General features: G+C 42.4%; 8 protein-coding genes and 1 long non-coding RNA gene across 15 annotated transcripts in view; 4 read left to right on the top strand and 5 right to left on the bottom strand.

The window, feature by feature from the left end:
* Positions 1–781: 781 nt before the first annotated feature.
* On the bottom strand, positions 782–41,096 carry vash2 (vasohibin 2). The gene is made up of 7 exons (XM_041865252.2): positions 40,143–41,096; positions 33,021–33,109; positions 30,137–30,193; positions 29,618–29,692; positions 18,518–18,899; positions 16,584–16,702; positions 782–2,280 (listed from the first exon to the last, which is right to left on the bottom strand). Exons 1-7 carry the CDS (start codon positions 40,455–40,457, stop codon positions 2,211–2,213), a joined length of 1,107 nt encoding a protein of 368 aa, XP_041721186.1. The 5' UTR covers positions 40,458–41,096; the 3' UTR covers positions 782–2,210.
* Positions 41,097–42,090: 994 nt separating this feature from the next.
* On the bottom strand, positions 42,091–58,117 carry flvcr1 (FLVCR heme transporter 1). Its single transcript, XM_041864764.2, has 10 exons — positions 57,238–58,117; positions 56,904–57,048; positions 52,052–52,192; positions 51,406–51,473; positions 50,546–50,649; positions 49,826–49,936; positions 45,500–45,605; positions 44,830–44,941; positions 44,563–44,630; positions 42,091–43,880 (listed from the first exon to the last, which is right to left on the bottom strand). Exons 1-10 carry the CDS (start codon positions 57,907–57,909, stop codon positions 43,794–43,796), a joined length of 1,614 nt encoding a protein of 537 aa, XP_041720698.2. The 5' UTR covers positions 57,910–58,117; the 3' UTR covers positions 42,091–43,793.
* A 540-nt stretch (positions 58,118–58,657) lies between these two features.
* LOC121552077 lies at positions 58,658–59,430 on the top strand. Its single transcript, XR_005997168.2, has 2 exons — positions 58,658–59,097; positions 59,317–59,430. It is a non-coding gene; the product is annotated as an uncharacterized LOC121552077 (long non-coding RNA).
* Positions 59,431–59,437: 7 nt separating this feature from the next.
* On the bottom strand, positions 59,438–64,874 carry tatdn3 (TatD DNase domain containing 3). Of its 4 annotated transcripts, none has more exons than XM_041864767.2 (10): positions 64,730–64,874; positions 64,420–64,452; positions 64,218–64,318; positions 63,832–63,916; positions 63,595–63,657; positions 60,771–60,838; positions 60,470–60,525; positions 60,248–60,360; positions 59,821–59,901; positions 59,438–59,727 (listed from the first exon to the last, which is right to left on the bottom strand). In XM_041864767.2, exons 1-10 carry the CDS (start codon positions 64,793–64,795, stop codon positions 59,590–59,592), a joined length of 804 nt encoding a protein of 267 aa, XP_041720701.1. In that variant the 5' UTR covers positions 64,796–64,874; the 3' UTR covers positions 59,438–59,589. The 4 variants fall into 4 exon arrangements, with proteins under 4 accessions (XP_041720701.1, XP_041720702.1, XP_041720699.1 ...); XM_041864765.1 differs by having other exon boundaries at positions 59,441–59,727; positions 60,771–60,880; XM_041864766.2 differs by having other exon boundaries at positions 59,445–59,727; positions 60,771–60,880; positions 64,218–64,291.
* A 20-nt stretch (positions 64,875–64,894) lies between these two features.
* Positions 64,895–68,430, top strand: nsl1 (NSL1 component of MIS12 kinetochore complex). The gene is made up of 6 exons (XM_041864770.2): positions 64,895–65,121; positions 66,797–66,869; positions 67,410–67,540; positions 67,737–67,791; positions 67,943–68,010; positions 68,138–68,430. The coding sequence occupies exons 1-6, from the start codon at positions 64,954–64,956 to the stop codon at positions 68,378–68,380; spliced, it is 738 nt and encodes a 245-aa protein (XP_041720704.1). The 5' UTR covers positions 64,895–64,953; the 3' UTR covers positions 68,381–68,430.
* Positions 68,431–69,284: 854 nt separating this feature from the next.
* On the top strand, positions 69,285–75,386 carry batf3 (basic leucine zipper transcription factor, ATF-like 3). The gene is made up of 3 exons (XM_041865813.2): positions 69,285–69,654; positions 71,980–72,099; positions 74,258–75,386. Exons 1-3 carry the CDS (start codon positions 69,583–69,585, stop codon positions 74,450–74,452), a joined length of 387 nt encoding a protein of 128 aa, XP_041721747.1. The 5' UTR covers positions 69,285–69,582; the 3' UTR covers positions 74,453–75,386.
* A 14,028-nt stretch (positions 75,387–89,414) lies between these two features.
* On the bottom strand, positions 89,415–93,398 carry LOC121552593 (cyclic AMP-dependent transcription factor ATF-3-like). The gene is made up of 4 exons (XM_041865551.1): positions 93,261–93,398; positions 92,268–92,519; positions 91,870–91,977; positions 89,415–91,424 (listed from the first exon to the last, which is right to left on the bottom strand). The coding sequence occupies exons 2-4, from the start codon at positions 92,508–92,510 to the stop codon at positions 91,176–91,178; spliced, it is 600 nt and encodes a 199-aa protein (XP_041721485.1). The 5' UTR covers positions 92,511–92,519; positions 93,261–93,398; the 3' UTR covers positions 89,415–91,175.
* Positions 93,399–112,813: 19,415 nt separating this feature from the next.
* On the bottom strand, positions 112,814–117,142 carry pex3 (peroxisomal biogenesis factor 3). The gene is made up of 12 exons (XM_041866051.2): positions 116,953–117,142; positions 116,541–116,672; positions 116,306–116,387; positions 116,162–116,205; positions 115,927–116,048; positions 115,638–115,704; positions 115,441–115,495; positions 115,145–115,295; positions 114,098–114,168; positions 113,877–114,008; positions 113,619–113,715; positions 112,814–113,518 (listed from the first exon to the last, which is right to left on the bottom strand). Exons 1-12 carry the CDS (start codon positions 117,023–117,025, stop codon positions 113,435–113,437), a joined length of 1,110 nt encoding a protein of 369 aa, XP_041721985.1. The 5' UTR covers positions 117,026–117,142; the 3' UTR covers positions 112,814–113,434.
* A 103-nt stretch (positions 117,143–117,245) lies between these two features.
* The window catches only part of adat2 (adenosine deaminase tRNA specific 2), a 4,809-nt gene continuing 158 nt past the window's right edge, over positions 117,246–121,896 (top strand). The window contains exons 1-7 of one of the 4 annotated variants that reach the window (XM_041866054.2): positions 117,246–117,455; positions 117,738–117,842; positions 118,235–118,385; positions 119,053–119,159; positions 119,346–119,418; positions 119,534–119,608; positions 121,180–121,896. The exon at positions 121,180–121,896 is cut by the window's right edge and continues 158 nt beyond it. In XM_041866054.2, coding sequence (XP_041721988.1) covers positions 117,357–117,455; positions 117,738–117,842; positions 118,235–118,385; positions 119,053–119,159; positions 119,346–119,418; positions 119,534–119,562 — 564 coding nt within the window. In that variant the 5' untranslated portion in view covers positions 117,246–117,356 and the 3' untranslated portion in view covers positions 119,563–119,608; positions 121,180–121,896. Of the gene's footprint in view, positions 117,456–117,737; positions 117,843–118,234; positions 118,386–119,052; positions 119,160–119,345; positions 119,419–119,533; positions 120,010–121,161 lie in introns of those variants that run through there. The other 3 variants (XM_041866053.2, XM_041866055.2, XM_045211299.1) reach the window with 3 other exon arrangements.

Genomic DNA, 121,896 nt, shown 5'->3' with positions numbered 1-121,896 from the left:
TAAGAGCACAAATCTATTTAAGCTACATCACTTTGAGTATTATCTTTCAGTTTCCAGATTTGCAGCAGTGAAAGCAGTCTTTCCTCCCAGTTAGTGTTCTATTCAATCTGGAAAGCTGAAGCGTTAGATATGCAGCGGGTACGGTGAATGCAGTCTCCACTAAAGCAGTAACATTGCCTTTAAATTTCAATCACGCTGTAAAGCTGAACTTCCGCGATGTGGATTGAATAGAGCCCAAAGTCTTTTTTTTTTTTTACGGCAGTGTTTAACAGTAAGAATGTTAAACCTAGCCTGTATAGATTAGACAAATTATTGTATTGTGTAAAAGTGAAGCACATTGTAATTCTATAGAGGATTGTAAAACCAAAGTCATACACTACATGGCCAAAAGTATGCTCTGTGTAGGCCAGTCAAGTTCTTCCACACCGACAAATGATTTCTGTATGGACCTCGCTTTGTGCACAGGGGCATTGTCATGCTGAAACAGGAAAGGGGCTTCCCTAAACTGTGGCCACAAAGTTGGAAGCACAGAATCGTCTAGAATGTAATTCTAGATTTCCCTTCACTGGAACTAAGGGACCTAGCCCGAACCATGAAAAACAGCACCAGACCATTATTCCTCCTCCACCAAACTTTACAGAAATTTGACAAACTGACTTGTTGGAAAGGTGGCACCCTATGACGGTGCCACATTGAAAGTCACTGAGCTCTTCAGTACGGGCCATTCTACTGCCAATGTTTGTCTATGCATGGCTGTGTGCTCGATTATATACACCTGTCAGCAATGGGTGTGGCTGAAACAGCCGAATTCACTAATTTGAATTCACATACTTTTGGCCATGTAGTGTATATTAAGCTGGTTGTTTTGTGCTTAGAGTAGTCTTTCAGACGGCTGGTACCAATAGTGTTGACCTTGGTGGTATACTGTCAGACTAGCAGCACCATTCACAATTTGATCATTAGAATAAAAAATGTTAATTAGAAACATAAGAACTGATATGTTCTCAGTTCATTCAGGATTCAAGATAATGAGACTGGATTTCAATTCTGCTGCAATCTAGAAACTATTAAGATTGAGGAAGACATACGATGGTCTATCATTTCTGTTTGATGTGCATAGCTTGTTTAACCAAAAGCTATACATTCTGATATTGTTCAGTTGGCACCCTCCTGAATATCTGATGATGACTTTTGAATACTACAAAAAAAATTATAAACAATCTTGACACTGCATCATGGCAGTTGAGATGGCAAAGAAGCCTTGATTTGACTGATAAGTCTGTCTTGTGGTGTTCAGTTCAGTATTCTTAACTTCAAGATTCTGTGAAAGGATTCAGAAAGGCCTCTAGTTAGGAGCTACATAACATTATCACACATGTTTTTGTATACGTCTGTATACTGAGGTGTAACAGAGTTGACATTTAATTCAACCCAATGTCACGGTCAAATTATCTTGGGAATAAAAGGTAATGTTCTGGCTATGCTCCAAAGCATCATTGTCACAATCTTTGATTTCCTTAAAACATGAATTGATCTGGGCCCAGTTTCCCAAAAGCATCTTAACGATGGTTCTAACGATGAACTTTTGGGAAACCGGGCCCACTACTGTATCTGTGAGATCAGTCACACTATTTGATCCTTTTTACATGATATCAGCATACTGTCGGCTAGTGTTTTAACTCACAGATTCTCAGCTTTTAAAAATGAATCTTCACATTGTAAATGTAACTGAAATGTAACTGTTGCTCTCCTTCACAAAAGCACACAGGCTATGAAAAAAATTATTTAAAAAACTATGTAGAGCACCCCACATACAGTATGTACTTCTCTAATTGCATGAGAGGTCTTGATAGGATGCCTTCATGCATCATTGTATGCACATTTGTAATGTCATTCATGCGTGGAGGTGTATATTGAAAAACACACCTCTTCTTGTTCAGGCTTTTGTTCATCGTCTGGTCATGAAGGACAGGAAATATATACCTTTGATATATTTGATGTATTTGTTCCTACTGGATGTCAAACTCCAGTTTAGCACTGAGCATAATGTCGTCATCTTCACTCTTCAGAAGAGGCTGGCAAAACCCTACCAATACTTTATAATTATGATATACACAATGTCTGGTAAATATATTTGAGGGTGTGTGAGGTGTGTGTGAGGCGGACTGGGGGGTCAGAGTGGAGACCAGGAGAATTAACTCCAGGGAGTCTCAGATGCGGATCTGGTAGCCGTCGTTCAAAGTGCTGAGTTCTGCAGGCTTTCGATCCAGAGCCGCAGGTCTGAAAAAGAGAGAGAGACAAGACAAATGTAGTGTCATCATTTAGAGCACTAAAAGACAAGAAGCCAATCAAACTAAGACCCAGTCACTTCAGCTGATGAAGTGTATTGAACACCTCAGACACACTCAATAACTTCCTATTGAAGTGATTACAGTACTGAACACCTCAGACACACTCAATAACTTCCTATTGAAGTGATTACAGTATTGAACACCTCAGACACACTCAATAACTTCCTATTGAAGTGATTACAGTATTGAACCCCTCAGACACACTCAATCATTTCCCATTGAAGTGATTACATTATTGAACACCTCAGACACACTCAATAACTTCCTACTGAAGTGATTACAGTTTTGAACACCTCAAGACACACTCAATAACTTCCTATTGAAGTGATTACAGTTTTGAACACCTCAGACACACTCAATAACTTCCTATTGAAGTGATTACAGTATTGGACACCTCAGACACACTCAATAACTTCCTATTGAAGTGATTACAGTATTGGACACCTCAGACACACTCAATAACTTCCTATTGAAGTGATTACAGTATTGGACACCTCAGACACACTCAATAACTTCCTATTGTGATCCTCCCTCACACACAGAGCAGAGGTAAGAGTTTTTCCTAGCCACTGTGCTTCTACATCTGCATTGCTTGCTCTTTGTGGTTTTAGGCTGGGTATTTGTAAAGCACTTTGTGACAACTGCTGATGTAAAAAGGGCATTATAAAATACATTTGATTGATTAAAGATGAATGAGGGATATTTGACATTTGCTCATGTAGAGAGCCAGTGAGTCAGTCCCCCAGAGTGTCAGTAAAGCCTGGGGCATCCTTTAGTGTCAGTCTGGGTGTAGTACTGTTTCATTGAGTGTGGTCACGTAGACTGGCTCCCCATAGGTTCTCATCAGCATAGTGACCTTGTCCTTGTGCTGAGGAGAGCAAAGACGCAGGACTTTCTGACACACACATGCCCATACACGCACACACCTTACACCGACCTGAGGGTGGCAGGCTTTCAGTACCATCTGACACCTATTGCTTCGCCCACAGAAGTGAAGGTGAGTGATACAGAAAAAGTGTTTTGTAAAACAGCTCATCAGATGCCAATAGAAAAAGAAGCAGAGGAATAGAGAGAGGCAGGGGGCAGATAGAAAGAGAGTAGAGAGGGAGAGAGAAAGAAGAGAAGTGTTTGAAGTGTGAAGCAGCAGGATAGTCTCAGTCAGCCAGTCATCTCTTTTTAATCCTGCACTGTGGTGGTGGTGTCCTGTCAGCTCAGCCCTGCACTGCTCCAACACACAGCATAGCACTTCCCCTGTCACTGCAATCATGCTTACGCACACGCACACACAGACACACACACACACTACGCAACCAAACCTGGATTCTCAGGCCCTAAATAACCACCCACACAGCACCTTCCCTCTGACAAGGACAAAAATACATTTCAGCCCAGAGATCAATGAGAAGAGGTATTTCTAAAAAGAGTCTTATGGGTTAGACCTTCATAAATAAGCTCTCTCCAAAGTAACAAAGGTTTCCTATTTCTCCTCTAATGTCTTCTGTGTTCAATACTCTGCTTGGCTTGAAGCCCTGAAGGCACTCCTCTTGCCTGTGTTTCTCTTGCCCCATTCCCTCCCCCAGAGTGCATTTCCTGCTTAGTATCCTTTCCCATCGATTCCCATCCCCCCCAGCCAGAGAGAGCGAGAGCAAGAACTCATTTCAACGTCAAACCAGTCCATCAATGCAGGCGGTGTATGAGTTTGTGTGTGTGTGTATGCCGGTATGTGTGTACAGTGCCTTGCAAAAGTATTCATCCCCCTTGGCATTTTTCCTATTTTGTTGCATTACAACCTGTAATTGAAATGGATTTTTATTTGGATTTCATGTAATGTACATACACAAAATAGTCCAAATTGGTGAAGTGAAATGCAAAAAAATTTGTTGTTTCAAAAAATGCAAAAAAAATTATAACGGAAAAGTGGTGCGTGCATATGTATTCACCCCCTTTGCTATGAAGCCCCTAAATAAGATCTGCTGCAACCAATTACCTTCAAAAGTCACATAATTAGTTAAATAAAGTCCACCTGTGTGCAATCTAAATGTCACATGATCTCAGTATATTTACACCTGTTCTGAAAGGCCCCAGAGTCTGCAACACCACTAAGCAAGGGGCACCACCAAGCAAGCGGCACCATGAAGACCAAGGAGCTCTCCAAACAGGTCAGGGACAAAGTTGTGGAGAAGTACAGATCATGGTTGGGTTATAAAAAAATATCTGAAACTTTGAACATCCCACGGAGCACCATTAAATCCATTATTAAAAAATTGAAAGAATATGGCACCAGAACAAACCTGACAAGAGAGGGCTGCCCATTAAAACTCACGGACCAGGCAAGGAGGGCATTAATCAGAGAGGCAACAAAGAGACCAAAGATAACCCTGAAGGAGCTGCAAAGCTCCACAGCGGAGATTGGAGTATCTGTCCATAGGACCACTTTAAGCTGTACACTCCACAGAGCTGGGCTTTACGGAAGGGTGGGCAGAAAAAAGCCATTGCTTAAAGAAAAAAATAAGCAAACACATTTGGTGTTCACCAAAAGGCATGTGGGAGACTCCCCAAACATATGGAAGAAGGTACTCTGGTCAGATGAGACTAAAATTTAGCTTTTTGCCCATCAAGGAAAATGCTATGTCTGGCGCAAACTCAACACCTCTCATCACCCCGAGAACACCATCCCCACAGTGAAGCATGGTGGTGGCTGCATCATGCTGTGGGGATGTTTTTCATCGGCAGGGACTGGGAAACTGGTCAGAATTGAAGGAATGATGGATGGCACTAAATACAGGGAAATTCTTGAGGGAAACCTGTTTCAGTCTTCCAGAGATTTGAGACTGGGACGGCGGTTCACCTTCCAGCAGGAAAATGACCCTAAGCATCCTGCTAAAGCAACACTCGACTGGAAACATTTAAATGTCTTGGAATGGCCTATATAATTATAATATAATATATAATTGGTCATTTAGCAGACGCTCTTATCCAGAGCGACTTACATGAGCAATTAGGGTTAAGTGCCTTGCTCAAGGGCACATCGACAGATTTTTCACCTAGTCGGCTCAGGGATTAGAACTAGCGACCTTTCGGTTACTGGCACAACGCTCTTAACCACTAAGCTACCTGCCGCCCTAGTCAAAGCCCAGACCTCAATCCAATTGAGAATCTGTGGTATGACTTAAAGATTGCTGTACACCAGTAGAACCCATCCAACTTGAAGGAGCTGGAGCAGTTCTGCCTTGAAGAATGGGCAACAATCCCAGTGGCTAGATGTGCCAAGCTTATAGAGACATACCCCAAGAGACTTGCAGCTGTAATTGCTGCAAAAGGTGGCTCTACAAAGTATTGACTTTGGGGGGGTGAATAGTTATGCACGCTCAAGGTTTCTGTTTTTTTGTCTTATTTCTTCTTCTTATTTTGTTTCACAAAAAAATGTATTTTGCATCTTCAAAGTGGTAGGCATGTTGTATAAATCAAATGATACAAACCCCCAAAAAATCCATTTTCATTCCAGGTTGTAAGGCAAGAAAATAGGAAAAATGTGAAGGGGGGTGAATACTTTCGCAAGCCACTGTATCTATCTAAGACTACTTCCTCAGTACCCTGGACAGCACACCTACTCCCTCCCCTGCTGCTCCGATCAATAGCATTCTGTCTTCCAGGGACAGGGGGTGCACAGAGAGCCCAGGCTTTCAACACCCAGCACACACAGTCAGTCGATCAGTCAGCCAGACAGGCGTCAACTTTCTCTGAGCCACACCATTCCCACACAGTGGCTTCCAAGCAGCCCTGGTTAATAGCCCATCCTTCACCACAGGCCACGGAATTAACATCATTCCTCAACACAGAGAAACACCACTCTGCTTAACTATTCATCAGACTAAAGCCTGCAGATTTCACTAAGTCCTCTGGGAGGGGACAAATTACCTGAGGGTAGGCTTTCTGTTTTAGTGCTGATCAAAACAATTACAACTGTGATGATTGAGCCCCTGTGGGGATTACAGCCTATACATGGGTTTCAGAGCTGATTACACAAAGTAGAACAAAGAGCTTTGTTAAACAATAAGAGAGGAGAGGAGAGGAGAGGAGAGGAGAGGAGAGGAGAGGAGAGGAGAGGAGAGGAGAGGAGAGTGGGCCTGGACTCCGAGCTCTGAAGAGGAGAATCTCAGAGCAGCACAAGGACAGACACAGCAGTCAACAGCCAGCCCACCCCAGCCCAGCCCACTACAAAATAGACAACACCCAGCCCACTACAGAACAGACAACACCCAGCCCAGCCCACTACAGAATTTACAACACCCAGCCCACTACAGAATAGACAACACCCAGCCAACTACAGAATAGACAACACCCAGCCCACTACAGAACAAACAACACCCAGCCCACTACAGAATAGACAACACCCAGCCCACTACAGAATAAACAGCCAGCCCAGCCCACTACAGAATTGACAACATCCAGACCACTGCAGAACAGACAACACCCAGCCCACTACAGAATCGACAACATCCAGCCCACTACAGAATAGACAACACCCAGCCAACTACAGAACAGACAACACCCAGCCCACTACAGAATAGACAACACCCAGCCAACTACAGAACAGACAACACCCAGCCCACTACAGAATAGACAACACCCAGCCCACTACAGAATAGACAACACCCAGCCCACTACAGAACAAACAACACCCAGCCCACTACAGAATAGACAACACCCAGCCCACTACAGAATAAACAGCCAGCCCAGCCCACTACAGAATTGACAACATCCAGACCACTGCAGAACAGACAACACCCAGCCCACTACAGAATCGACAACATCCAGCCCACTACAGAATAGACAACACCCACCCAACTACAGAACAGACAACACCCAGTCCACTACAGAATAGACAACACCCAGCCAACTACAGAACAGACAACACCCAGCCCACTACAGAATAGACACCATCCAGACAACTACAGAACAGACAACACCCAGCCCACTACAGAACTGACAACACCCAGCCCACTACAGAATAGACAACAGCCAGCCCAGCCCACTACAGAATAGACAACATCCAGCCATGACCACTACAGAACAGACAACAGCCAGCCCACTACAGAATAGATAACAGCCAGCCCACCACAGAATAGATAACATCCAGCCCAGTCCACTACAGAATAGATAACATCCAGCCATGACCACTACAGAACAGACAACAGCCAGCCCAGCCCACTACAGAATAGACAACAGCCAGCCCACTCCAGCCCACTACAGAATAGACAACATCCAGCCCACCACATAATAGATAACAGCCAGCCCACTCCAGCCCACTACAGATCAGACGACAGCCAGCTCAGCCCACTACAGAATAGACAACATCCAGCCCAGTCCACTACAGAATAGATAACATCCAGCCATGACCACTACAGAACAGACAACAGCCAGCCCAGCCCACTACAGAATAGACAACATCCAGCCCACCACAGAATAGATAACAGCCAGCCCACCCCAGCCCACTACAGAATATACAACAGCCAGCCCACTCCAGCCCACTACAGATCAGACAACAGCCAGCCCAGCCCACTACAGAATAGACAACATCCAGCCCACTACAGAATAGATAACAGCCAGCCCACTCCAGCCCACTACAGATCAGACAACAGCCAGCCCACTTCAGCCCACTACAGGTCAGACGACAGCCAGCCCAGCCCACTACAGAATAGACAACATCCAGCCCACTACAGATCAGACGACAGCCAGCCCAGCCCACTACAGAATAGACAACAGCCAGCCCAGCCCACTACAGAATAGACAACAGCCATACCAACCCACTACAGAATAGACAACATCCAGCCCACTACAAAATAGATAACAGCCAACCCACCCCAGCCCACTACAGAATAGATAACAGCCAGCCCACTCCAGCCCACTACAGATCAGACAACAGCCAGCCCACTTCAGCCCACTACAGATCAGACGACAGCCAGCCCAGCCCACTACAGAATAGACAACATCCAGCCCACTACAGATCAAACAGCCATCCCACTACAGAATAGACAACATCCAGCCCACTACAGAACAGACAACACCAATCCCACTACAGAATAGACAACAGCCAGCCCAGCCCACTACAGGATAGACAACAGCCATCCCAACCCACTACAGAATAGACAACATCCAGCCCACTACAAAATAGATAACAGCCAACCCACCCCAGCCCACTACAGAATAGATAACAGCCAGCCCACTCCAGCCCACTACAGAATAGACAACATCCAGCCCACTACAGAACAGACAACACCCAGCCCACTACAGAATAGACAACACCCAGCCAACTACAGAATAGACAACAGCCAGCCCAGCCCACTACAGAATAGACAACATCCAGCCCACTACAGAACAGACAACACCCAGCCCACTACAGAATAGACAACACCCAGCCCACTACAGAATAGACAACAGCCAGCCCAGCCCACTACAGAATAGACAACAGCCATCCCAACCCACTACAGAATAGACAACATCCAGCCCACTACAAAATAGACAACAGCCAGCCCACTCCAGCCCACTACAGAATAGACAACATCCAGCCCAGACCACTACAGAACAGACAACAGCCAGCCCATCCCACTACAGAATAGACAACATCCAGCCCACTACAGAATAGATAATAGCCAGCCCACCCCAGCCCACTACAGAATAGACAACATCCAGCCCACTACAGATCAGACGACAGCCAGCTCAGCCCACTACAGAATAGACAACATCCAGCCCAGTCCACTACAGAATAGACAACATCCAGCCATGACCACTACAGAACAGACAACAGCCAGCCCAGCCCACTACAGAATAGACAACATCCAGCCCACCACAGAATAGATAACAGCCAGCCCACCCCAGCCCACTACAGAATAGACAACAGCCAGCCCACTCCAGCCCACTACAGATCAGACAACAGCCAGCCCAGCCCACTACAGAATAGACAACATCCAGCCCACTACAGAATAGATAACAGCCAGCCCACTCCAGCCCACTCCAGATCAGACAACAGCCAGCCCACTTCAGTCCACTACAGATCAGACGACAGCCAGCCCAGCCCACTACAGAATAGACAACATCCAGCCCACTACAGATCAAACAGCCAGCCCAGCCCACTACAGAATAGACAACACCCAGCCCACTACAGATCAAACAGCCAGCCCAGCCCACTACAGAATAGACAACATCCAGCCCACTACAGAACAGACAACACCCAGCCCACTACAGAATAGACAACAGCCAGCCCAGCCCACTACAGAATAGACAACAGCCATCCCAACCCACTACAGAATAGACAACATCCAGCCCACTACAAAATAGATAACAGCCAACCGACCCCAGCCCACTACAGAATAGATAACAGCCAGCCCACTCCAGCCCACTACAGATCAGACAACAGCCAGCCCACTACAGATCAGACAACAGCCAGCCCACTACAAAATAGATAACAGCCAACCCAACCCAGCCCACTACAGAATAGACAACATCCAGCCCAGACCACTACAGAACAGACAACAGCCAGCCCAGCCCACTACAGAATAGACAACATCCAGCCCACTACAGAATAGATAATAGCCAGCCCACCCCAGCCCACTACAGAATAGACAACATCCAGCCCACTACAGAATAGACAACAGCCAGCCCACTCCAGCCCACTACAGATCAGACGACAGCCAGCCCAGTCCACTACAGAACAGACAACACCCAGCCCATTACAGAATAGACAACACCCAGCCCACTACAGATCAGACAACAGCCAGCCCAGCCCACTACAGAATAGACAACATCCAGCCCACTACAGATCAGACGACAGCCAGCCCAGTCCACTACAGAACAGACAACACCCAGCCCATTACAGAATAGACAACACCCAGCCCACTACAGATCAGACAACAGCCAGCCCAGCCCACTACAGAATAGACAACATCCAGCCCACTACAGATCAGACAACAGCCAGCCCAGCCCACTACAGAATAGACAACATCCAGCCCACTACAGATCAGACGACAGCCAGCCCAGTCCACTACAGAACAGACAACACCCAGCCCATTACAGAATAGACAACACCCAGCCCACTACAGATCAGACAACAGCCAGCCCAGCCCACTACAGAATAGACAACATCCAGCCCACTACAGATCAGACAACAGCCAGCCCAGCCCACTACAGAATAGACAACACCCAGCCCACTACAGATCAGACAACAGCCAGCCCAGCCCACTACAGAATAGACAACATCCAGCCCACTACAGATCAGACAACAGCCAGCCCAGCCCACTACAGAATAGACAACATCCAGCCCACTACAGATCAGACAACAGCCAGCCCAGCCCAGCCCACCCCAGAACAGACAACAGCCAGCCGATCTACAGTACAGGCTGCCTCTACAATGTACAGCTAGAGAGGAAAGATAGTAGGGTATTTGTTTTGGTACTGTCCATTTGTAGCTTGTTTTTGGACACAGGTCCAGGAATGGCTAAAGGATTGCAATATTTACCTGGAGCTAACCCTGCAGATAGCATTACTGGGTGATCTGAAAAGTCATAGTCAATCGATCAATAATATAATAATACTTTTAGCAAAAAAAATTATTTTCAATTTACAATCTGTAGAAACAATGAGAATAGAAAGGTTCAGAACCTTTGTGAAACATCACAGTACAGTTGAAATATATATGGCAAATAGAGATCCAATATGGATGGTGTTAGGAGATAGATGGATGGTGTTGAATGGAGGTCAAGGATGGGACTAATAACAATTAATAACAACAAGACAACTAATAATGTAAGCATGCTGTGTCCATAATAAGTATATAGGTTATTGAGAGCTTTTGTGAAAGAGCACAGTTGGAAAGATATGGCATACAGAAGCAAACCGGATGGACATCATGAAAATGATCGGAGAGGTTGAGGGTAGAGGAAGTTCAGGAGTATAAAACAAACAAAATAGAATTATTGTAAAATTGACTGTGTCCATAAAATGTATATAGTATGTATAAGCTGGAAGTAGAGGCCTAAGCATTGTTGTTCACTAGTTTACTCCAATTAGGGAAGGGGTGGTGAGGTTGGAGGGTAATAAAGGGAAATATATATATATATATACACACAGTGGGAAGAACAAGTATTTGATACACTGCCGATTTTGCAGGTTTTCCTATTTACAAAGCATGTAGAGGTCTGTCATTTTTATCATAGGTACACTTCAACTGTGAGAGACGGAATCTAAAACAAAAATCCAGAAAATCACATTGTATGATTTTTAAGTAATTCATTTGCATTTTATTGCATGACATAAGTATTTGATACATCAGAAAACCAGAACTTAATATTTGGTACAAAAACCTTTGTTTGCAATTACAGAGATCATATGTTTCCTGTAGGTCTTGACCAGGTTTGCACTCACTGCAGCAGGGATTTTGGCCCACTCCTCCATACAGACCTTCTCCACATCCTTCAGGTTTCGGGGCTGTCGCTGGGCAATACGGACTTTCAGCTCCCTCCAAAGATTTTCTATTGGGTTCAGGTCTGGAGACTGGCTAGGCCACTCCAGGACCATGAGATGCTTCTTACGGAGCCACTCCTTAGTTGCCCTGGCTGTGTGTTTCGGGTCGTTGTCATGCTGGAAGACCCAGCCACGACCCATCTTCAATGCTCTTACTGAGGGAAGGAGGTTGTTGGCCAAGATCTCGCGATACATGGCCCCATCCATCCTCCCCTCAATACGGTGCAGTCATCCTGTCCCCTTTGCAGAAAAGCATCCCCAAAGAATGATGTTTCCACCTCCATGCTTCACGGTTGGGATGGTGTTCTTGGAGTTGTACTCATCCTTCTTCTTCCTCCAAACACGGCGAGTGGAGTTTAGACCAAAAAGCTCTATCAGACCACATGACCTTCTCCCATTCCTCCTCTGGATCATCCAGATGGTCATTGGCAAACTTCAGACGGGCCTGGACATGTGCTGGCTTGAGCAGGGGGACCTTGCGTGCGCTGCAGGATTTTAATGGTTTTCTTTGAGACTGTGGTCCCAGCTCTCTTCAGGTCATTGACCAGGTCCTGTCGTGTAGTTCTGGGCTGATCCCTCACCTTCCTCATGATCATAGATGCCCCACGAGGTGAGATCTTGCATGGAGCCCCAGACCGAGGGTGATTGACCGTCATCTTGAACTTCTTCCATTTTCTAATAATTGCGCCAACAGTTGTTGCCTTCTCACCAAGCTGCTTGCCTATTGTCCTGTAGCCCATCCCAGCCTTGTGCAGGTCTACATTTTTATCCCTGATGTCCTTACACAGCTCTCTGGTCTTGGCCATTGTGGAGAGGTTGGAGTCTGTTTGATTGAGTGTGTGGACAGGTGTCTTTTATACAGGTAACGAGTTCAAACAGGTGCAGTTAATACAGGTAATGAGTGGAGAACAGGAAGGCTTCTTAAAGAAAAACTAACAGGTCTGTGAGAGCCGGAATTCTTACTGGTTGGTAGGTGATCAAATACTTATGTCATGCAATAAAATGCAAATTATTACTTAAAAATCATACAATGTGATTTTCTAGATTTTTGTTTTAGATTCCATCTCTCACAGTTGAAGTGTACCTATGATAAAAATTACAGACCTCTACATGCTTTGTAAGTAGGAAAACCTGCAAAATCGGCAGTGTATCAAATACTTCTCCCCACTGTATATATATATTTGCGAGAACAAAAAACATATGGGGGATTGGAAGTGATGCAGACAATTACATTGATGGAAGTTACAATCTATCTGCAGTATTAAAGCTGATCTACCCCCCCAAAAAATATAAATAATAATAATAAAATAAAAAAATAGATAGTAGGAGATAGGAACGGTAATGATAATGACAAGACCCCTGGTCTGACCACTCTTGGCTGTCCTTGTCTCAACAACCTCATTGAATATTTCACTTTTCCGGAAACAGGTGCAGTATTGTAGCCCATTAGAATTACCTTGCATTTGATATTAAGAAATTTGGTGGGTCTAGAGACTCTAGATAACATTAAAAAAATTCCTTCAAAAGCAAAGGTTTCTTGGCGAGTGGGCTAAACCTCTAATTGTTTACTAGCGATGTGCCTGGCTGCTATGATAAAGCCAGATGACAGTGACACAGGGTGGTAGAGTAGAGGGCTGCCCTGCGGCATTCTGTCTCCATGTCTGACTTCTGCTTTCCTCTACCTGAGAGGAAGATCTCCATGGAGACTATTTCATCTCTGTCTTCAACCTGCATCTTCTGCAAAGGCTTTGTCTATAAAGTGAAGTTAATTTCAGACTTTCTATCTCAGCTTCACATTTCTGTGTTCATGAGAACGATCGCACTGCGCTGAAACCACCTGCTGAGCAGAGCTCTGGATAACTGTATTGAGTGCTTTACCTACTTATTCAGTCTTTTTAATGGCAGTGCTAGCACATCTATGGGTACATCTACTGAGCCATTCATCCACAACATAGGATATTTTCCAAGCTATTCATGGATACATCACGCTCTCAGTATAGCTTTTATTCCCCATTTAACCAATTAGACTTAATACGTTCATAAACCACTGTGGGAATAGAAATCCAGTCTTCGCAAGTAAATGTTATTTGGCAGCACGTATTCGCCCCATTAAACAAACCCAATATCTACAAATCTCCCAGCGGCATCGCTCGATGAGCAGGCAGTGGATGGAGAGAGAGCATTAGCAGGCTTCCAGAGATCGGTTAGAGTTACTCTCTACTCTTTGTACATAAACTCTGACTGCTGATGACATTTTCTGAGGCGCTGGCTGAACAAACATGTCTATAACATAGCCAGGGACTCGGATAGACTATGTTGGTTGCCTCTGGATTTGAGGTGAATAATTGAACATGTTGGTGACAGAGGAGGAACACTGCTCCCTAGGGGCGACATGGTGAGACATGGGACACAAGAACGTATCAGGGGGTGGAAAAGACTCTCTTCCTCAATAATTAACATCTCAAAGGAGGCGACAGGCAGAGAGGTGGGTGTCTACGAACAGGCCTAAAATAACTCTGTCAGATTGGAGGGTGGTGCTGAACAAGTAGACCTTGGCCTGCAGCCCCTCTTTAAATGTCACTGTTGTTCTCTTAGAAGAGCCTCCTCCCACTCCTTTGGTCTGTCAGGATAGACAATGTACTTCATTGGTCTCAATTACTATGGTGTAGGAGCCACATTAAGTGGTGATTACGCACACGCACAGACTCACATTCACAAACACATACACACATATAAATGTACAAAAGCACGCATGCACACACAAACACGCACACACGCACCAGATGCCAAAGGATAAAAGGTTTCCCATCATGTCAAATCACAACACACACACCCATAATCCAGGCATGACAGAAATCCCCTGGCCATTCCACTGTGTCCATTCCAACAGGGGCTTGGGTTACATCATTAGGATTTGGGTTGCTAAGCAGAGTGGTGCTATGATAAAAACCAAGTATCAAGCCTATCTCCTCAGTCTGAGCTGGGTTGTAGTGGGGGGATTACCAGAACGCATCTGTCTCATGCATGTGGATCCTCCTCTCCATGCCTGTGTTCCCTGAGTGACGCTGCAGCTGCTGCACTGGGTCAGCCCCAGATCCTATTACAGACTCAGCCTGCCCTCTGCCAGCTGAGAGGAGACCAAACCAGGCCAGGAGGACGGGAAAAGAGGGCTCTCATCTTGCCAGATAGCAACAGGGCACTGTGTATGTGTGTGTGTGTGTGTGTGTGTGTGTGTGTGTGTGTGTGTGCTTGCGTGTGTGTGTAAAAAAAAATCTAGTTTGGTTTTAAATAAAGTATCAGTGAGAGTGGGAGACAAATGACTCTCCTGAGTTTCTCTCCGAGCCTCTATCTTGTCAGAGGAACTCTCCCTTGACAACACTTCAAGTCCTGTTACTCTGTCTCTGTGTGACATGCTCAGTCAACAGCAGACTTAAGCGTAGCCCAGAGGAATTATGGCAGGTGACCTGAGAGTCCATGCATAAATCCCAGGATGCCTTCTGCACAGGATTGAGGTAGAAGTTGCCCTTCACCACAGATCTAGGATCACATTACACTAGCCCCATTCCTAACCTTAACCAATAGAGGATGAGACAAGATCTGACTCTGTATCGGTGGTTCGTGAGGAGGGGCAACATATTCCAACTCCACTCAACAGTGCACGTATCCCAGCAGCCTCTTTGTCAGGGCAGGGTCTTCCTGAATTCTCCCAGTGTGCTGGTGAGTGATAATAGGAGTGAACACTTCCCTTCCATAAGAGACACTATGCTGGCCTGACTGGGGCTTTCAGCTGTTGTCAGCAGAAAACAAGCAGGCTGTGATTATACTGCTGTGCTGTCCGAATGGACCTTCAGCCCAGCCAAGCCACTGAGTTAGGTCCTTCATCACAACACAAACTGTGGTGTACACTCACGCATAGGCTACATACCATAGGCAAGCACATCGCACACATTCACTCCCTCGCCCACACACCCCTATGCACACACTGAAGCCAGTTAACTCCATACTCCAAATTCACCCAGATTAGCTAATGTCAGTATCTGATCTAGTCCTGCTGCTTAGTCCTCACAGTTTCCTCTAACTGGAGCTGACAAGAATGTGATAGACTGTGAACTCTACATGAACTGGGATCCTTAGCCAGGAAGCAAGACAGGGAAAGAGGGTTGACAGGATAAGAGAACAGCAATAGTCTACAGAAAACATGTAAGACTCTGTTAACTCCTTAAAGTTCAGCAACTTCAGAAAGTGTGTCAGGGTTCCATGCCCTCGTTAATATAAAAACAAGATGGAAAACATTCCATAGACACAGCCAATGAATCTCTCTCTAACATCATAGCGTCTAGCCAAGTAATCAAGATGGGGCATTGAGAGGTTTTATAGTTGGGATGATCAACAGTTGATTTCTATGAACTATACATCTCACTCATGCATATCCAATCTGATCTGCATGAGATTAAATTACTTTTAATTAAAACCAGCCCAACTTTTAATTAAATCTCTAAGGAAAAACTGTTGTATGTAGATGAAATCTAACCTTACGTTTTGTGACCATTGAACATTAAACAAATGATATTTTCTTCAAAAGTAACCTGATGTGAACTCTTCCTAATTGTTAGGAAGTGTTGAGATGTCAATGTAAAACTACCTAAGAAAGGCCATTCCACCTTCTGTCTCAGTGATGCTAATAACCTGAGGTTGATTCCCAGGGATACTTACGACTTGTCTCTCCGGTGGATGTGGCGTCTTTGGGGGCTGCTCTGTCGGCGTCGGGGGGAGAGAGACTTGCCTCTGGTCCGTTCTTTGATGGGAGACTGGGCACTTGACGACTTCAGGATCTGAGAGAAAACAAAAAAATAAGACTTAGATATGGAATCTAAATGATAAGAGACAATTTGAGCTGCAGTTTCTTTACTGCACTGATATTTAGGTGGTTTTGTTTACAGCTGCAAGCTACAGAGGAGGCGTTGCAGACATGTTAACCATTCAGTGGGCCCATTTGCAGCAGGCTATGGGGCTGGGGAAATGAAAAGTTCCACTTCAATAAAAAGAGCAGTCGAAGAAGTTAACTTTTAAAGACACAGTTGGATCTCAGAGACAGAGAGTGTAAAGGAGTCATCTGTGAGTCAATGTAGGGAGAAGAGGAGACTAACAGACAGTAATGAAGCCAGCCTCCCAGGCAACACAATGGTACCCCATTAACCCAATCAGCCCACTAGTCAACTCCCTCTGCAAACTCAATTACCCAGCAACCATCTGGCTCACAGGCACGCTCAGGCACACACGCACACTAGCACACACACACACACACACTACAGGCACTGAGAGAGATACTCAGGAGTTGAACTGAAATATTACTGACGTCCGCCATTCGATTATCAGAATTAGAGTTTCATGGTCACCCTGTTCTGGTAGAAACCTAATGAGAGCTCACTCCTGACCAACATTTGGAGAAGAGACTGGAGAGGGATCATGATTTCCTGGAATGAATACACAGGAAGTAGCTCATATTCCGTGCTCCAGAAACCACATGCAGCTGAAAGCATATGCAGGATGTTAGTCATAAGGTTGGTGATAGATGTAAGGATGTGTGTGCTGTAGTGGGGGAGGGTTATAAGGACAGACAATGGTCTCCTATATGAAATGCAAGCTCTCTGTCTGAGTTCTGCATAGAAAACACACTAGAGACATTTCCCAACTGGTTTTTGAGCATTTTCAATGAAAAATGACCCCTAAATTGATTAATTCAAATGAGAAAAGTGTTTTTTACACTAATAGCACTATTACTAGTTCTAAAAAGATTAAGTGAAAGGGTGGTGGTGAATTTTTCAGCTTCCAGAAATACAGTGATATCTATTGATACACTGACACATTTTTGGTAAGCACTGTAAGAATGTACAATTTCAGTGTTCACACGACTCACATTAACTATGTACAGCTAACGAGGGTCAAACACAGAGGTCAAGGCTGTGTCTCCAGCGCTGGGCAGCTGGGAACTGACCTACATTTACTGTTGCTTTTTTAGTCAGCCCCAGACGCACCATCCTCTGACCATCTCCCAACACCACTAGCTACCACCACGCTACAGCTAATACAAGGGAATCTGGGATACGCAGTCCAACCAGCCAGACAGCCTCTCACTCTCTATCTCTCTCTCCATTTCTCTCTCCTTTTCTCTTTCTCTCCCTATCTCTCTGCCTCTCTCTTTCTCTCTCTTCTCCACTGAGGGGAACTCTGGCCTTAATTATCCCTGAAGGCTCATATTACACCCTTTGACTCTCCGTGGCGGCCGCCCTGCTTTCAGACAGGGAACTGGGGGGGAATTCTATGACGTGACGCCGTTCCAGACGGACGCCAAGCCAAAGCAACACTAACGAGTTGAACGTTCCCTCAGGGATGACCCCGGGACAGTAGACTAGAGAGCTAATGTATTGTGGTGAACTTTTTCACCCTAACAGAGTTCAAAGTGTATATTGTACCCTAAACTTCCTAGTATTTTTCAAAGACTTGGGAGATACAGCATTGTAGATACTAAACACAGGACATGTATGAATGGATGGCAGTGAGGCATCAAGTAATCAAGTTTGACACATATGACCTCTCATGTCTGCCCATGTGAGAAAATGTGAGAAAGTAGGACAACAATATCTCACCTTCATCCTCATGTCTCGGCCATGCTTCTCCAGCTCCTTCCTCATGTCCTCTCTCCCCAGACGGGCGGCGTTGAGCACCAGGTACTTCCACTCAATGGGCTGGAAGACGTGCGGGTCGTGGGGCACGTACAGGCCGATCTTCACCTTCTTCAGGGTGTGCTGGTAGCGGCGGTACGAGTCCTCGAACTCCAACACCAGCTCGCTGAGCGTGCGGAAGGTCAGAGCCTTGTCCATGAGGTCTTGGCGGCGGCTCATGCCCAGTGTGCCATAACGTCCGTTGCAGTAAACGCCCAGCACCACGTGGTGGAAGTGGTTCCCTGAGAACTGGGTCTTGAAGCTGATGGGAAAACGCTCCACCGAGGTCAGCCCGTTGGTCAGGTAGCTGACGCAGCCTGTGTCAAGGATGTTAACTCAAATCAAATCAAATCATCAAATCAAATCGTGTTTAGCACATGTTTTTGCGGGTGTAGCGAAATGCTTGTGCTTCTACCTCCGACAGTGCAGTAATATCTAACAAGTAATATCTAACAATTTCACAACATATACCCATATACATATACACACAAATCTAAGTAAGGAATGGAATTAAGAATATATACACTACCAGTCAAAAGTTTGGACACACCTACTCATTCAAGGGTTTTTCTTTATTTGTACTATTTTTTACATTGTAGAATAATAGTGAAGACATCAAAACTATGAAATAACACATATGGAATCATGTAGTAACCAAAAAAGTGTTAAACAAATCAAAATATATTTTATATTTGAGATTCTTCAAATAGCCACCCTTTGCCTTGATGACAGCTTTACACACTCTTGCCATTCTCTCAACCAGCTTCATGAGGTAGTCACCTGGAATGCATTTCAATTAACAGGTGTGCCTTCTGGCGCCGACAAAGATGGCGGCATCGCGACTAGCTCTTAGGAAACTTTGCACTATTTTGTATTTTTATGTATAATTTTTTACATTCTTAGCTCAGAAAGTGTTTTGTATCATTACATACAGCCAGGAAAAACTATTGGATATCAGAGCGGCGGTAACTCACCAGCATTACGACCAGGAATACGACTTTCCCGAAGCAGATCCTTTGTTTGCTCTCCCCAGGGCAATTGAACTGATTCCAGCGGCTGACCCAAAACATCGCCACCGGATGAGAGGCACTCAGAGCGGCCTGCTGGTTCGACTTAGGAGGCGCGCACACCACCCACCGCTTCCAAGTATACTACTCGCTAATGTTCAGTCTTTGGATAACAAAGTCGACAAGCTCAGGGCAAGGATTTCTTTCCAGAGAGACATCAGGGCCTGTAACATACTTTGTTTCACGGAAACATGGCTCTCTGGGGATATTCTGTCGAAATCGGTCCAGCCAGATGGGTTCTCAGCTCATCGCACACAGAAATAAATATATCTCCTGGAAGCAGAAGGGCGGAGGTGTGTATTTCATGATTAACGACTCATGGTGTAATTGTAGTAACATACAGGAACTCAAGTCCTTTTGTTCACCCAACCTAGAATACATCACAGTCAAATGCCGACCGTATTATCTCCCAAGATAATTTTCTTAAGTTATAGTCACGGCCGTGTATATCCCCCCTCAAGCCGATACCACGACGGCCCTCAAAGAACTTCACTGGACTTTATGCAAACTGGAAACCACATATCCTGAGGCTGCATTTATTGTAGCCAGGGATTTTAACAAAGCAAATTTGAGGACTAGGCTGCCGAAGTTCTATCAACATATCGACTGTTGTACTCTGGCTGCTAAAATCCTTGACCATTGCTATTCGAAATTCCGGGATGGTTATAAGGCCCTCCCCCGCCCTCCTTTCGGCAAATCTGACCACGACTCCATTTTGCTCCTCCCTTCCTATAGGCAGAAACTCAAACAGGAAGTATCCGTGCTAAGGACTATTCAATGCTGGTCTGACCAATCGGAATCCACGCTTCAAGATTGTTTTGATCACGCGAACTGGGATATGTTCCAGGTAGCTTGCGAAAATAATTTAGATGAATACACTGAAACGGTGTCTGAGTTTATCAGGAAGTGTATAGGAGATGTTGTGCCCACTGTGACTATTACAACCTACCCTAACCAGAAACCGTGGATAGATGGCAGTACTGAAAGCGCGAACCACCGCATTTAATCATGGCAAGGTGACTAGGAATATGGCAGAATACAAACAGTGTAGCTACTCACTCCGCAAGGAAATTCAACTGGCAAAACATCAGTATATAGACAAATTGGAGTCGCAATTCAATGGTTCAGACACGAGACGTATGTGGCAGGGTCTACAGACAATCACGGACTACAAAAGGAAAACCAGCCACGTCGCCGACACCGACGTCACGCTTCCAGACAAGCTAAACACCTTCTTCGCCCGCTTTGAGGATAACACAGTGCCACCGACACGGCCCACTACCAAGGACTGTGGGCTCTCCTTCTCCGTGGCCGACGTGAGTAAGACATTTAAGCATGTTAACCCCCGCAAGGCTGCCGGCCCAGACGGCATCCCTAGCCACGTCCTCAGAGCATGCGCAGACCAGCTGGCTGGTGTGTTTACGGACATATTCAATCCCTCCCTATCCCAGTCTGCTGTCCCACATGCTTCAAGATGGCCACCATTGTTCCTGTACCCAAGAAAGCAAAGGTAACTGAACTAAATGACTATCGCCCCGTAGCACTCACCTCTGTCAAAATTAAGTGCTTTGAGATATTAGTCAATGATCATATCACCTCTACCTTACCTGTCACCCTAGACCCACTTCAATTTGCTTACCGCCCCAATAGATCCACAGACGATGCAATCGCCATCACACTGCACACTGCCCTATCCCATCTGGACAAGAGGAACACCTCTGTAAGAATGCTGTTCATTGACTATAGCTCAGCATTCAACACCATAGTACCCTCCAAGCTCATCATTAAGTTTGAGGCCCTTGGTCTGAACCCCACCCTGTGCAACTGGGTCCTGGACTTCCTGACGGGCTGCCCCCAGGTGGTGAAGATAGGAAACAACATCTCCACAAGGGTGCGTGCTCAGCCCCCTCCTGTACTCCTTGTTCACCCATGACTGCGTGGCCAAGCACGAATCCAACTCAATCATCAAGTTTGCAGACGACACAACTATCTCAAGGCCATCAGACTGTTAAATATCCATCACTAGCACATTAGAGGCTGCTGCTGCTGCCTATTGAAATCACTGGCCACTTTAAGAAATGGAACACTAGTCACTTTAATAATGTTTACATATCTTGCATAACTCATCTCATATGTATATACTGTATTCTATAATACTCTACTGTATCTTAGTCCATGCCGCTCTGTCATTGCTTGTCCATATATGTATATATTCTTAAATTCCATTCCTTACTTAGATTTGTGTGTATTGGGTATATGTTGTGAAATTTTTTAGATATTACTTCTTAGATATTACTGCACTGTCGGAGCTAGAAGCACAAGCATTTCGCTACACCCGTAATAACATCTGCTAAACACGTGTATGTGACAAATAACATTTTATTTTATTTTATTTTAAAAGTTAATTTGTGGAATTTCTTTCCGTCTTAATGCATTTGAGCCAATCAGTTGTGTTGTGACAAGGTAGGGGGGTATACAGACAATAACCCTATTTGGTAAAAGACCAAGTCCATATTATGGCAAACGACAGTCCATCATTACTTTAAGACATGAAGGTCAGTCAATACGGAACATTTCAAGAACTTTGAAAGTTTCTTCAAGTGCAGTCGCAAAAACCATCAAGTGCTATGATGACACTGGCTCTCATGAGGACCGCCACAGGAATGGAAGACCCAGAGTTACCTCTGCTGCAGAGGATAAGTTCATTAGAGTTACCAGCCTCAGTCACAGACACATCTCAACATCAACTGTTCAGAGGGAACTGTGTGAATCAGGCCTTCAAGGTCGAATTGCTGCAAAGAAACCATTACTAAAGGACACCAATAATAAGAAGAGAACTGCTTGGGCCAAGAAACACGAGGAATGGAAATTAGACCGGTGGAAATTTGTCCTTTGGTCTGGAGTCCAAATTTGAGATTTTTCGTTCCAACCGCTGAGTCTTTGTGAGACACGGTGTAGGTGAACGGATGATCTCCGCATGTGTATTTCCCACCGTAAAGCATGGAGGAGGAGGTGTTATAGTGTGGGGGTGCTTTGCTGATGACACTGTCTGTTATTTATTTAGAATTCAAGGCACACTTAACCAGCATGGCTACCACAGCATTCTGCAGCGATACGCCATCCCATCTGGTTTGGGCTTAGTTGGACTATCATTTGTTTTTCAATAGGACAATGACCCAACACACCTCCAGGCTGTGTAAGGGCTATTTTACCAAGAAGGAGAGTGATGGAGTGCTGCATCAGATGACCTGGCCTCCACAATCCCCCGACCTCAACCAAATTGAGATGGTTTGGGATGAGTCGAACCGCAGAGTGAAGGAAAAGCAGCCAACAAGTGCTCAGCATATGTGGGAACTCCTTCAACACTGTTGGAAAAGCATTCCAGCTGAAGCTGGTTGAGAGAATGCCAAGAGTGTGCAAAGCTGTCATCAAGGCAAAGGGTGGCTATTTGAAAAATCTCAAATATAAAATAAATTTTGATTTGTTTAACACTTTTTTGGTTACTACATGATTCCATATGTGTTATTTCATAGTTTTAATGTATTTACTATTATTCTACAATGTAAAAAATAGTACAAATAAAGAAAAATCCTTGAATGAGTAGGCGTGTCCAAACCTTTGACTGGTACTGTACATATATGGATGAGCAATGACAGAGCGGCATGGACTAAGATACAGTAGAATAGTATAGAATACAGTATATACATATGAGATGAGTAATGCAAGATATGTAAACATTATTAAAGTGACTAGTGTTCCATTTCTTAAAGTGGCCAGTGATTTCTAGTCTATGTCTATAGGCAGCAGCCTCTAATGTGCTAGTGATGGCTATTTAAGAGTATGATGGCCTTGAGATAGAAGCTGTTTTTCAGTCTCTCGGTCCCAGCTTTGATGCACCTGTACTGACCTCGCATTCTGGATGATAGCGGGGTGAACAGGCAGTGGCTCGGGTGGTTGATGTCCTTGATGATCCTTTTGGCCTTCCTGTGACATCGGGTGCTGTAGGTGTCCTGGAGGGCGGGTAGTTTGCCCCCGGTAATGCGTTCGGCACACCCTCTAGCGAGCCCTGCGTTTGTGGGCGGTGCAGTTGCCATACCAGGCGGTGATACAGCCCAACAGGATGCTCTCAATTGTGCATCTGTAAAAGTTTGTGAGGGTTTTAGGTGCCAAGCCAAATTTCTTCAGCCTCCTGAGGTTGAAGAGGCTCTGTTGCGCCTTCTTCACCACACTGTGTGGGTGGACCATTTCAGTTTGTCAGTGATGTGTATGCCAAGGAACTTGAAGCTTTCCACCTTCTCCACTGCGGTCCCGTCGATGTGGATAGGGGGGTGCACCCTCTGCTGTTTGCTGAAGTCCAAGATCATCTCCTTTGTTTTGTTGACGTTGAGTGAGAGGTTATTTTCCTGGAACCACACTCCCAGAGCCCTCACCTCCTCCCTGTAGGCTGTCTCGTCATTGTTGGTAATCAAGCCTACTACTGTTGTGTCGTCTGCAAACTTGATGATTGAGTTGGAGGTGTGCTTGGCCACGCAGTCATGGGTGAACAGGGAGTACAGGAGTGGGCTGAGCACGCACCCTTGTGGGGCCCCAGTGTTGAGGATCAGCGAAGTGGAGGTGTTGTTTCCTACCTTCACCACCTGGGGGCGGCCCGTCAGGAAGTCCAGGACCCAGTTGCACAGGGCGGGGTTCAGACTCAGGGCCTCAAGCTTAATGATGAGCTTGGAGGGTACTATGGTGTTGAATGCTGAGCTATAGTCAATGAACAGCATTCTTGCATAGGTATTCCTCTTGTCCAGATGGTATAATTTGAAAGCAACTGACATGATTAGCAACAACAACAGTTTCAGGGAATTTAATACGGTCTACTAAATGGATATTTTTAAGACAGAGAGAGAGAGAGAGAGAGACAGAGAGAGAGTGATGGAGAGAGAAGGACATAGGACAGAGCTTAAGCCCCATGATCAAGGGGGTTAGCATCATTAGCATCATCAACAATAACTTAAACGTTTTCAGAGATGTAATACTTTCTAATTATCTCCTGAATGGTGATTACTTGATGTTTACTGCTGTTTACAAGCAGCAGCAGAGAGAGAGAGAAGGGTGTATGCAAGCCAGTGTTAAGCCCTCTCAGAAATGCATTATATTTCCATAAACTCATTAGCTAACTGGCATTGACTTTGAACACAAACACACTCACACTCACACTATCTCTAAATCAATCAGCTAATGGAGGGAGTCAATGAGAGGGCTCAAAGCTGAGAGGAGGCATATTCATTATAACAGCCCCAGTACAACAAACAGACTGTTGAACATCTCTGCAGAAACAGTACATCTTTCACAAGACATTTCACAAGACATTCACATTCTCAACATTAATTCATTCCAAATCAGCGCGTCATAGGACAGGATACCATCACAAAAAGACTAAGGCCCTTTTCCAATAAAAGTGAGGACCTATCATTTGAAAGCAACCAGACTCAAAATCAAACTCAAAGACTGTTTTTCTTTCTTTCCTGCTGTGGTGTCCTAACGTGGAATCTAGTGCCTCACACAGCACACTAGGCTAGCCTCATTCTCCCTGGGACCTATACTCCATCTGTGGTAGTCGCTCCCCAGAACTTTTATGTAACTGGCCTGTGGATCCATTGCAGCGTGGCTGGGCGACACACGATGAGGCAGACTGGATTAATCTGTCCTGCCCAGGGAAGAGGGGGACGAAGGGGGACTTGGTGGGTTGTGGAGCTGGGTTATCTGGGACCACCAAGGGCCTGAGGCAGTAGAGGCAGTATAGTGACACACACAGGAACAGGAAAATCCACTGTGTGTGTCAGTGACCTAATGACCAGTAACGAGCGACTGGCGAATTCAACCCGACTGACTGGGCCAATAACATATACTGAAGTGTGAACCCTTTATACAAGACTTCTAGAACTTCTAGCCTGAGTAGCACTCTGATGTTAATACCACCATCGTCCATACATCTATTATGCATCTATGATCTATTCATCCGTATCAGCATCCTTATTTATTGATGCCTCATGTTTTCAGTAAGCAGGCTGTTTAGCTGCGCCCTCACTCTGCAGTGTTGTGCAGTAACATCACAAGCTGCCACTGTGGGTGAGAGAACACAATGGATGTGAGAGAGGGAGCACATTTCAGGACACACTGATTGGTTTGTGGTTTGGCTCTGTCTCTCCTCAGCTACCAGCAACCATCCACTCCAAGCCCTCTCAATGGCTAGAGCGCCTGTCCGTCATCTCAACACCCCACCATCCACAGCACAGCACAGTCCTCTCATTAAATAATCATACAGGCCAGCCGACAGAGCTTCACCACCAGTTTGACGGCTGCTTTGGGGATTCTCTTTCTCCTGCCGCAATGACAATGAACACAACATCCATAATTAAAAGGCGTCTCTGTAGCATTCGTATACGTTCATGAGTCGTGTTTCACAAGCAATGTTCTTGTATAGCAATATTCACAGAGGAAGCCTCAAGTAAATCAAGTTGGCATATCCCATTTGAAGAAAAAAGCTCTTGAGGTTTGAGAGAAGTGTGACAGGTATTATGTAATATCCCCACAGGACAGGAAACACCATGAGTAGAGGTTATGGTTGACATGAACATGTTGATGAGTCACACATCAGCACATTGTGTTTTCGCATGAGAAACATCCCGCAGCCAGACAGCAGAAATAATCTCCCTCAGAAAGAAGACTTTGTTCTGACACCTTGTTTTTTCACAGAGTAGCGAGCGCATCGTGGCGTCTGTTGTAGAACGTTGGTGTGATTATTCACCGAGGCGACGGTTAGAGCAACAGAAAAAAAGAAGGCAGAGGCTACAAATGAGGAGTTCTTGCCCCTGCGCCGCCCCTCTGGAAACTTCTTTCTCAAATCTCTGTATCTTTAGTACAAAACTTCCAGGTCCCAGAAAATCCGGAACTACAACCACTCCTAAAAAAAGAAAGCCCCTCTGTCCTCCCCTGTGGCAGCTGGGTCTGTCTACACGTGCGTGCGTGCGTGCGTGCGTGCGTGCGCGCGCACACACACACACACACACACACACACACACACACACACACACACACACACACACACACACACACACACACACACACACACACACACACACACACACACACACACACACACACACACACACACACACACACACACACACACACACACACACACACACACACACACACACACACACACACACACACAGGGAGTCCCCTCATTGCTTCTCTATAATTCATGGGCTATTAACTACAACAAGATCACATTACCCATGATGCATGGCATGCAATCAACCCCAACAGTAGCATCCTTCCTCAAGTCCTCTTATCTGCCACCAGGCAAGCACTCTTTCCGTCACCTGGGGAGGATTACCGTTACCATGGAAACCAAGCTAAGCGACGTATGACTCTATAAGGCCTGTGTTTACTAGCTCTAGCAGCTCTACCCCCCACGCTCACTGCTGCTTTGACACCTGAGCTGGGCAAACTCCAGGGAGACATTGAAAATATTAATTACACGCCTGTTAACTGCCCCCTAAGCCGTTCTCCAACAGAACAGCATATCTCCAGTTATATGACAAACACTCTTTCAGTGTTTGGAAGATTAAGACAACCGCTTGCGCTGTCGCCATGATGCTCTGTGTGGGAGATGGCCCACAATAAATATGAATCAGCTGTGTAGTGATAGGGCAACAACCAGAATGTGCACCGAGGGGGGGCCCCAGAACCCAGTTTGGGAAACCCTGGCCTAAAGAATAGATATAAAAAAAAATACTTAACAATGATAAGAGCATCCAGAGTTTAATTAAAGGGAACTTGGCATTTCTCCTCTTTCCATTTACTAAATCACATGATTTCATGTCTTCTAAATCCAGGTTCTGGTTAATGACGCTGGTTGATCAAAAGGTTGAAGAAATTATGTCCAAGACCTGATGAAACAGAGTTAGATTATCGTTCTTTTTTAATCATAAACTCTGTTTCTCCTCTCTGCGATAAGCATCTTTAGCTACTGTTCTCAGAATCTGCAGTAGAGGAATCTGCCTTGGTGGGTCCTAATAATGCAGCATACTACCGGTGGTTTAAGCTCAACACAAAGACAAGGCTGTGGTAGTTGATCTTGAGGGCCAACAGAGGTTGTATCATAAGATAACACGAGTATACTACGCTCCATTTACTCAACCATTAACAGAACAGAACTAAGAGCCATGCTGTAACAACTGAGCATCTCTTTATATACCTGTTAATGATGCATGAACTGAGTGAGTCAGTGAGTATCTGAACTTATCAACTGGTTTTGAATCTTAGCATACAGCTTGGCTGGCTCCCATCTAGGAGATGAAACACTGTCGGTTGCAAGTGAAAGCATCATTGAGCTAATAATCTTTTTTTTTATGGAGTAGATCAGCTTAATATTGCAGATAGATTGTAACTTCCATCAATGTAATTGTCTGCATCACTTCCAATCCCCCATGTTTATATATATATGTATATGTATGTATATACACACATATATAAATACATATACATATATACATATATACACACATACATACATACATACATACATACATACATACATACACACATACACACATACACACACACATACATACATACATACACATACATACATACATACATACACATACATATCCTTTTTTTTTTTATATATATATATTCCCCTTTATTACTTTCCAACCTCACCACCCCTTCCCTAATTGGAGTAAACTAGTGAACAACAATGCTTAGGCCTCTACTTCCAGCTTATACATACTATATACATTTTATGGACACAGTCAATTTTACAATAATTATATATATATTTTATTTTTTTCCGGAACTTCTTCTACTATCAACCTCTCCGATCATTTTCATGATGTCCATCCGGTTTGCTTCTATATGCCATTTCTTTCTAACTGTGCTCTTTCACAAAAGCTCCCAACCTACAACCTATATACTTATTATGGACACAGTATGCTTACATTATTAGTTATCTTGTTATTAGTTGTTATTAGTCCCATCCTTCAACTCCATTCAACACCACCCATCTATCTCTTAACACCATCCATATAGGAATTCTATTTGCCATATATTTTTCAACTGTACTGTGATGTTTCACAAAAGTTCTGAACCTTTCTATTCTCATTGTTTTTACAGATTGTAAATTGAAAATATTTTTTTTTGCTAAAAGTATTATTATATTATTGATCGATTGACTATGACTTTTCAGATCACCCAGTAATGCTATCTGCAAGGTTAGCTCCAGGTAAATATTGCAATCCTTTAGCCATTCCTGGACCTGTGTCCAAAAACAAGCTACAAATGGACAGTACCACGGCCGTTATTGTTTTTGTTTTGTTGACGAAGCAGAAGTGAGGAGCGCTGGGGGAGTATCGCGCAACAAGGTAAAACAAATTGCATTACATATGCTGCTTACGCGTGCTATGATGTACGAGGGAAAAAACAGTGTTTGTTGTAGCAGTTTCACCATTAAGGATTACAGCTTTAAGCCTATGACATAAACCTAGAGAAAAGCCTGTCTTTCTCCATAAGTGAGACAAGCCTGCAGCGTGAATGTCCAGGCTGCCTGCAACCTTGACCGAGGATAAACCTGTGTGCACCTAAGCGTGACAGTAACCGTTTGTGAAAAGGCCCAGCAGCCAAGCGGCTCTAAAAGGCAATGTGTGAGACGCTGCAGAAAGTTTGCTCTGCCTGTCTGACTATATGCAAGGAGGGAAGTTACGCTTTCAACTTTTAGACTCTTGTTTCCTAGCAACAGGGAAATCTGTGAGCCTTATTGAGCCTAAGGGGGAACATTAGACTACATGTCTCATTGATTTCAAGAGTTTCATCGGGGACATCCTGACCTGAAACAGATCAGCTCCAACTCCCACTGGTTAATGTGTATCTCTGACTGTGCCTACAGACGATGAAAGGATACATTCCAAGGATGACAGCTTCAAGGCATTTGATTGGAAGAGATTCCCTGATCATTTCTCTCGCAGTCTCCATCAACCTGAAAGGGAACAGAGATGATTGTAGAGAATATTATTGTTTCATACAAAGTCCTCTTTGGTGCTTTATGCAGAAGATGACACAATGGTATTATCTCACCAAACAGGATTACAACAAACCCCTGTTTGATTGTGTCAAGTACAAGCCAAGCACATTAATGAAAACACCATCTTCTAAATACAATGACCCCTTTTACTTATTTTCTATAAAACGTTAAATGTCCTGGCTGTTTTTGCAGTACATGCACCTAGCATGTGTACTCAGGGTGAAGGACACAGACAGAGGCAGAGGATGGCTATTTTGAACATCTGAACTGGCCTATATTCTTCTACAGACAAATGTGGATTCACAGAGTAGTGGGACCTCTCTCCTGGCTCTGTAAAGTAGCGGCAGCCAAAGAAAACCAATGAAAATACCACAGAAATGGCCTCACAGCCTCACTTACCCACACAATGGTCTAGTTTTCCTTATCTCAAAGAACTGAGTTCCTGTGTGATTGTATCTGACAGACAGTTAAGGGAATGTACGTTATTTATGATGAGGGATACCTGGAGAACCTCTCTGAAATGAAAATGGATTGCCCTCCCTTCAGTAAAATATATTTTTACCCGACCCTCCCTGAACACTTGAAAGAAAACAAGTGACTCTCCATTGTACCCAAAATAATAATTTAAACATAAAGTGGATAGCAGAGAACATGCCTACCATTTACCCTCACTCCTAGGACAGCCAAGTTTGATTTCATTTGATTTGATCCTCAAACCAAAGACTGGCCAAACTCGTGTTTCTAAATGACTGTATAGCCTAATAAGGCATTTTTCGTTTCATTATTATTTAATTCTAAGTAATATATATAAATGCAATTCAATACAGCCTAAATGCAAAATGTATAGGCATGTTATTGAAGTGTTGTTGAAATGCTGAGAGCTCCTGCCAGCCTGTAGCGTGTCACAAATTCTTCACAATTGATTTCTTATATGGCAGGCTATAGCCTTGAAATAATAATAATATAGCCTAAATAATTCATTTGTGTTCCTTCTTAGGCTACCTGGCTTGCTCCTGACTGATTTAGAGTTAGTATGTTGTTTAATAGCCTGTTGAAATGTCAAACGTCAATTGATAGTGACAGAATCACACATTACTTCTCAAGCAGTCCATGTTTTGTCTCCTGGGCTATAGAAGGTTGTAGTGCAGCCTCTGGATGTCATAGAGACAAACCAGATGACCTGGCCTCCACAATCATCCAACCTCAACCCAATTGAGATGGTTTGGGATGAGTTGACCACAGAGTGAAGGAAAAGCAGCCAACAAGTGCTCAGCATCTGTGGGAACTCCTTCAAGACTTTTGGAAAAGCATTCCAGGTGAAGCTGGTTGAGAGAATGCCAAGAGTGTGCAAAGCTGTCATCAAGGCAAAGGGTGGCTATTTGAAGAATCTCAATGAGTAGGTGCGTCCAAACTTTTGACTGGTACTCTATATAATCTGAAGACGCCTTTGACTCGCCTCCTGAACTGCCACCGTACACAGCACAGTCATTGGTTAGGCAGTACAAAAGGGTTTACATCAGCAAGAGCAGGGCAGGCCAGGGCTCATGATTGGGATAGCCTATCCATTGCAGTGTGTAATGCAGTGTAGCCTAGTTTTAAATACACCATCCCAGCAGCGCAAAAACTCAGGAAGGAAGTACATTTTCTTCAAATATTACTTTGCCCTGTGCTTCTTCGAGCATGCTCTTCATATAGCCTAGGCTATGGATCATTTTATTGAGATCACACTAGACGCACTTGATATTGCGTGCCCAGCAGAGAATCAGGGATAAGGGGCATCTCGGGCACACATCGAGATACTATAATAAGCAACTCATTCTCAAACACTGAGCAATATGACATTTAATCGATTACAAATTACATGACCCTCCCCTGGACTTAATTAAAACATACTAAACCTTCCCCCTGACTGAAATTGAAAAAGCATGACCCTCCCCCATTTTCCTCTGGGTAACAATTGTGTACATTTCGATCGCTCCCTAAGTGGCATTCATAGGGGTCTGGAAGAATATATAAGTGTGGATGAGAGGGAAATGGTGGACGTTTCTGAGATCAGGTTCATGTAATGTAGGCTACGGGTTTATGAATGTTTGAGAGAAATGTAACTGTACCTTGAAGACCTAATTCATTTATGTATTTCCTCACTGTTGTGTGTCAAGTTAACTCAAATTAATTTGAAGACTATGTCCACTCTCCACCTGAATGTGTCTACTCTAGTGAACAAAGTGAAGTTGACAGTTAATTGACAGTTGTTGGGAGGTTTTTTATTAAGAGGGGCAACTGGTCGTTTTTTGTAAAGCGCTGACCGCTTCTTGACCCCACAGTGGTGCATCATGGATCATATTTATTATGGGCATTAAAGGTACTGTGACATTGTTTACAGACCCAGTGAGCACCTGTTGCTATGGCAGTTGGTGCACCTGCACTCCCCTGGCTACAATCACAAAAAATTAAGCCCACCTGAAAACCTTGAAAGTGTTAGCTAGCTAACACACTGCATACATACAGTACAACTCCCAGGGCTCCAGAGTGAATTAAAACAGTGTGAAAAGAGCAGCGGTGCACATTCATCTGTAATGAGCTATAGGAGGACACTGTGTGCTAACAGGTACTGTGGCTTCTCTCTTCTCAACGTGGTCTCAGGGCAATTCTTATTATTCTGTATGTAAATCTGTGACACTCCATTTAGTATGATATGTTACGTTATGTTAAATTATGAATGGTCTAGCGGTCGTACAATATCATACAAATTAGAGGACGTATAGTTTCATACACCTTATCCGGTCGTACAATAACATACGAATTGGATGGTTTAACTTATCATACATCCTGGAGGGCGTATAGTTTTATATGTCTTTCTCTGAGACCAGGTTGCTTGTTGCGTCATAACAACAGAGGAGAATTATGGGGAGAATTTACGTTGGTGGTTAGGCGAACTAAAGCTACAAAGGTTAGGTGAATTTACGTAGCAGGTTAGGTGAATTGGGTTAAGGTTAGAACAAGGGTTTGGGGAAGGGTTAGCTAAAATGCTACAGTTGTCCCCGACGCTAATCGAACACGCAACCTTTGGATTGCTAGAAGGTCACGGATTACACCTACCCATCCTCCCCGACCAACCTCCCTACTTTTGTTTCTGTCTAAAGTAACTAGACCATTAGTAGGTATCATACGTCTTGGCTCTGAGGCCAGGCTGCTCTTCTCAGTGTGTTCTGTGAACAGGGGATGAGAGAGGAGGGGAAGGGAGGGGTGGTGGCAGGTTACGGGCTCGGCAGGGAAAGGATACTGCAGTGTCTTCATGTAGTTCTGGATGGCCAGCAGCCAATCAGGGACAGACATGGAGGGCTTGAAGTTGGGGACCGATGGCACAGGGTGCTGTAAGTTGACAAAGAAAGACTGTTAGAGTTTATCTTGGTGGTGGAAACATAAACATGTGGCAATATTGAGAAACTCTGTAAAACAGCTGTAATGACTATGACTGGTGCTGTGCTTCCTCTGACATGCCTTGGAATTTGGCTCATAAAATGTTTGGCTTCCTTTTTACTGTACAGTCATTGACTCAGAACCAGAAAAACACATGTACTGCATGTGTGTGTGTGTGTGTGTGTGTGTGTGTGTGTGTGTGTGTGTGTGTGTGTGTACAGGAAGGAGGCCCAGGGGGCACAGTAGACATAAAGCCATGTAATTTCCTCTGGGTTGTTTCTCTCAACAGAGCTGGAATTAGCTTATCTGAAGAGTCTGGTCTCAGGCTCAAGACAAAGAGTTTAGCCCTCTGGCTCAGTCACACAACTCTACTACGTTCTACTTGGAAAGCCTGAGGTGATAGATCAAGAGTCAAGACATTTCCTTTCCAGGATATTAGGCTTTCTAGGTAATAATGTTTTGGTCTATTTCTCTGATGAGTCAATGGCACACACACACACACACACACACACACACACACACACACACACACACACACACACACACACTGGTCCTATCAATCAGGTTTCTGTGGTATCTGACTCAACAGAGAACAATACAGCCACTGGATCAAAGGGCTGACAGGCAAAGAGAAAGAGAGAGTGAGAGATAGCAAAAGTGTATATTTTGTGTGGGGGGTGGAGAGGAAAAGAGAAACCCAAACCCATCAAGGTGAGATGAAAATAAGATTAGGTTTGTCCTTCATCGGCCCTCTACCCCGAACAGGTTGGCTCATCAGCCCTCTACCCCCAACAGATAGGGCTCATCAGCCCTCTACCCCCAACAGATAGGGCTCATCAGCCCTCTACCCCCAACAGATAGGGCTCATCAGCCCTTTACCCCCAACAGATAGGGCTCGTCAGCCCTCTACCCCAAACAGATATGGCTAAGCTCTCTTAGTAGACACCCTTATCCAGAGAGACTTAGAGCAGCAATTAGGGTTGAGTGCCTTGCTCAAGGGCACATCAACAGATTTTTCACCTAGTCGGCTCGGGGATGTGAACCAGCGGCCTTTCGGTTACTTGCCCAGCGCTCTTAACCACTAGGCTACCTGCCGCACACAGCCTCATTTTAAAAGCATCACATCAAAGCTGTGCAAGTGAAATGAAAAGCAGAAAGATGAGGGGAATATTCAGCAGTCAGTGGCATTGGGTCTTATTTCTCAGTAATCCCTCAAACAATTGCCCCGCAAGCCCTATCTCCATTGCCGAGAGCCTGGAACGGAACAGAATTCTGCTGGGTCAGGGAAGGAATACGGGGTGATTCCTTTCTTCTCTCCCTCTCTTTATCTCTCTCTCTCTCCACAGCATAGAGAGCAATGAGAGAATGAGTGCTAACTGAGAAAGGGCCCTCCTAGTTACTTGGGATCAGCCATCTTCTCAAAGTGTAGCCTACCACACCACATATAGAAATGTAATAACACTTCATTGATCATTAATAGAACAATGTACATTTGATGAAAACACTAGTGATTTTGTTATTTAGATGCAGTGTTACTGTTTAGTGTTTAGTTGAGTGCAACACACAGTGCTCCCAAATCACCCTGTGTAATTAGCTGTCCTCCTGCGCCTCTTTCTCTCCTTCCCTCTGGAGAAGAGGAGGGCGCCCTGCGGAGCCCAGAGAACTACTGGAGCTGAACGAACGAGTGTGTGATTCACATCTTTATTCCTCATTATAAGGTGTGAAAGAGGTTCTTATAAAAGGGGGACAGTTACGCAGAAGGAAATGGAGAGCTTGTGGCAGTGGCACAAGCTTTGAAAAGTAGATAGAATTTCTGCCTCAGCACTGCAGTAAGCTGGATAGTATTAACACCTGGCGACCTCACTGAGCAAGGCTGAGGCTGACAATTCATGGTCTGTCTGTAGCCGTACTGTATGCTCCTCACAGGTGAACCTGCAGGAATTAAAATATAGTTCAAAGAGGGACTTTCTCCCTTTCCGTCCAGCTGTCCCTCACCCCTTCTGCATCTTTTCCCCAGCTTTAGAGAGGTCTTCTGTGGGGGAAAAAGGCGACCTGCCCCCCTGTGTGGTGGATCTAATCTAACTTTACATCCCCAGGGCACATCAGTGAAACTTGAGAGATCCAGCCAAGATGTGACTGCAGCACCAAACACCCTGGGCATTTGTCTCTCTCAAGAAGACAGTTGGGCATTGGTCAGAGACTATCTTTAGAGCATGATAGCTTGCGGTTTTCATGTGATGTGCATGTAAGCAGAGCCTGTGTAACTACTTATTTACAGTTACCAGAAAACATTAGCTTGAACCTTCTCCCATAGGAATGCAACAAAAACAAATACCTAAATGATTCTTCATACAGTAGCACCACGTTTGGAGATCAGTTCAGTTCTAACCAAATCCTGTCGTGACGCAATGTGATTTGGTTTATGTAGAAAATACATTTCAATGTTGTTAATACACAAAGTAACGGAAAAATTGATCTAATTCGCATATTCATAATGAGTTTGCAACAAATATGCAGCAAACAGTAGAATGTTCACCACAAGTTTCCCAGAATCGTTTGCCAGAAATTCACAAGTCGCTGCAAAATTGCTACGTTTTGCTATAAAACAAAATATGAGCTTGCTGCAAATTTGCATCAAATCGGCCAAAGATTTGCCACATCTGTTTTCCAGAAGCCAGTTTTTCGGTAAGGGTGAGGTGCGTATAATGTACGTTTGAAACAGAAAGGAAGGATTTGGGCTGAAAGCCTGTTTTGTTTCCTGTACAAAGCTTTATGGAAACAATTAGGCGATAGGGATTATCCTAGACTCAAATCCCTGATGGTGGATTAGTTAGCTCATAACCAACCCCTTCAAATAATCAGGGCAAAGGACGGGCACAAAGCTCAAGCAGTGGTGTTACCATTCCTGACAACATCAATAGAGAATAACAGAGGAATACAGTATTTCAGGAGAGTTAAATCTGATAACTTCTTACCAACATGCCATTTAGGTGGGACAGTGGAACCAAATTTACAAAACAATGAATGGCTAAATACTTAAAATCCTAACCCTTTTCTTAATGTAAGATGAATGGATGCAATGAATGGATCACGAGACACACTTTGATCACACCTCCTCAGAGTGTTAGCTTGCATTCAGTGCTGCAGGGAGATGCAGCTTGAGATTTCACAGGATTCTATCTGTAGCCTATAGCTCTATACAGTTGAAATCGGAAGTTTACATACACTTAGGTTGTAGTCATTAAAACTCGTTTTTCAACCACTCCACAAATTTCTTGTTAACAAACTATAGTTTTGGCAAGTCGGTTAGGACATCTACTTTGTGCATGACACAAGTAATTTTTCCAACAATTGTTTACAGACAGATTACTTCACTAATAATTCACTGTATCACAATTCCAGTGGGTCAGAAGTTTACATACACTAAGTTGACTGTGCCTTTAAACAGCTTGGAAAATTCCAGAAAATGATGTCATGGCTTTAGAAGCTTCTGATAGGCTAATTGACATCATTTGAGTCAATTGGAGGTGTACCTGTGGATGTATTTCAAGGCCTACCTTCAAACTCAGTGCCTCTTTGCTTGACATCATGGGAAATTCAAAAGAAATCAGCCAAGACCTCAGAAAAAAAATTGTAGACCTCCACAAGTCTGGTTCATCCTTGGGAGCAATTTCCAAATGCCTGAAAGTACCATGTTCATCTGTACAAACAATAGTACGCAAGTATAAACACCATGGGACCATGCAGCCATCATACCACTCAGGAAGGAGACGCGTTCTGTCTCCTAGAGATGAACGTACTTTGGTGCGAAAAGTGCAAATCAATCCCAGAACAACAGCAAAGGACCTTGTGAAGATGCTGGAGGAAACAGGTGCAAAAGTATCTATATCCACAGTAAAACAAGTCCTATATCGACATAACCTGAAAGGCCGCTCAGCAAGGAAGAAGCCACTGCTCCAAAACCGCCATAAAAAAGCCAGACTACGGTTTGCAACTGCACATGGGGAGAAAGATCGTACTTTTTGGAGAAATGTCCTCTGGTCTGATGAAACAAAAATAGAACTGTTTAGCCATAATGACCATTGTTATGTTTGGAGGAAAAAGGGGGTTGCTTGCAAGCCGAAGAACACCATCCCAACCGTGAAGCACAGGGGTGGCAGCATCATGCTGTGGGGGTGCTTTGCTGCAGGAGGGACTGGTGCACTTCACAAAATAGATGGCATCATGAAGAAGGAGAATTATGTGGATATATTGAAGTAACATCTCAAGACATCAGTCAGGAAGTTAAAGCTTGGTCGCAAATGGGTCTTCCAAATGGACAATGACCCCAAGCATACTTCCAAAGTTGTGGCAAAATGGCTTAAGGACAACAAAGTCAAGGTATTGGAGTGGCCATCACAAAGCCCTGACCTCAATCCTATAGACAATTTATGGGCAGAACTGAAAAAGCGTGTGCGAGCAAGGAGGCCTACAAACCTGACTCAATTACACCAGCTCTGTCAGGAGGAATGGGCCAAAATTCACCCAACTTATTGTGGGAAGCTTGTCGAAGGCTACCCAAAATTTGACCCAAGTTAAACAATTTAAAGGCAATGCTACCAAATACTAATTGAGTGTATGTAAACTTCTGACCCACCTGGAATGTGATGAAATAAATAAAAGCTGAAATAAATCATTCTCTCTACTATTATTCTGACATTTCACATTCTTAAAATAAAGTGTTAATTTACTAGGATTAAATGTCAAGAATTGTGAAAAACTGAGTTGAAATGTATTTGGCTAAGGTGTATGTAAACTTCCGACTTCAACTGTATGAATACATTTGAGCTCCAAAGACAGCACTGCAATGCTCATTCCTCCACACAGTCACCCAGACGCTGGCCCTGGATTTGAGATTGTCCCTGAGCTGCCTTGCTGTAATTTCCTTAATGAGTTAGCTAGCCCAACACCTGCACCTGGAGATCTCAGGCAGGGTTCAATATAGGTCACTGTTACTTCTGGGATATTAATGACTCCACTCTCCTTTCACACTTATTAGGCCATTTATGTTTCTCAAAACAGTTTTGGATTACAGACTAATATACTGAAAAATATATAAACGCAACATGTAAAGTGTTGGTCCCATGTTTCCTGAGCTGAAATAAAAGATCCCAGAAATGTTCCATACGCACAAAAACGTATTTCTCTAAAATGTAGTACACAAATTTGTTTACATCCCTGTTAGTGAGCATTTCTCCTTTGCCAAGATAATCCATCCACCTGACAGGTGTGGCATATCAAGGCTGATTAAACAGCATGATCCTTACACAGGTGCACCTTGTGCTGCAGACAATAAAAGGCCACTCTAAAATGTGCAGTTTTGTCACACAGCACAATGCCACAGATGTCTCAGGTTTTGAGCGAGCGTGCAATTGGTATGCTGACTGTAGGAATGTCCACCAGAGCTGTTGCCAGAGAATGTAATGTTCATTTCTCTACCATAGCCTCCAATGTCGTTTTCGAGAATTTGGCAGTACGTCCAACCGGCCTCACAACCGCAGACCACGTGTAACTTTCCCAGCCCAGGACCTCCACATCCGGCTTCTTCACCTGCGGGATCGTCTGAGACCAGCCTCCTGGACAGCTGATGAAACTGTGGGTTTGTACAACTGAAGAATTTCTGCACAAACTGTCTCAGGATCTGTACACAATTCCTGGAAGCTGAAAATGTCCCAGTTCTTCCATTTCCTGCATACTCACCAGACATGTCACCCATTGAGCATTTTTGGGATGCTCTGGATCTACATATTTGACAGCGTGTTCCAGTTCCAACCAATATCCAGTAACTTCACAGAGCCATTGAAGAGGAGTGGGACAACATTCCACAGGCCACAATCAACAGTCTGATTAACAGTCTGATTAACTGAAAAAGAGGCAAATGGTGGTCACACCAGCTACTGACTGGTTTTCTGATCCACGCCCCTACCTTTTTTTAAGGTATCTGTGACCAACAGATGCATATCTGTATTCCCATTCATGTGAAATTCATAGATTAGGCTATGTAGTATGGCGTAGCAATGCGTAATACAACTACAGTCCCCTATTCACTAAGGCGTAGTCTATAGATAGTGTTTTTATTTGTTTATTAAGGCAGTTATTAAGGCAGTGTGATGGACAATGGTATGATATGACAAGAGTGAAATCCCACAGCACTGTGCAGGCCTACAGGTTTCTCAGCTAAATACTGCTATTGTGGACTGCCAAAATGTAGTTCATAAGAAACCCTGAACATAAAAGAAAGTGTCACTGTCCCTTGGTGATACTATAAAACACTAAAACAGCCTCTAGTCATAATTCCAATAACTAGTACAGAGGCAGCATCAAGAAAGGACACAGACTGGGGCAAATACAAAGATTCCTGTGTGCATTGTCATATGCTCTGCTGTTTATATAGCCTACAGTGTGCTATGAATTTGGGATTTGCCATCACATGTACTAATTTCCAGTGTACCAATTAGTGATGCTCCAGTGTCTCCTTTCTCAGCCCAGTCCCACTCCCACCAGTGACAGCAAGAGAGAGGCTCTCAACACTGGTCCCCGCTTGGTGACACTCAGTCCCAGTTATGTCTGGCCTCTGATGAATTTACGCAGAGACAATATAGTGAGTGTCCTATTAGAGGCCAGGGGCAGGCTGAAATAGCCTTAAATTCATTATTCATTCCTCCACAGGATAATTAGGAAAGAGAAAGACTTTCAGGAGGAACTCTTTTACATTTACATTTACATCATTTAGCAGACACTCTTATCCAGAGCGACTTTAAACTCTTCAACTCATCCTGCTATTGTCCTGTGAACAGGTTGATGAATTCTTTGCATAGATGGAATTTCAAATTATGTCTGTTGAATTGCAATATGAAACATATGTCTGTTGGTTATAACTTGGTAATTGCCCAGGATTGTATGACAATATAACTGCTTATTTGTCTGGCTTTTAGGCTATACTTACTTTAGGAAGGTATGCAGCATTCCTTATCTTGCTAATGTCTTGTCCATCAGGGTGTACTTTGGCCACATGAGTCCACATCCTCTCCCAAGTGACACCCTCAATGGGAAAACCAGTTCTGTTCACGTAAAATAGCACACCCCCATCTTTCTCCTCTTCCTCTCCCGATGAACGTCCAGCGTTGTTGGGGGTGCTAAGGGTGGCAGATTCAGCACCCGGGCTCGAGTTGCAGTACGTACTGCCACTGGTGCTTTTGGATCGGTGCCTCCCCATTTTAGCTGCAGATGAACAAGTGCTAGTGGCGTTGGGTCCAGTCATTGTTCAATTCAAAAGTGGGGGTCCTGGCAGATGGCAGCCCGTGATGATTCGTCTTGCTTTTGTCAATAACCCAGGTTTGCTATAACAAACATGTTGCTGTACCAATATCCACTCCCCTATACCCAGATAATGGATACTGAAATCACATATAAACGAAAATTTAAAAAATGGCACGTGTCAAGCTTTATAGGTAGAAATGCAACATAAAAAAATATGCATTTCATATTCAGCTAAGCATAATCTGTAGACATTAAAAAAGTCTGAAAGATATATGCTAGCAAGAAATCAAAACGCAAAGCATAGCCGACTAAAATACCGCGTAGTGTGTGGACAATTCATAACCATGTAGTTTGCTTGTTGCCCGTAGCGGAATATTCACGGTTTGGCTCCCTCTAACTTCATTTTTTGCTCAGAACACTGCGCCCGGGGCGACTGACTCCCACAGCTAGAGATTACCTCTGCTATGCATTCCGTTCCGTTCGTAGTCTACTACATATTTCCCCAATATCGAGTAGGCTGTCTATTCGAAAGCTTCGTCCTCATGATGAAAACTCCTTTTTGGTAATTTAAACCTCCATCACATGGTTAATCTTTAGGGATAAATGATTTCACTATGTTATTCTGCCTATCGTAACCCCGTCAGCCAGCCGTGTTCTGAATGATTTGATTGGCTGTACCAACAAAGAGAGGCGGACTTAAGTAGCCTCCATACCAAATAAGGAACGAGTCCCTTGCTGTGATTGGTGACGATTGCGGATGAGGGCGTCAACAAGTGAAATTTGCAACAAATTGGATTTTTTTCTCAACCCTGGGCATTGTTATGGTCAATACATTTAAAATGATACTGTTATTATAACGGTGTTGCAATGTAACAACTTCACCCGATTCAGTTTAACCAGTGGTGTCTGACGTGAAATGGTCAGTTGCTATTTGCAAAAGGTTATTGGCTTGTTTCAGCAAGCAATGTACCAGTTTACATATTGTACAAGATTATCAAATGCTAAATTATTAATGCAGAGAATAAATAAATATAGTTAAATGATATGAGGACATTTCATTTATTTATCAAATTGCCCTAGTGGGATATCAAGGTTACTTGTTTAGAAATATGAGAATAAGCACTCCAGTAACGGGTTAGTTTGCCAAATATGCCCTCTTCTGGACAATGTCTGCCAAACGCTCATTCTAACTATTAGTCTAACTTTCTCTACACGTTTTCCAGTATTAGGAAAACCTAATGCTAGCATTTCAATGACTTAGGTTACTGTCACGGCAGGTAGCTTAGTGGTTAAGAGCGTTGTGCCAGTAACCGAAAGGTCGCTGGTTCTAAACCCCAAGCCGACTAGGTTAAAAATCTGTCGATGTGCCCTTGAGTAAGGCACTTAACCCTAATTGCTCCTGTAAGTCGCTCTGGATAAGAGCGTCTGCTAAATGACTAAAATGTAATGTCACAAAAACCATCATATTTTGGACCCTCGAGTTATTAGAATACACTATATGCTTATGAAAATTTATTGGTCACCACATGAGGACGCTGTTGTTACAATGTCTAGGTCATGAGCTAAAAGTATTTTGTGACACCTCATGACTACAAGTAATAAAACATTACACAATTACAACCCATTGACTGTAGTTGCTGAACTAAAAATCATTTTATTGTATTGTTTACACTCAGTGTTTTATGTTCTGATTGCCACAAAATGTACATTATCTGCAGATAAGCAAGTATCCATACGGCTCCTTTCCACCCACAAAAGCCCAAGGGCAAACTACAGAAGCAAAACTAAAACCTAATTGTTACAGTACACTCTGGGGCACCTTGTGCAGCAGACGCATTCTATAGCAGCTGCATTGTAACAGTGTTGGCACTGACTATACTGTGGATTACTTAGCGAAATTATAAATCAGGCTGTCGAGACTTTAGACAGTGGTGTGTCAAAGCCATATGTTGTATAGTTCATGGTCTGGATGTACTCATTCTCAATTGGGAACAAATTATTACATTTTATAACATGTTCAATGATTAATTTCAATGGTCTTGGTAAATGCAATCAATTGAAATAAAGCTAAATAATTGAAACAAATAACTACATTGGTATATAAACTGTAATAAGTTAATTATCAAAATTAGAAAAAAGCATTGAAATGTTATGACTGTCCATATAGAAATGTTGCTTCATCATTATTCATAATTACATAAAACGCTAGAAAAGAGAGGAATACATCTGTCAACCAAATAAATGATTTTTCTACAGTCATAAGAAGCTAAATAATAACATTAGCTTTGATACTCAAATATTAATAATTATAAGCACTAATTTGTACATATCCTGCAGGGAGCAACATAGGAAAATAAAACATAAAATTGCTATTGAGATAGCAGAAATGCCTATGGATTGGATCTTCTGATTATTAATTGGATGAGATGAATTATTCCCGTTAAAACAAGAGAAATACAAGAGCCAAAATATAGCGGTTTAGAGATGTGCTGGGAAATGGCTACTGTGCATAGTCCTTATAGACACAGTTTGAGCTATATAATCCCCTGTAAAGGTTTGGAGATGTTTGAATTGTAATGCTGCAGTCATTATCACTCCTGTTTGTGCTTCATCATCCACACAGCTTTCTTAGTATTTCCACAATATCCCTCTGGGTGGCACTGCTATACCATTAGCTACTTATCTCGGCAGAACTGTTATCTGTGCCATGTATTCAACAAAGTTATCAACATTTTAACACTTTCAAAAGCATGCATGTAAGTAATACACTGAAATGTAGATTGTACATGTTGCACATTTGTCATATGCATTGTGCACTTTAGTGCGTCATATTTGGTCCATATTTGTATGGCTGACATGTCGTAGAGAACAAAACCGACACTGTTAAACTGCATTGTCATGTAATTACATAATGCAGCATCACAATAATAACATCACCATAATGATAACAATGTTCTTCCTCACAGGCTAAGGCAGGTCAGAGATCCTACATTATATTTCCTGTGTGGTTCTGTATAATGCCTTAAATAAATTTAAATAAGCACCACTTTATGAACCAGAGATGATGACAATTATAGAGACAGAAGTGGATCATCAAGCAAAACAAGGAGGGGACTATTGGAAGTTAAAAGGTGTGCTTATAGTATACCTGTCTGTAAACAAATCATGGCTTGGCTAAAACCATTGCAGTACAAACATTATAATAACACATTACAGTATACAATCCAAAGAAAATGAGATTTCAAGTAACCTCAGGAAACTTTGTTGAATGCGTTGTAGGCCTCTGAAATGTTCAGTAGAGTGTTGAGCGACTTGACCCCCCCCTGTTCTATTTGGATTAAAGTGAGGTCTCATGGGAAAAGCTGACTGAAGTTTCCATCTTGACGCCATTGGTTGGCTTGTCTGAAGCGCACTCGGTAGGGACCTAAGACAGCAGAGAGAAATATATCTTTAATTAAAGTATTCTATTGTCCTTTCATGAGATAAAGAGTCTTCTCATCACTTAAGTAACTAGTTGTAACAATGTTATAAACCAATAACTGTTCATTAAACCAACACAGTTGGGTACATAATCACAGTGCCAAATGGTATTCTAGTATCCCATAACAACATCCTACAGCACAAGTTTGCAGATGCCCTATACTGATGTCAGCAATGCTCCTGGAAACTATAAAGCCATATCTTTTCAATAGATATGCAACATGAATACTACTATACATATTGTGTCTAGTGACTGCCTGAAGACTGCCAAATAATCAATTGAAAACAAATGCATCTAAGGATTCATTTGCTTTGCCCAGCACGCTGCTCTCGGCATGATAAAGATTCACATTAGATGAGCCAAGCAGAGAGCTCAGTAGCTGAGACACTGCAGGACTTTTTTGTCTTTTTATGTTTGCCCGGGCCTTGATGTTGGGAATCTCATGAGATATGAGACAGCTTTCACAATGGCTGTCAATGTGAAAGAACAGACAGACGAGTGACCTGACATCTGTGTGTGATACATCATTCAAGGAAAAGTGATTGAGAGGAGGGTGACCTTTCAGGAGAAAGAAAAGGAAAATAGAAAATCTCTCTCCGAGGTAAATGGACAGAACGTGACTTACTGCTTGAAGAGCTTTTCTGTCCATGCCCATATTGACGTTGTTTCTTTTCAGTTCTGATTTGATTAAGGCTGAAATAAACAAGCGAAAGTAATTAAGAGTGCCTCATCAAACAATATATAAACATACAAAGCTGTGGTGTAGCCTACATTGTATTGCATTGTATTGTATTTCATTAGTCTGTATCAGTTTTCATAGCAGAAGGTGGATCATATAGAAGACACCCACACTCCACAGAACAGATCAGAACAGATCAGAGAGCCAACCAACCTGTGAGAAAGATGCCCAGGAAGATCCAGACACAGAGGAACAGGTTCCCAACCAGGGGGTTGTAGTTTGTTGTTAGTCTTCCCTGGATCAATGTGAAAATAATCCCAAAGATCTGAGGGAGGAAAGAGACATAGGAGGTGAGGAAAAACACTGTACACCTGTAGTGCCTCAAGGGTACACTCTTAGAAAAAAGTGTTCCAAAAGGGTTATTCGGTTGTCCCCATAGGATAACCCTTTTTGGCCCCAAGTATAACTCTTTTGGGTTCCATGTAGAACCCTCTGTGGAAAGGGTTCTACATGAAACCCAAAAGAGTTCTACCTATGGGGACAGCCGAAGAACCATTATTGGTTCTAGATAGCACCTTTTTTTCCAATAGTGTATACAAGCATTATAGTGACTGACAAAACAGATCACCAAACAAAAAACTTATCAGACGCCCACTTGGGAAAGAAGCTAAACCATCCTATAAAGAACTAGAATAGAAAGTTAATATACTGTGCAGACTTTGTGTGGGTAGACAAAAATTACATAATGTTGAGGGGAGGACACATGTTGTGGTGCACGGGAATACCCAAAAGTGTTTGCCTGGAAATATCACTGGAGACGTGGTTCCACAAACAATAAAACAATATTCATGATTGTTTACATGATCATGTGTCTGACCCTTACCTGTGCAAATGCATTAAGAAGACCAGAAGATGTCCCTTCAGATTCAGGATACGTAATTTCAACCCCAAATTCAAAGCCAAGCGGCAGGTAACCAGTCATGAAGAACCTACAGAATAACAATATCATATCAATAAACCATGCCTGACCTCTGGGAAAACACACTGCTTTATCTTGATGCCCTTGTTTTTTTATTTTTGTACTTTTCTCCCCAATTTCGTGATATCTAATTGGTAGCCTGAGATCGAACACAGGTCTGGAGTGATGTCTCAAGCACTGATGCAGTGCCTTAGACCGCTGCACCACTCGGGAGGCCTGATGTCCTTGTTTAAGGTTGAACATTTCTGGTTCCAGTCCGCCCCTGAACACTACATAAATAATAGAGACATTGCATGAGTGACTGTTTACCTTCAAAGCATACAAGAGAATGAGAAGATGATGTCAAAAAAGGTAATTAGACCAGGTGTCACGCCCTGGCTCTGGGGACGCTTGTATGTTGAGCCAGGGTGTGAGTTTTCTTTGTTTGTTCTAGTTTTGTATTTCTATGTTGGCCAGGGTGGATCCCAATCGGAGACGGCTGTAGCTCGTTGTCTCTGATTGGGAGCCATACTTAGGTAGCCGTTTGGCATTGTTTTATGTGGGATCTTGTTCCAGTGTAGGTTTGTGTTTGAACCGAGGACGTCACGTATCGATTTGTTGTTTTGTTCGGGTGATTATTCTAATAAATAAAAGTATGTTCGCCTTCCACGCTGCGCCTTGGTCCTCTGTATCCGACGAACGTGACAGAAGATCCCACCAAGACTGGACCAAGCAGCGTGTCCAGGAGCCAACGCCAGAGGTATCGCTGGCGGATATCCACCTCGACTGGGTCAAGCCGCGGGAGGAGGAGAGAGGCTGGACTTGGAAGCAGAGGAGCGAAAGTCTGGCGAGAGCTATGGAGGCCTGGCCCACGGGGAGGAGAGACGCCCAGACATTTTTTAGGGCGTCTCTCCTCCACGCCGTGGACGACGGGGCAGCAGGAGGCCGCCAGGTTACGGGAGTCACTGGTCACCAGGGGGAAGGAGGATGTAGAGGCACGGCGAGAGGTACTGGGGTGTGTTGCCAGTCCGGTCCGGCCCATTCCTGATCCCCGCGTAGGGCCAGTGGTGTGTGTTCCCAGTACGGTCCGGCTTGTTCCTGTCCCTCGCACCGAGCCTGTGGTGCGCTTCGTCAGCCCGGTCCGGCCCGTTCCTGCTCCCCGCACCAAGTCAGTGGTGCGCTTCGTCAGCCCGGTCCGGCCCGTTCCTGCTCCCCGCACCAAGTCAGTGGTGCGCTTCGTCAGCCCGGTCCGGCCCGTTCCTGCTCCCCGCACCAAGCCGGTGGTGCGCTTCGTCAGCCCGGTCCGGCCCGTTCCTGCTCCCCACACCAAGCCAGTGGTGTGCGTCGTCAGTCCGGCACAGCCCGTGCCTGTTCCACCGGTCCTGCTCCACGCCGGAGCTAGAGCAATCCGCTCCACCAGTGTTCAGTCCAGCTCCGGCCAGCAGGGCCAGACCGGACCAGGGGTACTTTGGGGGGTTAGAGAGGGAGTGGGGATCATGCCCGGAGCCGGATCCGCCGCCAAGGCGGAGTGCCCACCCGGTCCCTCCCCTGTGGTGTTTGGTTGGCGCGGTCGGAGTCCGCGCCTTTGGGGGGGGGTACTGTCACGCCCTGGCTCTGGGGACGCTTGTATGTTGAGCCAGGGTGTGAGTTTTCTTTGTTTGTTCTAGTTTTGTATTTCTATGTTGGCCAGGGTGGATCCCAATCGGAGACGGCTGTAGCTCGTTGTCTCTGATTGGGAGCCATACTTAGGTAGCCGTTTGGCATTGTTTTATGTGGGATCTTGTTCCAGTGTAGGTTTGTGTTTGAACCGAGGACGTCACGTATCGATTTGTTGTTTTGTTCGGGTGATTATTCTAATAAATAAAAGTATGTTCGCCTTCCACGCTGCGCCTTGGTCCTCTGTATCCGACGAACGTGACACCAGGGAATGGAAAATTAAATAAGAGGCTAGCCTGTTCAACCTCTCTTTCGTATCATCTGAGATCTCCAGAGATTGGAAAGCTGCCGCAGTCATCCCCCTCTTCAAAGGGAGTGACACTCTAGATCCAAACTGTTACAGACCTATATCCATCCTCCCCTGCCTTTCGAAAGTATTTGAAAGCCTAGCTAACAAACAGATCACGACCATTTCGAATACCACCGTACCTTCTCCGCTATGCAATCTGTTTCCAAGCTGGTCACGGATGCACCTCAGCCACGCTCAAGGTCCTAAACGATATTATAACCGCGATCGATAAAAGACAGTACTGTGCAGCCGTCTTCATCGACCTGGCCAAGGCTTTTGACTCTGTCAATCACCGCATTCTTATTGGCAGACTAAATAGCTTTGGTTTCTCAAATGACTGCCTCGCCTGGTTCACCAACTACTTCTCAGATAGAGTTCAATGTGTCAAATCGGAGGGCCTGTTGTCTGGACCTCTGGCAGTCTCTATGGGGGTGCCACAGGGCCGACTCTATTCTCTGCGTATATCAATGATGTCGATCTTGCTGCTGGTGACTCTCAGATCCACCTCTACGCAGACGACACCATTTTGTATACATCTGGCCCTTCACTGGACTCTGTTTTAACAAACCTCCAAAAAAGCTTCAATACCATACAACACTCCTTCCGTGGCCTCCAACTGCTCTTAAACGCTAGTAAAACTAAATGCATGCTCTTCAATTGAACGCTGCTTGCACCCGCCCGCCCGACTAGAATCACTACTCTCTGCGGGTCTGACTTAGAATATGTGGACAACTACAAATACCTAGGTGTCTGGTTAGACCGTAAACTCTCCTTCCAGACTCACATTAAGCATCTCCAATCCAAAGTTAAATCTAGAATCGGCTTCCTATTTCGCAACAAAGCCTCCTTCACTCATGCTGCCAAACATGCCCTCGTAAAACTGACTATCCTACCGATCCTTGACTTCGGCGATGTCATTTACAAAATAGCTTCCAACACTCTACTCAGCAAATTGGATGTAGTCTATCACAGTGCCATCCGTTTTGTCACCAAAGCCCCATATACTACCCACCATTGTGACCTGTACGCTCTCGTTGGCTGGCCCTCACTACATATTCGTCGCCAAACCCACTGGCTCCAGGTCATCTATAAATCACTTCTAGGCAAATCCCTGCCTTATCTTAGATCATTGGTCACCATAGCAACACCCACCCGTAGTATGCGTTCCAGCAGGTATATCTCACTGGTCATCCCCAAAGCCAACACCTCCTTTGGCCGCCATTCCTTCCAGTTCTCTGCTGCTAATGACTGGAACGAACTGCAAAAATCTCTGAAGCTGGAGACACTCATCTCCCTCACTAACTGTAAGCATCAGTTGTCAGAGCAGCTTACCGATCACTGTACCTGTACACAGCCCATCTGTAATTAGCCCACCCAACTACCTCATCCCCATATTGTTATTTACATTGTTATTTATTTTGCACATTTACACCCCAGTATCTCTATTTGCACATCATCTTCTGCACATCTATCACTCCAGTGTTAATACTAAATTGTAATTATTTTGCACTATGGCCTATTTATTGCCTTACCTCCATAACTTACTACATTTGCACACACTGTATATAGATTTTCTATTGTGTTATTGACTGTACGTTTTGTTTTTGTTTATTCCATATGTAACTCTGTGTTGTTGTTGTTTTTAATCGAACTGCTTTGCTTTATCTTGGCCAGGTCGCAGTTGTAAATGAGAACTTGCTCTCAACTGGCTTACCTGGTTAAATAAAGGAGGCCTGTCCAGCTTGGGTTTTTTGCACAAAATTATCATTATCTGGCTAATAATGGGGGCCTCAAGGGAAAAAAATTGACCGGTGTGTTAGAAATGACAGGGCAGATTTCTGGTTCCAGTCCGCCCCTGAACACTACATAAATAATAGAGACATTGCATGAGTGACTGTTTACCTTCAAAGCATACAAGAGAATGAGAAGATGATGTCAAAAAAGGTCATTAGACCAGGGAATGGAAAATTAAATAAGAGGCTTGCATTTTAAATGTCCTGAATGACACCCTACTGTTCACTACCTCATCATGTAGACACAATGTGCAACATGGGCTATTATGACTATTTTACTTCTTATCATTTCAATAAATGATTTACAATCTGACAGGAAACAATTTCCTTTGTGGCTACAGGATCCTTTCCTGTTACCAAGTTGGCAGTTACACAAATGAGTAGACTCTCTCAATGATGACGCTAGACAGTATTTTTATCTAGTTCAAACAGAGGGGTTATCTCCAGCTTTACCCCAGCACACCGGCTGTGAAGAACACCAGGTAGATACTGTTGAGGTCCAGAGTGAAGGTGAACACCAGCATACCAATGAAGGACAGGATGTAGACAATCAAAGTGGTCATTCTGAGGAACAATCACAGGACAGAACCTTGATGTAAATACAAGTGGACACATTCAATATAGAGTTTTACAATTAAAGAGGCATGGGCAGGGAAAATTTACAATATCACTCCCACCTTCATCATTCTCTATGTCTCAGGGACTTACATAGCCTATATAAGTTGACTTTATTATTAATTACTTTATAGCTTACTGTAAATGTCACTGATTCTAACCATTGGTTTCATACACAACCCAGCACCAGTATGAGTAGCAAGAGTGTGCAAAGCTGTCATCAAGGCAAAGGGTGGCTATTTGAAGAATCTCATATATAAAATATATTTTGATTTGTTTAACACTTTTTTGGTTACTACATGATTCCATATGTGTTATTTCATAGTTTTGAAGTCTTCACTATTATTATACAATGTAAAAAAAAAAAAGTAAAAATAAAGAAAAACCCTTGAATGAGTAGTTGTGTCCAAACTTTAGACTGGAAATGTAAATAGACATAGACTGTAACTGCCTTCTGCAGCTCAATATTGCATCATGTGCAACATAGTTTTATGACTGTGTCAACAAAGAATGTAGTGATTCATGTCACTGGCAGTTGTGCTTGGGGACAGTACCTACTTGTAGGTTTTGGTGTGATCCAGCCACAGTCCACAGATGATGGAGCCCACCATTCCAGCCACCACAAGGGTGAGACCAATCCTGCCTGCATTCAGTTCCTGGTTCTGGGGTGAGGAGGTGAATGTTAGCGTAAGGTTAGCAGGCTTTTCTAGGGACATGTGCCACACTATCATATTCACAAACTTGAGGCTCAAGAGGACTCCAGACACAATAAGGTCTGGATGCATGTATGACCTTTCATACATGGTGTATCGGTTTAGGGGGTACAGTTCAGGGATTTATGGAAGGTCTGGTGGGAAAGTGATGTTTATGTCATCTGACATTTTAAAGTGAGAGAAGGCTGCTACCAGAGTTCACAGAAAGTTGTTTGTCTTTCAGTCTTTTAGCCAACCCTGACTGACTCTCTCCTCCATTGGTAGCAGGCATGCGTAAAAAGTGGATAATGAACTTCAAAACGGGACACAATGGATTCGTGCCCTGTCATGGTTTCTGCTCTCATTTAACTCCATCTGTTTACAGAGAAAGACTTTTACATTTACGTCATTTAGCAGACGCTTTTATCCAGAGCGACTTACAGGAGCAATTAGGGTTAAGGGCCTTGCTTAAGGGCACAACGACAGATTTTTCACCTAGTCGGCTCGGGGATTAGAACCAGCGACCTTTCGGTTACTGGCACAACGCTCTTACCCACTAAGCTACCTGCCACCCCTTTTCCCTAAAGTCTTTACTTCTGTCCCGTTCAAGAGCTTGTGTTTGGTCTAGCTATGTATGTAGTAAATCAACCTATCAAATAAACTTAATTTTCACAAATAATCTTCATTTTCAGTCATTGGAACACGCATCTTTTGTACTCCACTTACCTTGTAACAAGCCATAATCATCTGATTGAGAAGTGTTGACACAGAGTAGAAAGAACCAGTCATGATACCTAAAAGAAAATAGGAAACTAAATAGATTTCTTTCAATGTTTCATCCCGCCATAGTGATATAAATTCCAAGAATCAACATAGTACACACAAAACCATGAAAATAACTGAACACCAACAAATTAAACTCTCTAGAGGTCAAATCCAAGAAATGTACATAACTGGACTGAGCACTGGGCAGTCAGTCTGCCTTGGGGTGTATGGGGTTAAAGGACAGATCTCATCTGCCTTGTATGGGGCTAAAGACAGATTGTTCTCATAATGGAACACATATCCCCAGGAAACAATCAGTGGAATGAACAGAATGCAATAAAAAGAGACTTTGAAGGTCAGCACTCAGGATAACTGGCCCCAGATCTGTATGTGCTTCGGCAACTCCTCTAACTTTCATTGTCACTTTTGGCATGACAACAAACACAACAGATGAGTTTGCTAAAGCACAGATCTGGCAATTAGTCAGGTGTCTCATCATAACTTTAAGGTAGCTTTGTGTTACAGTGGTAATAACATGGTTATAGTAAGTGTAGTAACAACATAAGGAGCAAGATAAGGTAAGATTATGATAAGTCTGGTGTCTCACCATAACTGATGAGCAGTAGGATGAAAGGTTTGTTCTTGAACAGGTTGATGATGGACTGTCTGTAGGAGTAGTCTTCAGGAGCACAGTCAGGCAGGACAGCCTGAGCTTTGCTGGGAGGTAGTGAGGGTCTGTCTTTCATGACTAGGAGAGAAGAGACATAGTCAACGCTAACCTGCTGTATTTACAGCTTTACAACATAATGGCAAAGTGTTTGTCTCTGTTTCTTGCTTCAAATGCACTCAGTAGCTTATTACTGCAATGACTTATTACTGCAATGACTGCCCTTGACCAGCACAAAAACATCCTGTGGCGTACTGCATTAGCATCGAACAGCCCCCGCGATATGCAACTTTTCAGGGAAGTCAGGAACCAATATACACAGCAAAGGCTAGCTTTTTCAAACAGAAATTTGCATCCTGTAGCACTAACTCCAAAATGTTTTGGGACACTGTAAAGTCCATGGAGAACAAGAGCACCTCCTCCCAGCTGCCCACTGCACTGAGGCCAGGAAACACTGTCACCACAGATTAAATCTATGATAATCGAGAATTTCAATAAGCATTTTGCTACGGCTGGCCATGCTTTCCATCTGGCTACCCCTACCCCGGCCACCAGCTCTGCACCCTCCGCTTCTCCTTCACCCAAATTCAGATAGCTGATGTTCTGAAAGAGCTGCAAAATCTGGACCCCTACAAATCAGCTGGGCTAGACAATCTGGACCCTTTCTTTCTAAAATTAGCAGCCGAAATTGTAGCAACCCCTATTACTAGCCTGTTCAACCTCTCTTTCGTATCATCTGAGATCCCCAGAGATTGGAAAGCTGCCGCGGTCATCCTCCTCTTCAAAGGGGGTGACACTCTAGATCCAAACTGTTACAGACCTATATCCATTCTGCCTTTCGAAAGTATTTGAAAGCCTAGTTAACAAACAGATCACGACCATTTCGAATCCCACCGTACCTTCTCCGCTATGCAATCTGGTTTCTGAGCTGGTCATGGGTGCACCTCAGCCACGCTCAAGGTCCTAAACGATATTATAACCGCGATCGATAAAAGACAGTACTGTGCAGCCGTCTTCATCGACCTGGCCAAGGCTTTCGACTCTGTCAATCACCGCATTCTTATTGGCAGACTAAATAGCCTTGGTTTCTCAAATGACTACCTCACCTGGTTCACCAACTACTTCTCAGATAGAGTTCAATGTGTCAAATCGGAGGGCCTGTTGTCTGGACCTCTGGCAGTCTCTATGGGGGTGCCACAGGGTTCAATTCTCGGGCCGACTCTATTCTCTGTGTATATCAATGATGTCTCTCTTGCTGCTGGTGACTCTCAGATCCACCTCTACGCAGACGACACCATTTTGTATACATCTGGCCCTTCATTGGACACTGTGTTAACAAACCTCCAAACGAGCTTCAATTCCATACAACACTCCTTCAATGCATGCTCTTCAATCGAACGCTGCTTGCACCCGCCCGCCCGACTAGAATCACTATTCTCGGCGGGTCTGACTTAGAATATGTGGACAACTACAAATACCTAAGTGTCTGGTTAGACCGTAAACTCTCCTTCCAGACTCACATTAAGCATCTCCAATCCAAAGTTAAATCTAGAATCGGCTTCCTATTTCGCAACAAAGCCTCCTTCACTCATGCTGCCAAACATGCCCTCGTAAAACTGACTATCCTACCGATCCTTGACTTCGGCAGTGTCATTTACAAAATAGCCTCCAACACTCTACTCAGCAAATTGGATGTAGTCTATCACAGTGGCCATCCGTTTTGTCACCAAAGCCCCATATACTACCCACCATTGTGACCTGTACGCTCTCGTTGGCTGGCCCTCACTACATATTCGTCTCAAAACCCACTGGCTCCAGGTCATCTATAAATCACTTCTAGGCAAATCCCTGCCTTATCTTAGCTCATTTGTCACCATAGCAACACCCACCCGTAGTATGCGCTCCAGCAGGTATATCTCACTGGTCATCCCCAAAGCCAACACCTCCTTTGGCCGCCATTCCTTCCAGTTCTCTGCTGCCAATGACTGGAACGAACTGCAAAAATCTCTGAAGCTGGAGATACTTATCTCCCTCACTAACTTTAAGCATCAGTTGTCAGAACAGCTTACCGATCACTGCACCTGTACACAGCCCATCTGTAATTAGCCCACCCAACTACCTCATCCCCATATTGTTATTTATTTTGCTCATTTGCACCCCAGTATCTCTATTTGCACATCATCTTCTTGCACTATGGCCTATTTATTGCCCTACCTAAATAACTTACTACATTTGCACACACTATATATTGATTTTTCTATTGTGTTATTGACTGTACGTTTTGTTTATCCCATATGTAACTCTGTGTTGTTGTTGTTTCTATCGCACTGCTTTGCTTTATCTTGGCCAGGTCGCAGTTGTAAATGAGAACTTGTTCTCAACTGGCCTACATGGTTAAATAAAAATAAATAATAAAAAATAACTGATTTTGCAAAACACTATCACAGCTTATTGTGAAATAAACACAAATTACTTATTTGACATTCGTGACAGGCAGACTTTTTTGTATGTATTACACAATTTTCTTCACAGCGCATTTTGTGTGTATTTCTTTCTTCATAACGCATTCGTGTACATTACATGAATTCCAATTTGTTGTGGCTAACTTTAGCTAGGCTAGCTAGGTGGCTAACGTTAGCTAGGCTAGCTAGGTGGCTAACGTTATAGCTCGGCTAAGGGTTGCTAGACGTTCGCATTATACGCCCACCCATCCTCCCTGACCAACCTCCCTCCTATCGTTTCTGTCTTAAGTAACGTACTGTCTTTATAATTCACTGTATACAAAATCGTGTACTGCACACAAAGAAATACACTTTTTCTTGTGCCTGTCACAAATTTCCAATAAGTAATTTGTGTCTATTTCACAATAATCTGTGTCTCTGGGTTGGATTTACTGTGGTATGTTTGCATGGTTGGTATGTTTGTATGGAATGCGTAGCCTATGGAAAATCTACAGTGTCTTCAGAAAGTATTCACACCCCTTGACTTTTTCCACATTTTGTTGTGTTACAGCCTGAATTTTAAATCGATTAAATGTATATTTTGTGTCACTGATCTACACACAATACCCCATAATGTGAAAGTGGAATTTAGTTTGTAGAAGTGTTTTGAAATTCATAAAACATTTAATCTGATATGTCTTGAGTCAATAAGTATTCAACTCCTTTGTTATGGCAAGCCTAAATAAGTTCAGGAGTAAAAATGTGCTTAACAAGTCACATTGTAAATTGCATGGACTCACTCTGTGTAGTAGTTAACATCAGTCTTGTATGACTACCTCATCTCTGTACCCCACACATATAATTATCTGTAAAGTCCCTCAATCGAGAAGTGAATTTCAAGCACAGATTCAACCACAAAGATCAGGGAGGTTTTTCAATGCTTCGCAAAGAAGGGCACCGATTGGTAGATGTTTAAAAATACAAAAAGCAAACGCTGAATATCCCTCTGAGCATGGTGAAGTTATTAATTAGGCTTTGGATAGTGTATCAATCAATATACACTGCAAAGATACAGGTGCCCTTCCTAAATCAGTGGCCGGAGAGTAAGGAAACTGCTCTGAGATTTTACCATGAGGCCAATCGTGATTTTAAAACAGTTACAGAGTTTAATGGTTGTGATATGAGAAAACTGAGGATGGATCAACAACATTCTAGTTACTCCACACTACTAACCTAAATTACAGAGTGAAAAGAAGGAAGCCTGTACAGAATAAAAAAATAATCCAAAACATCCATCCTGTGTGCATTAAATGTGGCAAAGAAATTAACTTTTTGTCCTGAATACAAAGTGTTATGTTTGGGGCAAACCCAACACAACACATCACTGAGAACCACTCTTCATTTTTTCAAGTATGGTGGTGGCTACATTATGTTATGGGTATGCTTGTCATCGGCAAGGACTAGGAAATGTTGTAGGATAAAAGAAAACAGAATACAGCTATAAGCACATGTTAATCTTAGAGGAAAACCTGGTTCAGTCTGCTTTCCAACAGACACTGGGAGACAAATTCACCTTTCAGCAGGATAATAACCTAAAACACATGGCCAAATCTACACCGGAGTTGCTTACCATGACAACATTGAATGTTCCTGAGTGGTCTAGTTAGAGTTTTGACTTAAATCGGCTTGAAAATCTATGGCAAGACTTGAGAATGGCTGTCTAGCAATGATCAACAATCAACTTGACAGAGCTTGAAGAATTTAAAAAAGAATAATGTGCAAATATTGTACAATACAGGTGTGCAAAGCTAATATAGATTTACTCCAAAAGACTCACTGCTGTAATCGCCGCCAAATGTGCTTCTACAAAGTATTGACTCAGGGGGGTGAATACTTATGTAAATTCGATATTTCTGTATATCATTTTCAATAAATTAGCAAAAATGTCTAAAAACATGTTTTCACTTTGTCATTATGGGATATTTTGTGTAGATGGGTGAGCAAAAATATATATTTAATCAATTTTGAATTCAGGCTGTAACACAACAAAACGTGGAATAAGTCAAGGGGTATGAATACTTTCTGAAGGCACTGTAAGTGCAGTTGTCTGGATTTATGGAGTTAGTTACTACAGTGACTAAATCAGGGCTCTCCAACCCTGTTCCTGGAGAGCTACCCTCCTGTAAGTTTTTGCTCCAACCCCAGTTGTAACTAACCTGATTCAGCTTATCAACAAAATAATTATTAGAATCAGGTGCACTAGATTAGGTTTGGGGTGAAAACCTACAGGACGGTAGCTCTCCAGGAACACCATTCCAGATGGCATGATGAGGCTTGTGTCAACTACTTACCAATTACAGTCATGATGAAGAGAGCAGTGGAGACTACAGCTGTCCCATAAAACATAATGCTGATATTGTGTCCCATCAAGTCTATGTCTTCCACAGTGTTGGGGACCAGGACAGGTGGAAGCAGGAAGCCAATGGCAGTGCCCAGCTAGAGAGGAATCAGACAAATACATCAATGTCACATATTCCATCAAAATACAGAAAGAAATGGTTATGGTTCTTTTTATACAGCAGCATAAATATGTACATCATAAGCATGTAGGCCTACAGTTTACAATATGATTAGGCTACAAGATTCAATAGGTGCCCCCCATATCATGACTCATTACACACGCACCTGGTTACCCAACACGGCAGTGGCACATGCAGTAGACACCTCCTTCGGGCCAAACCACACTGATGCAATCCTAGAGGGCAGCCCGAGGATGAAGACTTGGGCTATGGAACATATTATCTGTGCGGTCATTGTCACACCGAACAGATCTGACCGGACGCTGGCGCATTTCACCCAAGCACCGACGCAGTTCAAACCCGCGCCCATAAGGGCTGTCAATTTCAGTCCTTTTTTATCCAGTAACCATGTTGCGGGGAAGATCAAAGGCACATACGCGACCATGTATACAATTGACAGCCAGTCGATCTTGTCACTGGATACATTGTAGAAGTGGGTAAAAATGTTGGTGATGATGCTGTACTGGATCCATTGAAATGCGTTGACGAGGGAGTAGAGGCTGAACACAGCTAAAACGGCGAATCTTCTCCAATAGAGCTTCGTTTCGAGACATTTTTCCTCTCCAGGAAGCATAGCCTGCTTCTCATCTGGAGGGATCTCCTGTTCCAACGCCTTCGAGTCCAGTTCTGTCAGATGTGCCGATCCTTTCGTTAGAACGGAGTACTGATCCCCGGTTGGGACTGCCCCGTTATGCACCGAGCTCTTGCATGAGAAGTCTGTTTCGTCAGGTGCGTTGTCACGTCGCAGATGCTCCTGTACCAACTCGCCAGCCACCATGATGATCTCTAGCCTATTACAGTCAGGAAGCACGTTTACGCAAAATAGGGCAGATCCAACATTCAGTTAGTAGATAATACAACTATTCATACCGTTTTATAAAAAAAAAAATAAAAAAAAGTATTTTTAAAATATTGTAGGCTATATATCTGTATTCGCTCTCATAAGCGCCTTCTTTCGCATGGTCCTGCTGTAGCCTAGTATGTCGGTGCCGCTTTTGCTCAGTGCATGGGGAGGGGAGAGTACTGTAGGGCAGGGCGCATTTACATCAGACAACTCAAATATAGAGGCCTTCCGATGATGACTCCGACCAATCAAAATGGCGGTTTTGGAGGGCTATGGCGGTTATAATCCCCAATCAGTCCTGGATAAACGAATGGAACAAGTGCGCACCGGCCTTTTTACCCATTCAAATAAACTGGATAATTTCCTAAATAGCATTAAGGTTGTTCAAAGGTGTATCTGTTCATTAGTGACACATGGTCTCCTCATTATCTCTAATCTTAGTTTAACCCAATAGACCTGCCTAGCATATACAGTAGGATACTCGCACTGGAAGGCAAACGATTGAGACAATCTATGCATAAAATGTGTAATAAAATCATCCACCTCAATAACATAGGCCTAAAAATCTATTTTCTCTGCTAATTGTAGATCTTAAATTTGTAGATGGGAGGTGAATTTACACTTTTATTAATTATGTTTTTGAAAACGCTGGTCTTCAACTCGTCCTCAGATTTACCACGATTAAATTATTTTCAAGAGGCACAGGCACACGTAGGCCTACATCACTACACTTCCACGTTGTCACAGTTCGCATTGTTGCGCGAAATTCTCAGGTTTCCAGATCCATGGAAACCGCGGGGGAGCTAGGCACAATAATGCACTCATTACGCACCACGTCATTTGGCTGCTACTTGCTATTGTGGTGTTGTAAAGCCTATCAAAACATGTCAAAATACAAAGAGGGTGCCCTGTTCGAATTAAACATGCGAAGAGAAACGTGGTGTCGAGTAGAGATTGACAGCAAGTTTTGGGAAAGAGCAGAGAAGAGACATTTTGACTGTCATTTGCAAAACACCTGCGACTTCAAATCGCTCCAGGCAGTGACTCCGGAGCAACGGTCTGCTTGGACAGCTGCAGGACATGTTACCAAATACCCAGAGCGAAAACATTTCGAAGAAAGCCGTAAGCATTGCCAACGTCATAGCCAATGACTGCTGATTGTGTGTGTGTCCATAGATACTGATGTTAGTGTCTGCTGATGTGAACCTGACCAAACAGAAACATGTTTTCTTTCTTCCGTGAACTTGAGGTCTTTAAAAATGTTGCTCAAATTGAAACCATGTCGGCCTAATGGTTAATAATACAAGTTATGGATACTAATATTAATTTTTTTATTTTCAGACAAGGCCCACCTGGTATAATGAAGCAGAGGAACCCTTCAGCACCAAGTGGAATATTTCTGAAATAAATGGCACTTAAATTATACATAGAAGTGTCCATCACAATGCAAAAACATCTGTTGATTGAGCATTTTATTTCACATTTTTACATTTACATTTTAGTCATTTAGCAGACGCTCTTATCCAGAGTGACTTACAGTTAGATTCACAATTCCATTTCATTTTCAGAGACACAGCATGAGATAACACAAGATGAATTTAATTACAAAACCTGTCACTCAAGTCTCTTAATTTTTGTGAACAATCTGAGGGCATTATCTGTAGTGGCATGAATTACCATTTCAGGTGTGATTCCTTTGACATGGGCAATGTACTCACAGACCAGTGATATGTTCTTGGGTTCATTCCTTACCTGCAAAGGGGAGACATAGAATAAATAAGAACAATGATACAAAACTGTCAGGTTGTTGCTTTACATAATGATGCATTCCAAATGATGACCCACATATTTTTCTGGTCCCAAGGCAGGAGAGTCTGTCTCCAGACAGATGTGTTCTAATGGAATCTGTTTGATCAGCTTGGCTTTCTGTTATAACACAGTAATAACACAGTCATTATGAGGGGACTCAACAGCAACCACCAAAAATCATGTCAGATTATATCACGCCATATGGCCGGTTCAGAGTTTTGTTTTGCAGAAATGCACAGTGAGTGTTTTTGGCCCAGTAAAAGTAGCCTTACACCAATCTTTAACCAATCTTTAAAACTTTAACTTGAGACGAGCTTGTTCAAAGATCAAGGTGTTAGAAAAGATAAGGGTTTTCTATAACAATGAGGACATACAGTACTGTTGGTGACTACACAATACCTATAGAAAATGTACTGAGAGATTACTGAATGACTCCAGGTTAATGAACAACTGTATCGCTCACCTGTTCATTCCTGCAGACAGCCGGAGGGAAGGAGAAGAAGTACCCTGCCTGCACTCCTTCCATGGCCACTGATGGTTTCCCTGCAAAGTTGTGCAGCAAAGCACAGGTGATACCTGATAGGATAGCCAAAATAGCACATGTTAAGGCCTCCTAAAAATGCAACATTAGTCACTTCAGCAATGAGGCTGTCCTCTTATGTAATCCTGATTTTAAGACACCCACCCTGTTCTTTCAGAGTAGCTATGGTGATCTTTGCAGCTGATCGGGAATGGATGTTCCTGAGTCAAAGAGGAAATGAACACAACTTTAATTACACAACAAGAAACTGTCAGGAGAAATATAGTAGTGACAAATAATAATACTCTCTAATATCCAGTTCTAGTGAGACATTCCATGCAAAGCCTGTTCTTGTCCCTGCCAAGGACATGGCTCGTTGCAGTTGCTCACAGTCTGACTACATTAATGTAATGTGTCTCCTAGCACAGCCAGTAATATGGACCAAGGCTATCCACGATAAACTTACACTGGCAAATCCAGATCCTTGGATATTTGTAATTGCTTGGTGAAAACAGTCAACTGTTCCTCTCTCTCCTGTGAAGTGGGGGCATACCAAGGGGTGAAGTCAAGACCAATCTGTTATCAAAATAAGAAAAAGTGACAGTTTAAAGGATGAGGGGCAATAGAAAAACATTATCATTGCATTGATTCAGTCTATTGGCAAAACATAACCTCTAGGCAATTCCACAGTAACAGAATTAAGATGAGATATTTAAAATGTATGCCAAACAAAAACCATTGATTTAAATCTTTAACAAACCATGTAACTCTATGCACAATGACTACTTTGAACAATTTAGACAGTAAATAAATAAATTACTGGAAAAATTGTGCAGATGCAAAGTTTGCAAAGTGCAGACCAAACATTGTATGTGCACAGTTCTTACTTTTTAAATTAAAAGGTTCAGTGGAAATTGTAAAAGTAGTCATTGTGCATAGAGTTCTATGGTTTGTGCAACTTTGAAATCAATGGTTTTTGTTTGGTGAAAAAAATATAAGAGTCTCAGTGTAATTCCATTATCATGGAATTGCCCCTCAACACAAATCTGAAATGGGCACTGGGCAGCTTAATGGAAACCAGTTGAACAGTGGGCGGTTAGTCAAAGCTTTCCCAGTCCAGGCCAACAGTCAGTCAGTCCCAAACAAAAACACATGCTGGGAATGTCCAGCTAGAGCTCCCTGTCCCCACTAGCTTACTCTGTGCTGTTACTGACAGGGAGACATGATTGACATGGTTGACTTTGCCCTAATACCTGCCTCTCTTGGCTCCACCAAATTACATTTGTAAAATAATGCTTTCTGCCAGACATGCATTCCTTCCAAAACTCATGCGAAGGATATTGATCATTAAGGGTATTAGCCGGTAGGGTGAATTGTTAGTGATGTAAGTTATTCTAGCCAATTTGTAAGTCGCTCTGGATAAGAGCGTCTGCTAAATGACGTAAATGTAAATGTAGCAGAGTGCACTTTCAGTTTAGCAAGTGGGAGCTCAGGCTTAATAAGCCTAATCCTTTTGCTTTACAGAAGTCATATAATCTTACAGTTTTTACACCAGGATATGACACGTGTGTGTAAGTTTAAGCATGATGCAGGGCCAGACAGACCTGCTGCATAGTACTAGAGATGTGAAAAGTGGTTTTTCCATGGGATTCTATGAGTAGGCCTACAGTACAGTACATACAGTGGGGAGAACAAGTATTTGATACACTGCCGATTTTGCAGGTTTTCCTACTTACAAAGCATGTAGAGGTCTGTAATTGTTATCATAGGTACACTTCAACTGTGAGAGACAGAATCTAAAACAAAAATCCAGAAAATCACATTGTATGATTTTTAAGTAATTAATGTGCATTTTATTGCATGACATAAGTATTTGATACATCAGAAAAGCAGAACATAATATTTGGTACAGAAACCTTTGTTTGCAATTACAGAGATCATCGTTTCCTGTAGGTCTTGACCAGGTTTGCACACACTGCAGCAGGGATTTTGGCCCACTCCTCCATACAGACCTTCTCCAGATCCTTCAGGTTTCGGGGGCTGTCGCTGGGCAATACGGACTTTCAGCTCCCTCCAAAGATTTTCTATTGGGTTCAGGTCTGGAGACTGGCTAGGCCACTCCAGAACCTTGAGATGCTTCTTACGGAGCCACTCCTTAGTTGCCCTGGCTGTGTGTTTCGGGTCGTTGTCATGCTGGAAGACCCAGCCACGACCCATCTTCAATGCTCTTACTGAGGGAAGGTGGTTGTTGGCCAAGATCTTGCGATACATGGCCCCATCCATCCTCCCCTCAATACGGTGCAGTCGTCCTGTCCCCTTTGCAGAAAAGCATCCCCAAAGAATGATGTTTCCACCTCCATACTTCACGGTTGGGATGGTGTTCTTGGGGTTGTACTCATCCTTCTTCTTCCTCCAAACACGGCGAGTGGAGTTTAGACCAAAAAGCTATATTTTTGTCTCATCAGACCACATGACCTTCTCCCATTCCTCCTCTGGATCATCCAGATGGTCATTGGCAAACTTCAGATGGGCCTGGACATGCGCTGGCTTGAGCAGGGGGACCTTGCGTGCACTGCAGGATTTTAATCCATGACGGCGTAGTGTGTTACTAATGGTTTTCTTTGAGACTGTGGTCCCAGCTCTCTTCAGGTCATTGACCAGGTCCTGCCGTGTAGCTCTGGGCTGATCCCTCACCTTCCTCATGATCATTGATGCCCCACAAGGTGAGATCTTGCATGGAGCCCCAGACCGAGGGTGATTGACCGTCATCTTGAACTTCTTCCATTTTCTAATAATTGCGCCAACAGTTGTTGCCTTCTCACCAAGCTGCTTGCCTATTGTCCTGTAGCCCATCCCAGCCTTGTGCAGGTCTACAATTTTATCCCTGATGTCCTTACACAGCTCTCTGGTCTTGGCCATTGTGGAGAGGTTGGAGTCTGTTTGATTGTGTGTGTGGACAGGTGTCTTTTATACAGGCAATGAGTTCAAACAGGTGCAGTTAATACAGGTAATGAGTGGAGAACAGGAGGGCTTCTTAAAAAAAAACTAACAGGTCTGTGAGAGCCGGAATTCTTTCTGGTTGGTAGGTGATCAAATACTTATGTCATGCAATAAAATGCAAATTAGTTACTTAAAAATCATACAATGTGATTTTCTGGATTTTTGTTTTAGATTCCGTCTCTCACAGTTTAAGTGTACCTATGATAAAAATTACAGACCTCTACATGCTTTGTAAGTAGGAAAACCGGCAAAATCGGCAGTGTATCAAATACTTGTTCTCCCCACTGTACCTCTCCAACTGCAACAATGTCATCTCTGTACTTCTGGAACAAGGGCAAGGCAGGCTCCAAGTCCTGTAATAAGAGATGTTTTGGGAAAAGTCAGCATGCCTGTTCATTTCATCTTGAGATACCATTACATTTTGTTTATAACCATAATATCTAACATAAGGCTGACTGTCTGAAATGTGTTTGATGTCTATTCAGTGAGTGTGTGTTCAACTGCTAACTATGGGTGAATGTTTGTACCTGAATCTTCACGCTGCGCTGGTCCTGGGACCCACAGCCTTGGACTGGGTGGATTCCAAAACATGGTGCAACTAGATCTGGGTAGCTGAAAGAACAACAGTAAGAGTAACTCAAAGACAACATTCATAAAACAGTTTCACAGTGTCTCAATGTACTACAATAACAGATAAATGTCTCTTGGAGAAGAAACAAACTCAGACTGTCAAAAGCTGCTGGAAGCCATGGGAACATTTTGATAGTGAGTTGAACTATTATTTTGTGTGTTATGATGTATGCATTTGGAGCAGGATATCACAAGGCACAGAATTTGCTATTATAAAACGATGACATTTCTGAATATGGACTATTATGTGCTGCAAATAACATATGTTGTGTATGATACAGACCCTTTAAACAGCTGGATAACTCTTTCAAACTCACTGGCCTCTTCTGTGACAGAAATAAGTGTTTTGACTCCAGCCTGAAATGGCACAACATCTGATGTAGACTACAATACAACTGTTAATAAATACAGTAATCAAGATTTTATTCATTTTAACTTTATATTATTAAACATATTACACATATTACATAATAGCTACTACTAACCTCTCTGGTCCTCTTGATCACATCCTCTAAATCCTGCAAAATAGACACACAGTTTTGTACTGTCACTTTTGAACATTCACCCTGGAATAATCATTGCATAGTCAGCTGTCTGCAAGTATTGCTGTGCTGTGGACTGTATGCGACCATTTTTCACGCTTCCTAGTTGCGAGACTGCCTTCTGGTGGGCAGCACACATAAGCACCCACGCTCGCATAACAGTTTAATACTAACCTAATCTTTCAGCTTCCGTTATATTAGCTTACATACCACAGGCCTTTTGCTACATACCCACTGATTTGTGTACACATACCTCGGCAAATTCACAGGCTGTGATGTGGCAATGGCAATCAACAAAGCCACAATCCATTGAAGCCATAGACAAAAAAGAAAATAGGGTTGAAGTTCAAAGTGAATTATGTGAGGTGGAACGGTTTTTACACAGTTTTGTTTCTCATGCGCCTTTATTGCTAAGACCACATATGTGATTTCCGGTTCCGGTCACTGCAGAATCATTTCAAACGTTTGGCGCAAAATATGGAGATCTGCTTGAATAAAGAGGAAGAACATAGGGTGAAGTTTACGTCGAAAAAAATTGTGGTCGAACAAATTAAGAAATACAAAGAACTACTGAAGAAGGTTTTGAATGGCCAATCTCAGCTATCCGAGGAAGCCAAGCAACTGTTACAGGAAGAGTTGCTGGTGGTGAGTTGATCGATTGTTTACGTCTCTGTTTGGCTAACGTTAGCTAGCCAGTTAATGTTTTTGTAAGATATATAACTACTAGCTTGCAGAGACAAATCAAAATACATCTTGCGATGTGGTACTTACGTTAGTTAAGTTAGTTAGGTAAGTTCAATGTAGAGTCGGTGGTGCATGAAGAAACCGCAATATCAGACCGACATCCGCAACAACTAACGTTAAAGGCGCTACATGGTCAATCTGACATCTGCATTGGCTGTGCAGCATTTAAAGCCAAGTTATGCTTGATACATAAATGTCTTCAGATGCTTTGAATGGCGGGTGTGACGCAATTGCGGAGCCTCCGGAGGCATGCAGAGGCCAAATCAAGCTCCCTACCGCATTGCCATGCGCCTCTAAAATGTTGTAACAATGCGGAGGGCTCCATACGGCTCTGCATTTACATAATTGGGGGGCGGGAGGTCCAGTATAAACAAACTCACTTACTTGACAACTTCCTTCACAATAGCTCTGCTCCGCTAAGCACAAGAAGTATGAAAGCCCTGCGGAGGCTGCATCGCAGTAAATGCTGAATGGCCACTTCAGAAGGTGGATTGACCATGCAGAGCCTTTTAGGGTGGTGGATTGACCATGCAGAGCCTTTTAGGGTGATAAGGCCTCTGCAGAAGTCAGGGCATTCATACTTCTTGCGCTTCATGGAGCAGCAGAGCTGTTGTCAAGGAAGTGAGTTTGAGTTTATACTGGACCTCACGCCCCCACCAACCATCAACCAATCATGTCAATGCTGAGCTATATGGAGCCCTCCACATTGTTCCAAAATGTATGCTGTGCACGGCGATGCAGTACGGAGCTCAATTTGGCCTCTGCATGCCCCTGGAGGCGCCGCAATTGCGTCACACCATCCATACGGCGTCTCCTGCCTCATTTTCGGATCAAACGTAAATTCGCTTTTAGAGAGCGAAGAAGAGCACTTGCGCATATGCATACATACTGTGTGAATCTGTTATTTGTATACTAGAAGACTGATAGGGGGCGCTGTGTTGAAGCCACCGTGACTTCATCTTGGCACTCCCCCACATTCTTTTTTTTTTTTTTACATTTGTCATTTAGCAGACGCTCTTATCCAGAGCGACTTACAGTTAGCGAGTGCATACATTTTCATACTGTCCTCCCCACCATTTGCAAAAAATATTTAGGAAGCTATAGATGTGCATTTATTAATGTCTACATTAGTTTTTGCCACATTTATTCTATTACAGACACCTAAATGCATACCTTAAAATTATATTATGTGAGATAAACATTTATTTATTTTAATGAAGGAAATATAGACATTTTCCTTAAAGTATACTTATTTTTTTGAGATTACTAATGTTATTGTCCCCAATACAAAAAAAAATCTTAAATACATGTACCTTTGTCCATGAAACATTTAATTGGAATACTGTAGAATTCAATTAATTCCTATGGAGGACTGCGCCTACTGGGGAGTGCCAAAATGGCCGACTGGTTACTTCAAAGCCTCTCAATGGCCAATACATAGCATCAGCAGTCCAGGTTTATACACATCATTGGTGTGAATGCATCGCATTCATCTGCAATATCTGCAGTTCATCCTGTTGCTCGTGGCAACGTTGTATGGCGGAGTCTAAATTTAACTTGATCTCTTGATTTTTAGAACTTCGAGACTGCTGTTCAAGAAAACGTGTTGATCAATAATCAGACGTGGGAGGAGGCTCCTGATGAAGAGGGTGAGCATATCTCCTAACTGTCTCCTATTTTTTTATACATCTAGTGCCTTTCAGTTGAACATAATACATATCTGTGTACTGTCAGCCACAATGCAATTAGTTTATTATCCCCTTTGATCAGTTGTTTTGAAGTTAGTGAACATGTTTTATAGTAAACCAGAATATCTGTTAAATGCACCCGTAACTCCATAATTTGGATGTTTCTGGGAAACCATCTATTCTTGCTGGCTGCGTGTGATATTAAAGTATTAGAAATGTAGCCTACTGTAAATGTGAGCGCAGATCGTTTTGATTCTTATTAAGCAGCTCAAGGCACAATAGGACATCAATGTAAAGATTATTCAGTGAGGGAGGAGGAACTTGGTGTCATCGGTGAGTTGATATCAAGTAGAGATTGAACTGGACGAGTTTGTTGCTCAGTCTAATGACAATTATTGGTACGATAGATAGATGTTTAGTTCCCACATTAATGCTTTTAAACATTTGTTAATTCAGAAAGACTTTTAAATTGCTTTACATCAGTATAATATCACTTCTTAGAAGATGAATGCAGTGCACTTGACGACCTGCTGGATGAGAACATTGTGGAAACGTCTCGGAAACGACGTAAAGGTCCTAAAGAGATCCTCCCCTATGTCGTACGGTCGCTAAAAGCGGAGCGTAAACTCATGGTTGGTTTCACGTTTTATTACGTCTGGGTTTATGTATTATGTCAATGATTGAATGGTCCCATTGAAAAGGGTAGCATTACTTTTGCATAGCCATGATTGTCACTCTCATACTTAATACTGCTGTTAGAAATTTCATACATTTGAAAATATAGCATACACCATGTGTTCACAGACTGAAATTATGTTCTATTTTTAGGGAATGTATGAAGAAGTAGTGAAGCCACAAGAAGTGGGAAAGGACCCAGTACAAGGTAAGCATTTAGACCAATCAGATCTAATCAACTTAAACGGTTACAGAATAGTGTACTGAAAATGTCTCGCTTTGCATAACACTGGAACATGAAATGTTATTATGTTCCCATGATTTTGCAATTGTTTGATAGTCAGACTCTCTCTTTTCAGAAACCATCATGACCAACTTATTGGACGCTGCACCTCGTATGTTTAGGCAAGCTAGCGCAGTAATGAAGGTAACAGGACCGTCTATATAGCTTTCTCCTATTATTTCCCACTCATTACACCTTCCTCTATGTAACATGAGTGTATGTTTAATATATGACCACAGTCTTGAGTGACTGATGTTTGTCTGCTGTCCAGTCTCTCCAGGCAGTGCAGCAGAGGGCCGAGGGCCTGAGACAGGTGCTGAAAATGCGTCCCACAGCTGAGTCACTGGAAGTGTTCAGGGAGGTGTTGTGCAGCAGGCCCAACGGAGAGGAAAAGACAGCTAGCGGGACCAGACCACCCATCAAGAGAGCCATAGAGCAAACAGAACTCAGAAACAACTATGCTCCTGGTCTAAAGAGGCCAGCCATTTGTAACAGCAATGACAAACCTGAGTGAAAGACATGCCACATAATAAATGCTTCCTGATCATGGAACATGTACTCTTATTTGTGATTGGAAGTATGCAATACTGTAGTACTCTCCACGGTGATAAGGCCTATGTTTGCAGCAGTCTGTGATACAATACCGCCCTCACATTATGGATAATGGGAAATGCACCCAATAGTAGTGTACATTGTTTTATACTGTATATGTAACGTGTGTATATATATAAATGTCTTTAGAAGAAAACAAATATTTTTGCATGGGTATTCCCTTACACCATTTGGCATTTGTCACAGCTGAGAATGCCCAAGTTGTAGGCTTATGTTAATACAGGCTACTTAAACAAGCTGTAACAGCCAGGTTTAAAGGTCCAATGTGGCTTTATTTTTATTTTTATCTCTGTCAAATAATTACTGGGTAACAATTAAGTACCTTAGTGTGATTGTTTTCAATTAAAATGTGGAAAGAAAATTAGCAAAGAGCAATGTCTCAAGCTAGAATTTTGCTAGGACTGTCTGGTAGTGGTCTGAGTGGGAGGGGAACACTGAACTAGCAGTAATTGGCAGAGAGGTTTGGAACTCTCTTTCTTATTGGTCTATTAACCAATTTACTGCCTGGTGATGTCATCAGACAGGCCAAAACTCCATCCCACCAAAACAAACTGCTCTCACACTAAAAGGGCATTATCATTTTATTCCAACCTCATAGTGTGGAAATATATATAAAACACAGGAAAATAACATTTTTGACTGCACTGGGGCCTTTAATATTAAAATTTATTTTAATCATCCATTGTGGGAATTAGTATCTATCTGGTCTAAAATGTATATGAAATGTATGACACAAGAATATGTTGTTATGAATAACAAGCCTGCATCTATTAGCAACAATTAAGCAAGTAGTATCACACAGGTACAGTAAACCTATAGGATACTCTCCGCTTGTCCCAAATCAGCAATTTAGAGCGCACTTTATTCCCTTGCTGGTGGGTGAACGATCACAGGGCATCTGACGCTTTTTAGCACGTGACTTAAAATAACTATTGAAAAGAAGCGGCAAGTGCAGTTTGAACAAGTGAAACTTTGTCTCGCATACGCCCCGTATGACTTGTTCATATCTTGGCTCTTGCTATCTGAAATAAGACTTTCGAAGAGAACTTGTTTTGACGTTTTATATTTTAAGTAATCTATGTATGCTTTGTTATTGCATCTGTGATGTCTGACAGCAATATTTCTAGCTTTCTACACAGCAAGAATCAAAACATGTTATTACTTCAAAGATGCGAGGTAAGTGTCAAATAGCCTAAATAGAAACGTTACTTTAATAATGTATTAGGCAGTGGTGTAAAGTACTTAAGTAAAAATACTTTAAATGGGTATATAAAAATAACTTTTTATGGGTATATGTACAGTGCCTTGCAAAAGTATTCATCCCCCTTGGCGTTTTTCCTATTTTGTTGCATTACCACCTGTAATTTAAATTGATTTTTATTTGGATTTCATGTAATGGACATACACAAAATAGTCCAAATTGGTGAAGTGAAATGAAAAAGTATAAAAAATTAATAATGGAAAAGTGGTGCGTGCATATGTATTCACCCCTTTTGCTATGAAGCCCCTAAATAACATCTGGTGCAACCAATTACCTTCAGAAGTCAAATAATTAGTTAAATAAAGTCCACCTGAGTGCAATCTAAGTGTCACATGATCTGTCACATGATCTCAGTATATATACACCTGTTCTGAAAGGCCCCAGAGTCTGCAACACCACTAAGCAAGGGGCACCACCAAGCAAGCGGCACCATGTAGACCAAGGAGCTCTCCAAACAGGTCAGGGACGAAGTTGTGGAAAAGTAACGGGGGGTCAGTATGAAAAAAAATAATAATAATGTATGCACTAACTGTAAGTCGCTCTGGATAAGAGCGTCTGCTAAATGACTAAAATGTAAATGTAAGTACAGATCAGGGTTGGGTTATAAAAAAATATCTGAAACTTTGAACATCCCACTGAGCACCATTAAATCCATTATTAAAAAATGGAAAGAATATGGCACCACAACAAACCTGCCAAGAGAGGGCTGCCCACCAAAACTCACTGACCAGGCAAGGAGGGCATTAATCAGAGAGGCAACAAAGAGACCAAAGATAACCCTGAAGGAGCCGCAAAGCTCCACAGCGGAGATTGGAGGATCTGTCCATAGGACCAATTTAAGCCGTACACTCCACAGAGCTGGGCTTTACGGGAGAGTGGGCAGAAAAAAAGCCATTGCTTAAAGAAAAAAATAAGTAAACACGTTTGGTATTCGCCAAAAGCCATGTGGGAGACTCCCCAAACATATGGAAGAAGGTACTCGGGTCAGATGAGACTAAAATTGAGCTTTTTGGCCATCAAGTAAAACGCTATGTCTGGCGCAAACCCAACACCTCTCATCACCCCGAGAACACCATCCCCACAGTGAAGCATGTTGGTGGCAGCATCATTCTGTGGGGATGTTTTCATCAGCAGGGACTGGGAAACTGGTCAGAATTGAAGGAATGATGTATGGCGCTAAATACAGGGAAATTCTTGAGGGAAACCTGTTTCAGTCTTCCAGAGATTTGAGACTGGGACGGAGGTTCACCTTCCAGCAGGACAATGACCCTAAGCATACTGCTAAAGCAACACTTGAGTGGTTTAAGGGGAAACATTTAAATGTATTGGAATGGCCTAGTCAAAGCCCAGAGCTCAATCCAATTGAGGGGGGGTGAATAGTTATGCACGCTCATGTTTTCTGTTTTTTTGTCTTATTTTTATTTTGCATCTTCAAAGTGGTAGGCATGTTGTGTAAATCAAATGATTAAAAAAAATATATATCCATTTTAATTCCAGGTTGTAAGGCAACAAAATAGGAAAAATGCCAAGGGGGGTGAATACTTTCGCAAGCCACTGTACTTTGCTTTTACTTTTACTTCACTACATTCCTAAAGAAAATAATGTACTTTTTATTCCATACATTTTCCCTGACACCCAGAAGTACTTGTTACATTTTGAATGCTTAGCAGGACAGGAAAATGGTTCAATTCACACACTTATCAAGAGAACATCCCTGGCCATCCCTACTGATGCTGATCTGGCCGACTCACTAAACACACATGCTTCTTTTGTAAATTATGTCTGAGTGTTGGAGTGTGCCCCTGGCTATCCATAAATAAAAATAAAAATAACAAGAAAATAGCGTCATCTGATTGGCTTATTATAAGGAATTTGAAATTATTTATACTTTTACTTTTTATACTTAAGTATATTTAAAACCAAATACTTTTAGACTTTTACTCAAGTAGTATTTTACTGGGTGACTTTCACTTTTAGTTGAGTCATTTTCTATGAAAGTATCTTTACTTTTACTCAAGTATGACAATTGGGTACTTTTTCCACCACTTGTATTAGGCCTATTAACTTACACATTTTCCCTTGTATTTTTATTACGTTGAATAACTTATACGATAAAATAGAATCTAGACCAGCAACATTGTGTTGAGTAACCACACAAAGATCAGTCAAAGCTAAAGAGTAACAGCTTGTATGTGATATTGTAATAATGTCAAACGTAATACAGACCAACTTTACCTCAGCTGCAGAGCTCTGGTGGTGATGGTGATGAAGACAGGAGACTAAAAAGAAGGGAAAATAACAGGGTGGCAGCGAAGAACAGCCGAAAAAAACAGACACAAAGAGCGGATGAGCTGCATGAGGTGGGTCAGTGCATGCATAACAGACTCCTCATAATCACACAACTCCTATTTTGGCATAGTCTAACCTTTTCTGTTATATGACAGTAATGACACAGCTATCAATGTCTCACTCATTCTCTGGATCAAGTAGATCAGGGATGGGCAACTTTGATGGGGGTGGGGGCCACAAAAAATCTGAACTCATTTTACTCAGGGGCCGCAGTTGCTCGTGGGTCTGTTCCCCCCCAGCATAGAGTTGATCAGGCTGTTGATTGTGGCCTGTGGAATGTTGTCCCACTCCTATTCAATGGCTGTGCGAAGTTGCTGGATATTAGCGGGAACTGGAACACACTGTCATACACGTTGATCCAGAGCATCCCAAACATGCTCTGTCTGGTGAGTATGCAGGCCATGGAAGAACTGGGACATTTTCAGCTTCCAGGAATTGTGTACAGATCCTTGTGACATGGGGCCATGCATTATCATAATGAAACATGAGATGATGGCGGCGGATGAATGGCACGACAATGGGCTTCAGGATCTCATCACGGTATCTCTGTGCATTCAAATAGCTATCGATAAAATACAATTGTGTTCGTTGTCCGTAGCTTATGCCTGCCCATACCATAACCCCACGGCCACCATGGGGCACTCTGTTTACAACGTTGACATCAGCAAACCGCTCACTCACTCAACGCCATCTGCCCAGTACAATTGAAACCAGGATTCATCCGTGAAGAGCACGCTTCTCCAGAGTGCCAGTGGCCATTGAAGGTGAGCATTTGCCCACTAAAGTCGGTTACGACACCAAACTGCAGTCAGGTGAAGACCCTGGTGAGGACGACGAGCACGCAGATGAGCTTCCCTGAGAAGGTTTCTGACAGTTTGTGCAGAAATTCTTCGGTTGTGCAAACCGACAGTTTCATCAGCTGTCCGGGTGGCTGGTCTCAGACGATCCCGCAGGTGAAGAAGCCAAATGTGGAGGTCCTGGGCTGGCGTGGTTACATGTGGTCTGCGGTTGTGAGGCCAGTTGGACTTACAGCCAAATTCTCTAAAACGACGTTGGGGTGGCTTATGGTAGAGAAATGAACATTCAGTTCTCTGGCAACAGCTCTGGTGGACATTCCTGCAGTCAGCATGCCAATTGCACGCTCCCACAAAACTTGAGACATCTGTTCCAGTGCACATTTTAGAGGGGCCTTTTATTGTCCCCAGCACAAGGTGCACCTGTGTAATGATCATGCTGTTTAATCAGCTTCTTGTTATGCCACACCTGCCAGGTGGATGGATTATCTTGGCAAAGGAGAAATGCTCACTAACAGGGATGTAAACAAATTTGTGCACAAAACTTTAGAGAAATAAGCTTTTTGTGCATATGGAACATTTTGTGGGATCTTTTAATTCAGCTCATGAATTGTGGGACCAACACTTTACATGTTGTGTTTATATTTTTGTTCATTGTAATTTCATGCAATTCTTATTTTGCCATGGGGTGGAGAGGAAAATTAGCTGTTTTATCGCAAATTCCTGCAATTCTACATATTTTGTCATATGGTGGAAAGAAATGTTTGCAGTTTTTTATATGATATCTGAGTGAGACAAAATCAATGGGGGCCGCCAAGCCGGTAATTCGAACATGATAACAAGTTTAGATAGTTGGCCGCATAACTAACTAAGCAATCCCCTAAAAAAATTGCAGGCATGGGCAAATTGGGGCGGCAGGTAGCTTAGTGGGTAAGAGCGTTGTGCCAGTAACCGAAAGGTCGCTGGTTCTAAACCCCGAGCCGACTAGGTGAAAAATCTGTCGATGTGCCCTTGAGCAAGGCACTTAACCCTAATTGCTCCTGTAAGTCGCTCTGGATAAGAGCGTCTGCTAAATGACTAAAAATGTTTAAAAAAAATAATAATAATTGACTGACTATGAGTGACTGACATAATTAGAGAAAAACTGCTGATAAACAACCACATTTCGAAATTGCACTTTGTGTATTCTACTATTATAACTCGCAACAAACAAAAAGTTGATACCCCGACTGAGTTCCCCCCAAAAAATATATTGCTCCGAGGGCCTTCATGCAGCCCGTGGGCCGCCAGTTGCCCATCCCTGAAGTAGATAAATATTTTACTCTACTCTGAAAGTAAGACTATAAACTAACTGAGCCCAGTTTGTCCTATACAGGCATGTGAGTGTCTGGAGCAGAAGAACAGGCAGCTGAAGAAGGAGGTGCAGTTTTTGTCTGAGGAGCAGAGGCGTCTGACAGAAGCCCTCAAGGCCCATGAGCCTCTCTGTCCCATTATGCACTGTGTTGCCAACCTGGGGTTAGGGCCTTTGGGGCCCAGGGATGTAGAGGTCCCCTCCTGTCTGCCCAGATAGCCACTATACCATGCCAGGACCACAGAGACAAACCAACGTGGGAGACTTAATAGGTCACATTATATGTCCTCATCTGCTCTTTTTATTCTCTGCGTCAATTATTATTGTACAGCTTGAATCAAGTTGTAATCAAATAATTATAGGCTGAAGTAATGATCTTTGTTTCAGATGTTCAAATTGCTTTTCCTGTTTAAATGTTTTGTACAATACATTGCACATAAATTGCATATCCCTTTCCCATGAGACCATTTCCCTTTGCTTCTGATAAATGTGGTTACTTGTGTTTTGGTTAACCAAACTGGTTTACCGTTACCTGGGTTTGACCGTGTGGGAACTTACTTATACTTTACCAGAAAAAAATTAACCATTAAAATGTTTCTGGTTTCTTAGTCCCTAATCTAAAACATGTAATACACTGGCTATTACCAATGGATTTATGCAATTCAACACTTAATTTATAAAATTACAGAATCAAATCACTTAATCCAAATATCATATTTACAGTATTATTATTATTGTTTGTTAGCTCATGTTATTACATTGTTATAGAGTGTACCCACCCTCTCTTTCCTATAATGTGGGTAAATACTCACTAACCTCATTACGTCTTCTTCTCATAACTTAAAAAAAAATTGTGAATTTTGAAGCATGCCATTATCATTCACTAACTCAATAAAGGGGGGAAAAGATTGGGAATTCTTGTCACCATCAATGATCTACAGTATGTATGGTCTATCTTGATGACATGACTGCAGGCTTCTCTCAAATGTTATTATGAATGGATGGATACATTCCTAGTAGTAATTGGCAAGGCTTCTTCTACTAAATGCAGGCTGACCACTGAGAGACGTGAAAGACTCTTCAGCCACACAGGCAGTGCATTTCATACCAGAGGAATCTATAGACTTCTGCATACTGCATTTGAGGGTGATTGTGGTGATTATAATAAAGCCTTTTGTGTGGATCGCTTCTTCATACCGGTATGCACTTCTTCTTAGTTATTTTCTCTTCTAACTTTCTCTTCTCACTTTCAAATGAGCACAGACTACTTGGACTTCCACCACACAACACAGAGGATACTACTTTCAGTTCAGTCCAGGAGATTTTAGGGCATAATGAGGTATTTCACATGCCATCTTTTATGCTCTTAGTAAGAATATTAGTTTACACATTCATATAATAGTGTATTTTTCTTTCCAAAAAAAATTGTTTCCCCACACCAGATACAAACATACACCTACGAACAACTTACAGATGCACACAAACAATGACTACATCTCATCTGCCCAGACTCGCATGTTCACATGTTTGCCACTTTTTTCTTATTTTTTTCACCTTTATTTAACCAGGTAGGCCAGTTGAGAACAAGTTCTCATTTACAACTGCGACCTGGCCAAGATAAAGCAAAGCAGTGCGATAAAAACAACAACAACACAGAGTTACATATGGGATAAACAAAACATACAGTCAAAAACACAATAGAAAAATCTATATACAGTGTGTGCAAATGTAGTAAGTTATTTAGGTAGGGCAATAAATAGGCCATAGTGCAAGAAGATGATGTGCAAATAGAGATACTGGGGTGCAAATGAGCAAAATAAATAACAATATGGGGATGAGGTAGTTGGGTGGGCTAATTACAGATGGGCTGTGTACAGGTGCAGTGATCGGTAAGCTGCTCTGACAACTGATGCTTAAAGTTAGTGAGGGAGATAAGTGTCTCCAGCTTCAGAGATTTTTGCAGTTTGTTCCAGTCATTGGCAGCAGAGAACTGGAAGGAATGGCGGCCAAAGGAGGTGTTGGCTTTGGGGATGACCAGTGAGATATACCTGCTGGAGCGCATACTACGGGTGGGTGTTGCTATGGTGACCAATGAGGTAAGATAAGGCAGGGATTTGCCTAGAAGTGATTTATAGATGACCTGTAGCCAGTGGGTTTTGAGACTAATATGTAGTGAGGGCCAGCCAACGAGAGCGTACAGGTCACAATGGTGGGTAGTATATGGGGCTTTGGTGACAAAACGGATGGCCACTGTGATAGACTACATCCAATTTGCTGAGTAGAGTGTTGGAGGCTATTTTGTAAATGACACTGCCGAAGTCAAGGATCGGTAGGATAGTCAGTTTTACGAGGGCATGTTTGGCAGCATGAGTGAAGGAGGCTTTGTTGCGAAATAGGAAGCCGATTCTAGATTTAACTTTGGATTGGAGATGCTTAATGTGAGTCTGGAAGGAGAGTTTACGGTCTAACCAGACACTTAGGTATTTGTAGTTGTCCACATATTCTAAGTCAGACCCGCCGAGAATAGTGATTCTAGTCGGGCGGGCGGGTGCAAGCAGCGTTCGATTGAAGAGCATGCGTTTAGTTTTACTAGCGTTTAAGAGCAGTTGGAGGCTACGGAAGGAGTGTTGTATGGCATTGAGGTTTGTTAACACAGTGTCCAATGAAGGGCCAGATGTATACAAAATGGTGTCGTCTGTGTAGAGGTGTATCTGAGAGTCACCAGCAGCAAGAGCGACATCATTGATATACACAGAGAATAGAGTCGGCCCGAGAATTGAACCCTGTGGCACCCCCATAGAGACTGCCAGAGGTCCAGACCACATTCCCTCCGATTTGACACATTGAACTCTATCTGAGAAGTAGTTGGTGAACCAGGCGAGGCAGTCATTTGAGAAACCAAGGCTATTTAGTCTGCCAATAAGAATGCAGTGATTGACAGAGTCGAAAGCCTTGGCCAGGTCGATGAAGACGGCTGCACAGTACTGTCTTTTATCGATCGCGGTTATAATATCGTTTAGGACCTTGAGCGTGGCTGAGGTGCACCCATGACCAGCTCAGAAACCACATGGCCTTCAATTGTACCAATTTGTTTTGTCGCCCATGCTATTTCAATATTTCAATGATAAATCATTATGCTAATGATGGCGGATTGATTGAGTTCCACGTTTTTTGCATACGTTTCTTCAAGATTAGTGATAAGAATAGAATCGTCCAGCCCATTGGGTATCTCACTACACCCCCATATGCCATGTCTTGAAATATGTAGACAGACAGATTAAAAGTACGTTTACATTGTAATACTTCTGACAGCCAACCTTATAGCTCCGCCCATAACTTTGGACTTTATAGCATTTCCAGAAAGCATGGATTATTGAGTCATTGTTAGATTTACATTTAAGACGTGATTCTGCCATTGTGCTGTAGAATTTGTGAATTTTGTCTCTTGTATAATAAATTCTATACATTAGTTTATACTGGATTAAGCGTACATTTTCATTAACCTCTACGGGATCGGTGTCCCGTATACGGGACAGTTGAGCTAACGTGCGCTAATGTGATTAGCATGACTGTTGTAAGTAACAGCAAACTTTCCAGGACATAGACATGTCTTATATGGGCAGAAAGCTTAAATTATTGTTAACCTAACTGCACTGTCCAATTTACAGTAGCTATTACAGTGAATAAATACCATGCTATTGTTTGAGGAGAGTGATCAACAACAAAAAACTTATCACAGCAAAAGGTAAATAATGTACTTACATTCAGTATTCTTGCTCTAATTTGTCATCTTAAGGGTCCCAGAGATAAAATGTAGCATAGTTTTGTTTGATAAAATCAATTTTTATATTCAAATGTAGGAACTGGGTTCTACAGTTTGAACCCCTGCTGTCTCTGGCTCCACACCCACCCCGCCAGGCCATCTAGATGTGTGAAAGTTAGTGTATAAGCTAATGATCCATCATGTATGACATTCCTGGGAGTGTGTAAACTTACATTTTGTATTACTATATCATTTGTGTATGTTCTCTATAGTTATATACTTGAAAATGTATCAATTGACCAATTCTGCACATTTGGGCAGACTTGATACAAAATAGTCCAGTATCGCAATGCTTCACTGGATCAATCTGAAACTTTGCACACACACTGCTGCCATCTAGTGGCCAAAATAAATCTAAATTGCGCCTAAACTGCAATATTATATTGTGTCCTTTCTCTTGCATTTCAAAGCTGATGAAACAAAAAAAAAACAGATCTAATGTGTTATATTCTCCTACATTAATTTCACATTTCCACAAACTTCAAAGTGTTTCCTTTGAAATGGTATCAAGAACATGCATATCCTTGCTTCAGGTCCTGAGCTACAGGCAGTTAGATTTGGGTGTGTCATTTTAGGCGGAAATTGAAAAAAAGGTCAGATCCTTAAGAGGTTAACTGTAATTTCATTAGTTATGTTCCAACATTCCCTCCATCTTGTGCAAAAATCAGTTATTTTTATGTCTTTGTTCCAATAGTTTAGATTTGTTTGTAAGATATTGTCAGTTGGATATGCGCTCTGCATGGTTTTACATATCTTACCTATCATATGAACATCCTTTTCTGACTCAAATAAGATTCCCTCAAGGTTGCTCTGATGTCCAAAAGATTTCAAATCTAAATGTTGCATGTTTTTGAAAATATCTACTGTGCCTTAAGAAAGTATTCCTACCCCTTGACTTATTCCACATTTTGTTGTGTTTACAGCCTGAATTCTAAATGGATGAAATATATTGTTTTTCTCACCCATCTACACACAATACCCCATAATGACAAAGTGAAAACATGTCTTTACATTTTAGCAAATGTATTGAAAATGAAAAACAGAAACATTCATTTACATAAGTATTTACATCCCGAGTCAATATTTTGTAGATGCACCTTTAACAGCGATTACAGCTGTGTCTTTCTGGATACGTTTCCAAGAGCTTTCCACACCTGGATTGTACAACATTTGCCCATTATTATTCTCTAAATTCTTCAATCTCTGTCAAATGTTCATGTCTTGCCATATATATTTCTAGTAGATTTAAGTCAAAACTCTAACTCGGCCACTCAGGAACATTCACTGTCTACCTGGTAAGCAACTCCAGTGTAGATTTGGACTGAACCAGGTTTTCCTCCAGGATTTTGCCTGCGCTTAGCTCCATTCTGTTTATGTTTTATCCTGAAAGTTCTTAACGATTACAAGCATACCCATAACATGATGCAGCCACCTCTATGCTTGAGAATATGGAGAGTGGTACTGATAAAGAAATGTGTGAGTAAGATATGACTAAAATGTCACACCCTCAGTTAAACTAATAATGTATGACTATTAGTAGACTATAGCTTAGAGTGTTAATCAAATGTGTTTATATAAGATGCATATTTGCCCAGCAACAGAGTATTTGTGTCTTGTAATTAGGCAAGCAGATGTGCAAAACAGCATTCTGCAGCGATACGCCATCCCATCTGGTTTGGGCTTAGTGGGACTATCATTTGTTTTTCAACAGGACAATGACCCAACACACCTCCAGGCTGTGTAAGGGCTATTTTACCAAGAAGGAGAGTGATGGAGTGCTGCATCAAATGACCTGGCCTCCACAATCCCCTGACCTCAACCAAATTGAGATGGTTTGGGATGAGTCGGACCGCAGAGTGAAGGAAAAGCAGCCAACAAGTGCTCAGCAAATGTGGGAACTCCTTCAAGACTGTTGGAAAAGCATTCCAGGTGAAGCTGGTTGAGAGAATGCCAAGTGTGTGCAAAGCTGTCATCAAGGCAAAGGGTGGCTATTTGAAGAATCTCAAATATAAAATATATTTTGATTTGTTTAACACTTTTTTGGTTACTACATGATTCCATATGTGTTATTTCATAGTTTTGATGTCTTCACTGTTATTCTACAATGTAGAAAATAGTAAAAATATAGAAAAACCCTTGAATGAGTAGGTGTTCTAAAGCTTTTGACCGGTAGTGTAAAGTGCATTCGAAAGGTATTCAGACCCCTTGACTTTTTCCACATTTTGTAACTGTTCTTGTATTTGTTTGTGTCTATTTTTAAACCCTGTTTGATTGATATGTATCAAGTCTGGTAAGACTTTTGCCATTCTATTGCTTATAAGCTTTGGTATTATTTTATTGTCACAATTTATTAAACTTATGGGTATGTAATCAGCAGGGGACTCTCCAGATTTTCCTGGTTTTAATATAACTGAAAAAACGTTTTGATACACAGAACTAGGAAGTACTGAATTGAGTGACATGAGTTGTCATTTGTGTAAATAGGGGTGCTACTTTGTCCCAAAATGTTGAATAGAATTCTATGGGAAAGCTATCCATTCCTGGTGCTTTTCTCCATGCAAATGTTTTTATATTTATTTATTTTTGGGTGATCTCTGTTTTTAGTCATTATTTTTTGTCTGCTGATAATTGCTTCAGGGTTGTAGAGCCTGAGAAGGCTATAGGATCCATCCAACTGTTGTTTAATTCTGATTTATATACAGTGAGGGAAAAAAGTATTTGATCCCCTGCTGATTTTGTACGTTTGCCCACTGACAAAGAAATGATCAGTCTATAATTTTAATGGTAGGTGTATTTGAACAGTGAGAGACAGAATAACAACAAAAAAATCAAGAAAAACGCATGTCAAAGATTGATTTGCATTTTAATGAGGGAAATAAGTATTTGACCCCCTCTCAATCAGAAAGATTTCTGGCTCCCAGGTGTCTTTTATAAAGGTAATGAGCTGAGATTAGGAGCACACTCTTAAAGGGAGTGCTCCTAATCTCACCTTGTTACCTGTATAAAAGACACCTGTCCACAGAAGCAATCAATCAATCAGATTCCAAACTCTCCACCATGGCCAAGACCAAAGAGCTCTCCAAGGATGTCAGGTACAAGATTGTAGACCTACACAAGGCTGGAATGGGCTACAAGACCATCGCCAAGCAGCTTGGTGAGAAGGTGACAACAGTTGGTGCGATTATTCGCAACTGGAAGAAACACAAAAGAACTGTCAATCTCCCTCAGCCTGGGGCTCCATGCAAGATCTCACCTCGTGGAGTTGCAATGATCATGAGAATGGTGAGGAATCAGCCCAGAACTACACGGGAGGATCTTGTCAATGATCTCAAGGCAGCTGGGACCATAGTCACCAAGAAAACAATTGGTAACACACTACGCCATGAAGGACTGAAATCCTGCAGCGCCCGCAAGGTCCCCCTGCTCAAGAAAGCACATATACAGGGCCGTCTGAAGTTTGCCAATGAACATCTGAATGATTCAGAGGAGAACTGGGTGAAAGTGTTGTGGTCAGATGAGACCAAAATCGAGCTCTTTGGCATCAACTCAACTCGCCGTGTTTGGAGGAGGAGGAATGCTGCCTATGACCCCAAGAACACCATCCCCACCGTCAAACATGGAGGTGGAAACATTATGCTTTGGGGGTGTTTTTCTGCTAAGGGGACAGGACAACTTCACCGCATCAAAGGGACGATGGACAGGGCCATGTACCATCAAATCTTGGGTGAGAACCTCCTTCCCTCAGCCAGGGCATTGAAAATGGGTCGTGGATGGGTATTCCAGCATGACAATGACCCAAAACACACGGCCAAGGCAACAAAGGTGTGCCTCAAGAAGAAGCACATTAAGGTCCTGGAGTGGCCTAGCCAGTCTCCAGACCTTAATCCTATAGAATATCTGTGGAGGGAGCTGAAGGTTTGAGTTGCCAAACGTCAGCCTCGAAACCTTAATGACTTGGAGAAGATCTGCAAAGAGGAGTGGGACAAAATCCCTCCTGAGATGTGTGCAAACCTGGTGGCCAACTACAAGAAACGTCTGATCTCTGTGATTGCCAACAAGGGTTTTGCCACCAAGTACTAAGTCATGTTTTGCAGAGGGGTCAAATACTTATTTCCCTCATTAAAATGCAAATCAATTTATAACATTTTTGACATGCGTTTTTCTGGATTTTTGTTGTTGTTATTCTGTCTCTCACTGTTCAAATAAACCTACCATTAAAATTATAGACTGATCATTTCTTTGTCAGTGGGCAAACGTACAAAATCAGCAGGGGATCAAATACTTTTTTCCCTCACTGTACATTTCATAGAAGCTTTTAACATTTTAATTAATCACGTTGTTGTTTCTAATTACCGCATTTGTATCTTTATCTTTTTAAATTATAACTGGTTTAGCGTGTATTCATTTTGTGAGAGCTGCAAGATATTTACCAGGTTTATTTGCCATTAAGTAGTATGCTTTATTTGAGTTTAATCTGTAGTTGTTGGCTCTCTTCAAAAGTAAAATATATATTTTTTTCTTCTTTACCTTCTAAAGAGTTTGTATGTGTTTTTTTTCTAAAATAGTGATTTATTTTTCTTTAATTTTTCTTTCTAAATCAGATTAAACTTTTGCAGAGTATGAGATTAACATTCCCCTAAAGGGAATTTTGGGTCCAGAAGATGCGCTCTGTTTATTCTCAAAGTGTATTTTCTATTGGTGTAATTAAGCATGATCCCGGAGAAGGAATTTTTTTATGCAGTAAATTGTTCAGTGCATTTTTGGAAATAAAAATGTAGTCAATTCTTGAATAGCTTTTCTTACTTTGAGAAAAAAATGAATAGTATTTTGTAGTTGGGAATAGTAATCTCCAGGTGTCCTGTAAATTATTTGTAGAGATACAACATTTCTGCCTCTTTGGAGGCTCACTAAATGTGCCTTTTTTATTACTACGTCTATCAATCTTATCGAATGTATGATTTAGGTCACATTTTAAAATAATAGTTCCTGTCTGGATTTGATCTACTATAGCTTGAATTCTATCTAAAAACACCAGATTTGCCCTTGGTGGGATATACAATTAAATCAGTGTGTATTTTTCACCATGTAAGGTATATTCTTATTTATCAGGATGCCTACATCTCTGTTGTTACAACAGTAGGTGGCAGCATATGCCTCTCCAACCCAGCTCCTCTTTAAATATTAAATTTCTCATTTTAAAAAATGTAACTCTTGCAAGAAAACCAAATCTGTTGACTATCTCTTTAAGTGTTCAAGAACTATTTGCCTTTTTTCCCCATCATGGAGCCATGTGATAAGTTGGATTTTGTTGGTCTTTACTTGTATAGAATCAAAGTTAACCTTACCTGTTTCCATCTATCATTGAAGAACCCTAGTTATGGTATACATTACATATATAGAGCATGTGGGCATGGAGTTTACACATTTAGATTATCATAACTTCCTTTTCAAGAGCTTTAGGCACTGTAGCTGCCTGACTTAAAGTAAATATATAGCCTAACTGACATTTCCCATCCTTCACTTCCTTCTAGTTCATTGGCAGGTATGGATGCACTACACCTAGGATGAAAAAATAATAATGTTAACAGCATAAAGCCAGAGCATATAGTCTCTGATATTAAAATGATCGACATTGTGTGTGTGTGCTCCATGGCTGTCAGATATGGTAGCCAAGAACCAAAAACTAGAGACTTTACTGCTCTCCAGTGGCTGAACGTACTTTTACAGTATGATGAATTTCCTGTCCATTGTTGTTCCTGTGAACATACTGTATAGCTACTTACCCCAAAGCTTACAGGAAGACCTACATGTATGGGGCATTAACTTTTAGAGGAACTGAAACATGTTTTATGTTTCTGTATAATATACTGTGTACATATACAGATACCTGCAAAAATAAAGGAAACACCCACATATAGTTTCTTAATAGGGCATTGGGCCACCATGAGCCAGAACAGCTTCAATGCATCTTGGCATAGATTCTATAAGTGTCTGGAACTCTGCGACACCATTCTTCCACGAGAAATTCCATCATTTGGTGTTTTGTTGATGGTGGTGGAAAAACGCTGTCTCAGGCGCCACTCCAGAATCGCCCATAAGTGTTCAATTGGGTTGAGATCTGGTGGCCATGGCATATGGTTTACATCGTTTTCATGCTCATCAAACCATTCAGTGACCACTCATGCCCTGTGAATGGGGGCATTGTCATCCTATGGGGGTCATAGCCATGGTAGCCAAAATAATGTCCTGCCCAGCATTTGTATACATGACCATAAGCATGATGGGATGTTAATTGCTTAATTAACTCAGGAACCACACCTCTGTGGAAGCACTGCTTTCAATATACTTTGTATCCCTAATTTACTCAAGTGTTTCCATTATTTTGGCAGTTACCTGTACATCATTCCCTGTTACCAGTCAACATGACAAGTTTTTTGTTGTTATCAAGGGATGTTTTCTAATCACCATTGGTAGTTGTAGAGCTCTGGCGGATGGAGTGCCTGGTGACATATCCATAATTTATGTGACAACGTTCCAATTAATTGCACATTTCTAATGATTTTCAAAAGATTTGATTTTCAAAGGAATTCAAATGCCATGCCCATTTCAGAAGCTTGGAAAATACATCTCAGGATGTCAAAGAGTGCTCCCTATCGTTGCATGAATTACTATGGTGCAACACATTTCTATGAAGGTTGAATCATTCCTGTACTTAATTTTGTAGCGCAACTCTCTGAGAAGCATTGCGAATGGTACTTGGTTGAAATGTTTTATCATGTTTTATTATCTGTGGCATGAGAATGAGTTGAGTGCTGCAAGGCTGAAGGAACAGTTATCATGATGAGATACAGTAGGCCTATAATAACATACCTCTGAGAGAGAGAATGAAAACATCCCGTATGGTGCTACCCATCTGAGAACATTACAGCACACAGACCTTTTCACCTCACAACTTTACTTTGACCCAAATTTGACCTCTGGTGTTAAACAATGATCCAGCTCCTTTAATAATGTTAATAATTTAGAATTCTCAATGTTTGATTGTGATCCAATGTTTAGATGGTGGAAAGTTTATTCTGTCTGTGTGTGTTACACACTTCCCCTGTTCAGGTTAATGTGTCAGAGTTATCATCTACATACATATTTCCCAATCATGTTCTAGAGAAGCACTTAATAACATTTTCTAGAACCATTTAACCTCTATGGGATTCGTGTCCCGTATACGGGACGGTTGAGCTAACATGCGCTAATGTGAGTAGCATGACTGTTGTAAGTAACAGCAAACTTTCCAAAGCTTAAATTATTGTTAATCTAACTGCACTGTCCAATTTACAGTAGTTATTACAGGGAATAAATACCATGCTTTTGTTTGAGGAGAGTGAACAACAACAAAAAACGTATCACAGCAACTGGTTTGATACATTCACCTCTGAAGGTAAATAATGTACTTACATTCAGTAATATTGCTCTGATTTGTCATCTTAAGGGTCCCAGAGATAAAATGTAGCATAGTTTTGTTTGATAAAATCCATTTTTATATTCAAATGTAGGAACTGGGTTCTACAGTTTGAACCCCTGCTGTCTCTGGCTCCACACCCACCCTGCCCGGCCATCTAGATGTGTGAAAGTTAGTGTATAAGCTAATGATCCATCATGTATGACATTCCTGGGAGTGTGTAAACTTACATTTTGTATTACCATATCATTTTTGTATGTTCTCTATAGTTATGTACTTGAAAATGTATCAATTGACCAATTCTGCACATTTGGGCAGACTTGATACAAAATAGTCCAGTATTGCAATGCTTCACTGGATCAATCTGAAACTTTGCACACACACTGCTGCCATCTAGTGGCCAAAATATAAATTGCACCTGAACTGCAATATTATATTGTGGCCTTTCTCTTGCATTTCAAAGCTGATGGAACCCCAACAAAAATAGAAAACGCATGTTTTTTTGTTTGTGTTATCTTTTACCAGAGCTAATGTGTTATATTCTCCTACATTAATTTCACATTTCCACAAACTTCAAAGTGTTTCCTTTCAAATGGTATCGAGAATATGCATATCTGTTACAGGAGGGGGACGCAGTTCCGGAGCGACCCACTAGGTGTCATCCGCCGACAACCTTAGGCACCTCCTCACTCATAGTCGGGACTAATCATCATCCTATTGGTGTCACCTGTGTCTATCGGTTCACCTGTGTATTTATGCCCTCACTTCCCTGTGTTCCCTTGCTCAGTTTTCTCTGCTAGTTTCTCTATGTCCAGCAGTACTACTCAGTGTCTGATCGGAGATATATGTACAGGTACTTGAGAAGTGTTCTCCCTGTTTCGTTATTTGTTTCAGTCTTAGGTAGTATTTCGTATTTTGGCTGTCAGCCGGTTTTTGGAGACTTATTTGCTCCGCCTTTCTTTTATCGTGATAAGTCCGTTCTTTTGTATTTTGGCTTCGGGACCACCAGTAAAGATCCTTGTTTCACCATCTCTGCCTACTGCCTACTGTATATCCTGCACCGCACCTGGGTCACACTTCACCCCAACCCTTACAGAAAACTGAGCCAATATGGACCCAGCGGAGGCAGCACAGTATCGTAGCGCATTGGCAACACAGGGAGCTATGCTGAACCAACACGACCGCAGCCTGCAGCAGATCACCGAGAATCTCCGCCATCTGACGATCGCCGTGCAGAGCCGGGTGGACACCCGACCAGCCCCGGCAGCCGGCGGAGCGGAAGCCGCGGCAGCGTCGTCTCCAGTCTCGCCTGCGACATCGAGGGAACCCCGCCTACCACCTCCGGAGAGGTATGACGGACGTCCAGAGGGCTGCAGGGAATTCCTCACCCAGTGTTCCCTGATATTCAGCAGCCAACCCTCCTCCTTCCCGACGGAGCAGGGCCGGGTGGCCTACATCATCACTCTGTTGACGGGTCGGGCCCTTTCCTGGGCAACCGTGGAGTGGGAGAGCCAAACTCCGGCGTGCTCCGACTCCTACCAATTCACATGGGAGCTACGCAAGGTGTTCGACACCTCTCGGGTGGTGTCGGGGCACGAGGCCTGGAGGCGGCTCACGGCCTGTCGGCAGGGTGACCGTTCGGTGGTGGACTACTCCGTGGAGTTCCGGACCCGGGCTCGAGAGGCAGGATGGGAGGAGGCCGCCCTGGTCGTCCTTTACGCCCAAGGGCTATCGGGGATGAAGGACGAACTCTCCTTCAGGGATCTGCCTGAGCGACTGGACGGCCTTGTCGAACTCTCGGTGCGGGTAGACAATCGGCGTTGTGAGAGGGCACATAAGAGAGGGATGATGCAAGGCGCGCCTCTGCGTCCCCCTATCAACCCGGAGGCTTTCCGCCGATTCAGGGAGGAGACTCCTCAGGAGGAGGCTATGCAGCTGGGGGTGGCGCGCTTGTCCAGGATGGAGAGGCAGAGGCGTCTGCGCCAGGGACGTTGCCTGTACTGCAGCCAGGCAGGTCACCACTGTGACTCATGGCCGAAGAAGCCGGGAAACCAGAGGGCTCGCTAGTATCGGGAGGGGTGCTAGCGAGCCGGAACCGAAATCCCAACTTCAGAGACTCTCTGACATTTCTCCCCGTCAGGGTTCAGTGGGCCTGCGCTGCGCGTCGGGTGCATGCACTGGTGGATTCTGGGGCCGCGGGAAACCTGATGGACGCGGGGCTGGCCCAAGGGTGGAGTGTTCCGTTACTCTCCCTCTCTGAGCCGGTTCCGGTCATGGGCCTGGACGGCCGGCCGTTGGGGTCGGGCTTCATCACCCGGCGCACTGTCCCTGTGCGTGTCCGGGTGGCTGGGGGAGACTTATTTGCTCCGCCTTTTATTTTATCGTGATAAGTCCGTTATTTTATGTTTTGGCTTCGGGACCACCAGTAAAGATCCTTGTTTCACCATCTCTGCCTACTGCCTACTGTATATCCTGCACTGCACCTGGGTCACTCCTCACCCCAACCCTTACACATATCCTTGCTTCAGGTCCTGAGCTTCAGGCAGTTAGATTTGGGTATGTCATTTTAGGCTAAATTTTAAAAAAAGGGGTTAAGTATTTAAACCAGTGGTCTGAGAGGGGAGGGGAAAACTGAAAATTAGCTGTTATTGGCAAAGAGGTTTGGAACTCTCTTTCTTATTGGTCTACTAATTAATTTACCACCTGGTGATATCACCAGGCAGGTCAAAACTCAATCCCACCAAAACAGGCTGAAATGTCAGGCAGTCTTTTCAAACAGCTCTTACACTAAAAGAACATTATCATCATTTTCACAATTTCACAGTATTATTCCAACCTCATGCTGTGGACATATACACTGAGTGTACAAAACATTAGGAACACCTTCCTAATATTGAGTTGTACCCCCTTTTGCCCTCAGAACAGCCTCAATTCGTCGGGGCATGGACTCTAGGTGTCGAAAGCATTCCACAGGGATGCTGGCCCATGTTGGCTACAATGCTTCCCACAGTTGTGTCAAGTTGGATGGATGTTCTTTGGGTGGTGGACCATTCTTGATACACATGGGAAAATGTTGAGTGTGAAAACCCCAGCAGCGTTGCAGTTCTTGGCACCTACTACCATACCCCGTTCAAAGGCACTTAAATATTTTGTCTTGCCTATTTACCCTCTGAATGGCACACGTACACAATACATGTCTCAATTGTCTCAAAAATCCTTCTTTATCCTGTCTCCCCCTTCATCTACACTGATTGAAGTGGATTTAACAAGGGATCATAGCTTTCATCTGGATTCAACTGGCCAGACTGCAGTGTCATGGAAAGAGCAGGTATTCCTAATGTTTTGTACACTCAGTGTTTATAAAACATAGGAAAATCATGTTTTTGCCTGCACTGTGCCTTTAATTGGTCAGGCAATAACCCAAAAATCATGTTGATTCTGGTTGCATTCTGGCTGCTAGGAGTCTTGAGTAACTCAGTTGTGTTGTTATCAAAAACCACCATCAGAAAAATGGGATGTTACTTTTATGGAATGTGGACAACAATAGTGGGGTGGGGTGGGGGTACTGGTGTTCTGAGTGAAATGGTATTTCACAGCCCATCTCGTCAGATAACACCCAGTGACTCATGCTGAGCTGGCACAGGATGAAAACACACTATTCCAGTCTCTCCCCTGCCTGCCCTCCATATAATGAGTCTTCCAAAGAGGCAGACATGTCCTGGCTTGTCCTCAGATGAGCACCAACTACACAAATGTGCTGAGATGCTAAACAGGTTTATTAATATTTGTTTTGCATCAAAACTATGCAGTGTCAATATACCAATGACATTGAATCCCTTGCTAAAAATATAGTTTTTAAATGTTGTGAATCCTTCCCCAGAAACAATCCCAAACAAAATCAATTGAAGTATATATATCTTTATTAACGAAGTATCAAAAACTAAATAGACATGAGTACATAATTTGTTTCAACGTGAGGTTTTACCTGACTTGATACAATTTGATCTTTCACATCCACTCAGACACATTTAATAATACTTTTTAGTGAGCAATGTTTAAGTGAGACAAAAAAATGGATGGTGGAATAGAAAAGCAAGAAAGGTATTGAAGTACATAAAACAGGCGTGTCATCCATCAAATTAATTATCTCAGTAGTAACCCCATCCATGACTAGCATGCCTGTTTGAACATGAAACACTGAACTACACAAAAACAAAACACATGGACGCCTGCGTCTCTTTCACTGTATTCCTCTCAACCGTTTACTCACAAACCAACCCAAATAAACAGTCCCTTACCATAAACCACACATGTATTATTTTGAGACATTACAGAATATACAGACAAAAGCTTCCATTGATCGTAAAAATGTGTTGTTTGAGCAATGAGGCTAACCAGAGTTTCTGGTTGCGCAACTGTATTGTGATGATGTCACAGCACAACCTGTGGACTGATGGGAGGGGGGCTGGTTTGGCAGTGGGCTTAAGGATTTGGTAATTGCAGACGAACACTGAGGCAATTCATGTAATCTTCCATGACTTTAAAGTGAAACCTTCAGACAAGAAGAGTGCTAAATAATTCCACTTAGACATCTAGCTACTGATACCTAGTGGTTCTATTTTATAAGCTTCAATAATACATACAAGACAATAGGAGGTGTTAGTTGGTTTACATATATGGTATACAGTAACTACACACTTTTATCTAGGTGAAGAAAATCTAATATGAATCACACAACCATATCTTCAACACTTAAGAGAAAATACTACAGGTCACTATGAAATCAGGGCCTATTCAGAATACACCAGTTTACAGAGATGTAATGACTGATTTTCATTAAGGGAGGTCCGGGGCTAACAGTGCCATTGTCTGTCAGTAAGTTAGATGAAATGCTGTCTAAGTGAATCGTCATTGCATGCACTCCCTTTACTGTCCTATAACATGAGGGTTCCTGTGATATGAACTATACCTGTATATCCTGAGTTAGTAGTAGCAGCTTCAGAGGTTTTTGTTAGGCAAGTCAAGGGGAAGAAAGTGAGCTATAGACACAGCTAATACCGAATATATTCAATAAACACAACAGCAAACACTTCATACAATGTATAAGAGCCTTTCATTCTAGCTATAACCTCTTCTCTTATATGACAGTAATAACACAGCTATTAATGTCACACAGCACACAGCTATTACTATCTCTCCACTTTAATCGTGTGTCATAACAAGAAGTATTTTTCCTCAACAAGCATCTATCTCAACTGACCAGTGAAATCATGTGCCTTTACTATATTGGCATAATGCTTTCATACAAAAACAGAGAATGAGTCATCAACCTCGAATAACAATGTTAAAGATTTAAGGAAACAATAAACACATTGGATGTATTTCTATGTTTTAGTGCTTTGACATTCGCCCGACTTGCCGGAACACCCCAAGCCTACCCTAGGTAGCACACAGGGTGTCCGTCCTTGTCCTGTCCAGTCCACTCTTTTCTCTTTTCACCATCCCATAAGTCACATAGTTTAGAAGTGGGACGCGCAAAGCTCCTTTGCTTTGCCGGCCCGACAGAGCCTTCACTTGACGCAGGTGCAATACAGTTGCCAGAGGACGGTGAGTGTCTGTCTGAGTGAGTGAGTAGTACCCTACTACCCCCAGGAGTGTGTGGATCAGTGATGGCCACAGGTGGTTGGCACTGAGGTGTGGAGGTGGTCCAGCTGTCCCATCTGCAGGGTACCCTCCTTGATCTGCTGGATGAACAGGTTCCTCTCATCCTCGGGGGTCTGGCCGTTCTGGGCCCGTACGATGCAGGTGGGCCGGTGGAGGTTCAGCATGTAGACCAGCTGCTGCTTCTGGTTCTTCAGCTCCTCAATCAGGGCCTTCAGCTCAGAGTTCACTGACTCTAGTTTCTCAGACTCCTGGAGGGGAGAAGGGAATAGTGGTTTGATTCAATCCTGTCACTGACAGCTCCCATGTTGGTTCATTATTTTGAATACTCAATTATGTTTAGTGCATTTTAGTTTGTATGCAAATACTGGAGTGTTATGTTGCTGTTTTGAGGCAGACATTTCTATAGAGCCCTTATCTATTTATTTATTAAATATCTTCAATTAAGAGTCACAAAATAATTTGATATTAAATAGAAATTATCCTTATGGCACATTAATGAGGCTGCTTGAGGCCCTAACTTTATTCGAAAAACCTTTTGAATAATTAAATATATGAGATAATATAATACTGTATGTCTACTTAATAAATCACAAAATACCACTTGACACAGTCTGGCAGCCTCTGATTCATATGAATCCTCTCTCCCCATCATAATAATGTTGTACTGCCCTGTAAAATATACATTGAACGTACCTTTTGAAGACAGTCAGTTGTCTCCTTCTTCTTATTCCTACATTTGGCAGCAGCTACTTTGTTTCTTTCTCGTCTTCTTTTCCTCCTCTCACTTTCCTCTGGGGTTTCCTGTTAATGACACATCAGCCAAATTAACAACCTTGAATAATATACCAAACTTCCTGGCAAATTAATGATATGGCTGATCATTTAATAATGTCTGGTAGGCTATACAATGTGTTGGTAAACCTGTAATCACAGTGATCTCATCTACGAATTAATTCTCACCCAGTTCAGTGAAAACATAAAACATAGGCATATACCAAAAAAGGAACTTGCCCTTATGTTATGTATGAATTACTATTGGCATTATAGGGGGAGTAGATATTACAGTAAGCGACTAATGTTGACATCCTTACCTCCCTCTTGACACTTGGAGCTTCAGACGTTCTGTCTGAACTTGAGCTCACACAGTCGCTCATATCGGTGCTCAGTCCGTTGGACAGCCGCTTGTTCTGGATAGCGTATCTCAACTCCTCCTTTACCAGGGGAGTGAAGTTGGTGAAGTCCTCGAGCGTGAGTGTTCCAGGCGGGGACAGGCAGGGTACCAAGGCTGACGCGCTGATGTCGGACAGGCTGAATCCCGGATGCTGAAGCATCATTATGAAAAACTGAAACAAAAAGTGATACTGTGTCACATTAAGCTGACTAAGAGCGAAACAAAAACCAAACATTAAACTTGGATACTGGACTGAATAAAAAACGTCAGATATGAGCAGCAATCTGACAAGTGGGCAACACTATCAATAAAATAAATAAAGCTTCTAACAATAAAATTAAAAGCTTCTAGAAAAATAAAAATTTTCCCTTAGGTTAAAAATATTTTCACTTGCTGGATAATGTATACCATTAGACTATTTTTCAAATATACAAAAGACTGATTGGTATGAGAACTAGAATCTATGTCACTTATTCCACCAGACACAGCAGTTGTTCGCTACATTTTTGTCTAACATGCCAAAATTACAACAATATATAAATAAAAGCAAATACATCGCCCTGTTAAACAATGTAACAAGCTATGTAGGCCTAACATTCTTTCTCTTTGAAGTGCGTGTCACTTTTAGGGACAGTGGATATGTTACAACATATCAACCCAGTTGCCACAGACCATTTCAAAACAACACATTAGACAATGAGAAATAAACTATACTTTGATTCACATAAACAAAGATACGAGTAAGAATTCTAAATTTAAGGCCGTTTTCTTTATGAAAGGACGTCAGTCCGGCTGCCACTATGCTACACCTCCGCAACATTACACTGATGTGGCACAGAGTCGGTTTTCCTGAAAGCGCTTATCCTATACCACACCGGAATAAACTTTTTACAACAACAAAAAATAGACCTACCTGATTATGTTTTCAGTGAAGAAATTGTGTTAGACGTTGAAAGGCCTTTATTCTGCTCCTGGTTGTAAGGCTCTTCTGTCTGTTAAGAAAGCTACAGTTGTCGATGGAGCGTTGCATCACCCTGTTTTATAGTGAGTCCTCTTGCTCGGCATTTACTAGTAGGTGGGCGGGTCGTGGTGACGTAATCCTATTCATAGCACTGTGGAAGCTTATTTGCAATGATGCAATCTAGCAACCCCGTGTAGCACACCATAACAGGGCAAGCTCAGCCCCCTTTACTCACAAGGAATTTGTCGTAACATTTCACACTAATGAGCAAATAAAGACATAATAGTTTAATGATCCGGAGCGTTTTTTGTATAGTCTATACATTTTATTGGCTAGTGTCATAAAATAAAAGGGATGTTGAATGTAGCAGTGAGGGGCTTGCCCATCTCCCTCTTATCATATCAGTCATATCATAACCAGCGTTCAGTGCAAAGGTATGTCTAGGATACTAGCAATAGGAATAATAATAATGATCATCATCATAATATAATGTTTAGTTTATCAGGGAGCTTCAATTAATTAGCCTATTGCTTCTGAAATAAAGTGAAGGTACATTGAACTACAGTTATATTTTTTAAATGAGGATTTACAAATCAAGGTACTGTAAATAATTTCATATTTTTGTGTTTTGTGTTGTATTTCGATGTTATCTATTACTTTTACCCCAATTACTTATATTATTGAAATATCATAATTGTAGATGTCATATTTGATGTGAATCACATGTTAAGTTAATTACAAATCTTGAATGATATGGGTGGCCGGGTGGACAGGTCAGGGCCAGTTTATATCTATAATGCTGCATCTACCAGCCTCATTCGAACCATCCTGATCTCGAAGAGATTATATTCTGTTTCGCTATGTATCCATGTAACGAAACAGAATGTAAGCTTGCGAGATCAAGATGTGTTGTACGAGGCATGTACCCCATTCTACAAAATCTACTGTCATATTACTGAGCTATAGTCTCAAGGAAAGTTAATTTAGCTCTTATGGAAAAAGCTATATAAAAGTGATATATGTAGGACACGATAACCGGCACATTATTCCCCATTACTCTATGGTATCTTTGTTTGATTCCACAACAAGGTTAAACTGATAAGAAACTCAAACCATGCTACTGAGACTGTGAACTTCTATTGGGATCACTGCTTTAATTTCTCAGTTGGAAAATATTTCAGTTGTCGGTACAGATCAGTTTTAGTTTTTTAGGCTAGTAAAATGTTTTACTTCCGGTATATTGGCCTAAGATATAAACTTCTAATTTATACTTGCATTTCAATAGGTTTTGATACTTTTGCAAGGGGGCATGTTTTGTTTCAGTTGTATTTTTATGTCATAAACAGGATGGATAAAGACATTTTCAAAATTATGTTTTGAAATATGCAATAGCTTTTGAAATATTGTTAGTTATTCATAGCTAGTAGTGGCTCACTTGACAGTGTTTCACTATAGTTTTGCCTTTGTTCAAGCTGTGCTGGCCTTTGGGAGAATGGTGGTTGGGAGTGTGCAGTAAGCGAGAACTGCATTCTTCTAGTTGATGTGAAGTGCAGCTTTCTGGTAATAGTCAGGTCAGCCAGTCTCCCCTCCCGTGCCCTCCCTTGTCTGATCCCAGCTATTACCTTTGTGTTCTGGAAACGTCCTATCCTACAGTGGTGGAAAAAATACTACGTGTTCATACTTGAATAAAAGTACAAATACCTTAATAGAAAATGACTCAAGTAAAAGTGAAAGTCACCCAGTAAAATACTACTTGAGTAAAAGTCTAAAAGTATCTGGTTTTAATCGTACTTAAGTACAGTGGTGGAAAAAGTACTCAATTGTCATACTTGAGTAAAAGTAAAAAGTAAAAGTAAATACTATACATAAAATTCCTTATATTAAGCAAACCAGACTGCACGATTTTCTTGTTTTTATTTAATTTACGGTCAGCCAGGGGCACACTCCAACACTCAGACATCATTTACAAACACAGTAAATGTGTTTAGTGAGTCCGCCAGATCAGAGGCAGTAGGGATGACAATGCATTATATTGATAGGTGTGTGAATTGGACCATATTGCTGTCCTGCCTGAGCATTTCAAATGTATCGAGTACTTTTTGGTGTCAGGGAAAATGTATGGAGTAAAAAGTATATTATTTTCTCTAGGAATGTAGTGGAGTAAAAGTAAAAGTTGTCAAAAATATAAGTAGTAAAGTAAAGTACAGTTACCCCAAAAAACTACTTAAGTAGTACTTTAAAGTATTTATACTTAAATACTTTACACCACTGCTATCCAATCGCCAACCCTTCCACCATTCGTCGTCATTGCCACCCCTTCTCCTGGCTTACATGGGTTTAATTTGTCTCTGTACACACGCAGTTACCAAGGAGCCATGTCATAGTATTGGAAACATATGTTGACTTTCCATATCGGAAGCTTTATAGACATCAGACTGTCATATAACAGTGACTCCAAGGTGCATACCTGGCTTGTACAAGTTAATAATTAACTACACCGCTTCCCCAAACCTGGAGATAATACTTCATGTGGGTTTTTGAATGTTAAGTGTAGCCTACATAAACCATAAATGTAAGGGTGTATACAAAAGTTTTCAAAGCACTAAAGGTGCCCTCAAAAAAGGAGACCTCATGTGAGACATAATCTCGGTTAACCCAGAACTAAAATCTTGTGTAATTGGTCAGATGCTAGTTTACGTAGTCTGTCCACGAGAGATTGTGAGACATAAAAAGGCTGGCACACAGGATATAAAAGTATTCAAGAACACAGTCCCTCATTCTATTAACTTACAGAAAGGAAAGAGAAAAGAAAAGGCAGAATATACAGCATGTTTTAACCAACTCCAAAAGGTATGCTGAGACCATACTTTAAAGGGGTACTTCTTCATACCGAAACTTGATTTGACTTGGTGATGAGATCATTGGGACCTTTGTGTCATTCGATGTCATGGTTATTTGTTGGCATTTGATATACAGTACCAGTCAAAGGTTTGGACACACCTACTCATTCTAGGGTTTTTCTTTATTTTTACTATTTTCTACATTGTAGAATAATAGTGAAGACATCAAAACTATGAAATAACACATATGGAATCATGTAGTAACCCAAAAAGTGTTAAACAAATCAAAATGTATTTTAGATTTTAGATTCTTCAAAGTAGCCATCCGATGACAACTGCATACTCTTGGCATTCTCTCAACCAGCTTCACCTGGAATGCTTTTCCAACAGTCTTGAAGGAGTTCCCACATTTGCTGAGCACTTGCTGTCTGCTTTTCCTTCACTCTGCGGTCCAACTCATCCCACACCATCTCAATTTGGTTGAGGTCGGGTGACTGTAGAGGCCAGGTCATCTGATGCAGCACTCCATCACTTTCCTTCTTGGTCAACTAGCCCTTACACAGCCTGTTGAAAAACAAATGATAGTCCCACTAAGTGCAAACCAGATGGGATGGCGTATCGCTGCAGAATACTGTGGTAGCCATGCTGGTTAAGAGTGCCTTGAATTCTAAATAAATCACAGACAGTGTCACCAGCAAAGCACCCCCACACCATCACACCTCCTCCATGCTTCACAGTGGGAACCACACATGCGGAGATCATCCGTTCACCTACTCTGCATCCGTTCACCTACGACACAGCGGTTGGAACCAAAAATCTCGAATTTGGACTCATCAGACCAAAGGACAGATTTCCACCGGTCTAATGTCCATTGCTCGTGTTTCTTGGCCCAAGCATGTCTCTTCTTATTATTGGTGTCCTTTAGTAGTGGTTTCTTTGCAGCAATTCGACAGTGAAGGCCTGATTCATGCAGTCTCCTCTGAACAGTTGATGTTGAGATGTGTCTGTTACTTGAACGCAATTTCTGAGGCTGGTAACTCTAATGGACTTATCCTCTGCAGCAGAGGTAACTCTGGGACTTCCTTTCCTGTGGCGGTCCTCATGAGAGCCAGTTTCATCATAGCGCTTGATGGTTTTTGCGACTGCACTTGAAGAAACTTTCAAAGTTCTTGAAATGTTCCAGATTGACTGACCTTCATGTCTTAAAATAATGATGGACTGTCGTTTCTCTTTGCTTATTTAAGCTGTTCTTGCCATAATATGGACCAGATAGGGCTATCTTCTGTATATCCCCCTACCTTGTCACAACACATCTGATTGGCTCTAACACATTAACTTTGAACAAGGCACACCTGTTAATTGAAATGCATTCCAGGTGATTACCTCATGAAGCTGGTTGAGAGAATGCCAAGAGTGTGCAAAGCTGTCATCAAGGCAAAGGGTGGCTACTTTGAAGAATCTTAAATATAAAATATATTTTGATTTGTTTAACACTTTTTTGGTTACTACATGATTCCATATGTGTTATTTCATAGTTTTGATGTCTTCACTATTATTCTACAATGTAGAAAATAGAAAAAAAATAAAGACAAACCCTGGAATGAGTAGGTGTGTCCAAACTTTTGACTGGTACTGCATGTTTTATAACCTCTCAGAAAGTGCAAGGCTTATAAACAGTTATGCTAAACCAAAGACCCTAAGCAGTTTTCCAAACATACAACACCACCCAATGCATAGACATCCTGGTCTCCCAAGATTTAATCACGTCATAGTATTTACGCCTCACCATATGTAGGCAGACAGGTGTTTCAAAGGTCCAGGTTCATGTTGGACGTTCAAAAAGATTTAGGGGCTGTGACACCGTCACATACTGACCTCACTTGCTATATAATTTAATGGCTGACTGTCAATTGTGTATGACAATAGAAAGTATTGAATTAATGTTTTGTTCCTCAAGGTATATGAATAGGCATTTAGTGGTCCTCTGTAGCTCAGCTGGTAGAGCACGGCGCTTGTAACGCCAAGGTAGTGGGTTCGATCCCCGGGACCACCCATACACAAAAATGTATGCACGCATGACTGTAAGTCGCTTTGGATAAAAGCGTCTGCTAAATGGCATATTATATTATATATTATTATTTACTTGCTTAAATTATGTCCTCATAATAATCATCCTGGAAGTGGCAGGATGTTTTGTCATTTTCACTTTAGCTTCTTCTTGTTCTGAATTGTGACTGACCCTTACATTGAGGACTGTGTGAAAAAACAAAGTTTCATTGCCCGTGAAACGCACAGTCATCTCTCTGGGTTGTTTCTGATTCCCTACATATCTTTATCAGATGATGGGTGGAGGGTAAACAGTAACTCATATTGTGCAACTATGAATGTTCATCCATCATGACAAAGCAAATTGATTTACCAAACACTTGTGTCCTGGTTTACTTCAACTAAATGTTGATGTTTGTTATCCAGATGCATTGGGCTATACCAATCATATATATGCTATTGTGTCCAACCACAAATTACATGACAGTTTTAGAAAGTTTAGGCAATTTTTTCTCACATACAAGTCAGTTGATAAAAGTAGTTTTGCAAGATAAAATATCCATTCCATATTATAGCATGTCATGATTTTGATCCGTTTTTATGTATTCTATTCTATGATATACTATATTCTATGCAGTTTGTTTATTCAAAAGGCAACAGGGGTAATATGTAGGCTATTTAGGCTAGCCTATTGCCTACATTTTAATTTTCTGCCATTAATTATAGGAGCAAAACTTTCACTATTCATTTTCTACTGACATCACTTTAATTAGTATTTCATCACTTGACAGCAACAATAGACATATCATTGCTGATTTTCCATAGTGATATGCCCTACATAACAGCAAATGGTTTCTCCCGGCGTGTTGATTATCACAAGGAGAAGAATACGTCATCCTTTCCGGGAAGTGGCCGACTCATCCTCCCTTTACCATTATCCGGCAACGAGCTGGAATGTGGAAAACGAATCAAGATAGGGAACATGCTCTCAACAAAGATCACGCGACAGAGGCAGGCTATATCATTTGCACTTTCGATCTAAGTGAATCACCATCACATTCCAGTAAGGCGCAAAACATTAGTCATAGCGTGAAACTGCTAACCTTATGCAATCCACCTGCACCGAGAAACGCTCCATCAAAAAAAGTATGTAGCTTAATATTACGGTTCTGGTGGTCAACATTAATGTTGAAATAGATACATTTACGACAAATCGTAGGGTCTCGTTTTGCGGGGATGTCTAGTTTATACCGCTCCACCATCAACAGCAGCCACTAGCCAGAATGCGCTGATGCGTTCAGCCATGATTTTTTGGAAACTGTTTTGCTAACATTTGCAGAAGAAATAGACAAACAATCAATGAATGGTATTAATAAAACATGTATTAATCAACAATATTATACCAGTCCATTGTTGTAGACCTAACGCCACACTGTTTATCAAGAGGGGATTCAGAAGTGTCTTCATTTAGTTTTTGTCCTTTATAGAACGTTTGTTGAAAGCTACTTATTGGCTCATCACAGCTGAATAGTTGGTAGTAATCTATTGCAGTTTACTGTAGGGAACCACAGTCATTTTCCAAGATAAAGTTCAAGGCCTGTAAGTGTTGCTGAGGCCATAACCCATTAGGTGTCTTAATGAGTATACAGTGGGGAGAACAAGTATTTGATACACTGCCGATTTTGCAGGTTTTCCTACTTACAAAGCATGTAGAGGTCTGTAATTTCTATCATAGGTACACTTCAACTGTGAGAGACGGAATCTAAAACAAAAATCCAGAAAATCACGTTGTATGATTTTTAAGTAAACAATTAGCATTTTATTGCATGACATAAGTAGTTGATACATCAGAAAAGCAGAACTTAATATTTGGTACAGAAACCTTTGTTTGCAATTACAGAGATCATACGTTTCCTGTAGGTCTTGACCAGGTTTGCACACACTGCAGCAGGGATTTTGGCCCACTCCTCCATACAGCCCCAGACCGAGGGTGATTGACCGTCATCTTGAACTTCTTCCATTTTCTAATAATTGCGCCAACAGTTGTTGCCTTCTCACCAAGCTGCTTGCCTATTGTCCTGTAGCCCATCCCAGCCTTGTGCAGGTCTACAATTTTATCCCTGATGTCCTTACACAGCTCTCTGGTCTTGGCCATTGTGGAGAGGTTGGAGTCTGTTTGATTGAGTGTGTAGACAGGTGTCATTTATACAGGTAACGAGTTCAAACAGGTGCAGTTAATACAGGTAATGAGTGGAGAACAGGAGGGCTTCTTAAAGAAAAACGAACAGGTCTGTGAGAGCCGGAATTCTTACTGGTTGGTAGGTGATCAAATACTTATGTCATGCAATAAAATGCAAATTAATTACTTAAAAATCATACAATGTGATTTTCTGGATTTTTGTTTTAGATTCCGTCTCTCACAGTTGAAGTGTACCAATGATAAAAATTACAGACCTCTACATGCTTGGTAAGTAGGAAAACCTGCAAAATCGGCAGTGTATCAAATACTTATTCTCCCCACTGTATTGAACAGTGAGTGGCAGAGACTTCCCCAGATTGGTTGTTCAAGGTCTCAGTATTATGAGGCCCTAAATTAGGATTGTCTTTAAAGGAAAGATTAACACATTTTGAATGTTATATTGTTTTAGTGCATCTCTGAGCGATGTTCTATCGATTCTCGGGGTAACTTCATGTTTTCATGTGTATCTGAGCTATTGCGGTTCAAGCAGGCAGAAATTCGGCCAGTATGACGTAGCATTGCGATAAAGCCGCTCTGGAAGTTAATAGGAATACGATTTTTAGATCGCGAAAACGTCTATCATACATGTCAGATTTCAATACTGGCCAATGTCATAACGCGGGAGGTTGTCTTCTCTCAAATGAGCCACAGATTATATTTCTCAGATATTCCTACCTCGAGAAATTTGTAATTTAACAAAGGGTCCACCACATTTCTCCTATTTGTCTGCCTCTTCAGTCCAGGGTGCATTGCATGGTGCCGTTACATGGCCGTTGCCAATGTCATACTCCACTCTGCAAGGCACATCGATCTGCAGGTTGAACATGGTGAGATTGTAGACTTCTAAATGGATAGTGCAGTTTGTTTAGGCAATTTTACAGCTAACTAGCTACTTCACATGCTGATATTGACTTTGGTATTATTGTGTGTAGCTAGTGGGTTATGTAGTCGACTTCAGCTGCAACAGATTTCCACAACGATTTTCACGTTACTACCAACCTTATTATAATGACAAAAGGAACAATTTATTCACATATTAGTGTTATTTAACACTGTAAATTATAGTAATTAGTGGTTTGGGATGGATTTTTATTTTAATTGAAATATTAATCAATGGGTAGCAGTAACTTCCCTCTGTGTTACAAAGGTCACTCAAATCAGGAACGAACATGTGCTGTCCTTTATCTCAACCACTATTGCGGCTAAAAGGATCCTGTGAGCAATGGCAGGCAAAGGTTAGGGAAAAAATGTGTCTAGATGTAAATAGGCTCAGTGAAACTTTGTGATTGAGCTCAATACGTAGGGACGTCAGCTGACACAGCAGCCTTTAAATAATAGTTTGTAGCTTCCTCAACACTGTACGTTGGCGTTGTGCATGGACAGCAGAAGTCATAGCTATTTATAAAGCAAGCCCCAGTTAAATCAGTACTACCTCCTCCAGTGTGCTCAGCCTTGAACACAGCCCAGATCCCAGCCTTGTTTGTGTTTACCCGGCTGCAGCCATAGCAACGCCCTCCCACACAGTAGACTTTTATCCCAGGCATGCAGACAGGCAGGGCAGGCAGCAGAGGGGAAGCCGCGGCCAGGATTCCCAAGCCCGTCACAGGCCCTGACCTCATTTCCTTTTGCAACTAGGCTCCCTGCGTTGTATTATTTCGGTCTCATATGTAAACTGGTTACATGAACTTGGTGACACATACATCACACGCAGTCCCAGTACTGTATGGTGCTTACCTGAAAGCAGTGGTTAAGTTGCACAGTCAGGGGTAAGAACATGGCAGCTAAAACAAGTTGTTGAGTTTATTGCTTTGGGAAGTGAAATTATGATTCCAGATGTCACATCTGATGACATGACCCATGACCTTAGAGCTATATTGAATATCCGGATGACATGACCTTAGAATATTGGATATACACATGTCAATGTGTGTGTGTGTGTATTGTACACTGTATGTGTATAACATCACAAGTCCTGTTTCCCTTAGATATCCTGAAGCAAAGTATGATATTATGTACAGCAGTGGTTCCCAACCTTTTCTGGTTAGTGTAACACTAATGAATTTGGCTCTGCACGGAGTACCCTTGAAGTACCGCCTCATGTGCATTTTACCCTTAGGCCTATGGTCTCATGAGTCTTCTCAAGTACCCTATGTGGATAGGCCAAGTACCCTCAGGGGTCCTAGTACCCCTGGTTGGGAACCACTGATGTAAAGTATGACATCATAGTACTTGAAATCAAACTGTGTGGTACCAGGAGCAATTGCACTGATCCAGGTTGTCAATACTTGACCTAAGGCAAATAAATATTTCCTTAGTTTTTGAGGAAGTGAAACTGATCATACTGATACAGCACTACTATACATAACTGCCTGAAGCAAAACGTGAGTGACTTTCAGCAGTTTCTACATGTCTTATTCCCTTTACTATCCAAGATCACAGATCTACATGAAACTGCAACTTTGGGATGGCCAAGATTGTCTCACTCGTTCCCATAAAGAAATGTATACAATGTGGTCATAAGGCAAGCTCTCACATACCCTTGTGGAGTCAGGTGCTCACATAATGCAGATGCTTGTGTTGTCATCATTATGTGGCCTCTACTATCCTACAGGTAAATCCTTTGTGAAACCACTAAAATGACATTAATGTCAGTATACGTAACCTGATTATATGAGTGTTATTTGTGCTGGAAACTAGAGAACCCACTTAGTGTATCACTTGTTTACTGGCAAGCATAAAGTGTACTGTACACAGTATCTATACAAGGATACCATTTCCAATTAATTGTTACAGTAACTCATACTCTTTACAACTTGCAGGGGCGACGTCATACCAGCAAAGCCATGTGATTTTTTTGTAACCTCATTGTTTTGAAGCAGGAATAAAATTGATACTCCGTGCTCACTGCTCAAGCCTGCCAGTGGAGTGTCTTTAGCCAATGGGATTCTCAGGTGAAGTGACATCATCTCCCAAATCCGTGGTGTGACTGCAGCGTGCATCATCACAGTGCTCTGTGAATAGTTAATGAGAACACTGGCCAGGGACCAATCATGACTCAGGGCAGAGATTACTCCAGGGACTGGCTTAAGAAATCAATAATGCACACACACACACACACACACACACACACAGGGCCTGAGCAAATTGACTGTCTCTGCTCTGAACAGGCTGCTACGTTAACACATAGTAGCACGAATACAACCAACCCTCTGTACACCTGTCAAAGATACACGGCTGGTAAACAAGCCTAGCACATGGCTGGCTAAATGGATGATGTCACCTTTTTGATTACATTGCTTTTAGATTAGTTTGAAATTACTTTTAGATTAGTTTGAGAGAGAGATTTGTTTGAGAGAATTATCTTCGGTCATCATCACGGCCGTGTATATCCCCCTCAAGCCGACACCTCGACGGCTTTCAAGGAACTACACTGGACTTTGTGCAAACTGGAAACCGTATATCCTGAGGCCGCATTTATTGTAGCTGGGGACTTTAATAAAGCAAATTGGAGGAAAACGCTACCGAAGTTTTATCAACACATCTCCTTCGCTACACGCTCATTGAGAACTCTTGACTATTGCTTCTCCCCTTCCGGGATGGCTACAAGGCCCTCCACTGACCTTCGGCAAATCAGATCACGCCTCCATTCTGCTCCTCCCCTCCTAAGAAAGAAGTACCCGTGGGAAGGACTGTACAACGTTGGTCTGACCATTCAGAATCTATGCTTCAAGATTGTTTTGATCACGCGGATTAGGATTGGTTCCGGGTTGCCTCTGAGAATAGCATTGACGTATACACTAACTCGATGATTGAGTTCATCAGGAACTGCATAGAGGATGTTGTTCCCACTGTGACGATTAGAATGTATCCAAACCAAAAACCATGGATAAACTGAACGCGTGAACCACCGCATTTAACCACGGCAAGGTGACTGGGAACATGGACGAGTACAAACATTCCAGCTATGCCCTCCATAAGGCAATCAAACAGGCAAAACATCAGTACTGGGACAAAGGGGACAAAGTGTCGTAATTCAATGGCTCAGACACGAGACATACAGTGCATTCGGAAAGTATTCAGACCCCTTGACTTTTTCCACATTTTGTTATGTTACTGCCTTATTCTAAAATTGATTACAAAAAATACACAATACCGTATAATGACAAAGCAAAAACTGGTTTTTAGATTCTTTTGCAAATTAAAAAAATTATAATAATTGAAATATCACATTTACATATGTATTCAGACCCTTTACTCAGTACTTTGTTAAAGCTCCTTTGGCAGTGATTAAAGCCTCAAGTCTTCTTGGGTATGACGCTACAAGCTTGGCACACCTGTATTTGGGGATTTTCTCCCATTCTTCTCTGCAGATCCTCTCCAACTCTGTCAGGTTGGATGGGGAGTGTCGCTGCACAGCTATTTTCAGGTCTCTCCAGAGATGTTCGATCGGGTTCAAGTCCGGGCTCTGGCTGAGCCACTCAAGGACATTCAGAGACTTGTCCCGAAGCCACTCCTGCGTTGTCTTGGCTGTGTGTTTAGGGTCTTTTTCCTGTTGGAAGGTGAACCTTTGCCCCAGTCTGAAGTCCTGAGTGCTCTGGAGCAGGTTTTCATCAAGGATCTCTCTGTACTTTGCTCCGGTCATCTTTCCCTCGGTCCTGACTAGTCTCCCAGTCCCTGCCTCTGAAAAACATCCCCACAGCCTGATGCTGCCACCACCATGCTTCACCGTAGGGATGGTGCCAGGTTTCCTCCAGGTTCTCCCATCTCCACAGAGGAACTCTAGAGCTCTGTCAGAGTGACCAATGGGTTCTTTGTCACCTCACTGACCAAGGCCCTTCTCCCCCTGATTGCTCAGTTTAGCTGGGCGGCCAGCTCTAGGAAGGGTCTTGGTGGTTCCAAACTTTTTCCATTTTAGAATGATGGAAGTGTTCTTGGGGACCTTCATCATTTTTTGGTACCCTTCCCCAGATCTGTGCCTCGACACAATCCTGTCTCAGAGCTCTACGGACAATTCCTTCGACCTCATGGCTTGGTTTTTGCTCTGACATGCACTGTCAACTGTGGGACCTTATATAGACAGGTGTGTGCCTTTCAAAATCATGTCCAATCAATTGAATTTACCACAGGTGGCCTCCAGTCAAGTTGTAGAAACATCTCAAGGATGATCAATGGAAACAGGATACACTTGAGCTCAATTTTGAGTATTTCTATTTTTAATTTTTAATACATTTGCAAATATTTCTAAAAACCTGTTTTCACTTTGTCATTATGGGGTACTGTGTGTAGATTGATGAGGGGAAAAATCCATTTTAGAATACGGCTGTAACATAACAAAATCTGGAAAAAGTGAAGTGGTCTGAATACTTTCCGAATGAACTCTATGTGGCAGAAACTCCAGACATTCACGGATTATAAAGGGAAAACCAGCCACGCCGCGAACACCGACGCCTTGATACCGGACAAGCTAACCACCTTCTTCACCTGCTTCAAGGGAAATATAGTGCTGCCTACGCGGGCCACCGCCGTTCATGAGGACTGTGAGCTCTCGTTCTCCGTGGCCGATGTGAGTAAGACATTTAAGCTTGTTAACCCTCGCAAGGCTGCCGGCCCAGACGGCATCCCAAGCCACGTCCTCAGAGCATGTGCAGACCAGCTGGCTGGAGTGTTTACGGACATATTTAATCTCTTCCTATCCCAGTCTGTTGTCCCCACCTGCTTCAAGATATCTATCCAACATTGTTCCTGTACCCAAGAAAGCGAAGGTAACTGAAGTAAATGACCATCGCCCCATAGCACTCAATTCTGTCATCATAAAGTGAATGGCTAGTTAAGGATCATATCACCTCCACCTTACCCGACACCCTAGACCCACTACAATTTGCATACCGCCCCAACAGAACCACAGATGACGCATTCGCCATCTCACTGCACACTGCCCTATCCCATCTGCAGAAGAGGAATACCTACAGTTGAAGTCGGAAGTTTACATACTTAGGTTGGAGTCATTAAAACTAGTTTTTCAACCACTCCACAAATGTCTTGTTAACAAACTATAGTTTTGGCAAGTCGGTTAGGACATCTACTTTGTGCATGACACAAGTACTTTTTCCAACAATTGTTTACAGACATATTATTTCACTTATAATTCACTGTATCACAATTTCAGTGGGTCAGAAGTTTACATACACTAAGTTGACTGTGCCTTTAAACAGCTTGAAAAATTCCAGAAAATGATGTCATGGCTTTAGAAGCTTCTGATAGGCTAATTGACATCATTTGAGTCAATTGGAGGCAACAACACCTCACTTGATGATTGAGTTGGAGACATGCATGGCCACGCAGACATGGGTGAACAGGGAGTACAAGAGGGGTCTGACGCCTCTTGTACTCCCTGTTCACCCATGTCTGCGTGGCCATGCATGTCTCCAACTCAATCATCAAGTTTGCAGATGACACAACAGTGGTAGGCCTGATTACCAACAATGACGAGACAGCCTACAGGGAGGAGGTGAGGGCCCTGGCAGAGTGGTGCCAGGAATATAACGTCTCCCTCAACGTCAACAAAACGAAGGAGCTGATTGTGGACTTCAGGAGACAGAAGAGAGAGCACGTCCCATCCACATCGACAGAGCCACAGCGGAGAGGGTGAAAAGGTTCAAGATGCTCGGCGTGCAAATCACTGACAACCTGAAATGGTCCATCCACACAGACAGTGTGGTGAAGAAGGCGCAACAGTGCCTCTTCAACCTCAGGAGGCTGAAAAATTCAGCTTGGCCCCTAAGACCCTCACAAACTTCTACAGATGCACCATTGAGAGCATCCTGTTGGGCTGTATCACCACCTGGTATGGCAGTTGCACCGTCCGCAACCGCAGGGCTCTCCAGAGGGTGGTGCGGTCAGCCCAACGCCTGGGGCACACTGCCTGCCCTCCAGGACATCTAAAGCACCCAGTGTCACAGGAAGGCCAAGAAGATCATCAAGGACCTGAGCCATCCGAGCCACGGCCTGTTCACCCTGAATCCGTCTAGAAGGCGGAGACAGTACAGGTGCATCAAAGCTGGCACAGAGAGACTGAAAAACAGCTCCTATCTCAAGGCCATCAGACTGTTAAATAGTCACCACTTGCCGGCCTCCGCCCAGTACCCTGCCCTGAACATAGTCACTGTTACTAGCCGGCTACCATCCGGTACTCTACCCTGCACCTTAAAGACTGTTGCTCTATGTACATAGTCATTGAACACTGGTCACTTTAATAATGTTTACATACTGTTTTACCCACTTCATATGTACATACTGTAATCTAGTCAAGGCTCATCCTATATAACTACTGCTGTACACACCTTTTATATTCATATACTGTCCATAATGTCTATACACACCATATTTCTTCTGATATTAATTCTGATATTTCTTAATTCCTTTATTTTTATTTGTTGGATTTGTGTGTATTTTTTTTAATTGTTAGGTATTACTGTACTGTTGGAGCTAGAAACATAAGCATTTCGCTGCACCTGCGATAACATCTGCAAAATATGTGTACACGACCAATAACATTTGATTTGGAATACTTCTCATAATTATTAATAACGCTACGGTAGCCTACAGTTGAAGTTGGGAACAACTTCTGTATGCCTATGTGATAGAATAAATAGCCTATTTCACTTGAAACCACAGTCTCAGGAGAGGATTGTGATACCGTAATAAGGGTTGTTATTGTTATGTGTTTGATAACCTGTGAGGGGGAATAGAGGTGAGCTAAGCCTTTTGACAGGGAAGGTTCTGGTGATTCACTGCCAGTTGTGATGACTCACCCTTAATTGCTGAAGAAGCAGACATTTAAACTTGAGGGATTAAGTTAAGTAGAACAGATATTAAATAGTAGTCCACTAATTATAAAACTCTACAGACTGTGTTACAAAAGTGTTATAAACAATATATTTTATTATTTGTGTGACATTCTTTTTTTTTGGGGGGGGTAGATCAGCTTAATATTGCAGATAGATTGTAACTTCCATCCATGTAATTGTCTGCATCACTTCCAATCCCCCATGTTTTATATATATATATACATATATACACTCATACATACATATACAGTGGGGAGAACAAGTATTTGATACACTGCCGATTTTGCAGGTTTTCCTACTTACAAAGCATGTAGAGGTCTGTAATTTTTATCATAGGTACACTTCAACTGTGAGAGACGGTATCTAAAACAAAAATCCAGAAAATCACATTGTATGATTTTTAAGTAAGTAATTTGCATTTTATTGCATGACATAAGTATTTGATCACCTACCAACCAGTAAGAATTCCGGCTCTCACAGCCCTGTTAGTTTTTCTTTAAGAAGACCTCCTGTTCTCCACTCATTACCTGTATTAACTGCACCTGTTTGAACTCGTTACCTGTATAAAAGACACCTGTCCACACACTCAATCAAACAGACTCCAACCTCTCCACAATGGCCAAGACCAGAGAGCTGTGTAAGGACATCAGGGATAAAATTGTAGACCTGCACAAGGCTGGGATGGGCTACAGGACAATAGGCAAGCAGCTTGGTGAGAAGGCAACAACTGTTGGCGCAATTATTAGAAAATGGAAGAAGTTCAAGATGACGGTCAATCACCCTCGGTCTGGGGCTCCATGCAAGATCTCACCTCGTGGGGCATCAATGATCATGAGGAAGGTGAGGGATCAGCCCAGAACTACACGGCAGGACCTGGTCAATGACCTGAAGAGAGCTGGGACCACAGTCTCAAAGAAAACCATTAGTACCACACTACGGCGTCAAGGATTAAAATCCTGCAGCGCACGCAAGGTCCCCCTGCTCAAGTCAGCGCATGTCCAGGCCCATCTGAAGTTTGCCAATGACCATCTGGATGATCCAGAGGAGAAATTGCAGAAGGTCATGTGGTCTGATGAGACAAAAATAGAGCTTTTTGGTCTAAACTCCACTCGCCGTGTTTGGAGGAAGCAGAGCATGGCGTTTGCTAAAAAAATTATTATAATAATGTATGCACTCACTAACTGTAAGTCGCTCTGGATAAGAGCGTCTGCTAAATGACTAAAATGTAATGATGAACTTCACCAACGGCATGGAGCAGAGACCAGGCTTTGTGGAATCTAGCTCCGACACTTAAAATAATTTAAATTATGAAACGCCTACCTTGTACCTATGTTTGTCCTCTGTAGCTGTGTGCCTTTCTTTGTTTTCTGAAATCCAAACTTTTTCAATAAACGTTAATCAAATACAACCACTGACTATTTGCTCATTGCTGTTGCTCTAAGATGGCAACTCAGCGCAAATGTGCATGGTGGTGGTATTTGATTAACGTTTATTGAAAAGGTATGGATTTTAGCAAACAAAGAAAGGCACGCAACTATAGAGACAAACATAGGTACAAGGTGGGTGTTTCATCATTTTTCTTTTGTAAAGAATTGACCCTGGGCGAATCGATGAAATTGGAGGTAGATTCCACAGAGCCTGGTCTCGGCTCCATGCCATTGGTGAAGTTCATCATAAACTTCCTTCACCATGGAGTTTAGTCTGCTACCAAATACTAAACTTTTGACTACTTTAATACACTATAAGTGAATTTGTCCAAATACTTATGTAAAAAACAACATTAAAATGGGGGGACTAGATACATAAAGTGATTTCATTTCTAAACAGTAAAACAGATAAGGACATTCTGTACTGTCACCTCATATGTCACCTACAGCACCCGATGTCACAGGAAGGCCAAAAAGATCATCAAGGACATCAACCACCCGAGCCACTGCCTGTTCACCCCGCTATCATCCAGAAGGTGAGGTCAGTACAGGTGCATCAAAGCTAGGACTGAGAGACTGAAAAACAGCTTCTATCTCAAGGCCATCAGACTGTTAAACAGCCATTACTAGAACATTAGAGGCTGCTGCCTATAGACATAGACTAGAAATCACTGGCCACTTTAAGAAATGGAACACTAGCCACTTTAATCATGTTTACATATCTTGCATTACTCATCTCATATGTATATACTGTATTCTATACTAGTCTATGGTATCTTAGTCACTTTAATAATTTGTACATATCTTATATTATTCATCTCATATGTATATACTGTATTCTATACTATTCTACTGTATCTTAGTCCATGCCGCTCTGACATCGCTCGTCCATATATGTATATATTCTTAATTAATTCCTTACTTAGATTTGTGTGTATTGGGTATATGTTGTGAAATTGTTAGATATTGCATGTTAGATATTACTGCACTGTCGGAGCTAGAAGCACAAGCATTTCGCTACACCCGCAATAACATCTGCTAAACACGTGTATGTGACCAATAAAATGTGATTTGATTTGATCTCAAATAAAAAATCCTGGAGTATAGAGCCAAATTTACTAATTTTAGCTTCACTGTCCAAATAAATACGGAGAGGAGTGTACAAACCTGCCTAGTCACTCTCAGATGAGGAAAGAGCAGGGAAAATGCCTGAAATGTTTACCAAAAGTGTCTCCCATACTGTTCCAGGATTTGGGATTTGAAATAACAAGGTTTGTCTACCTTCATGCTCTCAGCCTTCCAGACTACAGTCATGTGATAGGGGAATTTCCTGTTTGCTGGATGCACACAACAGAGGGCACACTCAACAAGTCATGTGATTGGAGGTGAGCTGTTTGTGAACATGCTTTGTGGAAAACACCCTCACAGTTACTCAGCACAATTTCTTTATGTAACAAAGCATCCATTATGGATGTTTACACTATCCCTCTATTTTGGGCCCCAAAACTGCTTCCGTCAGCATGACTGGACCGGTTTCACCCCGTGTCACACAAAAGGATTTCTATCACTTTTAGCATCACTTAACCCATATTTATCATGGACGTGAGTACACATTCTGTCCTTTATATAGCCTTGAGCCAGTTCCCTGAATGGAAAGCTTTGTTATGAAACTCTGGGAACCTTGACAAGGGCCATTAGAGGAGTGCCGTAATGACACCACCAGATCAGTCACAATCTTAGACTCTTGTTCTTTAGGAATTCCTTCTCTTTCATGTCTTCTTGTTCTTTAGGAATTCCTTCTCTTTCATGTCTGAGTTTCATAAACCACTGGTTATGTCAAGGATATAATAGTACAATGTAAAACCAAAGTCTAGTAGTGGTCTTCTAAATCACTTCACACACACTGGGTGTGTGACAAACATGCCTTCTTTCATTGCCACAAAAATATATGTATTTGTTCATGTTTCACCTGAAATGGCCTTAGACGTTTTATTTATTTTATATTCAACAAACACTTTACATCTAATCATATCTTTTCTACCCTATAACATAATTAAAATGTGTTGTCAAGAAGTGAAAAAATATAAACCAGTATAGAAAAGTAGAGAAGCTTCAAATGAAATTGAAATGTGAATCAATGTGTTTATCACAAAGGTCAATAACTAGATGATGTCATGTTTAGTCACACACTCATCATATCATATGAACGATGTAATCCATCATGTGACTTTCTTTGAAAACAAAGGTTTAGGAGGTTTTGTTTGGTATCAGTATTTTCTAGAACTCATAATAAAATAATGTTGCAAAAACATGCCATCTACACAAAATATATAGGTCATTTTTTTTAAATCTTTAACTTCTTAAATCATGGTGGGAGATCCATTTGTAAAATACAAATACTGTGAAATAAACAAGGAAGGTAATCAAATGTATTTCCTAATAGAATTTAATAAGAGTTGTACTTGTTCCATACTACCTGTTTATTGGGCAGGCTGACGTTTATTGGTATGAATCTTGTCCTGGAGGCAGTCCTAAGCGACACAAGATTGGCCAGCTACTAAGTCAAAATTGGCTATATATCGTAAAAATATATAGTTTTTGTTGTTTTCATTTAAGGTTAGGGTTAAATCAGATTTTATTACTTTCTAGCTGTGCCAGCTAGTGACTACCCTGCAGAGCGGCCTCCATGAGTCATCCCAATAAATGCCAACCTGCGTTTATTGGCAGCGGCAGTATTGAGGTCATGGGGGAGTCAATACTGTTAGTCCTTACAGTTCTGTGCTGCCCTCTGCTGCGGAGCAAAGGAACTTCTAAAACGACACCACAGTATGATCCCGAAGCAGTGGTCCATAAAACAGCAACCTACATTTCTGTTTATTAGGGAACACAAATCAAAGTAATACTGAATATATTAAATAATGTGTTACTTTATCATTTTCAATGTCAACGCTACAGTACTTACCTTTTCTGTTGTCATTTAGAATGTTATGTTACAAAATATATAATACATAGGCCTACATTCTCACCTCTGAAATCTCCCAATTTCCATGATTTAAGAAAATAATACACCTTGAAAATGACATTTCAAACAAAGAGACAAAGTAGATAAAGTCAATAGTGCAGAATTATGTATTAAACAATACTTAACATTGTTAAACAGGAATTAGACTGAGGCGGAATGAGAACTTGCAGCCTAGATGACAACACTGTTGATATTTGTAGATGAAAGGTCAAAATGTTAGGTACAGGTTGACTCTTCAACAACAGTAATAGAAAGGAGAAAATAGAAGACATCCGTTCAAATTGAAACCGACAGCGGTTCAACTTATGCTTAATGTATCGACACAACGTCTATATAAAGTGGAACAAGGCTTTCAGGATTTTCTTTATTTTTCATGGCACAGGAAAGTTACTTTGATTCAGGGGAGTCTGGCTGTCTGGCTGGCTGACTTTATAAACCGTGAGCCAAAAACTCAACTTCCCAAGATGCAGTGGGTATTTGACCTTGATGTCAGCAGTTCATGGCCTTACATTCCACAATGGAACACATCTCTCACCAAGGACAGTGAACCGTAACTTTCTGAGGACTCAATCCTCAAGTATTCTGACTTGGTACAGAGAATAAGTGCATTTCTTCCTCCATTCGTGATATCCACAGCAGGCAGCGTCATGCAGAGATACAGAGGAGGCAGAGAGGGCCAGGTCTACCAGGAATATGTCAACTCCCTTATTTCTGCAGTCCATGGGATGTGCTGAATGTCTCATACACATTGGCAGCAAACTCCTTCACCTGGTCAATCATCAGGAGATCCTGCAAAGAGGAAATGTGTCAGTCTTAGACTCAAGACTTCTTAAAAAACTTGCTGTGATTCAAAAATGGAAATCCTTCCAAAAGTCAAATGAGCTCTTACCTGTACAAAGTGACTTGGTATTTCACTGCAGATCGAGTGGATCTGTCCATTCACAATGGGGATGATTTTGGCAACTGGGAGACTTACATGCGAGAGACTGGAAGAGATTTTGGAGCGGACATTAATTGATAGGCAGATTAATTTTAATACAAAAAGGTTGTGTTTTTTCATTTTATGTGGCATTCAGAAAGTGATTTACTATGACAAGATGACCTTCATAAATTGCTGCCAACAAAAGTCATCCACAAAAAAACAGACCTATCAGGTGTAGTGCTCAGGGTGGAGTCTCCTTGTGCTCTGGGTGGGGGCCGGAAAAACTCTGCCATGTTGTCAAGGAAACGGTTGAAGCCCCTGTTCAGGCAGATGTTGAGTACAGTGCCGAAGTCCGGGCTGGAGGACAGAGAGGACAGTTCAGCACACCCACGTGCAAGATAAGCCTCTCTAAATAAGGGTCAATGAGTGACAGGCCTCCAGCTTACCTTTCAAGCATGTCTCTGGTCTCATTGAGCAGCTTTATCGTAGTGACATCATTCTCTGTCAGACCACAGGCCTGTCAAACACAATTAAATAATGTAAACCCCAGTTTAAATCCAAATAAACAAAAAATAATAATACAACAAGTTGTATAATGTGTATTAGTTAATGACCATTACTCTGACCAGGGTTAACAATCCAGCAAGGGGTGGAACCGGTTCAGGGAACAGAACAGAAAACCGAAAAAATCCTAACAGAACCGGAAGTGATTTATACTCTTCCGGAACAGAACCGTTATTTTAAAGGCATTGGGAACCGGTTAATAATGTTCCGGGCATTTTTTCCCAGTCCCACAAAAATCCTAACAAATAGCCCACGCAAAGCCCTCACTCTGTCATTGAGAAACGTATTCCAGCGTCTGCCTGCCAGCTGGAAATCTTTGCCAGTGGGTGTGTGTGTGTGTAGGCTACCTGCCCCTCCCCTCTGAAGCATAGGTTACTGTAGCCTACAGCTAGCCCATCTAGTGGAACTCGCTTAGTACTGCCTCTAGGACAAGATTCATACCAATAAAAAGCATGATTCAGGCATTAGGGAGAGATGTTTAAAATAATGTATTAATCTTTTCCAATGTTAGTTAAGGATACTATAGTTAACACACTTCACATTGGATTTATTAACTACAAAAAAGGAAAGATGTGTTTTTAGCTAGCTAGCTAACATTTGCTCTGGTCCAACGTTAAACCAACTCGGAAGTTCAAAGACATTCAAAGTTCCTCCATAGAAGCCACTCCTCCGTAGATATAATTATGTGGGCCTAATTCAGATAATGCATGTCATAACAAGATGCCTCCATCCCCACTCGCTTCACCCGCAAAATTTCAGTTGCATCTCGCCCCCTACTACACCGTTTGCTGTTTTGGTTTGCTGGTCGGAACAGTACGAAAAAAATAATGGTTCTGTTCAGAACTAAACGATTGGAAAATAATTTTTGTTCCAACCCCTGCATAGTGGCGCTGGGATTAGGAGTCCCAGGGGCAGGTGTGGGCTGTCACCTGTGCAGCCAGAGTGTTCTCCTCGTCAGGCATCATGTACCAGGAGAGAGGTCTGTGTGTGGAGCCCCGGTCCCCCTCCTCCACCTGGACTCTGATCTGGTTAAGGTGCTGCTCCAGCTCCTGCAGGGACAGACTCTGCTTCAGGGACACCCTGGGGGGGGGGGGGGAGACAGACACACAGAGACACGGTCACTGACAGACAGGCTAAAGCATCACATATGACTTAACAATCCTCCTAATGTGGTTTGAGATGCTGCTGTGCAATGTGTGCATGTGGCTGGCACTGTCTGACTCACCCGCCCAATGTGTTCTGCACAGCTTTCTTCACCACTGTTATCATCTCACTCAACCCTTGTGAGTCAGAGAGAATCCGTAAAAGGCAAGGATGCTTTACAGCCTGTGGGACTCATTTAGGCTAATCAACACAGCATGTCTGAGGACTTGTTATACTACAGCCCTAGCTATTTCAGAAAGCCCTGTAAATGTATCTTACCATCCCCAAGGAGGTGCTGGATGCTGGAGAGGTACTGTTGTTGCACGTCCGGAGGGGCCAAGGGCATCTGGTGGAGCAAAGAACACAGAAATTGCATTTATAAACCACCCCACATCCAACATTTTGGGGCAGTTTTCTGGACACATATTAAGCTAATTCCTGAACCAAAAACCATTTTCAATAGAGATTCTCCATTGAGTTAGCTTTTCAGTCCAGTACTAGGCTAAATGTGTGTCTGGGAATTGAACCTACCCCATAGGGTACAAGAGATTGAAGCTTAAAGGCTTACCATTCCGCTCTTGCTGACAGAGTTGTCCAAGTATAAGTAGCCACCAATGATATTGAGCTGGACACGGAGTAATACAACCAACATACAGGTACTGTACACAGCCACGACACTTCGGGTGAAACCTGGGGGAATAGGAAAAAGAGAAGTGATTCCATGACATACCTGTACATCAAGTGATCAAATCACTTTAGTTATTGATTCACAAAATAATTGCTGTTAAGGAATAATAACTTACTGATAATCTTCAGGTCCTCCCATATTTCAAGCTTATTTGCTGGTCTAGAAGAGAAACAGATGTCATTAATAATACCTTAAACTAATAATTTTGCTGAGCTATAGCTAAAGCATTTCCCTCTGACAGAGGTCATGAGACACTTACTTGCTCTTCAGCAGTGCAGTGAGGCTCTCAGAGTTTAGATGATGTAAGATGGCTTCTCTTAATGTAGGGAGCATTGACAACACTGTAAAAAAAAAAAAAAATAACTGCACAACTAGGAATATGAATCAACACTGCAGTAACTATATCACTTGACATAATGAGTGTTGCAGGAGATTTCAGGGACTGTTAGTAGGCTGAAAGTGATGTACCGATCAGGCAGACAGCAGTACTGTACCTGTCATGTTGCACGTTCTCTGGTTACTCTCGAAGTGGAACTGACGTCGAGCTTGAGCGATGTACTCTGATGCCTCACGCTCCTGTATCTCTTGGATTTTCTTTTGGGCATATTTACCAAGAAAGTACACACCTGGAACAGGCAAACAGAAAGTCAAGGTAGCTAGAATGAATGCAGCAACATTAGCTATTAACTATATTTACCTATAATTATTATTTTTCATGACATTCATTTTCTAGCCATTTACTGGTAGATATAACTTAGCTTCATATATGCATAATCTTCATAGTTATCATATCTGATAACGTCCAGACCCACACAGGTAACATTCTGGCTACCTAGCCAACTTTGCTAGCTAATGTTAACGGTAAGCTAGTTAGCCAACTGCTATCTTGATAGCGTAGCTAGCTACCTCCGACAAACACTCCAGCGAAAATAAATTTCCTTTTGTGGCGTTTCAGAAAATTCCACGTAGACGAAAACATTTTCGAGACGATTGACGATTTATAAAACAGAAGAAACAAAGCACCCAAAAGTGTTATTTTCCACAGTCGCACATGACACGAATTTCATAGCTAGCTGCATGTCAAACACGCAGGTGCAAAGCAAAGCAACATCGATTAATCGGTGTTTCTGCGATCTGCAAAAAAAAATGCCTGAGTGGTCCGTCCAATATTATCTTCCCCTTCAATGCGCGCTAATTTGTTCCAGGCAGGCCGTGGTGATTTTATAACGCTGTCGCATGAGCTCTCTGGTGTTGGAGTAGCTAGGTGATGTGCGTTTGTGTAATCTAATTTCTCAGACTGTACATTCAACATGGGGACAGAGAATGTGGGGAATGATGTCGTTTCGAGAGAGAACTTTCAGCCATGTGCCGAAGACATACAGAGATGGATGGCCAATGCCTTTGACATGGTTGGTTTGGCATAGGCCATAGGTGCAGGACCAATAGCTACAATGCGCCGTTGGTGGTCGGTTAGTTCTGTAGGGTTTTCAATAACTTTTAGACAACGCCCAAAAAAAATCTGTTCCTTTTATTTTTTGCGTTTTCACTATGAAGACGCAAAAGAAAAGGAACGGAACAGTGACCATTAACGGCGCATTGTGGTTAGGCAGGACAGAGCAGTCCCACCAGTAAATTACAACAAACTATTTTAAATGCCTGGTGTACTAATAATAATCTTCACCTCTTTACAGGCAAAAGATGCTTTGGAGAATGGTGAGGTGCCTGTTGGATGTCTCATGGTCTACAACAATGAAATCCTTGGCAAGGGGAGAAATGAAGTGAATGAAACAAAAAATGTGAGTAACTTAATCATTTCAGCTGGGCTATCATAGGCAAACACATCTCAATGGTTATTTGCTGTGGTTATTGCCTTGCAAGTGTCCAAACAAAGGCATTTACCAAAGCCATACTGGTACCCTAATCTAGTGGTTCTCAAACCTCTCCTCTTGGATCCCCAGACGTTTCACAATTCTGTTGTAGCCCTTTACTAGCTCACCTGATTTACCTAGTCATGGGCTTGAGGATTAGTTGACAAGTTGAATCAGGTGTGCTAGCTCTGGAATAGTTCAAACACATGGAAGGGCTGGGGATCCCAGAGAAGAGGGTTGAGAACCACTGGAATTGTTCTCTTTCTCCTATCATTCGAACACCATGCCTGTTAATGTGTATCTGACTCTGTGTGTTCCAGGCCACTCGCCATGCTGAGATGGTGGCTCTGGACCAGGTGCTGGAGTGGTGTCGTCATAGAGACCTGGACCCCAGGACAGTGTGTGAGAGGACTGTGCTCTACGTGACTGTGGAGCCATGCATCATGTGCGCAGGAGCTCTTCGCCTGACCAGTATCCTTATGACCTCATCAACCAGTCTCTACTTGGGTTTACCCAGTTTACTGTAGCATTTGTGTAGGTTCATTGTGAGGGTTTACCTCAAATGACTCTGTATAGGATGTCCAATCAAAAATTCATCTTTTGACCAATGGGTAAAATAATGTTGTGTAGATAATCCTCCAAGAAAACCAATGGTCCAAACCTCATGTCTCTTATCATAATCCGTTCAAAAGTTATTGGAGTTTTTACCTTTGTAGGATGGCCAGAATTAGGGTGACTAAATCGATGAAGGCCAGAGGAAAAAAAGTGGTAAAAAATCAGGAAGAACAGCTAGGCTGGATTCTGTGCAAGAATGAAGGTTACTGGCTACCTGACAGGCTCACTTTCCCGTTGAAATCACCATCTTTCTTCTCGAATCCGCATGACATTAAACGATAGAGATAAGATGGTTATCGATTTTGAGACATGACATGTAGTATGGGAATTGTGGGTGGACACCCTACTCTGTAGGACTTGTCTGAGAGCGAGTTCATTTTGCCTGATGCCCCGGGTGGGTGGAGATTTCACTTTAGGACCAATGGAATGGTCTAAAATGTGTCAACTCCGCGGCACCCGGCAAAGCAAAACGAACTCGCCCTGTGTTTCAAACCTTATCTGTTTTACCTTAACAGTGCAACAGACATTCCTCTGGTGGTGTATGGGTGCAATAATGACAGGTTTGGTGGCTGTGGATCTGTTCTAGACATCCCCTCTGCTGATCTACCTCACACTGGCTCATCATTTAAGGTACAATATGTCATCCAGTGTTCACAGCGTTCTTTTTACACCCAATCTCTCTTTGTGCTTTTGTTGGAAAGAGACTGATTATCCCGCGTTGAAATGCATCCGCATCTGAGCCTAGCCTAGAGTTGAATAGGATCATTCATTTACTTCAGGAGGGCGTTGATTAAACAGTTGCTCCTTCATTTTCAGTGTATCTCTGGCTTCAGAGGAGAGGAAGCAGTGGAGATGCTGAAGACCTTTTATAAACAGGAGAACCCTAATGGTAAGAACTGCTACTTTAGGATTTATCTTATCCTGTAACCAGCATTATAAGTATCTAAGTATTTTCATGTACATTATAGTTGCAAAACTGTGAAATACAGATTTTTCTATTTCAGCTCCCAAGCCGAAGACGAGGAAGGAGTGAGATTATGTTGGTGTCCAGCAGGGGGCTCTAGACTTTAAGAAATGAGGTGAGGGGCAGAGGAGAATGATGGAAAGGGAGTTGCTAACAAAGCTTTTCCTTAAACAGACTTTGATTTGTCTGTCTGACAAATGTTTTTTTTTTTTTTTTGTGTGTTCTCACTTATTCGCTCAGACTTTTGCGTCAGCACTCATTTTTATTTTCATATTATTGACAGTATATGAGACCCTTATAGTATAGTTTGCCTGGACACTATCCAGGGCCTGTAAAGTGGCTTGATTGCGTCGCTCTGCCGGCTCTGTGGCTTTCCTGTGTGGCTGGCTGGCTGTGTGAGGAGCTTCTGCTGACTTTATTATGGTTATTAGTGTACAGTACCAAGTGCAGTCGTGGTCAAAAGTTTTGAGAGTGACACAAATACTAATTTTCACAAAGTCTGCTGCCTCAGTTTTGATGATGGCAGTTTGCATATACTCCAGAATGTCATGAAGAGTGATCAGATGAATTGCAATTAATTGCAAAGTCCCCCTTTGCCATGAAAATGAACTTAATCCACAAAAAACTTTTCCACTGCATTTCAGCCCTGCCACAAAAGGACCAGCTGACAACATGTCAGTGATTCTCTCGTTACTCTCGTTAACACAGGTGAGAGTGTTGACGGGGACAAGGCTGGAGATCACTCTGTCATGCTGATTGAGTTAGAATAACAGACTGCAAGCTTTAAAAGGAGGGTGGTGCTTGAAATCATTGTTCTTCCTCTGTTAACATTTTACATTTTAGTCATTCTCTTATCCAGAGTGACTTACAGTTAGTGAGTGCATACATTTTTCATAACCATGGTTACCTGCAAGGAAACACGTGCCGTCATCATTGCTTTGCACAAAAAGGGCTTCACAGGCAAGGATATTGCTGCTAGTAAGATTGCACCTAAATCAACCATTTATCGGATAATCAAGAACTTCAAGGAGAGAGGTTCAATTGTTGTGAAGAAGGCGTCAGGGTGCCCAAGAAAGTCCAGCAAGTGCTAGGACCGTCTCCTAAAGTTGATTCAGCTGCGGGATCGGGGCACCACCAGTGCAGAGCTTGCTCAGGAATGGCAGCAGGCAGGTGTGAGTGCATCTGCACGAACAGTGAGGCGAAGACTTTTGGAGGATGGCCTGGTGTCAAGAAGGGCAGCAAAGAAGCCACTTCTCTCCAGGAAAAACATCAGGGACAGACTGATATTCTGCAAAAGGTACAGGGATTGGACTGCTGAGGACTGGGGTAAAGTCATTTGCCCAGAAGTTAATTGACACCATGCCAGGGCGGATTGCAGAGGTCTTGAAAAAGAAGGGTCAACACTGCAAATATTGACTCTTTGCATAAACTTAATGTAATTGTCAATAAAAGCCTTTGACACTTATGGAATGCTTGTAATTATACTTCAGTATACCATAGTAACATCTGACAAAAATATTTCATAACACTGAAGCAGCAAACCTTGTGAAGACCAATACTTGTGTCATTCTCAAAACTTTTGACCACGACTGTAGACAGAAACTGACTGGACTGGGCTGGACTGCATTATTGTCTGGGTTCTCCTCTCCATGTTCTCATCTAATCCAGATGTGATCTCACTCCAAGCACCATGGGTCTGGGATGAGCTTAAGGCAGGTGCCGGAGCACCCTCAGCAACGTCTAAAGGAGCGCTCTCTCTCTGGTGTCTCAGTCATCAACTGCCGTCATGGATCTGAAATCAGTGTTGCCCCCTGAGGCCATTTCCCACTCCAATGTATCATGTCTGTGATAGTTTCTGGGTTTGTCTTGGATTGTTAAGTGCTGGTGTCGTCATGTACAATATGGTGGTGGCGTTCTCTACTTCTTTGAAAATGTTGTTACTAAGTGCCATGGCTGTTTTGTGATTTATTTATTTCTGCTGAAGAACAAATACGTATTCACACTGTTAGTCTCAGCGGGAGAAGGAACACTGAATAGTGAAACAGACTGGGAGCGCCCATGCAGACAGTCCTGTCCTGTCTCTCCCACTGAACGACTAGGCCAGACATCACTGCAGAGGGACCATATTCCAATGAGAGGGACCCACTTATTTCAGATCAGAAAGAAGACAAGTTCCATTCCATCCATTCCATCCACTCCCGCTGTTTCTTTAATATTAGTCTCTGTAACCACCAACACTCACACGAGGACTGCAGTTTGGTGTGTGACAAACGGCATGTGTTTGTAGGACAGACCACATCTGTGTGGGATCAGAGTCAGTCTGAAACTCCTCCCCATCCCATCACTTGCAGTAGGCAGGCTGCATCCCTCAGCCTTAAACCCTTAGTGGTCCCTTCCCTGGAC

Source organism: Coregonus clupeaformis, chromosome 36 (genome assembly GCF_020615455.1).
Source record: "Coregonus clupeaformis isolate EN_2021a chromosome 36, ASM2061545v1, whole genome shotgun sequence".
NCBI lineage: Eukaryota > Metazoa > Chordata > Actinopteri > Salmoniformes > Salmonidae > Coregonus > Coregonus clupeaformis.
The sequence above is the reverse complement of the archived record's forward strand: the minus strand, read 5'-3'. Positions and strand labels throughout refer to the sequence as shown.

Excerpts from the sequence above, each read along its gene's own strand:
- vash2 (XM_041865252.2), bottom strand. The coding sequence starts at position 40,457 with ATGACTGGACCCAACGCCACTAGCACTTGTTCATCTGCAGCTAAAATG. Across the intron at positions 18,900-29,617 it reads GAAGCTGTCATCCTTGGAAT|CTACCTGACCAACGGGCTGA; the intron begins GTATCCTTTCAT and ends AGGCTGCGTCAG. Across the intron at positions 16,703-18,517 it reads GCCGAGACATGAGGATGAAG|ATCCTGAAGTCGTCAAGTGC; the intron begins GTGAGATATTGT and ends GTTTTCTCTCAG.
- flvcr1 (XM_041864764.2), bottom strand. The coding sequence starts at position 57,909 with ATGGTGGCTGGCGAGTTGGTACAGGAGCATCTGCGACGTGACAACGCA. Across the intron at positions 57,049-57,237 it reads CTGCCGTGTTGGGTAACCAG|CTGGGCACTGCCATTGGCTT; the intron begins GTGCGTGTGTAA and ends ATTCCTCTCTAG. Across the intron at positions 50,650-51,405 it reads TGATTATGGCTTGTTACAAG|AACCAGGAACTGAATGCAGG; the intron begins GTAAGTGGAGTA and ends TCCTCACCCCAG.
- tatdn3 (XM_041864765.1), bottom strand. The coding sequence starts at position 64,795 with ATGGCTTCAATGGATTGTGGCTTTGTTGATTGCCATTGCCACATCACA. Across the intron at positions 64,453-64,729 it reads CAGCCTGTGAATTTGCCGAG|GATTTAGAGGATGTGATCAA; the intron begins GTATGTGTACAC and ends TCTATTTTGCAG. Across the intron at positions 59,728-59,820 it reads CCTTGGGACCAGAAAAATAT|GTAAGGAATGAACCCAAGAA; the intron begins GTGGGTCATCAT and ends TCCCCTTTGCAG.
- nsl1 (XM_041864770.2), top strand. The coding sequence starts at position 64,954 with ATGGAGATCTGCTTGAATAAAGAGGAAGAACATAGGGTGAAGTTTACG. Across the intron at positions 67,792-67,942 it reads GGGAAAGGACCCAGTACAAG|AAACCATCATGACCAACTTA; the intron begins GTAAGCATTTAG and ends CTCTCTTTTCAG. Across the intron at positions 68,011-68,137 it reads AAGCTAGCGCAGTAATGAAG|TCTCTCCAGGCAGTGCAGCA; the intron begins GTAACAGGACCG and ends TCTGCTGTCCAG.
- batf3 (XM_041865813.2), top strand. The coding sequence starts at position 69,583 with ATGTCTGACAGCAATATTTCTAGCTTTCTACACAGCAAGAATCAAAAC. Across the intron at positions 69,655-71,979 it reads TATTACTTCAAAGATGCGAG|CTGCAGAGCTCTGGTGGTGA; the intron begins GTAAGTGTCAAA and ends ACTTTACCTCAG. Across the intron at positions 72,100-74,257 it reads GAGCGGATGAGCTGCATGAG|GCATGTGAGTGTCTGGAGCA; the intron begins GTGGGTCAGTGC and ends TGTCCTATACAG.
- LOC121552593 (XM_041865551.1), bottom strand. The coding sequence starts at position 92,510 with ATGATGCTTCAGCATCCGGGATTCAGCCTGTCCGACATCAGCGCGTCA. Across the intron at positions 91,978-92,267 it reads CTCCAAGTGTCAAGAGGGAG|GAAACCCCAGAGGAAAGTGA; the intron begins GTAAGGATGTCA and ends TGTCATTAACAG. Across the intron at positions 91,425-91,869 it reads CAACTGACTGTCTTCAAAAG|GAGTCTGAGAAACTAGAGTC; the intron begins GTACGTTCAATG and ends TCTCCCCTCCAG.
- pex3 (XM_041866051.2), bottom strand. The coding sequence starts at position 117,025 with ATGTTTTCGTCTACGTGGAATTTTCTGAAACGCCACAAAAGGAAATTT. Across the intron at positions 116,673-116,952 it reads CGCTGGAGTGTTTGTCGGAG|GTGTGTACTTTCTTGGTAAA; the intron begins GTAGCTAGCTAC and ends TGCCTGTTCCAG. Across the intron at positions 113,716-113,876 it reads CTGAGCACTACACCTGATAG|TCTCTCGCATGTAAGTCTCC; the intron begins GTCTGTTTTTTT and ends AATCTCTTCCAG.